General features: G+C 42.0%; 1 protein-coding gene across 1 annotated transcript; it reads left to right on the forward strand.

Moving 5' to 3' along the window:
- The first annotated feature begins 18592 nt into the window (after nucleotides 1-18592).
- Nucleotides 18593-100855, forward strand: LOC124795480 (ribosome biogenesis protein SLX9 homolog). Its single transcript, XM_047259518.1, has 4 exons — nucleotides 18593-18715; nucleotides 54927-55248; nucleotides 55941-56133; nucleotides 100649-100855. Exons 2-4 carry the CDS (start codon nucleotides 54936-54938, stop codon nucleotides 100767-100769), a joined length of 627 nt encoding a protein of 208 aa, XP_047115474.1. The 5' UTR covers nucleotides 18593-18715; nucleotides 54927-54935; the 3' UTR covers nucleotides 100770-100855.
- The last annotated feature ends 43324 nt before the right edge of the window (nucleotides 100856-144179 follow it).

Raw genomic sequence — 144179 nt, forward strand, 5'->3', positions numbered from 1 at the left:
GGAATGTTCATCACAATGAAATAAGAGAAATCAAGGCTCACAAGGAAAGATAAAAGAGTTCGTGTTTCCTGCGCGCCGTTCGAGAGGGGAACGGTAGAGAAATAGCTTGAACATGGCTCTATGAAGGCTCTGCCAGGCACTTAATTGTAGATTGCAGAGTAACCATGTAGGTATACATGCTTCACAAGCAGTCGAGGAGGTTTATGTCCAGCATTTACAACTTCCTCAAATGTGAATCTGAAAGCGAAGCTTCTATTTTTGACATGTTGAAGGCTCAAGAACGAATTGCAGAAGCACACGTCGGCAAGAGAACTGTACAGAGAACAGTAAACAAAAGTGTCGGAGCTGTAGAAACCTCAGGAAAATTTGTTTTCGTGTCGTCTGAAAATCATCCAAATCGTAAGAAACCTGTACACAAATAGATGACTTTGACAACGGTGCTTTAAAGCGTTCCATGTTTGAAATATGTATAAGAGGGGAATACCTAACATCACAAAAACGTGTTACAATTATGCCTGAGCATATTGGCTTCAAAGGTAGCGTCTCGTCAAGGTAAAACATTTTAAAACACATTGGTATTAAACATGTTAAGAAGAGAGTGTTTAATTGAAAGAAGTGACATAGAAGCAGCACGAAGCACGTCCGTTATAAATATGCACGATAGAAGAGGAGAATGTAGTTCTGCAGCATATTACCTTGATGAAACCTGTGTGAATCAGAATCATTCCATGAATACCTGCTGGAAAATGAGTGATGGTACTGGCGGTTTTAAAGTTCTCTTAGGAAAAGCTTCACGGATACTTATTCTGCATGCTGGCTCTTCTTCTGATTTGGTTCCAGAGAGTAAGTTGCACACACATCAAAAAAAGTTTTACATCACCTAGGACCCGAGAGTTCCGGAACCTGTACATAAAATTGGAATAGAGATCAATATAAACATCACTTCGGCTTTTTTTATTACTCGTGAAAACCACACATTGCATGTTGTACCACCATACAGCGAGACCTTCGGAGATGGTGGCCCAGATTGCTGTACACACCGCTACCTCTAACCTAACCTAACCTAACCTAACCTAACACCCAGTAGCACGTGCTCTTGCATTGATACATGCCTGCATTCGTCGTGGCATACTATCCACAAGTTCATCAAGGCACTGTTGGTCCTGATTGTCCCATTCTGCAACGGCGATTCGGCATAGATCCCTCAGAGTGTTTGGTGGGTCACGTCGTCCATAAACAACTCTTTTCAATCTATCCCAGGCATGTTCGATAGGGTTCATGACTGGAGAACATGATGGCCGCTCTAGTCGAGCGATGTCGTTATCCTGAAGGAAATCATTCACAAGATGTGCACGATGGGGGCGCGAATTGTCGTCCATGAAGACGAATGCCTCGAAAATCTGCTGACGATATGGTTTCACTATCGATCAGAGGATGGCATTCACGTATCACATAGCCGTTATGGCGCCTTCTATAACCACCATATAATGCTACCCCAAAACAGCAGAGAACCTTCACCGTTCTGTACTCGCAGGACAGTGTGTCTAAGGCATTCAGCCTGACTGGATTGCCTCCAAACACGTCTCCGACGATTGTCTGGTTGAAGGCAGATGCAACACTCATCAGTGAAGAGAACGTGATGCCAGTCCTGAGCGGTCCATTCGGCATGTTGTTGGGCCCATCTGCACCGCGCTGCATGGTCTCGTAGTTGCAAAGATGGACCTCGCCATGGACGTCGGGAGTGAAGTTGCGCATAATGCAGCCTATTGCGCACAGTTTGAGTCGTAACACGACATCCTGTGGCTGCTCGAAAAGCGTTACTCAACACGGTTGCGTTGCTGTTAGGGTTCCTCCGATCCATAATCCGTAGGTAGCGGTCATCCACTTCAATAGTAGCCCTTGGGCGGCCTGAGCGATGCATGTCATCGACCGTTCCTGTCTCTGTATATCTCGTCCATGTCCGAAAAACATCGTTTTGGTTCACTCCGAGGCGCCTGGTCACTTCGCTTGTTGATAGCCCTTCCTGACACAAAGTAACAATGCGGTCACGACCGAACCGCGGTATTGATTGCCTAGGCATGACTGAACTACAAACAACACGAGCCATGTACCTCCTTCCTGGTGGAATGTCTGGAACTGATCGGCTGTCGGACTACAGACAACACGAGCCATGTACCTCCTTCCTGGTGGAATGTCTGGAACTGATCGGCTGTCGGACCCCCTCCGTCTAATAGGCGCTGCTCATGCAAGGTTCTTTACGTCTTTGGGAGGGTTTAGTGACATCTCTGAACAGTCAATGGGACTGTGTCTGTGATGCAATATCCACAGTCAACATCTATTTTCAGGATATCTCGGAACCGGGGTGATGCAAAACGTTTTTTGATATGTGTATTTAGGTGTAAGAAAAACTGTAGTGACTACCATTCGGAAATGAACGCTGTCACTTTCAAGAAGCGATTAACTGAACATTTTTAGTCATACCAAGCTTCGATGTCAGTTATTGTAATTACCGTGCCAGTTATAATTCAGTTCTTACAGAGAAATGACCAAGTACGAGCACGAGGAAAGTGGATATTGTGCTCTGGTTGAAAAATAAAAATACTCCGGAGAATATAAGCCAGACTCGTGCAAACTCCTTCAGCTCATTAATTTATAAAAGTCACACGACAGATTGTAAACATTTCACTTTCTTGCATGTGAATGCATCAGTCTACTGACTAGTTTGATGCGGCCCGCCACGAATTCCTTTCCTGTGCTAACCTCTTCATCTCAGAGTAGCTCTTGCAACCTACGTCCTCAATTATTTGCTTGACGTATTCCAATCTCTATCTTCCTGTACAATTTTTGCCCTCTACAGCTCCCTCTAGTACCATAGAAGTCATTCCCTCATGTCTTAGCAGATGTCCTATCATCCTGTCCCTTCTCCTTATCAGTGTTTTCCACATATTCCTTTCCTCTCCGATTCTGCATAGAACCTCCTCATTCCTTACCTTATCAGTCCACCTAATTTTCAACATTCGTCTATAGCACCACATCTCAAATGCTTCGATTCTCTTCTGTTCCGGTTTTCCCACAGTCCATGTTTCACTACCATACAATGCTGTACTCCAGACGTACATCCTCAGAAGTTTCTTCCTCAAATTAAGGCCGGTATTTGATATTAGTAGACTTCTCTTGGCCAGAAATGCCTTTTTTGCCATAGCGACTCTGCTTTTGATGTCCTCCTTGCTCCGTCCGTCATTGGTTATTTTACTGCCTAGGTAGCAGAATTCCTTAACTTCATTGACTTCGTGACCATCAATCCTGATGTTAAGTTTCTCGCTGTTCTCATTTCTACTACTTCTCATTAACTTCGTCTTTCTCCGATTTACTCTCAAACCATACTGTGTTCTCATTAGACTGTTCATTCCGTTCAGCAGATCATTTAATTCTTCTTCACTTTCACTCAGGATAGCAATGTCATCAGCAAATCGTATGATTGATATCCTTTCACCTTGTATTTTAATTCCACTCCTGAACCTTTCTTTTATTTCCATCATTGCTTCCTCGATGTACAGATTGAAGAGTAGGGGCGAAAGGCTACAGCCTTGTCTTACACCCTTCTTAATACGAGCACTTCGTTCTTGATCGTCCACTCTTATTATTCCCTCTTGGTTGTTGTACATATTGTATATGACCCATCTCTCCCTATAGCTTACCCCTACTTTTTTCAGAATCTCGAACAGCTTGCACCATTTTATATCGTCGAACGCTTTTTCCAGGTCGACAAATCCTATGAAAGTGTCTTGATTTTTCTTTATCCTTGCTTCCATTATTAGCCGTAGCGTCAGAATTGCCTCTCTCGTCCCTTTACTTTTCCTAAAGCCAAACTGATCGTCACCTAACGCATTCTCAATTTTCTTTTCCATTCTTCTGTATATTATTCTTGTATGCAGCTTCGATGCATGAGCTGTTAAGCTGATTGTGCGATAATTCTCGCACTTGTCAGCTCTTGCCGTCTTCGGAATTGTGTGGATGATGCTTTTCCGAAAGTCAGATGGTATGTCGCCAGACTCATATATTCTACACACCAACATGAATAGTCGTTTTGTTGCCACTTCTCCCAATGATTTTAGAAATTCTGATGGAATGTTATCAATCCCTTCTGCCTTATTTGACCGTAAGTCCTCCAAAGCTCTTTTAAATTCCGATTCTAATACTGGATCCCCTATCTCCTCTAAATCGACTCGTGTTTCTTCTTCTACCACATCAGACAAATCTTCACCCTCATAGAGGCTTTCAATGTATTCTTTCCACCTATCTGCTCTCTCCTCTGCATTTAACAGTGGAATTCCCGTTGCACTCTTAATGTTACCACCGTTGCGTTTAATGTCACCAAACGTTATTTTGACTTTCCTGTATGCTGAGTCTGCCCTTCCGACAATCATGTCTTTTTCGATGTCTTCACATTTTCCCTGCACCCATTTCGTCTTAGCTTCCCTGCACTTCCTATTTATTTCATTCCTCAGCGACTTGTATTTCTGTATTCCTGATTTTCCCGGAACATGTTTGTACTTCCTCCTTTCATCAGTCAACTGAAGTATTTCTTCTGTTACCCATGGTTTCTTCGCAGCTACCTTCTTTGTACCTACGTTTTCCTTCCCAACTTCTGTGATAGCCCTTTTTAGAGATGTCCATTCCTCTTCAACTGTACTGCCTACTGCGCTATTCCTTATTGCTGTATCTACAGCGTTAGAGAACTTCAAACGTATCTCGTCATTCCTTAGTACTTCCGTATCCCACTTCTTTGCGTATTGATTCTTCCTGACTAATGTCTTGAACTTCAGCCTACTCTTCATCACTACTATATTGTGATCTGAGTCTATATCTGCTCCTGGGTACGCCTTACAATTCAGTATCTGATTTCGGAATATCTGTCTGACCATGATGTAATCTAATTGAAATCTTCCCGTATCTCCCAGCCTTTTCCAATTATACCTCCTCCTCTTGTGATTCTTGAACAGGGTATTCGCTATTACTAGCTGAAACTTGTTACAGAACTCAATTAGTCTTTCTCTTCTTTCATTCCTTGTCCCAAGCCCATATTCTCCTGTAACCTTTTCTTCTACTCCTTCCCCTACAACTGCATTCCAGTCGCCCATGACTATTAGATTTTCGTCCCCCTTTACGTACTGCATTATCCTTTCAGTATCCTCATACACTTTCTCTATCTGTTCATCTTCAGCTTGCGACGTCGGCATGTATACCTGAATTATCGTTGTCGGTGTTGGTCTGCCCTCCGATGTCACACAGACAACTGCTGCGGAGCAGTGGACCCAACCTCTAGACTCACAAGTAAGATTCCTCTCATGTAGGCGATTGATCGAAATCAGGTTTAAAATGTATTATACCCTCATAGATTTGAACGTACAATACAATGTACTGAAGGCAAATGATCATGATTGTTGTCTGCAGCAACACAGTTCGGCAACACGGACTTCGTTTGCCCTGTCTCTGCCGCCATGCATACACAAACCTCATCCCCTCCATTCCTCCTTATCGCTCCGCCTCTATGTCACACAGATCCAGCTACTCGTGGAGCCGGCTCATTGGTGTAATGGACTGTCGACCTATTCAGCTGAACCCAAAACCCAACCACTCAATTGAGGAATCTGCAACATACACTGTCGCAGATCTGTCTGAGCCTCTGATTGAGACCCTCCACTGAGCTCTGTACCAGAGGCCTGCAATCAGTCCTGTCGACTGCACTGCAAATGGTGAGCTCTGCTTTCATTTCACAAGCAAGACTGGCAGTCTTCACCACTTCTGACAGCTGGTCGAAACCAGAAAGAATCTTCTGATGCAAAGTGACACACATCACTGGCAGGGACATGACCCCACACTTGCAGTTGGCTGCACCCTGTGCTCTTCATGGCATCTGAAAGGATCCATTCCTCATCTGGAATGACTCCACACGGTATGCACACAGAGTGAACATTGGCTTTCTTTCCCTCCTTGGCAGCCATACCCCTAAGAGACCCCATAACGTACCTAACACTGAAGTTCTCAGCTATCTATAATCCCACCTTCTGTGACTACCCAGATCTTGACACTGTTGTACTTTACTAATGTGATGTTGCCGGATGTAATACTTAATCCACACAGAAAGGATTTGTTTCTAGCTTTCCTCATGACGGATTTACGATTTCTGCCTCCCCACTTGACTATCATATGCTGGAAATTTGCATCACAGTGTACCTTTCGCTTCTACTTTTACAGTCAACTGTGCAGAAATCTGCAACATTTCCAGAGTATCCTTCAGAATTACGTAACTCGAACCAGTCTTAATCAGTGAATGGCCGTCATTAAAAATCCATCTTAAAAGCATATTAGTAAAATGTGACACACACCCAATTTATAGCAGGACTGTTCATCGTTTCTATTTTCATAAAGCGAAATGGCACACAACAGTGGAATGAGATATCTCCGTATCTCCATATACAATTAACATTTTGAGTTTGACTACAGGGTGCTGCATTAGCACAGACATAATACTAATAGACAGAGACACAGCTCACGATGCCAAGTACGTTCCTCAATAACATACATAGCATCAGAGCTATCAGACAGGAACTAACCGCTCTTTGCCGGGAGGAGTTAGTGTCCCTCCACATTTGCACAGAAGTTATGACGAAATGACATGTCAGTCAATGTTCCCACGACAGTCAACAGCAACAGACAAATAAAGAGTCTTCGAGATGCTTATTGGATTTCGTCATCTTTCGTAGTTTTCGTATTGTAACTAGCGTGTGATGATGGTGCGCTGTTTCAAGGCAATGCGTATTGAATATTTGTCACAAACACGCCAGTCTTGGTACGATTTGTTATAATTAAATGCCAGTTAATGACACATCGACGGTAAAACCCTTCTGCAGATGAACGACACTGTTGTTAAAATTTGAATGTGTTTATTATGGTGGAGTGCTCAGGGACGTGAGTTATGGAGTCTAAAGGAGTAGGTTCGCGTTTGTAACACATTATGGAAGTTTCCTATTAGTGTAATCGAAGTATGTTTTGCAATATTCGATATCACTTACGTTTATGATCATTCTCTCTCTGGAATGAGTTTTTTCGATTTTGTGACTAATCTGAACAAAAAACAAAGATTAAGTTGCTGTGAATGAGATGAGTAGCCATGGCAATTATTTTCTTACTTAGCACAGATAATATGGATTGTTTGAAGACCACAGTGCTTTACTAGGAATTGTCCTACTGAAGATAGTATGCCCTAGGCATCCTGTGGCACTTTTCACTGACTTACCCCATACGTTACATGGGAATCTACAATTTAACAAGGATTTCAAACTGCAGAGCAGTTAAGAATTTTTCACATAAGCATGTCCTTGCAAAGGTGAAAAAAATTATATGTGGGAGAAAAATTCCTATGGGAGACTAGGATTGGGTTATAGACCTTTACATCTGTAGTCTGGCACTTAAAAGCACACAGAAAGACTTCATAAAAATAGTGTCACATTAGTTATAGGACTGGAGGATATAAGCTTACTCAGTTTTCAGTTCTTGGCAAAAAAGCTTGTATTCAAATTTCACAATAGAGATAGCAACAGATATCATGCAAAGTACTTCCTACTTTCCTGGTAAACACAAGAGTCTTACATGCGACTCTGTGAGAAGACATCAAAAGAGCACTAAAAGACCTCACAACAGAGTCCCCAGAGTGGATAACATTCTATCAGAACTACTAATAACCTTGGGAGAGCCAGCCATGACAAAACTATTCCATCTGCTGTGCAAGATGTATTAGAGAGGCAAAATAGACTTCAAGAAGAATGTGATAATACCAGTTTTAAAGAAAGCAGGTGCTGACGGTTGTGAATATTATGGAATTATCAGTTTAAGAAATCATGGTCACAAAATAATAACACTATTCTGTATGGAAGAATGGTAAAACTGCTTGAAGCCAACCTTGGGGAAGATCAGGTTGGGTTCCAGAGAAATGTAGGAATACATGATGCAATACTGATACTATGGCTTACCTTAGCAAATAGGTTAAGGAAACGCAACCCAACACTGAGAAAGCTTTTGATTGTTGAAAATCTGAAGGTAGCAGAGGTAAAATACAGGGAGAAACAGAAATCACATAGCAGCTAGAATAGTTGAGGGACATCAAAGGTAAGCAGTTGTTGAGAAGGGAGTGAGAAAGGGTTGTAGCCTTGCACTGATGTTATTCAATCTGTACATTGAGCAAACCACAAAGGAAACCAAAGAAAAATTTTGAGTAGGAATTAAAATCCAGTGAAGAGAAATAAAAACTTTGAGGTTTGCTGATGACATTGTAATTCTCTCAGAGACAATAAAGGACTTGGACGAGCAGTTGAACGGAATCGACAGTGTCATGAAAGGAGGATAAGACATAGAAACATCTACAAAAACAAAACAAGTATAATGGAGTATAGTAGATTTAAATAAAGTGATGCTGAGGGAATTAAGAATAGTAAACGAGACACATAGTAGTAGATGAGTTTTGCTGGATGGGCAGCAAAATAACTGATGATGGCCAATACACAGTGGTTGTAAAATGTAGACTTCCAATGCAATACACGAGTTTCTGAAGAAGAGAAATTTATTAATATCAAATGTATATTTAAATGTTCGGAACTCTATCAGAAAAGATTGTATGGAGTGTAGCTATGTATAGAAGTGAAACATGGACAATGAACAGTTTAGACAAGAAGAAAATGTAAGATTTTGAAATGTGATGCTCAGAAGAATGCTGAAGATTAGATGGATAGATTGGATAACTAATAAGGAGGTGCTGAATAGAATTGGGGAGCAGACAACCTAACTAAATGAAGGGATTGGTTGATAGGGGACACTCTGAGACATCAAGGGATCACCATTTTTTATTGGAAGGAGGTAAAAATCCTAAGGGAGACCAAAAGATGAATACAGTAAACAGATTCAGAAGGAATCTGTTGTAGCAGTTATTCGGATATAAAGAGGATTGAACAGGAAAGAGTAGCATGGAGAACTGCATCAAACCAGACTTTGTACAACAACAACAATCAGAGAACCTGAAATTTATCAACTGCTCAGGAAGATTTTGACTTCCAAATATTTCAGATGGAAATAGATTTGTATACAAACTAATGGGCTCTTAGATAAGACAAAAACTGCTTCCAGGACACCAAGAATGTGGATAGCTTTGATCACAACCAATAGGTCTACAGGAAATCAGTGTATAGTCCATAAAGCACCAAACAATACCCACAGAAAAGCAACAATTTATAAAATATGTGAGACTTGTTTTCAGTCAGCAACTGGACAAAGTGACGGGGAATTTTAAATCAGACATTCCTCTGCAATAGACTAGTAAGTCTCAATGGCCACATTCAAACAAAACACGCTATCCTTCACACACATTAAATAAAATTTTAATGATTGCAGCAGTTAAACAAAAATCAAAGAATGACTCTAACATAGGAGAGAGTCTTCACACCTGTTTAACTATTACACAATGGTGAATAAGTGTAAATTGTGACAATTTTCGTCTTAGATCTACTAAGGGCATCAACCGTCAATATTTAACAAATGCTAAAAAGAATGACTTATTTTTGATAGATCTTCAGTGCATCGTTGCCCTGAAATTGCATACTTTTACAACTTGCAAAACCTAATGTGAAAGCAATCAAATACAATTTTTTACCACTAACATAACGCTTTTCGTCATTTCGTCATTTTGTTATCACAAATTCTACCCATAATGACACGTTTTCGTACAGCGCTCTTTCCGGAGTAAATTGTCACTGTCTATAATTTCCAAATTAACCAAGTAAATATTCAAAACAAGCTAGTAAAACAACGTGACACCTCGAATAAAAAACATAGAAAAGACTGACACACATTAAAAATAATTCAAATGTGGCTTAGTCTCAACTGTCTGTGAATGATAAAAGAAAATTCCATACTAATTGTTTTAGGAGACTTATTTTCTAAACAAGAGTATTAATTAGAGTAAATAGCCTATGCAGATGACATATATTCTATTAACGATACAGGAATGTGTCAGCTGTCTTTTTTTCTCATAGTTTCAGTTACTTTCAAGTGGAAAGAGAAGACACTTTTCTGGCAGTGAATTGTGATTTTACACATAAATTAGAACATAACTAATTTATTTACTTTGACTTCTGGCCTGATGTGATGATATCTCCAAATTAAGACATGCGTCACACAACTAGTGCATTTCCAGAACGAGATTAAAACTGTGTGCCTGACCATGACTCGAACCTGAAGTTTCAACTAGCACATTTGTTTACCATTAGAAAGTTTCTAGTTTTACATACTTAAATAACGAGTGTGAAGTAGGTAACTTCTGACTCTCAAAGAAAGAAGAGGCAGCAATAGTTTCCAAAATTACTGTGACTAAGCCAGCTGAAGATATAATGACAGCTCCTGCTTTAAATCGTTTGCTACAATGGCTACCAAAGTACATCTGAGAAAGGATCGCAGCCAAAGTACCTCTCATGATGTACATGTTACTGTAAAAGTAAGACAATTGGAAAAACCTAGAATTAATTGGTGAAACCTGAGATTTACCATCGCGCTATGGTAAAAGTCCGAAAATTTCCTTTATATGCATAGATTTCGAACTCTTACCAAGAGACATTGGTAAATCTTAAGATTTACCAATGCAAATTGGTAAAAGCTGGATCAAAGACTCCTGCCTCCGTCGTGCAGGTTCAGACAAGTTTCATTGTTGTCTATTTTGTGTTCAGATAAGTTTCTTTATTAGCAATTTTGAGTTCTTAATCCGCTTATCACTTCGTAGCTTCATTCAGTGCTGAGCATCATGTGAACTGTAATCTTCGTGACTCGTCTTAGTGGTGTTTCTTCTGCGGCTTTGCATCAGAGTGAGTGATGTTATGTGTAACAGATTTTACGAATTTTTAAGTGCATCAATGAATAAGAATAAGGACAACAATTTTTATGTCACTGGTGAGCAATATAATATTCTGTTAAGCGAAAAATTCAAAAATCATTTGCGATAAAAAGTCTGTTCACTACAGACATTTGAAGTGATACGACACTCTCAACATCAGAGGTGAAGAGAAATTCGTAGCACTGGCGTCTGTTGGAAAAGAAGAAATTCTTTATTACATTTGTTTTGATGAACTGCTTAACGTACTACATGAGACCCACATTGCTATAGGCCATGGCGGCCGAACACGGATGACTGTGGAACTGAGTCCTAAGTACAAGAATGTGCCTGTTGAATCAATCATTACTTATCTGAGATTATGTGAACCATATCAGAAAAAGCAAAAAACATTGAAAAGGGGCAGTGGCGGATTTATATATAGGCCCACTAGGCATGGGCCAAGGGGTGGCACTTTAGGGGGGCGGTATTTTTTGCTCTGTACTCATTTTAAGCTTTTACTTTTTAAAATAACTATGCTTACAAACAACAAAAATTTTTAATATTGTTAAACAACTTGCTAGTTTAAATAAGACTTAAGAAAGAAATTCAACAATACAAACATGGAAATATAATTAGTTTACTTAGTGACTGAATGGAAATTTAACTTCTGTTTCTGTCTGGTGTCATCTTCATGATTGTTCAAAATATTTTGAAGTAAGCTGTCAAGATGGTAATCTACAATACAATGTTTGAAACATTATTATTCTGAGACTGTTTTTGTCTTCTACTTAACCCTACAATATTTTCACCATGAAAGTACAGGAACCCCTCTAAAGCTGTGATAAACTAATCAGGAGTTTCTCAAATACTGTAACATGTGTGGGCCTCTGTACGTAAAACCCCACTTTACTTAAATATCTTGTAGAAATTATGGGGAAGTATCAAGTCAATCCTCCATTACTGTAATTAATGTGAAAACTCTGTGGTCTTCAACATCTGAGCTATGATTTAATGACACCCATTTAACAAAACATGTTGATACTGGGAATGTTTTACATTTTTAAACACATGTTTATACAGAAAGAACATAAGCAGAATTTCTAATAATGTGTGAAATACACTTCACAACAGTTTAAAAAATTTATCTATTTATTTACTTAGTAATCTTTTTTTGGCAAAAAAAGAAGAAGAAACCAACTTTTATTTGTCTCATTTATTGTGCTGCAGCCTGCACAATATCAAAGTTCTCATTCTGTGCAATCAAATAGTACGTGGCATTGCAAATTTTCTTAACTAAGCGTTTTTTCTATGAGGAAAGGTTATTTTTATTTTATATTGCAACAAAAGGGGCAATTGCGTCTAGACATAACAGCAGTGTTCACACACATGACAACACACCCCATCAGCTGGCAACAAGACTACTTAAACTTTGTAGTCTGTCTTCTCTGCCCACAGAAATCGCTAAAATGTTATAAGATTAAGTGGGATAAGAGTCGATCAAAAAAAATGGTTCAAATGGCTCTGAGCACTATGGGACTTAACATCTGTGGTCATCAGTCCCCTAGAACGTAGAACTACTTAAACCTAACTAACCTAAGGACATCACACACATCCATGCCCGAGGCAGGATTCGAACCTGCGACCGTAGCAGTCGCGCGGTTCCAGACTGAACGCCTGAGCCGCTAGACCACCGCGGCCGGCAAGAGTCGATCCAGCAAACATTAATGCAAGAAATTATAAAAATTATGTGCTTTTTAAATTAGAAAGACAGTGCCAAGAATATTCAGAACATATCTGTGTCCCAGCTAAAATAACAGCGATGCGGGAAACAGATGCCAAAAAAGGAACCATCCCATTTTCTTTACGAGACGAATTCCAGCTGGCAGGTGTGCTTCTACTGTTCACTGCCAACAGAGGAACAGGTGACAATGAAATTAAGTTATTCTACATTGTCGTTCTTTCATAGCACAGTTAAGTAGAGCAGTCCGAGTTGATCAGTTCATCGCTCTGTGTTTAAGGGAAAAATCTTTGTGCTCGTATTCCGTGTTTGAAGTAAAAAATGTTGTGCTCATGTGCGGTGTAGTACGATTGTAACTGGATACAGTCTTTCTCTCTTTCCTTTTACAGATTTTTTCTTTTGTTTTGACTGTTGGTTGACAATTATGTAAGTATCTTAGCATGAATAACAGTGAAAAAAGCAAACGTGCAAAATTAAGTGGCGCGGTATTTCGGAAATGCGAGAAGGAGAAGCCAATGGTCTAAAAACGCTTGGCAGAGTAGATAAATTTTTCGCAAAAAATGTTGCTGGTTAGATTTCGAATTCAAGTAGTACAGATGATATTTCTGGCACTGCAACTGTTGTAAAAGAGGAAAATTCAGATGAAAAACATGAAGGAAAGGAAATTGTTCCTAATTTCGAGTTTCACGAAAAACTAAGTGTCGAGTCAGAAATTACAGAAGAAAATAACCTCATTAGTGATGATCCTGTAGAACAGTGTGTCAATGAATCAACAATCGACATTCTCTTACAACGTGACATTAATCAAAATTGTAATGGTGATTTTTCTAATTCAAGAAGGTCAATAGGCAATAAAACCAGATATTCGAACAAAAATGTATTTTACCGTAAACTTTTAAAAGGTGAATCAACTTTGTGTGATTATCTTGTATACTACTGTAGCAACGGTGCTGTTTTTTATGCGCCATGTAAATTGTTCTGAGGTAAGGCTGCGATTGCTACTAATGGTATTACAGATTGGAAAGATATTTCCAATATTTTACCTTATCATGAGAATTCAACTGAGCACAAAAATTCTGAGTTATCACTCTTAACATGAATAAAGTCACTTAGAACAATAGATAACCATTTCGAGTCATATGCTGAGACAGAAAAAATGTACTGGCGCAGTGTGTTGAGGATGTTTGCAGTACTCAAGAAACTAACAAGTCAAGGACTTCCCCTACGTGGTCACGTTGAAAGATTCCACTCATTACATAATGGTCAATTTATGATGTCTCTTGCACTTATAGCCGAGTTTGATACTTTTCTCACAGACACATTGAACGATATGGAAATCCAGGGCAGGGACATACAAGTTATCTTTCTTCAACAATCTGTGATGAAATAACAGAGCTTCTTTCTGAACGAGTAAAAAGAATTATCATAAGTGAAATAAAACATACCAAATATTTCTCTATAATAGTAGATTCTACTGTGAACATTTCACACATCGATCAGTTATCTTCCACATTAAGATATGTAAACGAGAATGGTAAACCTCTTGAACGTTTCCTTCTGTTTTTACCAAACCCAGGATAGAAGTCCGAAAACTTAGCTGAGGTCATACTATACGTCCTGTCTACAAATTCCACTGAAATTACTGACTGTAGAGGCCAATCAAATAACAACGCAAGCAATATGTCAGGAACCTACACTGGTTTGCAGGCATGCACTAAAGAACGAAATCCGAAATCACGTTATGTGCCTTATGCAGCACATTCTTTGGTCGGCACTAGCGCTGCAAGCTGTTGTCGGGAAGCGTGTTCATTTTTCAATGTAGTGCAGAACCTTTGCAATTCTTTCTCTGGTTCTACACAGCACTGGGATAAACATCTTTCTTTCATTAAACCAGGAAGCAGAACGTAAAAAGTTTATCAAAAACACGTTGATCAGCACGAGAGGAAGCGTGTGTAAGTCTATATGAAAACTGGGAGGGCCTTATTAATGCCCTCACACATATTGACAATAATACGTTTGAAAACCACTCGTGCATAACGAGGCTTCAGCTTTATTGAATCTACTCAGCAGACTAGAAACAGTATTCATGATAACAATTTGACAAGAAATACTGCAGAGATTTAATAGTGTAAACCTGAAACTGCAAAGTGTAAATATTGATACTAAAATAGTGCATGAATGCACCTATAAAAGTTCACAAAAACGCAAACTTCATGATGACGAAGAAGCGGACTTTGAAGAAGTTTTTCTGACTGGAAGGGAAAAATTTAGACTCGAAACATTTCTCCCAGTACTCGACAACATGTACGCCCAATTAGTGAGAAGTAAGGAAAGCTATAGAACCCTGTTGGACTCCTTTACAGTTTTCAGTAACCTTAAGAACACTTCACCTAATGATATTGCTGAATGTGCAGCAAAACCCCAAGCGTCATATGACAGATTTAGAGCCTTGCTTCCCTAGTGAATATGTACATTTCGCGAAACTTTTGAAATCTTCTGAGATTAGTGATATACCAGTCGAAATGAGTAAATTTTTACAAAAATAGAGGTTACAGTCAGTATTTCCGAATGTTGACATTTATCTTAGAATATTTCTGCGTATGGCACTTACAAATTGTTCAGCAGAACGCTCGTTTTCGGCTCTTAAACGATTGAAATGGTACCTATGTTATACGTTGTCTGATGAGGGACTGAACGTCTTGTCCATTCTTCCTATCGAAGCTGATCTCCTAATTGATAACCGTCTGAACTATGAAGATACGATCAACGAGTTTTCTGCTGCCAAAACCAGATGCAAAATTTGCTGACTGGTTAGTTTGTTTATTTATTCATATTAGTTCTAAAAATTTAAAATTGTAATGTGATTTTTATTGTAATGTAGAGCACATTCATTGGGTTTACACACTACGTATTACCTGTTTATTTTACAACTGTTGATGGCAGAACGCGGAACTAAACCTGGTTTACGTGCAGACGTGACCGAAGGCGTCCAGAAAATACTAAACAATACCGGAATGACCCAGGTCGCTGTACAGTCAGGTCATACTGATACTGTATAGTATATTACAACTGATGCGTATTCTTGGCATCTGCTGAAATGTGTAGTTATCGCGGAAATATACGTTATCGGAGAGTACACTCAGATGAGAAAGTGTTAATAAATAATGTAGTTCAGTTCTGTCGATAAATATGTAAAAGCTTTCCTAATACTGTTAGAATAAGCTATGGTGAGAACAGTAGCTGAAGTACAAAACTGTCCAGACCTTATACGTATTGAAGGTATTATGTACACTTACTATGCAGCATCTAGCTACACAGACTCTTAATGCTTTACACGTTAACTATTAGACTATAAAAAAATGATTTTTCCATACTAGTCTGTAAAATCATGCAATAGCAAATCTAGTTCTGTGTTTGTTCGTCTATATTTAGTTATTAGTTCATGCACCATAATCTCTATTTTATTTTTATTTCTTGTGCTTTCCTATAGATTCTGTATTAATACCAAATGTGTTTTTTTTAATCTGCTGTACATTCTAGTTATTAGATCTTAAAACGACAGTTTAATTTTAATTTTGAATGTGTCCCTGTAAAAGTGCGTATTAATTTCTAATGTATGACACGTTCGCTTCAATTTTTAGGTCATAACACAACTTTTTTATTTTAATTTCCACCGCTTTCGCGTAAAAGAACATATTAAAAGTGAATGTATAGCAGAAATCCATTGTCTCCTACATGCCTTGCTGAATTTTTAGACCATAAAAGGAAAGTTGTTTTCCTTGTGTTCGTTTCTGTTGTCTTTTGACAGAAGAATGTGTTAACACAATGCAGTTGTAGGTTTGTTTTATCTGCTGCCATACACCAAGTACAGTTCAGGAACCATCTTACATTTTGATTGAGAGCGACTAGACCACTGAAGCGTCCTTCAGAACAACGAACAGCAGAGTGGAAACAGGTCACAGTGCTCTCACCCAAAATGGCAATTGTGAAGTGATCGGGTAATAGTTATTATTTAAAACATATTTTTTTGGGGAGGGCGCAAAAATTTTAAATCCGCCACTGAAAAGGGGTGTTGTAGTGAAACCTATCATACACAGTGAAATGAATTCACGATACCAAACTGATTTAATCGATAAGCGGGCAATCCTGGACAAAAAGTCGAAGTTCATACTGGAATACCAAGATAATTTGACAAAATTTGTTATCCTTCGAAAAGGAGTGATTGAGTAGCAAATCATCTTTTGGCCATTTTTACCACCTTCGGTTCCCCAAGTATCCTTCATTCTGATAATGGTAGAGAGTTTTGTAACCAAGTCATTCACAGTTTATGTGGGTTGCGCAATGATATAAAGATAGTCCATGGGAAGCTGGGGCACATTCAGTCTCAGGGATCACTCGAAAGAGCAAATCAGGATATCGAAAATACGTTATCAACTTGGATGGAAACAAATGAAACTTCAAAACGGTCTGAAGGGCCGTGGTTTGTGCATGCAATGAAAAATAGTGCTTATCGTGAAAGGATCAAATTCAAAAATGGCTCTGAGCACTATGGGACTTAACATCTGTGGTCATCAGTCCCCTAGAACTTAGAACTACTTAAACCTAACTAACCTAAGGACATCACACACGTCCATGCCCGAGGCAGGATTCGAACCTGCGACCGTAGCAGTCGCGAGGTTCCAGACTGAGCGCCTAGAACCGCTAGACCACCACGGCCAGCATGAAAGGATCAGATGTTCATCATATGAAGCCATGTTTGGGGTTCCAATGAAAATAGGCATTGCAACCTCAGTTGTTCCACGTGATTTAATAAAAGAATAATAAAAAAAGACTCGGAAACAGTGTCAAACACAACTTCCACTGACTCACAGGAAATTGAAAATGATGGGCTATTAATTGATGCCTGTAAATCAAGTACTGGAACAGAAGGGACAGAGGTAAAAAGTGCAGCTGCAGCAGGTGAGGAAGCACCAGAGACACAGAATTTGATGACAGTTAACAACTACACACCAGCACCAGCTAATGGTTGTGACGAGACGCTGACAACTTCCAATGGTGTTAATAAAGTGAAGCGGATCCGAGAAGCTGCCAAAGAAGGTCTTCAATTGCAGGCAAAGAAAATGAAAGCAACCTCATGTAACAAAATGCCAAAAGTTTCATTTGGACAGAATGTGAGAATTAAAGCACCGGATGTAGACAGGGCAAAAATTATTGCAAAATCTATAATAGCTGTAGTGATAAATATTCAGGGTGATGAATTTCATCAACTTGGTACCAAAGCTGGTTAACTGAAGTCATTGTACACGAGGAACCAATTAACATTGTGTAAGGAAAATTTTATCAACGGCGAAGAAGTAGCAAAAGAAGAAATTAGTCTATAGGAAGCGGTTGCCAAACAATATTTTGTTGAAGTATAAGGGTTCAAAAAGTGCAAATGCTTAAAAAAGTTTTGAATTTAAAAAATGCGTGTGTAAATCGTTTTCCATATTATGGAATTCGAAATGCCACAATAGTCAGCCTTGTTGTAACGAAAATTAACGTTACAAGTTAACATATTGTACAACATTTTTCACTAATATGTAATATTGCTCATTATAATCACATTGGAATGAAAGAAAGTTAAAAATGCATAAATTTACAATAAATATTAACCATTTCAATAAATTTCTAAGCTCATTTTTCTTAATAAATACGGTTTTACCAGTTGGCATGGGTACATCCTAAGTTTTAGGAACGTCTCTAGGTAAAAGTTCTAAATCTATGCAAATTTCGGCCTTTTACCACAACGTGATGGTAAGTTTTAGGCCTCACCAGTTAATTCTATGATTTACCAATCATCTTACTTTCACAGTAACATATATACAAATAAAGGCAGATGTTAATAAGGGCACGGCACCTCGGTACGCACGGCAATCTTTGATCAAGTCACAGATTTTGCAATCCTCACTCGCCTTAGGTATCGATATCCTCATAGGTTGTTTACTCACTCAGGTGTAGGGTAAACAAGTATACACAACGTTGCCTTCAAGCGCATCTGGAGCATCGTATTTGTAGCTGAAAAGGTGGGTGCTTGCGTTTGGGATATAAGCTACATATTATTATGTGTATTTAATTAACCCACTGGATCATATGCGTTTCAGTGTAGATTACAATCTGGAGTTTGCATGTCTATATGATAGAAACTCAGTTATTGAATATCATAGGGCTACTGTAGATATTTTCTTAGAAATTTATCAGAAGCCTTTTTATTTGCAATGCATTTTATGTCTTATAACTTCTTGAACAATTTTATTCTCATAGCGTGTGCACCTTTCTGACACATAAACTGGCTGAGTTAAAATGAAAGCTTCCTTTTACTCTTGTGTTGTGAATGTGTATGCGTGAACAGTCTTCGTCATACTGTCAGCCTTCGTCACAATTTTTGGATAGAATGTGATATATGATAACTGTCTCCCATCGAAATCTTGCTCTGCTAACAGAACACTGTGTAGCAGCATTTGATGTCGGAGTTGGATTGCTTCGTGGTAATCTACATGAGTAATGGTTTAGCCAATATATGTGAAGGCGAAATAAATTTATGTGGCAATAGATTTATCCGTAGCGTAGTCCGATGTCTACGTTCGCGACATATATAACGCACATTTCATTATAAAAACTCCAAGATAAACTAATAAAAATTGTTTTACATAACATAAAATATTTGACGAATATGCCCTATACTAACTACGAAAAATGCAAGAGATAGTCCCTATGTAATACTGACTCTGAATGGTCGAAAGGAACACCTAAAGGACTTGACATTTGGCAAAGCTTGTAAATGATGTCGTGCTTGAGAGCTCAATTTTGTTAGGAGAATGTTAGAGATGCAAGATAGGAAGAAGGGCAGCATCAGTTGTACATCTTTAATCTGCTTATTGCAGGTTGATTTCACTGCTGTTTAGCTATCTTCGCTGCAGTCTTATCCAAGTCATGATGACTCATTGTAAATGTCATTGTTTCTTATATGTGATGTCTATGGGAGTACTATGTGTGATTCTGTTTATGATGAGTCATCGTGTCTTGGATATAATTGCACTGAAAATAGCAACACAGTAGCTAAAATCAATCTACAGTAAACAGATTAAAAATTTACAACCAGTGCTGCCCTTCCTCTTATTGGATCTCATGAACCATTTTGGTGCCTGTTGGGGATATACTTCCTACTAAATGTTTTTCTGTACAGCATTTAAAGGAATACTGTACGCGCAAACAAAGTTGACACTCTGGCGCAGTGGCTGATGGGAACAACTTCAGAGGCATTTCCCTTTTACAGCTGCTCCCATCAGCCAGTGCACTGAGTGTCAGCTTTGTGTGTTTAATGTGTGGTACCACTTCTGTACGCCCCTGGCATTTAGTGGCAGTCCGCTGCACCAACTGTAGTTTCTGTTTGTAGTGAAATATATCCTTCAGGACTGTGGGAAGTATATATCCCACCAAACAATGGTGTTTTATTATTATTCACGTTTGGGCCCTACTGGACCACGCGAAGTACAATCACGGGGCATTCAGTTATTTTCTTTTAGACTTTCTCTCTGCCCAAATTGTTTTCATTCTCTCGGAATGAGCTCTTTTCCTTTCATCAGACCATGTGGTTCCAGTTTTCTTTGGTTTTTCAGCTTGACCAACTACCCAGTCATGAATTTTTTGCCCAAATAATTTTCTGTCTTGAATTTCATCTTGTTTTATATCTGCCTCTTTCATGTCCTCTTTTATAGCAGCAATCCATTTTATTGTCTCAAATTTAGCTTTACTTCGATTTTCGTAGAATTCCACTACTTGTTTAGTTAGTCTGGTAGCATCCATTCTTTTAATATGCCCATAAAATTTTAATCTGCATTTTTCCATATCGGAATATATGCTGGTGTATTGTTGAATTTCACTATTTGCTCTTAGCCTGTATGTTCCTTCTTCAGTATATTTTGGACCTAGAATTTTTCTGATTACTTTTCTTTCTCTTTTTTGGATTTCTTGAATGTCCTTTTTTCTGTTTAAAATTAGCGTTTCAGCCCCATAAAGGCACTCTGGTTTTATTTTATGACCGTGTTGTAATGTCTCAATTTAGAGTACCTCGAGAGACATTTTTTGTTGTAGATGTCTTTTGTAAGTCTAAAAGCTGTCTCCATCTTTTGACAACGAATTTCATTTCCAATTTTTTCTAGACCAGTCTCTGAGATTGTTTCACCTAAATATTTGAATTGCGAAACTCTTTTGATTTTTCCATACTTAGTTTCCAAAAGTTTGGGTGCCAGTTTGTTGCTAGTCATATACTGTGTTTTTTCAAATGAGATTTGGAGACCTACTCTTTCTGCTGTTTCTTTAAGAATTTCTATTTGTTTCTGAGCAATTTGGATGTCCTGCGTTAGAATAACCAAGTCGTCTGCAAAGGCCAAACAGTCTATTCGAATATTTGTTCGTCCTAATTTCACTGGTTGGTCAATTTTGAACTCCAATTTTCGTTCGCGCCACTCTTGTATTACTTTAAACGCAGTTAAATAGCAACGGAGAGAGTCCATCACCTTGCCTCACGCCTGTTTTTATTTCAAAGGATTCTGAAATTTCTCCTCTGAACTTTACTTTTGATTTTGTACCAGTTAGCGTGTCTCTGATAATTGCCGTGGTTTTAGGATCCAGGCCTTGTTCTTTCACAATTTGGAAAAGAGATTCACGATCCACTGAGTCATAAGCCTTTCTAAAATCTACAAAGGTACAATGGTGTTTTAATGATTATTGGGAAATATTGATGCCACCAAAATAGTATCTGGAAGGGGCTCGAGAAGTACACTTTCCACAAAATTAATCTGTCATTTGTGGTCCTTGGGAAACATACTTACACCAACTTAGGGGTATCCCAAAGCTTTTGGGAATACTTCTTCCCACCTCTGTTTATGCCTGACTCCTTGTGCTAGTACACTGCACCAGGTGTATGAAAACTGCTACAACGATCAGTTTTTGTTTGTCAAGGGATCACTATTGTTGTTGGAACACACTGCTTCACTTCTGCAATATACATTATTGTGACCTGTATCAGCTCATTATTGTGTGATAAAGTTTCAAGGATTGTTTTCACATTGTGGTAGGTAAACTTATTTTTTAAATAAAGTAGGTAAAAAGAAAACACAAAGGGGAAGTGGGAAATCCATTTACCACCACAGTTTTAATACCTCACAAAGTTGCTATGGTGATATGTGTACCAGCATAGTTTTTGGTCCTAAATCACAAAAATTAAATTATCGAAAAATAAATATAGCCAGTTGACCACAATTCTAATACGATAGCAAAAAAAAAAAAAAAAAAAAAATCTTTTCTGATGCAAAAAATGTGTCCGCGAAATGGTTAATAAGCTTATGTAGCAAGTTGTTCCTGATGGAAACAAACGTGAAGGGTGTTAAAATTTATCATGTTGATTCCTTTAGATTAGTCCTAAAATGTGCATGCTATTTACTGTTTTTTCTTTTTTTGTGTATATTGCTTTCAAAACTGTGTAAATGCCCTTTTAATTAACTCAGTGGATAGAATTCTGACTTCCTAAACACTGCTGGGAATTAATTTGGTTGAATTTTGATAATGAACTTTATCAACTTATTGTTCATTACTTTATCCAGTATATTGATAAAACTAGAGGATTTGTAGTTGATTGATAGATAATCATTATATCTTTCTCACTACCTGTGAAAGTAGTTTTTGCTTGGATATTTTAAACACTCACAGAAAAGACACCTGATTATAGTGCACAGTTTCATATGGGTGAGGAAGAGGCACAATCAGTTTTGGTTTTCTGTGTGGGATATGATCTGTTCCTGCTGAGTACGTTTTTCTTAGTTCTTTCAAGGCCATTACAGATCAATCATAGGTTGCAATTCCACATATCTGCTTTGACCCATGACTTAAGTGTGTTGAATGTCGAATCAAAGCCGGCTGCGGTGGCCGTGCGGTTCTAGGCGCTGCAGTCCGGAACCGCGGGACTGCTACGGTCGCTGGTTCAAATCCTGCCTCGGGCATGGATGTGTGTGATGTCCTTAGGTTAGTTAGGTTTAAGCAGTTCTAAGTTCTAGGGGACTTATGACCTAAGATGTTAAGTCCCATAGTGCTCAGAGCCATTTTTTTGTCGAATCAAAACACTGTTTAAATTTCAATTTATTTTATTTGATCAACCAGCTTCAGCACTACATTACAGCATCTTCAGGCCCAATGACTGACATGTAGGAGGAATCCCATTTCTGGTCCAGCCGAAATAAGTGCCAGCATTCAGTGACTGGTATCCGTAGATTTCTTCATACAGCGCTGATCCCTTCAGTCATCGCTGTGTTAAGAATAAATATATAGATACGATCACTGAATGCTGACCCTTATTTTGGCTGGACCATAGGTGGGATTCGTGTTATCCATAGGTCAGCGGGGCTGAAATGACGTAACATAGTGCTGACATTGGTTGCTCAGATAAACTAACAACTGGAAATTCAGACAGCTGGAGGTTTTTCTTTTTATTTGACATCTTCTATTGAACAGCCGATGCCCCACAACCATCTGTATAAAGATGATCTGACAGAGACTTAAGTATGTTGTTTCGTGTGAAATCATTGAGGCTTTGAAACGGATGGCGTTTGTAAAGGGCATGCTGGAGGAAGTAGTGACACACGCTAATGTTTTTATTGATTTTATTTTATGGGGAATGGGGGAAAGAAATACAGTTGAAGAAGAATGGGTAGCTTTGAGGAATGAAATAGTGAAGGCAGCAGAGGATCAAGTAGGTAAAAAGACGAGGACCAGTAGAAATCCTTGGGTAACAGAAGAGATACTGAATTTAATTGATGAAAGGAGAAAATACAAAAATGCAGTAAGTGAAGCAGGCAAAAAGGAATGCAAATGTCTCAAAAATGAGATTGACAGGAAGTGCAAAATGGCTAAGCAGGGATGGCTAGAAGACAAATGTAAGGATGTAGAGGCTTATCTCACTAGGGGTAAGATAGATATTGCCTACAGGAAAATTAAAGAGACCTTGGAGAAACGATAACACTTGCATGAATATCAAGAGCTCAGATGGAAACCCAGTTCTAAGCAAAGAAGGGAAAGCAGAAAGGTGGAAGGAGTATATAGAGGGTCTATACAGGGGCGATGTTCTTGAGGACAATATTATGGAAATGGAAGATTATGAAGATGAAATGGGATACATGATACTGTGTGAAGAGTTTGACAGAGTACTGAAAGTCAAAACAAGGCCCCGGGAGTAGACAACATTCCATTAGAACTACTGACAGCCTTGGGAGAGCCAGTCCTGACAAAGCTCTACCATCTGATGAGCAAGATGTATGAGACAGGCAAAATTCCCTCAGACTTCAAGAAGAATACAATAATTCCAATCCCAAAGAAAGCAGCTGTTGACAGGTGTGAAAATTACCGAACTATCAGTTTAATAAATCACAGCTTCAAAATACTAACGCGAATTATTTACAGACGAATGGAAAAACTGGTGGAAGCCGACCTCGGGGAAGATCAGTTTGGATTCCGTAGAAATGTTGGAACACGTAAGGCAATACTGACCCTACGACTTATCTTAGAAGAAAGATTAAGGAAAGGCAAACCTACGTTTCTAGCATTTGTAGACTTAGAAAAAGCTTTTGGCAATGTTGACTGGAATACTCTCTTTCAAATTCTGAAGGTAGCAGGGGTAAAATATAGGGAGCGAAAGGCTATTTACAATTTGTACAGTAACCAGATGGCAGTTATAACAGTCGAGGGCACGAAAGGGAAGCAGTGGTTGGGAAGGGAGTGAGACAGGGTTGTAGTATCTCCCCAATGCTATTCAATCTGTATATTGAGCAAGCAGTAAAGGAAACAAAAGAAAAGTTCGGAGTAGGTATTAAAATCCATGGAGAAGAAATAAAAACTTTGAGGTTCGCCGATGACATTGTAATTCTGTCAGAAACAGCAGAGGACTGGAAGAGCAGTTGAACGGAATAGACAGTGTCTTGAAAGGAGGGTATAAGATGAACATCAACAAAAGCAAAACAGGGATAATGGAATGTAGTCGAATTAAGTAAGGTGATGCTGAGGGAATTAGATTAGGAAATGAGACACGTAAAGTTGTGAAGGAGTTTTTGCTATTTGGGGAGCAAAATAACTGATGGTGGTCGAAGTAGAGAGGATATAAAATGTAAACTGGCAATGGCAAGGAAAGCGTTTCTGAAGAAGAGAAATTTGTTAACATCGAGTATTGATTTAAGTGTTAGGAAGTCGTTTCTGAAAACATTTGTGTGGAGTGTAGCCATGTATGGAAGTGAAACGTGGACGATAAATAGTTTAAACAAGAAGAGAATAGAAGCTTTCGAAATGTGGTGCTACAGAAGAATTCTGAGGATTAGATGGGTAGATCACATAACTAATGAGGGGGTATTGAATAGAATTGGGGAGAAGAGGAATTTGTGGCACAACTTGGCTAGAAGAAGGGATCGGTTGGTAGGACATGTTTGGAGGCATCAAGGGATCACCAATTTAGTACTGGAGGGCAACATGGAGGGTAAAAATCGTAGTGGGAGAACAAGAGATGAATACATTAAGCAGATTCAGAAGGATGTAGACTGCAGTAGGTACTGGGAGATGAAGAAGCTTGCACAGGATGGAGTGCCACATCAAACCAGTCTCAGGACTGAAGACCACAACAACAACATTTTATTTTTTATTTATTTATTTACTTTTTTAAGTGATGGTAATGCTGCAGTGGAGTTTTCCCTATGTAGTTTTTTGGTGATTTTCGAGGTTCTTGGTTGCATGTAAAGTGGTTATTTAATTTCAGTAGTTACTGGATAACAATTTCTTTTTTTTGGGGGGGGGGGGGCTTTTAGTTTTTCTTTTGAAATTTATTTGTTGAATTAATTTTTGTGTTTGTCATTCATTTTTAGGTGTAATCTAACCATTGAATTCAACATTTGTTTGTTGTTGGCTGTGATAGTGCAGGATATGGGTGCCACCACAAAGTTTTAAAGTTGTACGGTGTAATTTTCCAGTGTGTTCGGTGTCACCAGTGTGGTGCATCGATGCAGTTAACAAGAGGTCCTGATTATTGAACGGAGAACTTTATGTGTGGGGGTAATGTTTGGAGATCTGTTTAGAGATTTCTGGTTAAAGCAATCTAGGTTAGCCTTGCAGGATATTGTGTTGTTAACTAGCCATTGGTGTTATTGTTATTCTGTTGCATGCACGATAAGAGTGTGTCTGATAGGTGTGACCTGAATTGCTATTCTTTTTGTCGTGAGGTACATAATAAGGTTTTTTTTTTTTAGTAGAGGTGTATTTAGAGGGCTGGGAGTAGTTGTAGAAATTGAAGAATTGCAGTTTGAGAAGATTAAGCATGAGAGGGGTGATAGAAGTGTATTGCAGAGGGGTCAGCTATAGTTGGATTGTTTTTCTTCATTTAGGGATTTGGGTAGTAGGGGTTTTCATCATTTAACTGTAAATCGTAGTGTAAAGACTATTCAATGAGGGACACATTAAAGATCTGGTGTATTTACCACCTCTATCATGTGATGTAGCAGAGCTCCAGGATAGAATACGGGAAGCGACTGCCACAATCGATGTTGCCATGCTGGGATGGCTCTTCAAAATGCAGTATGTATGACATTTGTACAGTGTTTAGTTCTTGTGCAATAAATAATTGGAAGTGTTCCCAGACTTTATGTAGAACCTGTAAGTGCTGAATTTTGTATCAGCAGACCAATTATCTCTCATTGGTGAAGAATTAAAGTAGTTTATGCTATCGCGATGAAAATTCCTGCACTTGGAGCGTGCTGTTCTTTAATAGTTATGAAAGTAATCTTAAATAATCAGGCTTCACGGTCATTGAATTCTGTATAACTTTTATAGACGACATGAATTTATGTGTACTGTGGAACTTCAATTATACGCCCTCCAATTTTATGTTTTTTGTCATTCTATGCCATAAATTCATTTCCCCTGTGAAAAACACTTAAGATCAATGCTAAACATTCCTTGAGTTTGCATTTCTTCCCAGTAAGGTTGCCTCAATTCTAAGTTCCTACCTGATGTCCTGCTTGGCTTCATAACGTTTTCTTCCTATTGACATTTGATGTGACGCAAAAGACAGATGGTTTGTACCACGGATGGTGGTGGAGTTAAGGGAATATTTTAGGCAGTTGCGGTGAGGTAAGACGTGAGAAAGGAAATGCTGATGTAATCCATGATCAGTGTTGCCACCACAACTTCCAACATTTAGCTTAACCATGCAATTATGATACAGCTACTGCTAGGTTGCAGTGATAATGGAAAAACAAGACAGTCGACACAGTGTTTGGACCTAATCAATACATGACAAAGAGGTTCAGCCACCACCTTTTCTTATGCCATTTATAACTTGGTCTCAACTTTTTGTATTTCCGATGTGCTGTATTCAGCAACAGTATCAATTGTCAACCTTCTAAATTCAAACACTGAATGTGGAAGAATATGCTTGATCATAATAGAGGAAACATCACCCATTTCTGGCTAATGAACTCTTATTGGCTGGTGCGCTGTTGTTGGCTGGTGACTTGTTAAGTCACCCAATAGCCAGTACAGCCACCACACCACACTAACACATGTAAAATGAGCTTGCCTACTGGACATGTGAAGAGGGGGAGTGGTCCTTCAACAATGGGAGTGCAGTTATGCATGAAAACATTTTGTGAAGTGCTGCAAATATATTTCTTGTGCAGATGATGTGCTATCACAGAGATGTCACATGGAAATAGAACAAGGGTTTTGCAACAGCACATTTTTAAAGACTTTTGTGTTCAAATCTGATATGATACAGTTGCAACAACTATGTACACTACTCATGTATACACTTTGGACCATGCACACCACACACTGTAGATTGCAAAGACTGGCACCAGTGATAGAGGGCGTGTTGCAAAACTGTAGCACTTGAGCTTTCTTTCACGTTTACATTTTAGGCAGTATACAGAAATTCACTGAGCCAACTTCTAACAAGCTTGTATTGGCAGCTGGGGAAGTAAACGCATTTTTTCATGTCTCTGTTTCTCTAATCAAGCCTAAAATAACAATTTAATGCTGGTGAGCATATGAAGTGCGGCTCATGAGAAAAGCATTAAGCAGTAACAATGATGGTGCCAAACTTTGTCATTGAGAAGATGTTCACAGTTATTTTTATTGTTTAACCCCTTAGCTGCTGTAATGTTTTTGGTTTAATTCAACATATTCGTCAATTTTTGCTTTTTTTGTGGGTGAGCCCGAAGGATGATATCTCAAAAACGCGTGTGTTGAATGTATAATTTGTGGTCATAGCATGTCGGAAAATAGCTCGATTTCCTTGTACCCTGGTACCAATTTCAGTTTTTTGATGAGTTTTTACTTGCCGTTGCACATCTGTGATTTTTTAAGAACTGACGAAATTTGTTACCACAAATTATAGTACAAACATTGTATAGTACATTTAATTTTTTTCGCCTAGACAGATTTTATAGGAAGTATTGCAGGGGATTGTGATTTTTTATCATATACATGCCAATTAATTGTGATTTTGCTCTTATTTTGGGAGGCTTTAGCATTTTCCTCGATTCTGAATTTTCCTCAATGTTTTTCTTTTTTAAGACTGGGCTGCACAAAAATGTAAAATAGGGGTTTCAGTATATCACTCAATATTTGGCCCATCTCTGATTGATTGGTCCTTGTTATAAGATTTATAGGGTGATTGATTCTGTGGATACTGGATGTCAGGTGTGTCCCATGACATAATGACAGTGTGGCTTGTGACAACATAAACACGCAAAAGGAAAGAGAACAGAACACTGACAGTATTTCTTATGTGTCTTTAGTAGTTTTTGGACTATAGGTTGTGGTGACAGTGTAATTTGAGGTCTGTGTTAGGTTGAATGGTGGAAGCTTGGTGGTGACATGGTATCAGATGCTTCTGTCAATCCAGATTTGCTGTAACAGTAAAGTTGTATGGCCTGATGAAGTCCAATGCAGTGGTCTACTTTTTACATTTACTAAGGAAGTAAAATGTAAATGTCGTGTGACAAGGGCCTCCTGTCGGGTAGTTCGCCGGGTGCAAGTCTTTCTATTTGACGCCACTTTGGCAACTTGCGCATCAATGGGGATGAAATTGTGATGATTAGGACAACACAACACCCAGTCCCTGAGCGGAGAAAATCTCCGACCCAGCCGGGAATCGAATCCGGGCACTTAGGATTGACATTCTGTTGCGCTGACCATTCAGCTAACGGGGGCAGACTAAGGAAATAAACATTACAGAATACCAAAGACCTAATAGAACTTACCTTGTTTGAGAATCATTCCATTTTCTCCAGAAATTATGCTAAATTTTCTGATGGGGAATGGGAGGTCTATACAGCAGCTATAATTAAGTTTTTGAATTTTATTGCTGCTATTGCAAAATTGTTTTCACTGCTCTGGAAGTACAGTTGATATCTTAATGACTTCTGTATCATAGATTGCTACTTACTGTAAAGGAGACATGTTAAGTTTGCAGGCACACACAATTAAGACAAAAGACACACACACACACCATTCATACACACATGACCGCCACCTCCAGCATCTTTAACTGGAATGCTGGAGCTGATTGTCAAGTGTGCATGAGATGTGCTTGCTTGTGTGTATGAATGGTGTTTCTCTTTTGCTGATTAAGGCTGTGGCTGAAAGCTTTATGTAAGCATTTTTTAACTGTGCCTGTCTGCAACTTAAAATGTCTCCTTTGTGGTAAGTAGCAGTCTGTCTTTCCCTACATTGTTGATGTTGTGGATTGGCAAGACAGCCAACCCACTATGAGAGGAAGCCGAAAGGCACGCGTTTTAGCTCACGCAGGCTGTCGTGAGGTCTGGAACAGGTCAAGGAAATGAGACTAACAAAAAACGTACGTAGCTGCTGGAATATTAACTTTAATCCATAATTGGTGAACATCGCTCTTGACAGTACATGGTTTACAGCATCAATAGTAACTGGTAATGGCGCTTTGCTAGGTCGTAGTAAATGACGTAGCTGAAGGCTATGCTAACTGTCGTCTCGGCAAATGAAAGCGTAATTTGTCAGTGAACCATCACTAGCAAAGTCGGCTGTACAACTGGGCGAGTGCTAGGAAGTCTCTCTAGACCTGCCATGTGGCGGCACTCGGTCTGCAATCACTGACAGTGGCGACACGCGGGTCCGACGTATACTACCGGACCGCAGCCGGTTTAAAGGCTACCACCTAGCAAGTGTGGTGTCTGGCGGTGACACCACAGTTGATGTTCCACTATTTGACTTATATATGTCAGACTTGAAAATAGTGTTAAGGGAAGGAAAGTAGATGTATATGAGATGAGAGAAGTAATGTTGTGAGAAGAATAAGACTACCCACAGAATGATTGAAGGCAATAAAAGGCCCCTGGAGAAGAAAACATTTTCTCTCAATTATTGAGATGCTTGATAAACACAGTATAGCAGCACTTGGGGAAAATGTGTTATTAACCACCAGCTGTTTATTATGAACCTATGTGTGTACCAGCTTCAGTTATAGACCATCATCACAGGATGCAAAGTGAAAACAGATAAAGTTAAAGCATATTTCAGGTTCCTTATGACCTCATGTAACATCAGTGTTACCAAAGTGGAAGTGTATAGTCAATAGTAGAGTGCAACATTTCCAATAATTACACAATATCATAGTTACTGTGCAACTATTGTAAATGCTGCGCTTTACCATTGACTTTCATTGTCACGATGTTACATGAGTCGCAAGGAACATGAAATATGCTTTCATCTGATCTATGATTATGGTCTGTGACTGTTTATTATAAACAGCTGATGATTAATACTGCGTTTGCTCAAGTACGTAACAGCTGTTGGTTGTCACTTAACCAAAATTTTAAATCACATGACTTAAACTGTTCCACCTGGTATGCAAGATTTATGAGACAGGCAAAACAATTTAAGAAGAATGTAATTGGTTGCAAAATGCTGACATGAATTATTTACAGAAGACTTCAGAGAAGATCAGATTGATTTCTGAAGAAACATACGAACGTGTGAGGCAGTACTGATCCTACGATTTCTTCCAGAGAGCAGTTCTAAGATGCGAAAGACATGAGAGGGAGGCACTGGTTGAGAAGGTAGTGGGACAGCATTGTAACCTATCTGCACTGTTCTTCTGTCTGTACATTGAACAGGCACTAAAAGAAACCAAGAAGAAATTTGGAAAGGGAATTGAAAGTTCAAGGAAAAGAAAACCGTTGTGGTTTACTGATTACACTGTAATTCTGCCAGAGAGAGAAAAAAGGACTAGAAAGAGCTGTTGAGTGGAACAGGTAGCCTTTCGAAAATAGTTTTAGGATGAACATGAACAAAAATAAAATGAGGAAAATGGATTTTAGGTGAATTAAGTCAGATGATGCTGAAGGAATTAGATTAGGAAATGAGATGAGTTTTGTTATTTGGGGTACAAAATAAATGACGGTGGCCGTAATAGAGAGGATATGAAATGCATATTGCCAATAGCAAGAAAATCATTTCTGAAGAAGAAAAATTTGGCAATTTCAAATTTAAGTTTCGGAAGTCATCTCTGAAATTGACTGTGTGGAGTGCAACCTTGTATGAAAGTGAAAAGTGGATGACAGGCAGGGCAGACAAAAAGATAATAGAAGTTTTCAAAATGTGGTGCTATAAAATAATCCATGATGATTAGATGAGTAGATTGAGTATCTAATGTCAAGGTACTGAATCAAATTGAAAAGAAAAGAAATTTGTGACGCAAATTGACTAAAAAAAGAGATTGGTTGATAGAACATATTCTGAAGCACCAAGGTATCAGCTAAAACTGTAGAGAGATGAAGGCTTGACTGTAGTAAGCAGGTGCAAATGGATGTAGTTGTTTTGGTTGTACAAAGATGAAAAGGCTTTCACAGGGTAGCACAGCATTGAGAGTGTCATCAGGCCAGTCTTGGGACTGAAGGATAAAACACCACCCTCAGGGGCTCACCACTCTTTGGTGAGTAGATGTGTGGCTAGAAGGGGGGGGGGGGGGGGTCCAACCTTTGCTGCACCACTTCCTCTTTCTGTGCCGCAAACCTATTCTTCACTATCTCATACCTCCTCTGACTTTCCGCCAGATGGCCGGCCCTTTTGGTGCAGACCATAACCAGGACTTGATTCCTGATTTTGGTCTTGATTTCCAGCTTCATTCCCAGAGCGATCTTCACCTCCCAGTAACAATTATGTGGTCCCCATTATTGCATTTGACCTGTCATCTATTCCAAATTTTACAGAACTGTGTGTTGTGCAGGCAAGTTCACTCGCTGTGGTATATGCGGTGCCTCGCTGGGGAGCTTTCAGAACGAGTCTGGTGACCAGTGTCCTGGTGAAGGCCGGAGCCCCTCCATTGAAGATTAGGCGTGCACAACTGCTCGCCAGTTTCTTTGCACACATTCATATTTCTCTTGTGCGTCTGTATTACCGCGTTGGCGGCCACAGGTCAGGGCTTACTATTATGGTTTGCGTCCGGTCCCTTCTGTCTGAATTGGAGTCCTTCCCCTTACCACCTTTCCTCGAGGTACACCTCCATGGTGTACACCTAGGCCGAAGATTCTTCTGGAGCTTTCACATGGCCCTAAGGAGTCCATTAGCCCTGCAGCTCTCTGCTATCACTCCCTCTTGATTCTCGACATGTACCGGGGTCATGAAGTGGTTTACACCGAAGGCTCGATGGCTGATCATTACGTAGGCTTTGCGTCATGGAGGACATATTGAACAGCACTCTTTGCCAGATGGCTGCAGTGTTTTCACTGCAGAGTTGGTGGCCACATCTCATGCTCTTGAGCACATCCACTCGTGCCCTGGCGAGTCATTTCTCCTGTGTACTGATTCCTTGAGCAACCTGTTAGCAATCGACCAGTGCTTCCCTCGCCATCCTTTGGTAGCATCCATTCAGGAGTCCATCTATGCCCTGGAGTGTCCCGTTGTTCAGTGGTGTTTGTGTGGACCTCAGGACACATCAGAATCCCAGGCAGTGAACTTGCCAACAGGCTGGTCAAACAGGCTACGCGGAAACCACTCCTGGAGATGGGCATCTCCAAAACTGTCCTGCGTTCTGTCTTACGCTGCAGGGTTTTTTGGCTTTGGGAGATGGAGTGGCATTACAGGTACACACAACAAGCTGCATGTCATTAAGGAGACTACGAATGTGTGGAAGTCTTCCATGCGGGCCTCTCGCAGGAAATCAGTTGTCCTTTGCCGGCTCCACATTGGCCGTATGTGGCTAACACACGATTACCTCCTCCGTTGCGAGGTCCCACCTCGGTGACACTGTGGCTCACAAATGACGGTCGTCCACCTCTTGCTGGACTGCCCACTTTTAGCCACTCACCAGCGGACTTTTAACTTTCCCAACACCCTACCTTCGGTGTTGGGCACCAATGCCTCAACAGCAGCTTTAGTTTTATGTTTTATTCGTGGGGGTGGGTTTTATCATTTGATCTAAGTTTTAGCGCATGTCCTTTGTCCCTCTGTGTGCTCCACCCTAGTGCTTTTAGGGTGGAGGTTTTAATGTGTTGCAGAGTGGCTGGCTTCTCCTTTTAATTCTCATGGTCAGCCAGCCATGGTAATCTGCTCTCTTCTTTTGATGTCTTCTACATGTTTCTTACACCTCTCTGTGGTTTTCTTGTCCGATTTTGTCCATTTTAGTGTTTGTTGCCCTTCTGTCATTCTTGTGGTTTTCTCCTTTCTTCCAGCTGTGTTCTGTATGTCTCAATTATTTTACTCCCAGCCTTGTGGAATTATTTTAATCGGAACAAGGGATCGATGACCTAGCAGTTTGGTCCCTCCCCCCTCTCCTAAACCAACCAACCAACCAACCAACTATCACAATTCAGCAAAACCCAATATTTTAATTTCACAAAATGGGCATATGATTAGTGAAACTGAAAAGCTGAAATCTGTAGGTGTTCAGATAGATAGTAAACTGTCACGGAAAGCCCATGTTCAGGATCTTGTTCAAAGATGTAATGCTGCCATTTTTACTATTTGAGTGGTATCTGAAGTAAGTGATTGCTCGACAGCAAAAGTAGTCTACTTTGCCTATTTTTATTCGCTTATGATGTATGGTATTATATTTTGCGGTAACTCTTCCCATTCTCAAAGGACAGTTTTGGCTCAGAAACGGGCACTTCGGGCAATAAGTGGTGTATGCTTGCGAACCTCTTGTCGACCCCTGTTCATTAGTCTGGGTATTCTGACATTGGCCTCTCAATATATATATTCTTTATAGCCATTTCTCGTTAACAATATCAGCTTATTCCCAAGAATTGGCTTTGACCCAGTTAATACTACGCAGGAATCCAATCTGCTTTTGGATCATACTTCCTTGACTCTTGTGCAGAAAGGTGTGCAGTATGCTGCTGCATCCACTTTCAATAAATTGCCACAAGAATTCAAAGATCTTTTCAGTAGTTGCAGGGGCAACAGTCTGGATGATTGACTGATCTGGCCTTGTAACACTAACCAAAACAGCCTTGCTGTGCTGGTACTGCGAACGGCTGAAAGCAAGGGGAAACTACGGCTGTAATTTTTCCCGAGGGCATGCAGCTTTACTGCATTTCTTGGGTAAAATATTCCGGAGGTAAAATAGTCCCCCATTTGGATCTCCGGGCAGGGACTACTCAAGAGGACGTTGTTATCAGGGGAAAGAAAACTGGCGTTCTACGGAACAGAGCGTGGAATGTCAGATCCCTTAATCGGGCAGGTAGGTTAGAAAATTTAAAGAGGGAAATGGATAGGTTAAAGTTAGATATAGTGGGAATTAATGAAGTTCGGTGGCAGCAGGAACAAGACTTTTGGTCAGGTGAATACAGGGTTATAAATACAAAATCAAATAGGGGTAATGCAGGAGTCGGTTTAATAATGAATAAAAAAATAAGAGTGCGAATAAGCTACTACAAACAGCATAGTGAACACATTATTGTGGCCAAGATAGACATGAAGCCCACGCCTACTACAGTAGTACAAGTTTGTATGCCAACTAGCTCTGCAGATGACGAAGTAATTGAAGAAATATATGATGAAATAAAAGAAATTATTCAGATAGTGAAGGAAGACGAAAATTTAATAGTCGTGGGTGACTTGAATTCGGTAGTGGGAAATAGGAGGGAAGGAAACGTAGTAGGTGAATATGGATTGGGGGTAAGAAATGAAAGAGGAAGCCGCCTGATAGAATTTTGCACAGAGCACAACTTAATCATAGCTAACACGTGGTTCAAGAATCATGAAAGAAGGTTGTATGCATGGAAGAAGCCTGGAGATACTGACAGGTTTCAGATAGATTACATAATGGTAAGACAGAGATTTAGGAACCAGGTTTTAAATTGTAAGACATTTCCAGGGGCAGATGTGGACCATGATCACAATCTATTGGTTATGAACTGTACATTAAAACTGAAGAAACTGCAAAAAGGTGGCAATTTAAGGAGGTGGGACCTGAAAGAACCAGAGGTTGTACAGAGTTTCAGGGGGAGCATAAGGGAACAATTGACAGGAATGGGGCAAAGAAATACAGTGGAAGAAGAATGGGTAGCTTTGAGAGATGAAGTAGTGAAGGCAGCAGAGGACCTAGTAGGTAAAAAGACGAGGGCTAGTAGAAATCCTTGGGTAACAGAATAAATACTGAATTTAATGGATGAAAGGGGAAAATATAAAAATGCAGTAAATGAAGCAGGCAAAAAGGAATACAAACATCTCAAAAATGAGAAAGACGGGAAGTGCAAAATGGCTAAGCAGGACAAATGTAAGGATGTAGAGGCTTATCTCACTAGGGGTAAGATAGATAGTGCCTACAGGAAAATTAAAGAGACCTTTGGAGAACAGAGAACCACTTGTATGAATATCAAGAGCTCAGATGGAAACACAGTTCTAAGCAAAGAAGGGAAAGCAGAAAGGTGGAAGGAGTATATAGAGGGCCTATACAAGGGCAATGTACTTGAGGACAATATTATGGAAATGGAAGAGGATGCAGATGAAGATGAAATGGGAGATACGATACTACGTGAAAGGTTTGATAGAGCACTGAAAGACCTAAGTCGAAACAAGGCCTCAGGAGTAGACAACATTCCATTAGAACTACTGACGGCCTTGGGAGAGCCAGTCCTGACAAAACTCTACCATCTGGTGAGCAAGATGTAAGAGACAGGTGAAATACCCTCAGAGTTCAAGAAGAATATAATAATTCCGATCCCAAAGAAAGCAGGTGCTGACAGATGTGAAAATTACCGAAAGATCAGTTTAATAAGTCACGGATGCAAAATACTAACGCGTATTCTCTGCAGATGAATGGAAAAACTGGTAGAAGCTGACCTCGGGGAAGATCAGTTTGGATTCCGTAGAAATGTTGTAACACGTGAGTCAATACTGACCCTACGACTTATCTTAGAAGCTAGATTAAGGAAAGGCAAACCTACGTTTCTAGCATTTGTAGACTTGCTTTTGACAATGTTGACCGGAATACTCTCTTTCAAATTCTGAAAGTGGCAGGCGTAAAATACAGGGAGCGAAAGGCTATTTACAATTTGTACAGAAACCAGATGGCAGTTATAAAAATCGAGGGACATGAAAGGGAAGCAGTGGTTGGGATGGGAGTGAGACAGGGTTGTAGCCTATCCCCGATGTTATTCAATCTGTATATTGAGCAAGCAGTGAAGGAAACAAAAGAAAAATTTGGAATAGGTATTAAAATCCCTGGAGAAGAAATAAAAACTTTTAGGTTTGCCGATGACATAGCAATTCTGTCAGAGACAGCAAAGGACTTGGAAGAGCAGTTGAATGGAATGGACAGTGTCTTGAAAGGAGGGTATAAGATGAACATCAACAAAAGCAAAATGAGGATAATGGAATGTAGTCGAATTAAGTCGGGTGATGCTGAGGGAATTAGATTAGGAAATGAGACACTTAAAGTAGTAAAGGAGTTTTGCTGTTTGAGGAGCAAAATAACTGATGATGGTCGAAGTAGAGAGGATATAAAATGTAGACTGGCAATGGCAAGGAAAGCGTTTCTGAAGAAGAGAAATTTGTTGACATTGAGTATTGATTTAAGTGTCAGGAAGTCGTTTCTGAAAGTATTTGCGTGGAGCGTAGCCATGTATGGAAGTGAAACATGGATGATAACTAGTTTGGATAAGAAGAGAATAGAAGCTTTCGAAATGTGGTGCTACAGAAGAATGCTGAAGATTAGATGGGTAGATCATATAACTAATGAGGAGGTATTGAATAGGATTGGGGAGAAGGGAAGTTTGTGGCACAACTTAACTAGAAGAAGTGATCGGTTGGTAGGACATGTTCTGAGGCATCAAGGGATCACTAATTTAGTATTGGAGGGCAGGGTGGCGGGTAAAAATTATAGAGGGAGACCAAGAGGTGAATACACTAAGCAGATTCAGAAGGATGTAGGTTGCAGTAGGAAGTGGGAGATGAAGAAGCTTGCACAGGATAGAGTAGCATGGAGAGCTGCATCAAACCAGTCTCAGGACTGAAGACCACAACAACAACAACAACAGTAATTCACATGCTTTCAAATTGAAACTGAAAAATTTGCTCGTGGGTCACTCCTTCTATTCTGTCGTGAGTTCCTTGAAAAATTAAGCTGGTTCCTGTGTTATATTGTTGATTGCATTTAAATAAACTTAGGGCTTGTCTTTTTTGGGTTATAAGCATTTTTTTCTGTTATTACTTTTATGTTGTAATTTCATGTACTGGCACATTCCCTGACCTTGAGATTTGCTCCTCAATGTGGTCCTATGGAACTAGACATGTAAAATAGAAAATAAAATCAAGTACCTGCTCCTTGATAGCCCCCTGACCACGCAGTGATCGCATTCTGGGTACCTGCTCTGCACACTCCCCATGTGTGCCACGGAGTATGTGCCCCGTCATGACTGGGACATGGGTACTACTGGCAATGGATTAATGGCCAGGTAGCCATTGCTGTGGCAGGTGGCACGATGCCAGATATTTCACACTTGAATCAACTTAAACTTTCTCCTGCTGGTGCTCACACGGCTGCAGCAGTCTGTTCAAATTGAAAGACCTCGTACGATGTAACAAAGTATGATCCCAGTGCATTCCCTTCGCTGGCCATGCAATCAAAGGAATGCAGGACTTGATGATAAGGAGCAAATCCTCCCACTAATACCTGTGTGTACCAGGACCACTGGTGACACCTTTTTGACCACAAAGGCCTGCCCAGTCATAAGTGCTGCTCTGTTGTGGAAAGTTGGGTGACATTCTTGTGACTGTCACTCCCCGCAAGAGTCTTAATATGGTCCAGGCTGTCATCTTTCTCTGTGATATGCTTTTGCAATCTGACGATGAGCCGTGGGCCAACTTAGAGTTACAGGATGTGCATTTCATGCATCGTGTCCATTGCGGGTTGTACATTGCCTGAGAAAGTCAAGGTGATGGTCTACTGGTGTGATGTGAAACTCTGTGTTTCTCTTCCCATGAGAGGCTTCAGGTGTATGAAGTTCAGATGCATGTCTCTGTGTTGCATTGCTGCCCCTGTCTGCAGGGATTGTGGCTGTACACTACACACAAATGTTCTGTGTGTCCCTCCCTCCATCTGTGTAAACTGTGGCGAGCTCCACTCTCCCTGCTCACCAAATTGCTCCATTTTTAGGTGTGAGAAGAAAATCCTGGACAAGCTGTCATATAAGGGGGCCAGAAAAAAGTATGTATTGTCATCCAGGAAACATGATTTCCAGCAACTCGAATTCTCCCCTTCATGGCTAATGAGGTTATTTTAAGAACTGTACCGACTATGAGAGGGTATCAGGTGGAGTTTGCATGTATGTGCTGGACCCTTTACACAATGCCTTGATCTTTGGAGGCTGTGGCTGTTCTGGTAAGGGCACATCAGGATTTTACCATCTGTAATGTTTATCGTCCTCTCAGTGATGTCGTGTCCCATTATGTACTGTCTGCATTATTGTCTCAGCTGTCCCCACCTTTCCTAGTCTTGAACGACTTCAACATCCACAACCCTTTGTGGGGTGGTACAATGATCACTGGCTGTGGTAAAGGAATCAAAACTTTACTTACCCAGTTTGATCTTTGCCTCTTGCCCTCATACACTTCAGTGTGGCACATGAGACTTATTCAGTTGTTGATCTTTCCTTTTTCCAGCCCTGATCTTCTACCATCTATCTACTGGACAGTCGAGGATGGCCTGTGTGGTAATGACCATTTCTTGATCTCCCTGTCCCTCCCATCCCGTCGATGCCCACCCAAAAGGGTTCTCCGTAATGCAGACTGGGATAGGTTCACCTCTGCCCATACTTTGCTCCCCATTGCAGGGCAGTATGGATGCGGCTGTGCAGCATACGATGGCAGCCATTCTTTTGGCATTCAACCAAGCCATTTCATCTTCCTCGTCTGAAGATGGTACCTTGGTGTCCCCAGGGACTGCTGCTTCTATTAGAGATCGAGATCGTAGGAGGGCTTTCCAACACTGTAAGCAGCACCCTTCACAGGAGCGCCTCATTGCCTTTAAACGGTTCTGTGCCCTCATCTACTATCTCATAGAACAACAAAAGCAAGAATGCAGGGAGCAGTACGTTTCCACCTTTGGATCACATACCTCTCTATCACAAGTATGGGCAAAGATCAGATGCCCCTATGCTTCCAGTCCGCTGCAGGTGTACCAGGTATTTCCTTAGATGGTTCCATTTATAACGATCAAGATGCTGTCACTGAACATTTTGCTGAGCATTATGTTCGTGCATCTGCATCTGAGAACTACCGCCATGCCTTTCAGCTAATTAAACAGCAGGTGGAGAGAATGCACCTATATTTTACTACTCGCCACCTGGGGCTCCATTAAGCAAATGGGAACTCTCCAGTACTCTAGTCCATTCCCCCATACGGCCTCAGGGCCAGACTGCATCCACAACCAGATGCTGAAACACCTCTCCTAGAGATGGACAGTTACCACCCAATCAGCCTTACTGACATGAGTGGGGTCTCCGGGATCCACTCCCGATTTTTGTCTAGAACTTCCTGTTGCACCATATGTTCTGGGTTCAAGTGGGTGCTTCACTCAGTACCCCATATCTAAGAGAACAGGGTCCCGCAGGGCTCTGTACTAAGAGTTAGCCACTTTCTGGTGGCCATCAGTGGTCTAGTGGTGGCTTTGGTGTCTTTAGTATCACCCTTCTTATATACCAATGAATTTTGCTTTCAATATTTCTCCTCTAGTATGTGTGTTGCTGAGAGTCACTACAGGTCACCATAAGAAAGGTGCAGTCGTGGGTTCCCAACCATGGCTTTCGGTTTCCTGCCGCAAGACTCATGTCACACACTTCTGTCCATTGTACTGCCCACCAACACCCAGAGCTTTACCTTACTTCTTGTAGTTGAAACGCACCAGTTTTTGGGAATGGTCTTCAATTCCTGACTGACGTGGCTTCCCCTACCTTCGCTAGTCTAAGCGAAAATGCTGACACACCTCTATACACTTCACTGCCTCAGTAACAGTATCTGGAATGCAGACCACTCTACCCTTTTGCTGCTCTACAAACCCCTGATTCTGTTCTGTCTTGATGATGGGAGTCTTGCGTATGGTTCAGCATCACCCTCAGCATTGTGAATACTGGACCCCATTCATCATTGTGGAGGCTGAGTTGCGACTGAAGCCTTCCGAACTAGCCCTCTAAACAGCCTACTAGTCGAAACTGGAGTCACTCCATTACCTATGAGGTGCCAACAACAGCTGCTGGATTATGCTATATGCGTTCATATAGCATAACTATCGTGTCCTTTTTCCTAGAATGGAACTCCAACTCACATAACAGCGACACAGGACTGATTTTACAAATGCTGCCCGCATCCAGTGTGTCTGTTCGGAACTCCAGTTTCCTCCACTGTCACCTGCCCACATGGCTTATATCCCAATCTCAGATTTGTATCAAAGTATGGTTTGGCCCAAAAGATTCTGTTGACCCCATGATTTTTTGTTGCCTGTTCTCGGCTGTTCTAGAGCCATATCCGAGTTCTTGGTAGAAGGTAAGGGAAGCCACATCAGTCAGGAATTGACCATTCCCAAAAACTGGTGCGTTTCAACTAAAAGAAGTAACTGATCGTCTAGGTAAAGCTCTGGGAGTTGGTAGGCAGTACAATGGACAGAAGTGTGTGACATGAGTCTTGGGTAAAATATTCCGGAGGTAAAATAGTCCCCCATTTGGATCTCCGGGCGGGGACTACTCAAGAGGACGTCGTTATCAGGAGAAAGAAAACTGGCGTTCTACAGAACAGAACGTGGAATGTCAGATCCCTTAATCGGGCAGGTAGGTTAGAAAATTTAAAAAGGGAAATGGATAGGTTAAAGTTAGATATAGTGGGAATTCGTGAAGTTCGATGGCAGGAGGAACAAGACTTTTGGTCAGGTGAATACAGGGTTATAAATACAAAATCAAATAGGGGTAATGCAGGAGTCGGTTTAATAATGAATAAAAAAATAGGAGTGCAGGTAAGCTACTACAAACAGCATAGTGAACGCATTATTGTGGCGAAGATAGACACGAAGCCCACACCTACTACAGTAGTACAAGTTTATATGCCAACTAGCTCTGCAGATGACGAAGAAATTGAAGAAATGTATGATGAAATAAAAGAAATTATTCAGATAGTGAAGGGAGACGAAAATTTAATAGTCATAGGTGACTGGAATTCGGTAGTAGGAAAAGGGAGAGAAGGAAACATAGTAGGTGAATATGGATTGGGGGTAAGAAATGAAAGAGGAACCCGCCTGATAGAATTTTGCACAGAGCATAACTTAATCATAGCTTACACTTGGTTCAAGAATCATAAAAGAAGTTTGTATACATGGAAGAAGCTTGGAGATACTGACAGGTTTCAGATAGATTACATAATGGTAAGACAGAGATTTAGGAACCAGGTTTTAAATTGTAAGACATTTCCAGGGGCAGATGTGGACTTTGATCACAATCTATTGGTTATGAACTGTACATTAAAACTGAAGAAACTGCGAAAAGGTGGGAATTTAAGGAGATGGGACCTGGATAAACTGAAAGAACCACAGGTTGTACAGAGTTTCAGGGGGAGCATAAGGGAACAATTGACAGGATTGGGGGAAAGAAATACAGTAGAAGAAGAATGGGTAGCTTTGAGAGATGAAGTAGTGAAGGCAACAGAGGACCTAGTAGGTAAAAAGACGAGGGCTAGTAGAAATCCTTGGGTAACAGAAGAAATACTGAATTTAATGGATGAAAGGGGAAAATATAAAAATGCAGTAAATGAAGCAGGCAAAAAGGAATACAAACATCTCAAAAATGAGATCGACAGGAAGTGCAAAATGGCTAAGCAGGGATGGCTAGAGGACAAATGTAAGGATGTAGAGGCTTATCTCACTAGGGGTAAGATAGATAGTGCCTACAGGAAAATTAAAGAGACCTTTGGAGAACAGAGAACCACTTGTATGAATATCAAGAACTCAGATGGAAACCCAGTTCTAACCAAAGAAGGGAAAGCAGAAAGGTGGAAGGAGTATATAGAGTGACTATACAAGGGCAATGTGTTTGAGGACGATATTATGGAAATGGAAGAGGATGTAGATGAAGATGAAATGGGAGATACGACACTGCGTGAAGAGTTTGACAGAGCACTGAAAGACCTGAGTCGAAACAAGGCCCCGGGGGTAGACAACATTCCATTAGAACTACTGACGGCCTTGGGAGAGCCAGTCCTGACAAAACTCTACCATCTGGTGAGCAAGAGATATGAGACTGGCGAAATACCCTCAGACTTCAAGAAGAATATAATAATTCTGATCCCCAAAGAAAGCAGGTGCTGACAGATGTTGTAATTACCGAACTATCAGTTTAATAAGTCACGGATGCAAAATACTAATGCGTATTCTCAACAGATGAATGGATAAACTGGTAGAAGCTGACCTCAGAGAAGATCAGTTTGGATTCCGTAGAAATATTGTAACACGTGAGTCAATACTGACCCTACGACTTATCTTAGAAGCTAGATTAAGGAAAGGCAAACCTACGTTTCTAGCATTTGTAGACTTGCTTTTGACAATGTTGACCGGAATACTCTCTTTCAAATTCTGAAAGTGGCAGGGGTAAAATACAGGGAGCGAAAGGCTATTTACAATTTGTACAGAAACCAGATGGCAGTTATAAGAGTCGAGGGGCACGAAAGGGAAGCAGTGGTTGGGAAGGGAGTGAGACAGGGTTGTAGCCTATCCCCGATGTTATTCAATCTGTATATTGAGCAAGCAGTGAAGGAAACAAGAGAAAAATTTGGAGTAGATATTAAAATCCATGGAGAAGAAATAAAAACTTTGAGGTTTGTCGATGACATTGTAATTCTGTCAGAGACAGCAAAGGACTTGGAAGAGCAGTTGAATGGAATGGACAGTGTCATGAAAGGAGGGTATAAGATGAACATCAACAAAAGCAAAATGAGGATAATGGAATGTAGTTGATTTAAATCGGGTGATGCTGAGGGAATTAGATTAGGAAATGAGACACTTAAAGTAGTAAAGGAATTTTGCTATTTGGGGAGCAAAATAACTGATGATGGTCGAAGTAGAGAGGATATAAAATGTAGACTGGCAATGGCAAGGAAAGCGCTTCTGAAGAAGAGAAATTTATTAACATCGAGTATTGATTTAAGTGTCAGGAAGTCGTTTCTGAAAGTATTTGTATGGAGCGTAGCCATGTATGGAAGTGAAACATGGACGATAACTAGTTTGGACAAGAAGAGAATAGAAGCTTTCAAAATGTGGTGCTACAGAAGAATGCTGAAGATTAGATGGGTAGATCATATAACTAATGAGGAGGTATTGAATAGGATTGGGGAGAAGGGAAGTTTGTGGCACAAGTTAACTAGAAGAAGGGATCGGTTGGTAGGACATATTCTGAGGCATCAAGGGATCACCAATTTAGTATTGGAGGGCAGTGTGGTGGGTAAAAATCGTAGAGGGAGACCAAGGGATAAATACACTAAACAGATTCAGAAGGACGTAGGTTGCAGTAGGTACTGGGAGATGAAGAAGCTTGCACAGGATAGAGTAGCATGGAGAGCTGCATCAAACCAGTCTCAGGACTGAAGACCACAACAACAACAAATCCGAGTTCAAAAATGGTATTCACAGATGGCTTGACAGTCGACTGGTGAATAGGGTTTGCAAACACACATGCACAGTGCTGTCAACTCCACTCTCTGCTAAACAGCTGCAGTGTCATCACTGCTGAATTGATGGCCATTAAACTAACCCTTAGCCATGTCCATTCTTGCAATGGCAGGGCTATCCTAATCTGTAGTGACTCCTTAGCAGCTTTCACACTATAGACCAGCACTACTCTCCTCACTCACTGGTTGTGGCTATCCAGGATCTTGTCACTGACCTCCAACAAGCTGTACGACCAATTGTTTTTGTTTGGACTCCCAGTCGTGTTGGTTTTTGCAAAATGATTGGGCTGACCTATAGGCCAACGTGGCCACCAGAATGTCGATTTGGATGTTGGGGTTCCAGAAGCGGACCTTCAGTCATTTATATGCCATCAGTTGCTGGAAGTCTGAACTTGGAATGGTCTGCCTTGATCTCCCCAAACAATGTGAGGACAATTAAGGAGATCACGACCATGAGGCAGTCTTCCCTGCATGTCTCTCGCAGGGAATCCACTGCCCTCGGCGACTCTGCATTGGCAACACTTGGCTGACCCGTGGCCACATTCTCTGCCGTGAGGATGCTGAAGCAGAGCCCACCTGACAGTGGCCTACTTACTCATAGACTGCTCTAATTTGGTTGCTTTGAGGTGACATTGTAATCTTTCTGACATGCTGTCTCTGGTGCTAGCAGACGATCCATGCAGCTGATCTGGTGTTAAGTTTTGCCCTTAAAGGCTGTTTCTATTCATCCCTTTAAGATGTGGCATTTTTGCCTCATTGACTGCCTGAGGGTTTGGTGGGGCACCCCTCCACCCCTCTCCTGCCCCCCCTGCCCCTCCTGCCCCTCCTCCTCCTGGGTTCCCTTGTCGGCCCTTGCTCTGTGGCCCAGCCTTTCCACCTTTTTATTCTCTTTATTCTTTTTCACTTTTCGGGTTTAATGACTTTGTTGCTGACCTTGTCTTAGCTGTCTTTTTTCTGGGCCTTTATCTCTGTTTTTTATTGTGTTAGTTATACTTAATAAGGCTTTCCAGTATTTGCCTTTCACGTCCTTCCTTTGATGACCACTCCTGGTTTGCCAGTTAACAGATGAAGGTGCTGATGACCTTGCAGTTTAGTCCCTTTCACTCCAAACCAACCAACCAACCAACCAACTACAACAATAATGTGCCATTGTTAATGAATATGCGAACTTCTCTGCCGTGACTACCGGAGCTATAGTTGCGGCTATTTTACCTGAAATTTTGCAGAGAGATTGAATTTATTATGTTGACATGAAGCCAACATTTGAAAAGACTAATTATCAAAACATCATCTACTGCAGAAGTTAATAATATGTTTGTTTCTAATGGTGTCAATTTCTCCTTAGATGGTCTCCTTGTCCAACATCAGTTCTTATCTTGAATTTTCTGGACACATCTGTGAATTTTACTTTGGATGTCATATTGGTCAGTTTTTCTTTCAAAGAGTTCAAGATCTTATCTACACCCAATTTGGTTCATGTGCAGAAGAGGGAATATTTGCCTACGAGTTGGGCCTTTTGGAAGTCAACAGATTCCTACTTGAGGTGAGGCTTTGTTGGATATGAGTTGGGGACATAATCATCTGGATCTTCTCTTCAGTTGGTGGGAATCTCAGAGTACAACTTCTCTTCAGGTTGAGGAGTTTGGTGAAGTATTCTGAGATTGCTACCCTGCAGTCCTTCTTACTGAGTTTAAATTTCCCATGTGGGCCATGGAGGTGAAGTTTCTGGGCCAAACAGGCAGTTACTGGCAGATGGATAGTTCAGTGAAGGTCTCTGTTGGTTTTCTTCTGTAAGGCCCTTTCGATGATGTCATTGTACACTCTTTCTTGGGTTTTATGATGACCTTGGCTGTGATTTTTCTGATTGTTAGGAAGAGTGTATGATTAACTGTCCTTGTATTGGTGTGTCACTTGAGCCACACTTGCTTGTATACTCAATCACCTTGCCACATGCTGTTGTCTGCCACGGATATTTGTTCTTCTTGGCCGCTGGGATAGTAGCAATTGCAGCATGTCATGTTTTTTTGTAGTTGTTAGCTAATGTGTTGGTGAGAATGTCATTATCTTGCAGACAGGCTGAACTGAATCTCTGAATTGTGAATTTATTGCAGTTATTATTTCTGTGCTTTGTGAGTGGGAATTAATTTCCTCTGACCAGTGACTGATGTTGGCACTTCTCAGTACCTTCATATTGAGTATTTTATTGCCATTTTTCCTGCTAATAGCAACATGACCCACTTGAAACACCCCTAATTTAGTGTTCAAACAATGGAAAATCCAGGATGGAATGTGACAATATTATGAAAAGGAAAGTTGCAACTCATTATATAGCGGAGGTGCATCTCCCTTAATGTAGTGTTGTGACATTTCCATGTCTTTCATGGGAAAATGTTCAAATGCTGTAGATCTAGGGACCAGCTTATAGTTTCTGCACAGGTGTACCGGTCCTGTTTCTTCTATTGTGGGCGGGGTACTCTCCAGCTATTCTTGAGTGTCTTCTCCTTCTCTATTGTTTCCTACTTATCCATTGTTTCTTCTAGTTCTCTCCAGAGTTTTTGTACTTTTTCAATATCCTTCCTGTCCATATCATTGGAGGGAGCATGGAAGTTAATGATTGTATAGGCTTTATTGAGAGCTGTGAAGGATATGGCACATGTTCTTCCATCTGTAGATGAGAAAAAGTTGATTCTATCACTGACAATGAGAACTGTACCCAGGTGTGGTATGTTCTTTGTCATTCTGGTAACTGTTCGTCCTTTGTAGATTCTATAGCCATGTGACTCCATCGCATCTTCATCTATGAATATAGTCTCTTGCAGTGCTAGTATCAGAATAGTGTGTTCATGAGAATGTCTGAAGTATATTTCAGTTTCCCTGGTTGTAGGCGGGAAATGACGTTGGTGGTTGTCTGGTAGTTCATTTGTTTCTTGTTCTTGTAAGAATGATGAGGCTCTAAAGAGTATGTAGGTAGGCTTACCCCAACATATTTGAATGTTGACTGATTACCACCTGGTGTATACATTCCGTTTGTTGTTTGTCCATGTTACTAGAAGCGTGAAAAAGTTTGCATGTGGTTACCTGAAGGGAACATTATGTTAACTGTGAAGGTTTTAAGCCTAGAAGCCACCAGTATTGATTGGTTTGCTAACATAGTTTTCAGCTGGGATTGGTTACCCAATCTTCCGCTTCTGGTGTCTTGTGTGGGTTACATGCTGGAACAGGAGTGAAAGAGGTTAGTTGATTCTCTTGCTGAAACCAATATGTTACCACTGCAGATGATTAGCAAATGATAGTGAAATGTGTTGTTGCCAGAGTCAAGGCCTGGTCCCATGTTGATTCCTGGGATTTCATTTATTATTTTTTCATACACTTTGTAAGCTGTGGACCTTGAAATGTTACCAGGATACTGAAGAATCTGTGTTGTTTTGGCTGTGCAACCAGTCATCGTTTACTACCATGCACAATATTTCATTTAGGCACCTGGCATCAGGTGAGCCATCAAACACAGATATCGGCTACATACGTTGCTCAATTCATTATCATACTATACGCACTTTGTGCATGTGTCATAATCATAATTGCCAGACCGACCACACTGCCAGCAGGCAATGCCATCAGTGGTGAAAACTCAGATGTCTATTGGGTTGCCGCTCGCTGTGTCCATTGGCTTACTCTGTTGTGTTCACTGAGAGCAAATCATGGAAATAATAGGATTCCCTGTGTTAGCCAATTGATAGCCACTGGTCTGGCTAAAAGGTTTTGTGCCTGATGTATATTTTTGTTTCATCATATTCAGTTGTATGCTCAGTGGATATGTAATGTTCAACAGTGGAAATTTCATTGGTTGCAACACGCAAGTGCTGCATTGATAGTGTACATAATGTTTTTCCACTGTATGTGTGATCTGAACTATTATACCGTATCACACTGACAAGGGTTTACATGTAAGGACTGTTCAAAAAGTATCTGACTTTTATTGATAAAATCAATTTTTATGCAGACACAGTTGTTTGACAATAGTCACCTTCAAATTAGTCCCCTTTGACTTCTAAACATCTCTCCCAAAGCTGCTGCCACTTTTGAAAGCATCACAGGAAAGCTTCTTTTGACATGGTGCACAGCTGCTCTGTCGAATTCTGCACCGTGCCTCCCCAGGGGGCTCGCCAGTCTTTGGTGGATTCGTGCTTGGTTGCCACGGGGCCCTAGCTTTTGCAGCAATTTTTCCCTTCCCTGTTGCATGTCTGTCCTGTTGGTATTTTTTTCCCCTCCCTTGGGGAACATGTCTGGGGTGTTATTGTGAATGTTCAGCATTGTCTGTCGCTGACATAAGAACAGTCTCATCCGTGTTTTTTGTTCCCTTTTCCTTTCTTTGTTTCCCTTCTCCTCTCATTCCTGCGCTTCTTTGTTTGAGGTTCCTCTTTTTCTTCTCCCTCCCTGTGTGCACCTGAAGGCCGGCCTGTGTGTCTTATGCGTAACAGGTGACTGGGTAACATGTGAGTCCCAGCCTCGGGTCAACAGATAGGGTTTGCATATACAAGGGGGTCGCTCCGTCTTCAATGGTGTTGCCACATGATACTTAGCCTGGCCGGGCTCTGTGTTGCCGGTGCGCACCACCAACAATTTTTCTGTGTTGGACCCCACAGACCGGCAGAACAAGTAAGCCGATGCTTCTGTGGACCCCATGGAGCAGGATTCTCCTGCTTCTGTGCCCTGTAGCAGAGACTCTTCGCAGACTGTCACTTGCTGAGGTGATACCCTTTCGTCACTTCCTCATCATGATTCTCCTCCAGTGGAACATTCGTGGGCTTTGGTCTCACAAAGAGGATTTATAGCTGCTTTTAGCATCGCAGCATCCCCTTGTACTCTGCCTTCAGGATTCAAAATTGTGTCCTCATGACCACTTTGACCTTTCATGTTTCTTCCCAGTTCGTTTTGACCTTCCCTCTGAGGTCAGCATTCCATCTCATGCTGCTCATGCGGGATGACATTCATAGTCAGCACATTTCCCTGACTACTCATCTTCAAGCTGTTGCATTTTGCCTTTTCCTTCCTCACCTGACTTTCTCCCTCTGTACCATTTATGCCCATCCATCATTTGATGTCACCAGGGCAGAGTTCCTTCAGCTTATTGGGCAGCTGCCCCCCCACATTTCTACTACTCGGTAACTTTAATGTGCATCATCCCCTTTGGGGTACTCTCAGAACCTGTCAGAGAGGTGCCCTCTTAGCTGATCTCCTTAATCAACTCAACTTCTTCTGCTTGGAACACCCACATTCCTTTCAGACTCCTCGCACACCTATTCCTATTTGATCCTATCCTTCTGCACTGCCCAGCTTGGCTGTCATCTTGAGTGGTCCATTCTTTCTGATACCTACTCAAGCGACCATTTCCCATGTGCTGTCCATTTGCTGACTCCTACCCCACCTGAGTGCACACGCAAATGGCAACTTACTAAGGCTGACTGGCGGCTTTACTCCTCCCTGGCGACCTTCGAAGAACAGGATTTCCCCAGTTGTGATGACGAGGTGGGCAATCCTTACTGCTGCAGAACATCCCATTCCTCGCACTTCCTCTTTACCACACCGTGTCCCAGTCCCATGGTAGACTGAGGCATGCCGCAACACAATTCGTGCACGGAGACATGCTCTCTGTATTTTTAATCATCATCCTACAATGGCAAACTGCATTCATTATAAACAGATGTGTGCAAACTGTAGTCGCATTCTCCGGGATAACAAAAAAGCTAGCTGGATTTCATTCACTAGTTCTGTCGTGTGGGCCAACTTCCGACAGCTCTCTGGGACCAAGATCCGTTTGCCAGTTTCCGGCCTGACAGTAGCAGGTGATGTTATTGTGGTCACTATTGCTATCTCCAACACCTTGGGCCGCCATTTTGCGGAAATTTCAAGTTCTTTCCACTAGCACCCTGCCTTCCTCCACAGAAACAAGTGGAGGTGGCTCGGGCGATACCTTTCTCATCTCAGAATCGTGAGTGCTACAATGCCGCCATTACTATGAGGGAGCTAGATCATGCTCACAGTTCATCCCGATCCTCTGCCCCAGAGCTAGACGCTGTTCACATTCAGATGTTGCAGTAGCCTATTTTTCTCTTGTGGGCTAGGACTTTCTGCTTAACACGTACAACCACATCTGGGCAGAGGGCACATTTCCCGCACGTTGGCGTGAAGCCACTGTCATACCCATACCTAAGCCTAGTAAGGATAAAAACCTTCCTTCTAACTACCGCCACATCTCTCTCACCAGCTGTGTTCGCAAGGTGATGGAATGTATGATTCATGCCTGGTTGGTATGGTGGCTCACGTCATGCAATTTACTAACGACTGCACAGTGTGGATTTTGAGTGTGGCGTTCTGCAGTTGACCTTCTTGTTACTTTGTCCATCAATGTCATGAATGGTTTTCTTCGAAAATCTCAGGCTGTGGCTGTGGTTTTTTGATTTAGAGAAGGCCTATGACACCTGCTGGAGAACTGGTATTGTCCGTACTCTTTACACGTGGGGCTTCCATGGCCATCTGCTCTGTTTCCTTTGGGGATTTTTAAAACACCGAGTTTTCAGGGTGCTTGTGGGTTCTGCCTTTATCCAGGAAAACTGTGTGCCTCAGGGCTCTGTCCTGACCGTCATCCTCTTTGCTATCGCCATTAACCCTATAATGCCCTGTCTCCTGCCGGGCATTTCCGGCTCCTGTTTTGTTGACAATTTTGCCATCTATTGCAGTTCTCCATAGACCTGTCTCACTGAGTGGTACCTTCAGTGCTGTCTTGATTGTCTTTCCACTGACAAAACCATCTGTATGAATTTCTGGTGGCACAAATGGTTTCTCCCATCATCTTTACATGTTGCACCTGTTGCCCGTCTGTTCATTGAAACTATGAAATTCCTGGGGCTCATGCTCAATAGGAAACACTCTTGGTCCTCCACTTGTCTTACCTGGCAGCCCGCTGTAAGCAGTCCCTCAAGTCCTACTTGTCAATAGTACTTCCTGGGTGCCAATTGAACCACCCTCTTCTGTTTGTACTGGTGTCTTGTCTGTTTGAAACTTGATTATGGATGCTTTGTTTATGTGTCTGCATGTCCATCCCTCTTACATTGTCTCAATGCTATCTTCCATCGTGGCATCAGTTTGGTCACTGGCGCCTTTTACACTATCCCGCTTGAGAGTCTGCATGCTGAAGCTGCTGAACTACCACTGTGCTACCGCCATGAGTTTCTTCTCAGCAGCTATGCGTGCCATTTTTCTGCCATGGATAGCCACCCATCATATGCCTCCTTCTTTGATGATTCCATTGATTGCCAGTATGGGGCGTGTCCCTCTTCTCCGTTACCTCCTGGAGTCCGCTTTTGGCATTTGCTTTGGCAGCTTAACTTCACACTACTTGCAACTTGCCTGGTGGGTGTGAACCTTTCACCACCTTGGCTTCATGAAATGGCCCATGTTAACCTTGGCCTTCATTCGCTTCCTGAGTATGCTATTCCAGCCTCGCTGTCGCCTTCAGTTTCACGACCTTTGCATGGAATTTCGCGATAGCACCTGTGTGTACACTGATGGCTCTCAGACTGACCATGGTGTTGGTGTGCCTTCATCATTGGCACCCAAATTTTTAGATGTCGGCTTCCGCCACACTGCTCAGTGTTAACAGCTGAGCTCTTTGCCCTGTAGCAGGCCACGGAGTATATCCTGCAACACCGTCTTTTCAATTGTGTCCTCTGCTCAAACTCTCTAAGCGCCTTTCAAAGTCTTATGTGTGCTGTAAACCACCCATCCGCTAGTGCAACAGGTCCAGGAAAACTGTCACTTGCTCATCCTTGGTAGAGCCACTGTGAAGTTTATGTGGGTTCCTGGTCATGTTGGTCTGCCAGGAAATGAGGCTGCTGACGCTGCAGCCCCAAGGCTGCAGTCCTCGTACCTCAGCCCACTAGTTCCTTTATTCCCTCCAATGATCTCTGTGTTGCCGTCTTTCAGGAGGTGTCCTTTTGGCATCACCATTGGTCCTCCCTTCATGGGAATAAGCTCAGGAACATTAAGCCTCTCCCAGTGGCTTGGACGATCTTCTCTTGGCTCTCCTGCCGGGAGGAGGTCATTTTTAATAGGTTGCGTATTGGGCACTGCCATTTTAGTCATCATCATTTGATAAATGGCACTCCCCCACCACTTTGTACACATTGTGCCCAAGTTTTAAATGTCTGCCACTTCCTAGTGGAATGTCCATTTTTTAACCATTTACTTTCCTGATGGGGTTTGCCATCTGAGTTATCAGTCATTTTAACAAATGATGCGCAGGCTGTCGACCACATTTTACCTTTTATCCATCAAAGCAATATGCCGAAGGTCATTAAATTTTTAGTTTTGGACCACTGTTACTGTATGGTGTCTTTCATAGCCCTTTCTCCATGTCCTTGTTTTTTGCTATCTTCTGTTATGTCATTTGGGATTAATATGTAGTCATTTTTTTAACTCCTTTCTGTTTTCATGTTCTGTGGTTTTGATGTGGGCATGTATGACCCCAGTTGTTTCTGCACCCTAAAACAAAACGAAACAAAACAAACAAACAAACAAACAAACAATGCCTTCCCTGTTCTGAAATCTGGACCCTTTTAGGATCAGTTTAGGGGAAAGCCAGAAGTCACTCGGTGTTAGGTGAGGGGAATCAGGAGGCTGACAAAGCACAGCCAAGTGGTGTTTGGTCAAAAAGTCTGAATTAATTGAGGGTGACAAGTGGGTGCATTATCATGGTGAAGGTGCCAACTGCTTGCTGTCCTCAAGTCTGGCTGTTTGTGTGTCGGTGCTTCACAAAGGCAGTGCAGAATGTCTTGGTAGTACTCATTATTGACATGAGTACTTTCAGGGGTGTTCTTGTGATGGACCATATCATTGGGGTAAAAAATAAAGAGGACAGCATAACTTCCACATTGCTGCAGACCTGCCTCTCTTTTTTGGGTTTCAGGGTTGATGGATGCTTTCATTGCAGTGACTGGAACTTTGTAACTGGATTGTGCCCACAAACTCAAAACTAATCACCAGCATGTCCTGTGTGATCACCAGACAAAGTTGCTTCTGTTCCACTCATTAACAACTTTGGCACAAATTTTGCTGAGACCCTATTGAGATCCAAATGTTTTGTTAAAATGGAATGGATGGGTCCAGTACTAATTTTAACCTTGTCTGCAAGTTCTCTGATTCTGATTTGTCTTTCCTGTACTGGCAGTGTCCTCGCATTTGTGGATGTTTAGAACCTACTTGACTGTGCTTCACTCGTCACTGATCAGCAGCAGTTTTTGAGATTGGTGTATCATTTCTTTATCTGTGTGGTAGCTATCCCCTTGTCCTCAAACACTTCTTAAATCTTGCTGAGTGTTTCAGCTTTAGAATTGCCAAGCTTAAAATGGAATTTGATGCAATAACATTGTTCCTCTTTTTCTGTCATTTTATCTACAGCACACAATCCGATGACTACCATTTACATGTGTTCACTTATCAACGGTTAGCCAGCTACTGTTTGTTTTTGCAGGTGTGAAAAAATTGGGCAGCTGCCTCACTTGTGCCTACAAACAGAAAGTGTTTGTCTGGATATGATTCTTGATATCTAAAGTAAAAAAAAACATTGGATATTTTTTGAATGGCCCTTTTATACTCCATACTTCTGCAATAACAAAAGTAATCCACTGATCAAGAATGTCCTCAGTCTTGGATGGTGGACAGAAATCCACTGTCACTTGAATTTTAATAGGACCCTGCCTGTCTTGGTAGAGATGTCACCAACAAACGAAATGAAACTGTGGATTTTGCTGGCTTACTGTCGTCATTGTCAGAGTTTTTTTCTTTTTCTTTAGTTGATGACATCCTTTTGGTCTACCAAATGGAATATCAATTTTTCTTAAAGAGGGCTCTTAGATGGTAGAGTTTCTTAAGCACTTTCTCAGAATCAGAAGACTATTACAACTGGAAGACTAAATATAAATGCATGTGATTGGGCTTACCGTGAACTGAATGACGTTGAGAGCCATCGTCCTGTCTAATCAGAACATCATAGAATGGGAGATAAGCATATTTTTCTGTTGCTATAGTAAACAGGATGGGGTTATGAAGTAAGCTGAGATGATGCAAAAACTACATTAACAGGTTCTCTCTGAGGGGTGTCCACTATAAAAGTGTCATGAATATATTGCCAAAGATGTTTTGGCTGAAGAGCTTCTGATTCCAGGACACTTTCCTCAAAACCCTACGTACATAAGATGGCCACTAAGGGTTGGAGGGAGGTGAAGTGGGAGAGGGGCAGCTTCCCACAGAAAAGCTATCATTTTCTTCAAAAAGTGTCTTGTTAAACATTATAGAGGTTGAGGCAGAAGAATGCAAGAATAAGGCTGTGATGTGTACTTGAAATTTGTTGCCAATCGGTCCCAGAACTTTACGAGTCGGGCTGTTGTAAAAAGATAGAACACATCAAAGCTAACTTGGAACAGCTCAGATAACTACGTCTCTTGATGAAGTCCATCAAGTTGCAAATGTGGTATGAACATTTTCTCACAAATGGTTTCAAAAATGACAAAAGATGTTTAGCTAAGTAATATCTATGAGCACCAATATTTCTTGCTCTCGACTGTAATATTTAGACCCTTGTTATGAATTTGAGTAAGTCTATACAATATGGGTGGAACACAACTCTGTTCTCTTCAGTGCTGTAGTTTATTTTCATTTATTTCTATTCTTATCTTGTACTTTGTATCCTTTTTTTCCCAAGCCATTTACTGTTTGTTTCTGTACAACTGTCTGCTGATTATTACTTCTTCTATTTGACCAGTAGTAACCCATCCGCATAGATTTGATTGTTATTATTACTATCACTGATCAAATTAAGTTAGAAAAACTTCTACTTAACAGAATATTGACTTTTGTCTATTCCTGTGTACCAGTTTTTTTTCCAGCTTCCTGTCACTGTTTATTCATGTGTGTACGCATTGCAAAGTACATTATATTTGTGACGCTAACAGTTTTCTTGTATTTTAGGCCTTCAAAATGGGTAAAGTGAAAAGATTGAGGAAGAAATTTCATTTATCAAGAGAGGAGCCTGAAGTAAAAGATGCTGGAAATTTCATTGTCTCCCTGAAGGATGAAACTATCCCACAGAAAACAGATACTTTAACACCCCTCCCAAACATATCAGAGAATAACATTTTTGCTGGAATGGATATAAAATTTGAAGACTTGAAGAAGGACCTCAGTTTTGATGACTCAAGAAGTGTAGTCTCAGTTAGCAAGAGGGAATTCAAAAACCGTATTACATCAAAGAAAGAAAGGAGACTTGCCAGGCATGAGACCTTCATTAGCAGTAAGTAATAAGTGTGAACTACAGTTTTACTATGTTACCTGACAATAAAATTACCAGTTTACTTTCTGAACACAAAGCATTGCGCGCGCGCGCGCACACACACACACACACACACACACACACACACACACACACAGTGTCATTGTTGACAGTAAATTTCTTCAGTGTATGAATGTGCTGTGAGGCTGTAATTAATATTCCAAACTTCTTAAACAGTCATTACAATGTGTACTCTGTTTGATCTCACATGCAGTTTAAAGTACTCCCTCTTGTGTACTTATAAATTTGTTGACAATGGCATCCCCAAAATGTTATTCTGTATTACATGTATGAATAAAAAGGTGCAAAATATATTAAATTATTTCCTTGAAAATGAAATTTATTCTCATGGTAGGAGCAGCTGAATCTAAACATTTTAGCAGATCTACTATGTACTGTTCTTCCTCCAGTTCAACCATACACTGTATTTTGTAAACCCCATAATGCTGGAATAGTTTATTTTTCCAAATTATATAAAGTCCAGTAGTGCAAATCTAGTCACCAATGTTAACCAATATGTTTTTTATTAGTTTATTTGTTGATAGCAATAGAGACTATTGTACAAAGTGTGGTGCTATTTCACAGTAATGGTTTTTATAGTAATCTGGATTCCTTGAAGGGATTCTAGAAATTGATGAAGAAATCTGTTACAGAAATAAATGCAATTCAAAAGTTAAAGATGGAGGAGAAGGAAAAACGACGACGTCAGAAAAGAGCAGTAATAGGAGATTTAAAGCCTCTAGTTGATTCTCTGCCAGCCATTGAATGTCATAAAAGTAAAGAAAGAAAAAGACCTGCACCTAAGAAGAGATCAGTTCCAAAACTAAAATGGAGGCAGAAAAATATGTAAGACATTATTTCTATTACATTTCTTGCATGGAGATATTTTCAGTAAGCTTTTTGTGATGCCTCCCCCTAATTCTGGCTTCAGTACAGGCATGTACTGGTAGCCAAATTTTATCATTTGTGACAGTGTCTGTAGAAACTCGGTTCACCACATAATACTCAACTTGGTAGTTGTAGTAAATCATAAAGTACATACCAGATAGCAAAAATATGTTTTAAAAATCATAATTAACACTTTTTATTATAGTTTTAATTCATAGTAGTTTAGAAATCTGTATATAAATTGATAGAAATGCATAGAATATACAAAGCAGTTTAAAACTTGGTTGCCTTTCATGTTATGCAGGACTTACAAAAAATTGCATACTTCTCTAAGGCTGTCATTGGCAGTTTCAGCTCTTTTGAAATTGATTGGGAACAGATGGAGAAGGAAAACTTATTGTGTAACTGTTCTAGAGGCATTTAATAAAATGATTTCAGCATTACAATTTCAACACTTTCCTCCTGGCTACAGGCACTGCCCTATAGATGGCTGCTGCACATGATCCATTAGTGTGATTTATGGTATCATTTACATCTACATCTACATTTATACTCCGCAAGCCACCCAACAGTGTGTGGCGGAGAGCACTTCACATGCCACTGTCATTACCTCCCTTTCCTGTTCGAGTTGAGTATGGTTCGTGGGAAGAACGACGCTCAAACCTCTCTAATTTTACATTCGTGGTCTCCTCGGGAGGTATAAGTAGGGGGAAGCAATATATTCGATACCTCATCTAGAAACACACCCTCTCGAAACCTGGACAGCAAGCTACACAATGATGCAGGGCGCTTCTCTTGCAGAGTCTACCACTTGAGTTTGTTAAACATCTCTGTAATGCTATCACGCTTACCAAATAACCCTGTGACAAAACGCGCTGCTCTTCTTTGAATCTTCTCTATCTCCTCTGTCAACCCGACCTGGTACAGATCCCACACTGATGAACAATACTCAAGTATAGGTCGAACGAGTGTTTTGTAAGCCACCTCCTTTGTTGATGGACTACATTTTCTAAGGACTCTCCCAATGAATCTTAACCTGGCACCCGCCTTACCAACAATTAATTTTATATGATCATTCCACTTCAAATTGTTCTGTATGCCTACTCCCAAATATTTTACAGAAGTAACTGCTACCAGTGTTTGTTCCGCTATCATATAATCATACAATAAAGAATCCTTCTTTCTATGTGTTCGCAATACATTACATTTGTCTACATTAAGGGTCAGTTGTCACTCCCTGCACCAAGTGCCTATCCGCTGCAGATCTTCCTGCATTTCACTGCAGTTTTCTAATGCTGCAACTTCTCTGTATACTACAGCATCATCCGCGAAAAGCCGCATGGAACTTCCGACACTACCTACTAGGTCATTTTATATATTGTGAAAAGCAATGGTCCCATAACACTTCCCTGTGGCATGCCAGAGGTTACTTTAACATCTGTAGACGTCTCTCCATTGACAACAACATGCTGTATTCTGTTTGCTAAAAACTCTTCAATCCAGCCACACAGCTGGTCTGATACTCCGTGGGCTCTTACTTTGTGTATCAGGCGACAGTCTGGAACTGTATCGAACGCCTTCCGCAAGACAAGGAAAATGGCACCTACCTGGGAGCCTCTATCTAATATTTTCTGGGTCTCGTGAACAAATAAAGCGAGTTGGGTCTCACACAATCGCTGTTTCCAGAATCCATGTTGATTCCTACAGAGTAGATTCTGGGTTTCCAGAAATGACACGATATGCGAGCAAAAAACCTGTTCTAAAATTCTGCAATAGATCGATGTCAGAGATATAGGCCTATAGATTTGCACATCTGTTCATAATTGGATGCTTTCTCTTTTACAGTTCCATTGTATAATTTTTTCTTAGAATAAAAGCATTTGGGTTAGAACTTGTGGAGCGTAATGTGTTTGAAATTTGTTACAAACATTAAATTAGGTAATGAAATCAATGTTGAAAGGTGTGTGTATCTACTGACAACTGCAGTTCTGCAGTGTTATTCTTTGCTTCTTTTCTCACCTGCTGCTGGCAGTTTGGTAGTTGATTTCTTTCAGTTTATGGCGATATACGTAGAACTGGATCTTGTTTGTTGTTGTTGTTGTTGTTGTTGTTGTCGTCATTAGTTGGAAGACTGGTTTGATATATCTTTCCATGCTAGTCTATTCTGTGCAGATCTCATCATCTCTGTGTAACCACTGCAAGCTACACCAATTTGGACCTTCTAACTGTACTCAAGCCTTGTTCTCCCTCCACAGTTTTTATCCCCACACACTTCCCTCCAGCACCAAACTGACGATTTCATGATGTCTCAGGAAGTGTCCCATCATTGTGTCCCTTCTTTTGATAGAGTTTTGCCTCAAAGTCTTTGGTCGTAAATTCAATCAGCACCTCTTCATCAGTTATCCAGTCTATTCATGTAATCTTCCACTTTCTTCTGTAGCAGCACATTTCAAAAGCTTCTATTCTGCTCTTGTACAAACTGTTTATTGTCCACTTTTCGCTTCCTTACAGGACTACGGCCCATACAGACATCATTAGAAAAGACTTCCTTACACTTAAATTTTATTAAATGTTAACAAATTTCTCTTTAGAAATGCTTTTTTCCTATTGTCAGTCTGCATTTTACATCCTCTTTACTTCACCCATTATCAGTTATTTTGCTTCCCAAATAGCCGAACTATTCTGTAACTATTAGTGTCTCATTTTTCTAATCTTATTCATATAGCATCACCTGATTTAATGAGACTACATTCTTTTACCATTATTTTACTTTTGCTTACATTCATCTTATAACCTTTTAGCAAGGCACTGTCCATTCTGTTCAACAGGTCTTCCATGTCCTTTGTCATGTAATAGAATTATAATGTCATTGGCAAGCTCAAAATATTGTATTTCTTCTCCCTCAACTTTAATTCCTTCTCCAAATTTCTCTTTGATCTCTTTTAATACATGCTCAATGAACAGATTGAATAACACCAGTCATGGAAACAACCCTGTCTCACTCCCTTCTCGCCCCCTGCGGGTTCGGGGGTAAGAATAGGCCCGCGGTATTCCTGCCTGTCGTAAGAGGCGACTAAAAGGAGTCTCAAACGTTTCGGCCTTCTGTGATGGTCCCCTCTTGGGTTTGACCTCCTTTTTTTTTTTCCAAATTTCCGTTGTTAGTGCGTGCCATTTGGGGAAGGACACCTTACGTGGTGTTTTTCTATTGGTCCATCATGCTCCACCATCTTGCATGTTACCTATTGTCGTGTGGGGGGGGACTACGCCCAACATCTTCTGGGTTGTCTCCTTCTCGCCTTGTGCGCACTCTTCTTCTTAGCGCCTACGACAACTGTGGACCCTTTCAACACCTAAAATCCAGCACGGTAGCCAGTCCGTTGTGGTGGGGTCGTCATGTACCCTCTTGGTGGTAGCCCCCTGACCACGCAGGGATCGCACTACAGATGCCAGAGCTGTTTCCTCCCCATGCATGCCAAGGAGTATGTGCCCATCTTGTCTGGGGCACGGGGACTCCAGGCAACGGGATATCGGCCAGGTACCCGTTGCTTTGGCTGGGTGGCGCCCTTGGGGAGAGCCCTCGTTCGGAGTAGGTGGCATCTGGGCGGATGTGGCGCAATGAAGCGCAATAAATCACACCAAGCTGGTGGTCGCATGGCCACCAGCGTCTCTAAGCGTGGTAGAGTCGACTTTGATGCTGCGCAATATGACCCTCAGTCTTTCCCCTCGTTGGCTGCGCCATGGGAGGGACGCCGATCTAGTGCCAAGCGGGAGCCTTACATACCGCAATACCTTGTCTGCAGCAGGACTGATGGTGACTCCTTTCTTATGACGAAGCCTCTGTTTTTTGTGGAACACCTGGAGGATAAGTTTGGGGAAGTGGCGGGGTTGTCTAAAATGAAGAATGGGTCCATCCTCCTCAAGACGTCCTCCCCAGCCCAGTCACGAGCGTTGCTCTTGTGCGATAAGCTGGGTGACGTCCCTGTTACCGTCACTCCCCACAGTAGCTTAAATATGGTCCAGGGGATTATTTACCATCGTGACCTCTTGTTACAATCCGATGACGAGCTGAGAGCCGACTTGGAACGACGTGGTGTACATTTTATCCGCCGTGTACGTAGAGGGCCCAAGGCTAACAGGGTGGCCACCGGTGCCTTTATCTTGGCCTTCGAGGGTGATGTCTTGCCCAAGAAGGTCAAGGTGATGGTTTACCGTTGCGACGTGAAGCCATACGTCCCTCCCCCGATGCGGTGCTTCCAGTGCTGGAAGTTTGGGCATATGTCCTCCTGTTGCCCATCCAGCGCTACATGTCGAGATTGCGGACGCCCCTCTCATCCCGATTCTCCATGTGCGCCTCCGCCTGTATGTGTCAACTGTGGGGAGCACCACTCTCCATGCTCGCCGGATTGCCCCGTTCTTCATAAGGAGCGGAAGATCATGGAATTTAAGACCCTGGACCGGCTTACTTATCGAGAGGCAAAACTGAAATATGAAAGGTTGTATCCTGCTTCCATTCGACCATCTTATGCTGCAGCCCTGTTATCGTCGCCCACGCGAGCGACGGTTGTCGCCTCATCTGTGCCGCCTTCAGTGGGCCCTCGGGGCCATGTATCTCTGTCTGCCCCCCTCGTGTCTGGGGGCAAGCCTTCCTCTGTTGCCCCCTTAGCAGTTGCGGGCAAACCCTCTTCTGTCGCTCCCCCCACGCTTACTTCGGGAGTGACATTTGCTCCACAACCGGGAGGCTCGATTCCTCCCCCTCCTTCTCCGCCGGCGTTGCCTCCGCCGGTTCCTCTCTCGCGGAAGGGGTCCCTCGGGGCTCTCCCTTCCTCCATTTCTTCTCTTTCCCAGCCAGATGTCAGCCAGTGGCTGAAGGTTCCGCCACCTGCTGGTCGTAGGGCTTCTGCGTCGTCGTCAGCCTCCGACGCTCCTTCAGAGAAGCTCTTCCAGCCCTCTCACCCTAGGGGCCGACGTGAGAAGAAGGAACGGCATGTGTCCGAGAAGGACGTTCCGGCGGTTTCAGCATCGCCTGCTGTACATAGTCCTGGCTCCGGGGATGAGGTGGAGATCCTCGCCTCTGCCGCGGATCTCGCCCTCACGGAACCCTTGGGGGCCTCTCCTATGGACTCAGCTGACTCTCCCCTGGTGGCGGCAGTTGGCTCTGAAGCGCTGTCTGCCTCTTAGTCGCATTCACGCCCTCCCAGTCCCTTCCTGCTTCCATTCTCCAATGGAACTGCGGCGGTTATTTCCGCCACCTGCCTGAGCTCCGGATGCTTCTGAGTGATTCCCCTGTTCTCTGCATTGCTCTGCAGGAAACTTGGTTTCCTGCACTGCGGACCCCCGCCCTTCGCGGTTATCGGGGATACTATAAGAACTGTGCTGCCTGTCAACGAGCGTCAGGTGGGGTTTGCCTCTTTGTTCACCACTCTGTCTGTAGCTCGCCAGTACCCCTTCAGACGCCTTTAGAGGCAGTTGCTGCCAGGGTTGAGCTCTCGCCGGCTATTACCGTTTGCTCTGTTTACATTCCTCCGGATGGGGAGCTCCCCCGACATGTCTTGGCTGCGCTGCTGGCTCAACTCCCGCCACCATTGCTGCTTCTGGGCGATTTCAATGCCCACAACCCTATATGGGGTGGGACTGTCTCTGATGACCGCGGTCGGGCCGTATAGCATTTGTTGGCTCAGCTCGACCTTAGCCTCTTGAACACCGGTGCTCCCACGCATTTCAGTGTTGCCCATGGCTCGTTCTCGGCCATCGATCTCTCTCTTTGCAGCCCCGGACTTCTCCCATCCCTCCACTGGAGGGTGCACCCTGACCTGTGCGGTAGTGACCATTTTCCCATCTATTTGTCACTACCCCAGTGTCGTTCTTCTGGGCGCCTGCCCCGCTGGGCTCTCCACAGGGCAGACTGGCCGGCTTTTACTTCTGCTGCAACCATTGGGTCTCCCCCACAGGGTGACATTGACGAGGTGGTCCGTGTTTTAACCACGTCCATCATTTCAGCGGCCGAGGCTGCCATCCCCCGATCTTCTGGCCTCCCTCGGCGGAAGGCTGTACCCTGGTGGTCGCCGGAGATTGCTGAGGCTATTCGCGACCGTCGGCGGGCTCTCCAGCGTCATAGGCGGCACCCGTCTCTCGAGACCCTCATCGCCTTTAAGAGGCTCCGTGCCTTGGCCCGTCGTCTTATTGCACGGCGTAAGCAGGAGTGCTGGGAGAGGTATGTCTCATCCTTGGGCTCCCATCTCTCCCCCTCACTCGTGTGGTCCCGGATCCGGCGGATTTATGGATACCAGACCCCTATGGGTGTCCCTGGGCTCTCCTTGGACGGCGCTGTCTGCACGGACGCTGCCGCCATTGCTGAACGGCTTGCCGCGCACTTTGCTCAGAGCTCTGCGACTGCATCTTATCCCCCCGCCTTTCGCTCTCTAAAGGAGCGAGCCGAGCGGACGCCGTTCTCATTCCACACGCGTCGTTCTGAAACATACAATGCTCCTTTCAGCGAGAGGGAATTCCTCGCTGCCCTCGCCGATTGCCCTGATACAGCACCAGGCCCAGACTGCATCCACACGCAGATGCGGAAGCATCTCTCCAGGGACTGCCAGAGACACATTCTCACAATATTTAATCGCATTTGGAGCGAAGGCGTGTTCCCGTTGCAATGGCGAGAGGGTGTTATTGTCCCCATCTTGAAGCCCGGTGCGGACCCACTGGCGGTGGACAGCTATCGTCCCATTACCCTCACCAACGTTTTGTGCAAATTGCTCGAACGTATGGTGGGGCGGCGTTTGTGTTGGGTCCTTGAGTCGCGCGGTCTCCTCGCTCCATCCCAGGGTGGCTTCCGTCGGGGACGGTCTGCAGTGGACAATTTGGTGCGGCTGGAATCTGCTGTCCGTACGGCCTTTGCCCGACGTCAGCATCTCGTTGCTGTATTTTTCGATCTGCGGAAGGCGTATGACACCACATGGAGGCATCACATCCTCGCCACATTGCATGAGTGGGGTCTTCGTGGTCGGCTCCCGGCTTTTCTTCAAAGCTTTTTATTGCGCTGCTCTTTCCGGGTGCAAGTCGGTGCCACCTCTAGTTCCTCTTATATACAGGAAAATGGGGTCCCGCAGGGCTCAGTGTTGAGTGTCTCCTTATTTCTAGTGGCCATTAATGGTCTGGCTGCAGCAGTGGGGTCGTCGGTGTCTCCTTCTTTGTATGCCGACGACTTCTGCATCTCATTTAGCTCCACGACTACGTGAGTTGCCGACCGCAGGCTGCAAGTCGCCGTTCGCAAGGCAGCATCATGGGCTCTGACTCATGGTTTTCAGTTCTCTGCACCCAAGACTCGAGTTATGCACTTCTGCAGCCGTCGGACGGTCCACCCTCATCCTGAACTTTACCTCGACGGCCACCTGCTTGAAGTGGTGGACACTTGCCGCTTCTTGGGACTCGTGTTTGATGCCCGGCTCACATGGGTTCCTCATGTTACTCAGCTGAAGCAAAAATGCTGGCGGCACCTCAACGCCCTCCGCTGCCTTAGCCACACGTCTTGGGGTGCAGATCGCTGCACGCTGCTGCAATTGTACAGAGCCCTTGTGCAGTCCCGGCTTGATTATGGGAGCCTGGCCTATGGGTCTGCGTCACCCCCAGTGTTGAAGTTGTTAGACCCCATACACCACTGTGGGGTTTGGCTTGCCACTGGCGCTTTTCGCACTAGCCCCGTGGATAGTCTACTGGTGGAGGCCGGGGTTCCCCCGCTGCGGATTCGCCGCCATCGTCTGCTCGCCGACTATGCTGTCCGCGTGCATTGCTCGCCAGGCCATCCCAATCGTCGCCTGCTTTTCCCTGCCATGGTCCTCCATCTGCCCGAACGGCGACCTAGGTCTGGGCTTTCCGTAGCTGTCCGCGTCCGGTCCCTGCTGTCGGAACTGGGGTCATTCCCTCTTCTGCCTCCCTTCCGGGTCTGTGCACCTACGCCTCCCTGGTGTTTGCCCCGGCCGTCCGTCCGTCCGTCCGTCTGGACTTGGCGCAGGGACCCAAGGACTCGGTTCCGCCTGTGGCCCTCTGTCGCCGTTTTCTTGCGCTCCTCGCCTCATTTCCGGGCTGTGAGCCTGTCTACACTGATGGTTCCCTGGTTGATGGTCGCACTGCCTACGCTTTTGCTCATGCTGCCCATGTTGAGCAACGCTCCTTGCCGGCTGGCTGCAGTATTTTTACTGCAGAGCTGGTGGCCATCTTACGCGCTCTTGAGCATATGCGTTTCTGCTCAGGTAGGTCCATCGTCATCTGCAGTGACTCCCTCAGCAGCCTTCAGGCCATCGACTGCTGCTATCCCTCTTCTCCTCTGGTGTCCTCTATTCAGGAGTCTGTTTCCGCCATTGCCCGATCTGGTCGTTCGGTGGTCTTGGTTTGGACGCCAGGTCATGTTGGCATCCCGGGGAACGAACGTGTTGACAGGCTGGCCAAAGGGGCGATCGACGCCCCAGCTTTGGAGATCGGCCTCACAGCTCGCGATCAGCAGCTGGTGTTGCGCCGTAAGGTGCTTGGGGTGTGGTCTGCTGAGTGGCGAGGCATGACAGCGCCTAATAAACTGCGGGCTGTCAAGGAGACGACCGATGTGTGGTGCTCCTCCCTGCGGTCTTCTCTCAGGGACTCTGTTATCCTGTATCGGCTGCGCATCGGCCATACATACCTGACGCACGGCCATCTTTTGCGTCAGGAGGATCCCCCCCCTGTGTCAGTGTGGGTCCCGGCTGACGGTCGCCCACATTTTATTGGAGTGTCCCCGACTGCGCACCCTTCGGCAGTCTTAATCTCCCGGGCACCTTGCCTTTGATTTTATGCGACGATGCCTCCATGGCTGACAATGTTTTACATTTTATCCGTGGTAGTTCCTTTTATGGTTCCATTTAGGGGTGTCCTGCTGCTTTCCCTTTGTGTGTGTCTCTAGTCCTCGAGTCTCTCGTTTTTGGTTGCAGATTTTAGTGTGTAGTCGGTTGGTTGACTCTTTCCCTTTTTTGTAGTCGTGGTCAGTCAACCAGTCTCCGGCCGTCTTCTTTTCTTCTGTTTCTTTTTGTGTGGTGTTCATCTGTCCTCTTCGTGTCTGTTGTGTTCGTTACCGCATTTGTGTTCTTTTAGGGCCTGGGGGGGAGTATCCTTCCCCTTGGGGTTTTATCTGCTTCGCGCCTTAATGTCTCGCCTGTTTTTGGAATGGGGGACTGATGACCTTAGCTGTTTAGTCCCCCTTAAACTTCCCAACAACCACCACCACCACTCCCTTCTCGTCACTGTTTCTCTTTCCTGCTCGTCAATTGTATAACTGTCATCTGGTTACTGTACAAGTTGCATAAGGGATGCTTAGGTGAAAATGAGACAAACAGAAAAAAATTAAATAAACTGTTCATTATTTCAAACAGAATTGCCATGACAGTTAATACATTTAACCCACTGAGAGACCATACGAGTAATGCCTTCATGGAAAACTGTTTGCAGTTCCCTATGTAACCATGATTGTAATCAGCTTGCACTTCTGTGTAGGAAGCATATCGGTGGTCACAAATTTCTTTCTTCAGGGCTCCAACATTATGGAAATCACGTGGTGAGAGATCGGGACTGTATGGAGGATATATAAGGGCTTCCCAGTGAAACTTTTGCAGCATAGTCGAAACAACCTTCACAACATATGGGCAGGCAGAAGAAATGAAATTTGCAGTGATACAATAATGGAAAATATTGATTAGAATGCAAGCAGTGGCAAATGAAAAGTGCTAGTTTGCGTTTGTTCTACAGTATTAATTTATTTTTTTTAACCAGTTTTTTGATTACAAGGCCATCATCAGACATTTACTGACTGTTGTCGCCAGAGAAGCTACAGTGTTTGTAAATGAGATTGGGAAAGGATGGAATGTAACAATATTAGAGAAGGAAAGTTGCTACTCACCATATAGTGGAGATGCTGAGTCGCAGATAGGAACAACACAAAGATTCTCACAATTATAGCCTTCGGCCATTAAGGCCTTTGTCAACAATAGACAGACACACACTCACACCTACACTCTCACCCAAACGCAGCTCGCACAGACGACTGCAGTCTCAGGCAAAATAAACCACACTGTAACAGAATTATAATGTGTGGTTTCAGTTGAACTGTTAACAGAATTATGTGTGGTTTCAGTCGCTTGAGACTGCAGTCATATGTGCAAGATGTGTGTGTGTGTGTGTGTGTGTGTGTGTGTGTGTGTGTGTGTTGTTGACAAAGGCCTTAATGGACAAAAGCTATAATTGTGAGAATCTTTTTGTTGTGCCTATCTGTGACTCAGCACCTCTGCTATATAGTGAGTAGCAACTTTCCTTCTCTAATATGATTACATTGGAAAAGGAGCTACACATCTAGATTGAACCATACACACAGCAAATGACATCTTTGGCGGTGTGGTGGTAATACAATGTAAGAAGTAAAAAGTCGAACAACAAATAAATATAACGGAAATAAACAGGAAAACTCTTTAACATGAATCTGAAAAAGCATGTCTACATAACGGTTTATATTAATAAACAAAATCAGTAAACTAAAATAAAATTAGTACTTGACAATGCTACTTTAAGAGGTATAAAACATGGAGACTAATACACAAATTAATTAAAAGAAAGAATTATCAACTGTAACTACAGAATATAGGAAGAACTGAACCAGTATCAGTAAGATAAACAGAATGAATAAATACAGGAAAATGGTGGACTCTGGAGGAACGTGCAGTAAATGCGATCTTTGAGAGTGAGAGTGTGGTGGTACTGCATTAAAAAAAAAAAAATAAAAAAATAAAAATTGAACAGCATACAAATATAAAGGGAGCACTTTTTTTTTTTGGGGGGGGGGGGGGGGGGGCGTCAGTGAGTTAGTACTGTTGTTTGCAGCAGATGCCTAGAGACCATATTGATCATCTGGAAATGACTGCATGCTTTTTAGGTAGACACAATGCATTTGCCTCTAAAAAGACAGTGTGCAATTCTGTTGCATTCTCCTCAGGTTACCTGTGAGCCATAACCTTCACTTACTGTTAGTTAACTGGTGTTGTGGGCTGCAGGCAACCACTACAAGGTGGATCTTGAGTATTTTGTCTCTCACAATAGCACTTTGTATGTTCGAGTGATGTCATATGGTATATGTTGAATCATGGCAGCTTTCCATTTTGTGATAAATTGCCAATGTACAAAGGGTCTAGCCTTGATAAGACCCTTCAAGGCATGTTGACACACATAACAGTGTACAGAGGCTGCATTGTCCCATTCACAGTTAGAGATGCTGCACATGCTATTGAACCACACTCAGAATGCTAGATTACTTTTTCATTTGTTAAATGTGTGGGTGCACGTAATGATTTCTTGTGGCCAAAAGAGTATTAAGAAAGAGGCATTCAACCATCATAGTAGTAGAGTTCCGCTTAACAGGAGTGTAATGCCACCAGTAGCCAATCAAACAAAACTCACACACTATTCCTATGTCAAAGTGCATGTTATAAGGATAATGCATTTTTCATTTGATAAAAGGGCGAACTAAAATTTTGGTGGTGTGCTAGCTGGGATAAGTTGATGGATAAATCTGCTAGATTACCAGTGTGGCAGAAACAGTTGATTATTCTCATGTTTCTTTATCCTTTATCTGATGTTGTTATGGTTAAGGCACTTGATTCATATTTATTACATGTGGGGTTAGATATCTTCCAGCCTATCCTCAGCCATGGTTTGCTATATCATTTCTGGCAAATGCAAAAAACAGTCTGAGACCATTGTTGGTTTCCATTTCTATTCTCATTCATCTGAGCTGGTGCTCCATGTCAAATGACTTCTAAATTGAAAAGGTGTTAAACTCTCTTTTGACAATATACAAAAAGGATAGATTGCTATTCACCATATAGAGATGTTGAGCCATAGACAGGCACAACAAAAAGACTGCTAAAGATTTGAGTTTTTGGCCCAAAGGCCTTCTTCTAACATAGAAAACACACAGACATGTATGTGCACGTGTGTCCTCCCTCCTCCCCCCCCCCCCCCCCCCCCCCCCCCCAACTCCACAACCCCTGCGCCCCCCCCCCCCCCCCGACAAACACACACATACACACACATAGGTATGTATATATGTTCATGCAAGCACAACTCACACACACATGACCACAGAGTCCAGCCTCGCTTACCAGAGACGTGTGTGTTGTGTTTTGTGTGTGTGTGTGCGTGTGTTTCCTGCATTAGGAGGCCTTTTGACTGAAAGCTGACATGTTTAGCAGTCTGTTTGTTGTGCCTGTGTGCAACTCAACATCTCCTCTGTCTGGTGAGTAGCATCTGCTCTTTTCATAATAGTACCGTTATTCCATCCTGGATTTTCCATTCTTTAAACTGTCTTCTCTTCCATTCTTTTTATTTACAAATTTGACAAAGCAATGCAAGACATAAGCTGAAACAAGACCATTGGAGTTGATGACATCTCTCTGAATTGTCGAGATCCTTGTGAGAGCCAGCCATGAGGGCAAGTATATGAGAAAGGTGACATCCCCTTAAACTTCAGAAAGAATGTAATAAATCCAATTTCAAAGAAGGCAGGTAGTAAAGGGTGTGAATATTACCAGAACATTACCATTAGTCATAGTTGCAAAACACTGAAGCAATTTATTTACAAAAGACTGGAAAGAAACTGGTAGAAATCAACCTCGAGGATAATAAGTTTGGGTTCCAGAGAAATGTAGGAAAATACCAGACAATACTGATCCTATGACTTATTTTTAGAAATACACTGAAGAAAGATAATCTATTTTCATAGCATTTAGAGATCTACTTCTTCACTGTAGAAGCCATCTTAGGGGGTGTGGCACAGATTATTTCTGGTACCCTTATCGCCCCCTTTCCTCCCCTCCCCCTTCTCTCTCTCTCTCTCTCTCTCTCTCTCTCTCTCTCTCTCTCTCTCTCTCTGTTATCCCTCTTCCATATGGAAATGGCACATGCTGCAATCATTTTGCATGGCATATGTGGAAGGAAGCAATATGTTGCCCTACTCTTCCCAGAATATGCTCTCTTGGAATGTTAATAGTAAACCTCTCCATGATGCACACCACCTCTCTTGTAGTGCCTACCACTGGGGTTTGTTGAGTATCTTCGTAACACTCTTGCACTTACTAAATGATCCCATGAAAAAACATACTGCTTTTCAGTGGAGCTGCTTCTATTTTGTCTATTAATCCAATGCAGTAAGGATGTCAGACTGATGAGCAGTATTGAAGAATATGTTGAACTTTGTTTTGTAAGCCACTTCTTTCATGGATGAATTATGTTCTTTAAGTGGATCTCAGCCTGGCATCTGCTTTTCCTACAGTTTGTTTTATGTGCTCATTCCACTTTTGATCGCTCGGAATGATTACTTCTAGGTATTTTTCAGTAGCTGCTGTTTCTAATAATTTGTCACCAACAGTGTATTTGTGCAGCAGTAGATTTCTTTGCATAATTATGTGTGATAAGGTACATTTATTTTGGTTCAGGATCAACTGCCAGTCCCTGTACCAGTCATTGATCCTCTGCAGATCATCCTGCAATTCGCTAAAGTCTTCTGGACTTAATGTCTCCTTATAAGCAACCACATCATCTGCAAACAACTGTACGGAAAAGGTTATCCACTAAATCATTTACATGTATTGTAAACAGTAACAGTCCTATCACACTTCCTTGGGGTACTCCTGAAATGATCTTTATATCTGTTAATTTTATTCCCTGAAGAGGGATGTGTTGGCTTCCCTCTGCAAGAAAGCCCTGAATGCATTCACAGGTCTGATCTGATGTTCAGCTAGCTCATATTTTGTTCACTAAGTGACAGTGTAGAACTGTATACTGTATCAAATGCCTTTCTGAAGTCAAGTAACATAGCATCAGTCCGGGTGCTTATGTCTACAGCTAGAGAAATGTTTTGATAATATTGACTGGAATACCCTCTTCATATTTTAACTGTGCTACCTTTAGAATTTCAGAGAGTGAAAAGTTAGTTACAATATGTACAGAAACTAGACTGCAATTATGATTTGAAGGACATGAAAAGCAAGCAGTAGTTGAAATGGCAGTAAGAAGGGTTGTGACTTATCCTCAGTGCTATTTAAGTTGTACATCTAAAAAGCAGCCAAGGAAACAATGGAGTATTTTGGAAAGGGAATTAAAGTTAAGGAAGAAGAAATAAAAACTTTGATGTCATCCAGTGACATGTAATTCCATCGGAGACAGCAAAGGACTTGGAAGATCAGTTGGACAGAATTCATAATATCTGGGAATGTGGTTATAAGATAAATGTCAACAAAAGTAAAACAGTGGTAATGGAATGCAGTCTAATTAAGTCAGGAGATGCTGAGTGAATTAGATTAAAAAATGACACACTGAAAGCAGTAGATGAGTTTAGCTTTTTGGACAGCAAAATAACTTACTATGGCCAAAAAAAGAGGATATAAAAAGCTGACTGATAATCGGAAGAAAAAAATTCCTAAAAAGGACAAATTTATGCACTTTCAGTATAAATTTGAAGAGTTTGGAGGTTTTTTCTGAAATTATTTGTACTGAGTGTACCTTGTACGGAAGTGAAACAAGGATGATAAATGACTCTGACAGAGAGGGAACAGAATCTTTTGAGATGCAGTGCCTCAGAAGAATGCCAAACATCAGATGGGTAGATCGAACAAGTAATGAAGAGGTAGTGAATCAAATTTGAGGGAACAGAAATTTATGGCATAACTTGATTAAAAGAAGTAACTAGTTGAGAGGACGCTTTCTGAGACATCAAGGAATTGTGTCGATTGTTGTACGTATGCAGAGATGAAGAGGCTTGCACAGAATAGACATTGCGGAGAGCTGCATCAAACCAGTTTTAGGACTGAATACAGCAACATGTGTTTCCAGTTTGTAACACTTATCTTTTGATTTACGAGTTTTCAGTAGACCATTGTCAGTACTCTTCAATCTTATTTACTTCTGATGATGATCATAGAGTTAGTCTTTCAGTCATGATTTACAATTCTGCATAATTTTAATTCTTGAAACAGTTTGTGATTTTTTTCTGTGCCTTTAGTCTTTACTCTGTCCAATTTATTGCCCCCAACTCACACTTTTTGTCTGATTACATTTCACTGTACATAGCTCTAGTCGTTCATCTTTTAACAGCTGATGCCGTCTTTTCCATGAAATGTAAGACATAGTCTTTGTCCTGATTAGTAGTGAAGTAGCTTTCATCATGACTATATGCTCTCTATCCATAGACTTACAGGGCCAATACAGAAATCAACAGAAAATATTACAAAATTATTGTTTTACTTGAAATGTTTTAGTATCAAAGGTAATAAGATGATCTCATACCGCCTTTGAAATCCATTTTAAAATAATTATAATCGAATCTTTTTCATTTGTTACTTTACAGTTGCTTGAAGCAATTAATGTCATTGTAATAGTCACATCTCAGAATTTTCAAAAGGTGCAGTAGATACAATTATTCTCACATTGTCTGCTATCAGGTTGAAAGAACTTTTGTAATATTTGCAAGTTGGTAGCAGATAGGACAATGAAAGTTTTTTTCAGATTTATTTAATACATTGCACATATTAGAAGTTGACATGCACTACCAGCAAAAAGACATAATCTTTGCCTTTGTATTTGGAAGTCTCTTGCCATTCTGTGTTCCACTTCTTTCTGATTGTTGATTTCATTACACTTAAAAGATCTGTAGCTGGTAATTTCATGTGTACTCTCATTTCATAATAGACAACCGCTTTGACTATCTTGTCTACTGGTTCATTGCCAGGTATGCCACAGTGTGCTTTTACCCAGTGCATAGTAACTTCCTACTTCCTATAGGTGTTATGTAACATCACTTTCATGATGTCATGTGCTATTGGATGGCTGGATCTTCAGCAGTGCAAATGTACTAATAGTCCTAGTGCCGATCTTGAATTGGAAAGGCTAACTCAGAACCCAAGCGTTTCTTGGCATATTGAAGGCCTCAAAGACTAACCGAAAGCTCAACTGTTATAATCATGAGTAAATGTGTGTCCAGAGCTGACCCAGAATTAAGACAAGCATAATCCATGTACGGATGTACCAAAACACCATACAGTCATAGTCCAATGTCTATGTAATGTGTGTCCTTCACCAAACTTTGTGGTCAGTATGGGGTCTACAGTATGAGTCTAAAATAACTGACCACTGCCTTGTAGTTTTACAGTTCAGGCTTCAATGTCTCCATATGAGGAACCTTGTGTCTGTTGAAGAATGGAACCAAAGACATGCCAGGTGTTATATCGAAACCTTCCTTCACCATATATATTGTGTTTAGGTATGGTGTGATCCATCTTCTGCAGGCCACCAGGAAGGGTGGCACTCACTGAATATAAACACAGATCATTAGCATACTGTAAAACTGTTACATTTTGTGGCAAAGTATCATGTAAGTCCAACATAAATATATTGAAACCAGGGGAGAGATAATTGATCCTTCAGATAGCCTTATACAAGTCATCCTTGGCCCCGCATTGCCATTCCCACAATTTAGTACCAGTGATCGATAGGAAAGTATGTGGATAAGTTTGCTCACGAAGCTGCCAGAAACATTCTGCATCTGCATTTTGGCAGCCAGCATTCATAAGGTTTCATTATCATATGCATTCTTTTTATCATTAAAAACAGCAACAACATACCCATTGTGATTGAGACTTAACTGTATATTGGTCACTAATTTTATTAGTATTTCATTTGTGCCATATCCTCTCCAAAAACCAAAATTTGTTTTGGGGAACAGGTTGAGATGCTACCACTACTCAAGTCTTGTGTTTCAACATCCTATCCAGCACTACCTGTACATGGCTCACGAACATTATTGGCCTATACGAGGTTGCTTTATTAGGTGGTTTACCATGTTTTCTTGTGGGCTCTGTGTTATGTCTTCTGTTCAGGGATATCTATTTTGTTGTTCCAGAAATCATTAAAAATGCTACAAAGATAGTTCCTCCCATTCCATGTTGAGGAAGAGGCGATGCATTAATGTATATTGTCAGTCCCTGGGCCACTACTACTCTCAAATAACAGGACCCTTTTGAATTCAGCAGTATTAAAGCATTTGTTCAGAAAATGGTCTCTTTCCTCATCTAGGCCATGTTGGGATACCCGGCAATGAACATGTAGACTGCCTGGGCAAATGGGCCATCTCTGGACATTGGCCTCCCGGAGACTGATTTGCAGGCAGTCTTACGCTGTGCAGTTCTCACGCTTTGGGACGCTGAATGGCGCGATTTGACCACACGTAATAAACTCCGTGCTGTCAAGGAGATGGCAGCTGTGTGGTGATCATCCATGCGAGCCATTCGCAGGGACTCAGTCGTCCTTTGTCGGCTCCGCATTGGACACACCCGGCTGACGCATGGATATTTACTGAGCCGTGGGGACCCACCTCTCTGTTGCTGCAGGGTGGTTTTTGATGGTGGTGCACATTTTATTGTCCTGTCCACTTTTAACCGTGCTCAGGCAGACATTTGCACTGCCTGATATGCTCCCTGCCCTTTTAACTGATGACAATGCTATGGCAGGCTTAGTTTTGCGTTTTATTCAGGCAGGGAGCTTTTATCACTCAATCTAAGTGTTTGTCCTGTTGTATTGATTCTGGCCTTTGGCCAACGATTTTAGTCTTGAGTTTTTAGTGTGTTTTTTCTTTCGGTGGTTGGCTTTTCCTTTTTTGTCTCTATGGTGGGTCAACCACTGTCACTCTCTGTGTGATTTTGATTCGTTTTGTCTGTTCTCTGTCTGAGTCTGTCTTGTCTTTGTTGCCTGTTGTCTCCATTATTCGTTTTTACTCTGTGTGGGTGTGTTTAAGTTTTGGAACAAGGGACTGATGACCGTAGCAGTCTGGTCCCTTTAATCCCACAAACCAACCAATCTTTCCTCATCTAGGTATTGTTCAATTGAGTGTGGTGCCAAATGTTTCAAGAAATAATCCCCTACTTCTTTCAGAAGTGCTGTTATACTATTGTTGTTCCAAATTCTACATGTATACTTAATTTGTTACCAGATGGTTGAACTGGGCATGTCTTTAAGGTTGTTACAAAAGTTTATCCATGCAGATTTCTTCCTATTTTTGAATAGTTACTTTATTGTCACCTACTACAGTCTATTGAAGTTTATGCACTTTTCTTCTGAAGCATGCCTTCTGTACAGTTTTAGTGCTTCCCTTCATTCCAGCAGTGCATTGTTGCATTACTCATCCTGCCATATCGATTATGTTTTACTTGTCAGAACAAGAGCTAGATACTGTTGCAGCTTCTTCAATGAAAACAGTGGAATTTGTGTAATCTGTTCTTGTTTCTCCACATTCTGAAAATGTCTGTATCTTTTCTGAAAGTCTAGCAGTATGCTTTTTCAGTCTGCTTTCTGACTGTTCCATTTTTAGGCTGGCCATATGGCACCATATATTGCACCCTGTGTCACATCTGAAAATTGTGGCTAAGTGATCAGATCCACGGAGTTCTGCGACTAGCTCCATGTGAAGTCTAATGTTAAACTCGGTGACACTGAACATACACCTACATCTATAGCCCTCAGTCATTGGTTTGGTGCAGTTATCCTTGACGGGGAACCACCGTTTGAAATGATAGTGTTATGTTCATTGACAGTCATTTCTGTCACTCTTCTGGCTTTGTTTTCTGGGTGTGAGCCCCAAGCTGGGTGTTCCACATCAGAATCGCTTAATGTTTTCCTGAGATGCTCTACAATATTAAAATACTCAGTTGCCGCTTCATTAAGGTCTCGCTTTGCAAGCAGTAAACTGACATTACATTTATTTCATTCCATAATACTATGGAAAGAATAGTTGCTACTCGCCATATAGTGGAGGTGCTGAGAAGACTGTCAGAAAGCAAGCTTTTGGTCAACAACACCTTCACTGCTGATAGACCACACACACACACACACACACACACACACACACACACACACACACACACACACACACACACACACACACAGTCCCTGGCTGCTCAGGCCAGACTGCGAGCAGCAGCACACGACAGGAGAAGCAACTTCGCAGTGGGGATAAGGTGGAGGCTGTTGTTGGGAGAGGGCGGGTTAGAAGGGTAGGGGTAGGGACTGGTAAAGCACTGCTTGTGGGAGCACACAGAGGTGAGGTGGAGAGAGGACAGGGCAACTAGGTGGAGTTGGGAGGTTAGTTGGGGGAGGGAAAAGGAGAGAAGTAAAAAGATTGTAGGAGCTGTGGTGGAATAGAGGTTTGTGTAGTGCTGGAATGGGAACAGGGAAGGGGCTAGGTGGGTGAGGACAATGATTTAACAAAGGTTGAGACCAGGAGAGTTACAGGAGTGTAGGATACATTGCAGGGAGAGTTCCCATCTGCACATCTCCAAAAAGCTGGTGTAGGTGGGAAGGATCCACCAGATGGCACAGGCTGTGAAGCAGTCATTCAAATGAAGAATGTTGTGTTGGGTGGTTAGCTCAGCAACAGTGCGGTCCATCTGTTTCTTGGCTACAGTTTGTTGGTGGCCATTCATCTGGACAGACAGCTTGTTGGTTTTCATACCCACATAGAATACAGCACAGTGGTTGCAGTTCCTCTTGTAGATCACATGACTGCTTTCACAGATAGCCCTGCCTTTGATGGGGTAGGTGATGCTTGTGACTGGACTGGAGTAGGTGGTGGTGGAAGGATGTATTGGACAGGTCTTGCATCTAGGCCTGCTATAGGGATATGAACCATGAGGTCACAAGTTAGGAGCAAAGGTTGTGTAGGAATGGACGAGACTATTATATAGGTTCGGTGGGTGGAGGAATGCCACTGTGGGAGGTGTGGGAAGGTCTGCGGATAGGACATTCCTCATTTCAAGGCATGATGAGAGGTAATCGAAACCCTGGTGGAGAATGTGATTCAGTTACTCCGATCCTTGGTGGTACTGACTGAGTCATGACGGGAATACTCTTCTGTGGTCAGATGGTGGGACTTTGGGAGGTGGTGAGTGACCAAAGAGATAAGGCACAGGAGATCTATGTTTGTACAAGGTTGGGAGGGTAATTACAGTCTGTAAATGTCTCAGTGAGACCCCTGGTATATTTTGAGAGGCCTGCTTGTCACTACAGATGTGACGGCTACAGGTGAGTGGGCTGTATGGAAGGGACTTCTTGGTATGGAGATTGTGGCAGCTGTCAAAGTGGAGGTTGGTAGGTTTGGTACTGATGTAGCCATCTTTGAGGTGGAGGTCAGCATCAAGGAAGGTGTTTTGTTGGTTTGAGTAGGACTAGGTGAAGTGAATGTGGGAGAAGGTGTTGAGGTTCTGGAGTAATGTGGATAGGGTGTCCTCAGGCTTGACCCAGATCATAAAGTCTTCATCAGTGCATCTGAACCAGGTGAGTGGTTTGGGATTCTGGGTGTGTCGGAAGGATGCTTCTAGATGGATCATGAACGTATTGACGTTGGGTGGTGCCATGCAGGCACTCATAGTCATACCTCAGATTTGTTTGCAGCTGATGCCTTCAAAGGAGAAGTAATTGTGGGTGAGGATATAGTTGATCACGGCAACTAAGAAGGAGGTTGTAGGTTTGGAATCCATTGGGCATTAGGAAAGGTAGCATTCAGTTGTGGTAAAGCAGTAGGCATTAGGATATTAGTGTAAGGGAGGTGGCATAAATAGTGATGAGCAGGGCACCATGTGATAAAGGAAAAGGAACTGTGGAGATTCAGTGGATGAAATGGTTGGTGTCTTCTACATAGGAGGGTAGGTTGCAGGAAATAGGCTGAAGATGTTTGCCTACAAGAGCAGGGACTCTCTCAGTGGGGGCACAGTAACTGTCCACAACCTGGGTCGTTGAGTTTAGGACTTTAGAAAGCATGTAGAAGGTAGGAGTGTGGGGAACGGTAGGTGTGAGGGGAAAGATGGGCTCTGGTGAGAGGTTCTGTGGCATTAATGGCCAAACCAACAAACTGTGGCCAAGAAACAGCTGGACCACCCAGTTGTGAGCATGCTACCCAACATGACATTCTTCATTTCAATGACTGCTTCATGGCTTGTGCCAACACCAGCTTTTCGGAGATGCGCAGGTGGAAACTCTCCCTGCAATTTATTGTACACTGCCACAACTCTCCTGGTCTCAACCTTTGTTAGTTATTGTCCTTACTCAACTAGCCCCTCCCCTGTTTCCATCCCAGCACTACACAGCTCTCTATTCCACGAGTGCACTCACAGTCTTTTTACTTCTCTGTTTTTCTGCAAACCTCCCCCCCCCCCCCCCCCTCCAGCTCGTACTCTGCCCTCTGTCTAACCTCCAAGCTGCAAGTAGATGCTCTATCCTCTCTCCAGCTTGTGCCTGTGTGCTCCCACGAACAGAACTTAACAACCCCCACCCCTACCCTGCTATCTCTCCCTCTCCCCACTCCAGCTTCCTTGCCCCCACCACCTGGCTGTTTCTCCCATGATGCACTGCTGCTCACAGTCTGGTCTCAGCAGGCAGAGACTGTGTTCATGTGTGTGTGAGCTGCATTTGCATTAGTGCATGCATGCAAGTGTTTGCGCGCGTGTGTGTGTGTGTGTGTGTGTGTGTGTGTGTGTGGTGGTATCTATTTCCGATGAAGACCTTGTTGGCTGAAAGCGTATTTTCTGGTAGTCCTTTTGTAGTGCCCATCTGTGACTCAGTATCTCCGCTGTATGGTGAGTAGCAACTATTCTTTTCATAATATTATCATAGTCCATCCTGGATTTTCCATTGTTTGATTATTTATTTCATTCCCGTTTGTATATAATGTCACTATTGTAGCTTGAAGTGATGTCACTTGTCAATCATCTCCTTGAATTTTATGTGGCATTTCTTTTCTCATGAGAAGTGCACTTCCCCATCTTTGATGGCTCGAATTAAATTTACCCCAGGGGTAGAAATTGTTTGTTCGGCAGCAGCCATGTTTCAGATATCACACTTATTGGTATCTAGTTGGAGCATAAAATATGTGGGAGGCTGTGTTTGTTACTGCTAATGGGATTTAACATATCTTGCCATTGTTGAGACCCAGGCTCCGTAGCAATCCTGTGATGAACTTTTTTTACATTACTGTTATTCAGTCTTGCATGTGGTGTACCCATTGTCCGTGAACCTCCTGCACGATGCAGGAGAGAGGTCAGCAACTTATTTTGTTTTATTGAAACTACTATTTTTGAAGCTGTCAAAGTTGCTATGAGAAATATCCTTTATTAACAGTGACTAGTTATTATCATCAAACCATCACCTATAAACAAATTACAATGGTTCTTATTATAAACTTTCTCTTAAAGTGAACATTTACATAAAGAGAGGATGTAGTTCTCACTTACATAGACAAAGAGTCACATACATTCATCCTAAGTACTGAAACGCAATACAACCAGTAATATGCTAAAAGCCATAACTAGAATTCATAAGTAACATGCATAGATCATCTACTACATACAATCAATGTTTCTTGTTAACAGCATGAGGAGCACCGATACAAACAACAGCAGCAGCTCAAAGGTAAAATCTTCAGAGGTCACTAGAAGTGGCACGAGAGCATATAAGTGTGCTCAGGCATGCCATGTCAATTACCCTTACAATGGTATTGCTACCTAGCATTAATCATAGATATTTGCTTTTAAAACCTACCACTAATTATAATCTACTGATGAAACACAATTATTCATCACACTCAGAACGACTTCCAAATAGTAATTGGCTAGAGTTTACAGTGCCATACTACGCTGCAATGTAACCACATAACAAATGTTTAAAACATTCTAAACAAGTGTCACATAATAATAAATTTTGTTATTTACAAAACACCATTAGCAAGGGGAAACAAAAATGGGATGCCTCATTCTGGCACACCCTAAATGTCAATATTACAAAAACCAGTAACTGATTGACGTACACAGTTCCGTACTACAGGGTAACTCTAATGACATACCAAAATGCATAAAACTTGCTAGATAAGCATCAAATAATGTACAAAAATGCCATTGAAATGAGCAGTGCCAATGGTGTGCCACATTTCGGCATGTTCTAAATGCCAGAAATTCATTATTCATATTAAAAGTCACAGTCAGTCATAACTAAAGCGAGAGCAGTCCCTGTAGTGAAGAGAGTTTACATATGTACACCTTAATGTCCTAATGATCCAGATTCAACAAGAATTAAATAACCAAATAAAACTTCCAACCACTGTTAAGCAGTATTACTACAAGAAATTTTATTCCAGCAGAATCATGTGACACAGACCTAATGAAAACTGAACATACACCCTACTTTCCTTTTTATTTTTCACTTCTATTTTGGGTCTTCAGTTATATAGGTACAATGGATGACAACATTCACTTGAGTACATATCCTCACGAAGATCAAACAATGGAAAATCCAGGATGGAATGTAACAATATTAGAAATATGAGTTGCCACTCACCATATAGCAGAGATGCTGAGTCGTGATAGGCGCAACAAAAAAGATTCACACAATTATAGCTTTTGGCCATTAAGGCCTTTGTCAGCAATACACACACACACACACACACACACACACATGCGCGCACACTCACTCACACAAACACAACTTGCACACATGTATGCAGTCTCAGACAACTGAAACCACACTGGCAGTGTGGTTTCAGTTGTCTGAGACTGCAGGTGTGTGTGTGTGTGTGTGTGTGTGTGTGTGTGTGTGTGTGTGTGTGTGTGTGTGTCTGTCTGTCTTGCTGACAGAGGCCTTAATGGCATAAAGCTATAATTGTGTGAATCTTTTTTGTCGTGCCTATCATGACTCAGCATCTCCGCTATATGGTGAGTAGCAACTTTCCTTCTCTAATACTGTTATATTCTTACAAAGAGTGAGTCTTCAGAAGTCTAATTTCATGTAGCAATTTTTGAGGACAGGATGTATGTTCTAAATGGTCATTAAACTGGAAGACATTGGCCATGATCAAAATGTGGAACATGAATAGATTTACAGATTAAAGCTTTCCAGGTATGAAATAAGAGAGGCATGTGATCTCAAAGATGGGGTTGAACAAATGCATGTGTAAGCTTCATCTGAGAGTTCTTGCACTTAAAAAATGGCATTTGTACAATTTTGTGTTTTTAACAAGAAAGTGGATGAGGTTGTAACCAAGTTAGGCAAGGAACTGCTCTTGTTAATCAATCACTTATAGTAATAATAATACCAAGAAGGTGATGGAAGTCCACTCTTTGTGATAAGGTTTTAAACTTAACCAATGTAAAATTCACAGAGGAGGAAACAGAATTACTTAATAAAGGCATGCAGTTTGCTTGTGCTAAACCTGTCTCTAACAGTGATGTAGCTGATGTAATAGCTGAAATTAAGACTGTCTGTGTGTAAGAAAGATTAACTGGTACAGAGGAGGCAAAGGTGGCTGTCAGGGCTCAGAGACTGTTGTCAAATGTAAAGTACAGACAGGGAAGAAAGTAATGATTATCATGTACAGATAGGATTAATAGAAAATGACAGGAGATTGAAGTAATGGTAATTATAGTGGATAAAGGGAATACATTGGTTGTTGTAGAGGAGTATTGCAATATATCAGTGAAAACAACAAAAACATTACGGATGAAGACCCCACTAAATTTTTCCAAGTATCTCTCGAAAAGAAAGTAGAAGGTATCCAATTCCTATTGCTCCTATTTGAGTAACTTAGATTTATTACTATGCCCCTGTTGAATGCCCCTAATATGCCACACAAGGAAAGCAGAAGTATGTGTATTATAGTGAAAGGGAGCAATGCTCCTATGGTAGAGCTAAACAGACTTTTGTATAGACAGCTGAAAGTTGCATCCAAGGTTCAGTTTAACTACTGCATGGCAAGGAGTGTGATTTTTGTGAATGAGGCCAAAGAAATCCAAATTACTAGTGACATGCTACTGGCCACATTTGACATTGTAAAATTTAGTACAAACGTCCCCATCAAGAACTCTATAACAGTTATTTGAGAAAACTTAACACCTTATGTCGTCGTGTTGGACTGTCCTAAAGAACTGTCACTGATGGCAATAATAGTTCAAATAAAAAAAAGTTATGAAAAAGGATAGTTGCTACTCACCATATAGCGGACATGTGGAGTCACAGATAGGCACAGCAAAAAGAGTGTCACAAAATAAGCTTTCAGCCAACAACGCCTTTGTGGAAAAAAACCACACACACACACACACACACACACACACACACACACACACACACACACACACAGTGAGAGTGAGAGAGAGAGAGAGAGAGAGAGAGATTCATCTCACACACACATGACCACAGTCTCTGGCAGCTGGCATTCATCGATGACAGCTTCATAATCTGGATTGCGGATGAGGACAACCTACACACATTCCTCCAAAAACTCAACACCTTCACCTGGTCCTACTCAACTCAGCAAGCCTTCCTTGATGTTGACCTCCATCTCAAAGATGGTTATATCAGTACCTGTGCCCACATCAAACCTACCAACCACCAGCAATACCTCCACTGCGACAGCTGTCACAAATTCAATACCAAGAAGTTCCTTCCATACAGCCGAGCCATCTGTAGCCATCACATCTGTAGTGACAAGCAGCCTTCTTGAAATATATCGAGGGTGTCACTGAGGCCTTTACAGACCGTAATTACCCTCCCAACGTTGTACAGAAACAGATGTCCAGTGCCTTAGCTTTCCAGAGAACCACCACTTTCCAAAGTCCCGCCATCCAGCGACAGAGGAGCATTCCCCTCAAGACTGAGTACCACCGAGAACTGGAGCAACTGAATTATATTCTCCACTAGGGTTTCGACTACCTCTCGTTGTGCCCTAAAATGAGAGGTATCCCATCCAGTATCCTTCCCGCCCATCCCACTGTGGCATTCCACTGCTCACTGAACCTACACAATATCCTCGTCCATCCCTACACAATCCCTGCTCCCAACCCCTTGCCTCATATCTCATATCTACCTAATAGACCTAGATGCAAGACCTGTCCCATTCAGCCTCCCATCACCACATACCACAGTCCAGTCACAAACATCACCTATCCCATCAAAGTCAGGGCTATCTGTGAAACCAGCCATGCGATCTACAAGATAAACTGCAACCAATGTGCTACGTTCTACGTGGGTGTGACAACCAACAAACTGACTGTCTATGTGAATGGCTACCAACAAACTGTGGCCAAGAAACTACTGGACTACCCTGTTGCCGAGCACACCGCCTAACACAACATTCTACATTTCAGTGACTGCTTCACAGCCTTTGCCATCTGGTGGATAATAGTTGGTGGTGACTTTAAATTATCCTCAATATGTTGGCAAAAGTACATGTTTAATTCCGGAGGTATGCATAAAATATCATCCAAAATTGTGCTGAACGTATTCTCTGAAAATTATTTCGAGCAGTTAGTTCATGAGCCCACGCGAATAGTAAACGGTTGTGAAAACACACTTGACCTCTTAGCAACAAATAATCGTGAGTTACTAACGAGCATCAAAACTAATATACGGATTAGTGAACACAGGGTTGTCGTAGCGAGATTGAATATTGCAATCCCCAAATCCTCGAAAATAAGCAAAAAATATACCTATTCTAAAAAGCAGATAAAAATTCACTTGACACCTTCCTAAGAGAGAATCTCCACCCATTCCAAATTAATAATATAAGTGTACACCAGGTGTGGCTTAAATTCAAAGAAATAGTATCGGCAGCTATTGATACATTTATACCAAATAAACTAACAAATGACAGAGCTGATCCTCCTTGGTAGACAGAATGGGTTAGAACACCTGTTGCAGAAACAACAAAACAAACATGCCAAATTTAAATAAAATCCCCAAGATTGGCGATTCTTTACAGAAGCTCGAAATTTAGTGTGAAGTTCAATGCGAGATGCCTATAACAGTTTCCACAACGAAACTTTGTCTCGAAACCTGGCAGAAAATCTAAAGAGATTCTGGTCGTATGTGAAGTATGTTAGCGGCAAGAAACAATCAATGCCTTCCTGCATGATTACAATGGAGATACTATCGAAGACAGTGCTGCCACAGCAGAGTTACTAAACACAGCCTTCCGAAATGCCTTCACAAAAGAAGATGAAGTAAATATTCCAGAATTCTAATCGAGAACAGCTGCCAACATGAGTAATGTAGAAGTAAATATCTTCGGAGTAGTGAAGCAACTCAGATCACTTAATAAAAGCAAGTCTTCTGGTCCAGACTGTATACCAGTTAGGTTCCTTTCCGAGTATGCTGATGCATTAGCTCTATACTTAACAATCATTACAACCGTTCGCTCGACGAAAGATCCGTACCCAAAGACTGGAAAGTTGCACAGGTCTCACCAATATTCAAGAAAGGTAGTATGAGTAATCCACTAAATTACAGGCCCATATCGTTAACATCGATATGCAGCAGTATTTTAGAACATATATTGTGTTCGAACATTATGAATTACCTTGAAGGAAATGATCTATTGACACACAGTCAACATGGGTTTAGAAAACATCGTTCCTGTGAAACATAACTAGCTCTTTATTCACATGAAGTGCTGAGTGCTATTGACAAGGGATTTCAGATCAATTCCGTATTCCTGGATTTCCGGAAGGCGTTTGACACTGTACCACACAAGCGGCTCGTAGTAAAATTCCGTGCTTATGGAGTATCATCTCAGTTATGTGATTGGATTTGCAAATTCCTGTCATAGAGGTCACAGTTCGTAGTAATTGACGGAAAGTCATCGAGTAAATCAGAAGTGATTTCAGGCAGTCCCCAAGGTAGTGTTATAGGCCCTTTGCTGTTCCTTATCTATATAAACGATTTGGGAGACAATCTCAGCAACCATCTTCGGTTGTATGCAGATGATGCTGTCATTTATCGACTAATAAAGTCATCAGAAGATCGAAACAAACTGCGAAACGATTTAGAAAAGATATCTGAATGGTGTGAAAAGTTGCGATTGACCCTAAATAATGAAAAGTGTGAGGTCATCCACATGAGTGCTAAAAGGAACTCGTTAAACTTCGGTTACATGATAAATTAGTCTAATCTAAAAGCCGTAAATTCAACTAAATACCTAGGTATTATGATTATGAACAACTTAAATTGGAAAGAATACATAGAAGCTGTTGTGGGGTAGTCTAACCAAAGGCTGTGTTTTATGGGCAGGACTCTTAGAAAATGTAACAGACCTACTAAGGAGACTGCCTACACTACGCTTGTCCGTCCTCTTTTAGAGTACTGTTGTGCGGTGTTTGATCCTTACCAGACAGGACTGACAGAGTACTTCGAAAAAGTTCAAAGAAGGCAGCACGTTTTGTATTGTCGCGAAATATGGGAGAGAGAGTCACAGAAATGATACAGGATTTGGGCTGGAATTCATTAAAAGAAAGGCGTTTTTTGTTGCGACGGAATCTTCTCACGAAATTCCAAACACCAACTTTCTCCTCTGAATGCGAAAATATTTTGTTGACACCGACCTACATAGGGAGGAACGATCACCACGATAAAATAGGGGAAATCAGAGCTCATATGGAAAGATATAGGTGTTCACTCTTTCTGCGCGCTATATGAGATTGGAATAATAGAGAATTGTAAAGGTGGTTCGATGAACCCTCGATGTAGATCCTTCCCACCAACGCCAGCTTTTCGAGATGTGCAGGTGAGAACTCTCCCTGCAATGTATCCTATGTTCCCATAACTCTCCTGGCCTTAACCCTCATTAGTCAGTGTTCTTACCCATTTGGCTCCTTCCTTGTTCCCATCTGAGCACTTCGCAGCCCTCTTTTCCAAAAATGCTCCCGGTTTTTTTACTTACCTCCTTTTCTGCTACCCCCTCCTCCCCCCCCCCCCCCCTCCCCACGCCCCGTCTCCACCACCCTCCATCTAACCTTCTGACTGCACCTAGCTGCCCTACCCTCTCTCCATCTTGTCCCTGCACGCTCCGACTACCAGCACTTTACCGTACCCCATGCCTGCCCTACTACTCATCCACCTCCCCACCGCAGCTTCCTCCTTAACCCCACCTGGTTGCCTCTCCCAACATGCACTGCTGCTCGTAGTCTGGCTTTTGCTGCCAGAGAATGTGTGTGTGTGTGTGTGTGTGTGTGTGTGTGTGTTTGTTTTGTCTATTTTTGACAAGTGCCTTGTTGCCTGAAAGGTCATTTGTGACAGTCTTTTTGTTCTGCCTATCTGCGACTCAGCATCTCTGCTATATGGAGAGTAGCAACTCTCCTTCTTGTAATATTGTTATGTTCCATCCTGGATTTTCCATTGTTCAAATAAAACAATTATTTATGTCAGTCATTGTTTTTATTTCATCCCACAATGTGTTTGGAAGATTTTACACATTCGTCTTCAGGTGGAAAAATTATTTTGTATTATATATTTGCTAGCTAGATGCAGTGAGTTGCCTGTTATGGTTCCATTTTGTACAAAAACATTAACGGACACTTGCACTAAGATTATAAATTTTAAGTGGTGAAAGAATTACTTACAATCTGTTGCAGGGCACAGAACTCTGCAGCTAATCATAAATATACAGATCACAAACCAATGACATAAACAAACCAAAGTTCATAACAATGTAAAGATACAGTGTCTTACCTTAGAGATCATTCATTGCTAACTTACATTGTGGCCCTTAGGTACATATGATAGTTATAAAATTGTTTCATTCTTTACAACAGTGTGTTAAAAGTATTACTGTTGCAAATAAATGACAGTAAAGACACAAATAATAATAAAAAAAATGCAGACTTAGTATCAACATAATCTAATTTTTGCTGTTTGGGAATTATCTTTCATTAAGGTCACTCAGGAAGTTGAAAGTGAAAAAAGTGCATCATCGAATATATCTGTGAAGCTATTAACGAAGCTCACTGCCATTGTTTCAGCTATTTCGTGTAGTGTGTTCTGTCCATGTTTTCTATTGTGAATGAAAACTTCCAGTTCTTCATAAAGGCTGAGTTTGTGGATTTATTTTGTGAAGTATTATTAGATTTTCCTCTGTTATCAAAGGAATGCCCTGTGTCCTGAATGTGCTAGCTATGGCAGATTTATTGAGTGTGATTTATCTGAATGCATTAATGTGTTCTGTGAATCCAGTTTGTAGCTGTCTAACTGATGTACTATATAGGGCATTGATTGCACTTTATTTTGTATACACCTGAGCTGGAGAATTTATCTTCACTGGTTTTTGTATTGTGTGGCAGTCTTATTACCTAATTTATTGTTGGTGGAGAAAGCAACTCTTACGTTGTATGGCCTCAATACATTAGCATTTTTTTGTGAAACAGTACGAAAGTAGGGAAGGTGTACTTTCCTGGTGTCTGTCTGCTTGTTGTTTTCATTCATGCTTATGTCTGTTTCTTTCTTAACTTTCTTCTACATTTTTTTCTGCAAGTGTAGGTTGAAAACCATTTGCTGCTGTTACCTGTCAGATGACTTCACTTTAAATTTGGAGCATTTCATTGCTTAATGGCATTTTGTGTGCCATGTGCAACATGGATCTGTAAGCTGCCAATCTGTGTGTGTGCAGGTGGCATGAAGAAGCGTGGGTATTTACATCTGAAGTTTTGGGTTTGCTGTAAATATAAATATTTTTTCTGGTGATGGTGGGGTCCAAAAAGTCTATAGAGTTCTGACTTTCATATACACATGTGAACTGAATGTTCTTGTGCTTGCTGTTGAATGCTTGAATTATTGCCTCAACACCTTGTTTGTTTTCCCTTTCTGTTATTAGTAATGTGTTATCCCCATCTTTTGTAAAACTTAATGTCTTATATATATGGGCTGTTGCTACCGAATAATTTTTGCTCAAGATGGTTAATGAATATGTTAGCTGTGGTCCCTGATATGCTGGAGCCCATTGCTTGACCATTTGGTTGTCTGTATTCTTTGTTATTGAAAGAGAAATAGTTGTAATTAAGTACCAGTTGAAGCATATCAATGAATTCAACTATTTCAACTACTGATAGCTTTTTGTGTTTTATGAGTTTTTTAAATAACCTCCCCTGCTTCATCCATGGCAGTGTTTGTGTATGAATTGGTGACATCAAGTGATAACATCTGGCACTTGTCAGGAATAGGAGTGTGTAATAGCTCATGTTCGAAAGTATAACTGTTTCCAGTAGAGTAGTTGATGTACCTTCACTCATGATGCTCATGATTTCAGAGATTGTTCTTAGGTCCACTTATAGAGACCACCTGGGACAGCAATCATGGCATACTCTGGTGAGCCACCAAAGAAACAGTGTTATTTAAGTTATCACAAGTGAATGCTTGGCCTATTCTGTAACCTGCATTACTATTGTCCAGTCAGTGTGTTCTGCTTCTTGCTGTAGCAGTAGTTTATTTCAAATGTGTAGCTGTGCATCAGAATCTCATTTAGTTTGTGTGTCAACCTATAGCGTAGGCTGTTTCTAGAGTTAACACTAGGTCTCACAGGTTCTGTCATCCTTGAGAAGCTGTAACTGTGATCTCAGTTGTGTTGTGGTGCATTTGGGTTCATGTATATACGTTGGTATTTCTGCTTCTCAGTAAGTAAGAAGTCAGTTTTCTTTAAGAGTACCTTGAGCTCAGCTTGGAATTTGTCTGTTGGGTCTTTCTTTATCTGTTTAAAATAGTTTTTGTTAAAGAATTCTAATGTTTTATTTCTCAATATAAGTTTGTTCATGTAGTCTCATGTATAGCCCTTGTCTGCTTTTGTTGCTATTACTTTGTGTTATGTTAGTTCACTATTAATCATTTTGACTGTTTTGCTGCCATTATTGGCTTTAAAATTACTGTGTTTGGTGCCATTGAGTTCTCTTTCTAATAAACTATTTACCTTTTGTGCTATTGTAATTTTTGTATTATTGTCAACCTTTGCTGCATCTGCTGCATTCTTTGTGGCTACTATTATGTGTCATTGTGCCATGTATTTGCAGTATTAATACTTTTAACAAATTGTTGTAAAGAATGAGACAATTTTATAATTGTTATACACATCTGTTGTCCTCAGTGTAAGCTTGTGATGAATGATCTCTGAGACAAGACACTGTATCTTTACATTGTTATGATCTTTCATTTGTTTAGGTTATTGGTTCGTTTTCTGTGAGAAAACTTAAGTTAAAATGTACATTTATGATGAAGCACAGGGTTCTGTGCACTGGAACAGATTGTAAGTAACTCTTTCTCCATTTAAAATTTATAATCTTAGTGCCATGTTATGCTAATAAATGCCTGTTATATGTTCTTGTAGCACAATGAAACCATAACGAAGCTAGCACATACGTTATGCAATATCATTGCTCCACCTGAAGACGAGAGTATAAGCTCTCAAAACATATTGTGGGATGAAATAAGAGTAACAGATGCGTATAATTGTTTTATTAAAACTTAACATGTAACGGCTCTGTGGGTATGGGGGAAATTGTTGAATTTCTTGATCTACTCGAAGTCAGTTTAGAGTACATTTACTTTGAGTTTGATGAGAAAGTTTACCAGCAGAGAGAAGGGCCTGCAATGATAAATTTCCTTTTTGTCTTGTTGGCTAATATTTTCATAAATGACGTGGAAATGAAGGTATTCGTGAACAATCCATGGTTGGACTGACAGATATTCTTTTATAAATGGTATGGGAATGGCACTTTTCTTCTAATCATATATGCCTTACATTCTATTCTTAACCAGCAGCACACTGACATAAAATATATAGGCCTACTCAAGAGGGAAAATAATAATAAAATAATTTATTTTTGATTTGACTGTGACTAGGGAGGGATAATGATTAGGTTTCACAACATCTTGCAAACCCACACAAACCCCCACAAACCATCTGGTGCCACACAAAAAAGGCTTTTTCCATGTGATAGTTACCTGTCTTTGCAAGCTACTTCTTAAAGAGAATGAAGTACAGAATCGACTTGGTATTATCAGACAGGTAGCAGTGGCCAATGGTTATAAGAGTAATCTTGTCATGCAAATATATTGGAGACATAAACAGGCTAAAGTTCCACAAGAGGAGAAAAATTTTATGACACTACACTGCTGTGGGCCTCTAACAGGAAAAATTATATTAGCTTTTCCGAAGAGATTTCAGATAGTGTTTCAAATGGATGGGCTTTTGAAGTATAGGTTAAACAGTAGATTGGGAAAGAAGCGAAGGAATAGTAATTTGAAGAAATATGATGTATATTGCATCTAAGTATTGCATTGAAGTATGAAACCTGCAATAAATTTTACATCGGTCGTGGGAAGATGTTTCACAGCTAGGTTCGGGGAACATGTTGCCTCTGCTAACAGTTTTGGTCAACATTTGTGTTGTGAGCATCACTTAGCTAGCATAAGATGATGAAGAGATTACATGGTGCCCCTAAGGGCTTAAAGATCGACACTTTGGAGGAATTTGAGATCTGTAAGAGTAAGATTAAGGAAGTGGGTAAGCTGGTTAAAGAGCTGTCTGATTCGAATATGGTGCATATTTCACTTTCTTCAAAAAAGAATTCTAACGTAGCCAGATCTTCTGGGTTTAGTGACCAGCTGTGTTGTATGTCTTCTGTACGTAAGTGCCAATGTATATATAGTTAGCCTTCTGATGGCTCACTGTTTGTGAAGAATATGAAAATGAAGTATGGATTGTCATCCTGCATACTTGCATAAGTGAAAAGTAAAAAATATTGTTGCGGTCTCCATCCAAACACTGGTTTGATGCAGCTCACCGTGCTACTCTACCCTGGTGCAGGCCTAGTCATCCTCAGATAACACCTACAACTTCCATTCTTCTGAATCTGCTTAGAATCTGCATACTGTACTTATCTCTTGGTCTCCCTCTATGGTTTTTACCCGCTACACTTCCTTCAGTAATAAAATGGTGATCCCCTAATGCCTCAGAATGTGTCTTGTCAACGACCCCTTCTTCTAGTTAGTTTTTGTCACAAATTTTGGTCTAAACTGTTTATCATCCATATTTCACTCCCGTATATAGATACACTTCATACTAGTTAGTTTTTGTCACAAATTTTGGTCTAAACTGTTTATCATCCATATTTCACTCCCGTATATAGATACACTTCATACAAATACTTTCTGAAAACTTGAATCTAAATTTTGTGTTAACAAATTTCTCTTCTTCAGAAATGCTTCTCTTACCAGAGCCAGTGTACATTTTATATCCTCTTTAGTTTGGCCATCATCCTTTATTTTTGCTGCCCAAATAACAAAAATCATCTACTACTTTAACTTTGTCATTTTCTAATCGAATTCTTCCGCACCACCCAATTTAATTTGGCTACATTTCATTACCATTCTTTTGCTTTTGTTGATGTTCATCTTACACCCTCTTTTCAATACAATATCCATTGCGTTTAACTGCTTTTCGAAGTATTTTGCTGTCTCTGATAGAATAATGATGTCATCAGAAAACTTCAAGGTTTTTATTTATTCTCCCTGAACTGCAATTCCTACTCCAAATTTTTCTTTTATTTCCTTTACTGCTTGCTCAATGTGCAGATTGAATAACACTGTGGTTGGGCCCAGGATGAGATTTTCACTCTGCAGCGGAGTTCTAAGCTTTGCCTGGGGGATGTTTCCAGAATGAGATTTTCACTCTGCAGTGGGGCGTGCGCTGATATGAAACTTCCTGGCAGATTAAAACTGTGTGCCGGACCGAGACTTGAACTCGGGACCTTTGCCTTTCGCAGGCAAGTGCTCTACCAACTGAGCTACCTAAGCACGACTCAGGACCCGTCCTCACAGCTTTACTTCTCCCAGGCTGTGGCTAAACCATGTCTCCGCAATATCCTTTCTTTCAGGAGTGCTAGTTCTGCAAGGTTCGCAGGAGAGCTTCTGTAAAGTTTGGAAGGTAGGAGACGAGGTACTGGCAGAAGTAAAGCTGTGAGGAGGGGGCGTGAGTCGCGCTTGGGTAGCTCAGTTGGTAGAGCACTTGCCTGCGAAAGGCAAAGGTCCCGAGTTCGAGTCTCGGTCCGGAACACAGTTTTTATCTGCCTGGAAGTTTCACCGGGGTTGGGCTACAACCCTGTCGCACACCTGCCTCAACCACTGCTTCCCTTTCATGCCCATCAAATCTTATAATTGCTATTTGGTTTTTGTGTAAGTTGTAAATAGCCTTTCGCACACTTTATTTTACCTCTGCTACCTTCAGAATTTCAAAGAGAATTCCAGTCAACATCGTAAAAATCTTTCTCTAAATCTACAAATGCTAGAAACATAGGTTTGCCTTTCTTACCTTTTTTACCGAGTGAGGTGGCGCAGTGGTTAGCACACTGGACTTGCATTCAGGAGGACAATGGTTCAATCCCATGTCCGGCTATTCTGATTTAGGTTTTCCGTGATTTCCCTAAATCGCTTCAGGCAAATGCTGGGATGGTTCCTTTGACAGGCACAACCGACTTCCTTTCCCTTCCTTCCCAAATCCGATGAGACCAATGACCTCGCTGTTTGGTCTCTTCCCCGGAATCAACCCCAACTCCCCCAGCCTTTCTTTAACCTATATTCTACAATAAGTTGGAGTTTCAGTATTGCCTCGTGTGTTCCCACATTTCTTCAGAATCCAAACTTATTTTCCCTGAGGTCAACATCTACTAATTTTTCCATTATTTGGTAAGAATTTGTATCAGTAAAATGCAACCATGACTTATTAAACTGATAGTTCAGTAATTTTCACACTTGTCAACATCTGTTTTCTTTGGCAATGGAATTACTATATTCATCTTGAAGTTGAGGGTGTTTCACCTGTCTCATACATCTTGCACACGAGATGGAAGAGTTTTGTCATGGCTGACTCTCCCAAGGACAAATTCTGATGGCATATCGTCTACCCCCAGAGTTTTGTTTCAACTTAGGTCTTACAGTGCTCTGTCAAATTCTTCTCACAGTATCATATCTCCCATCTCATCTTCATCTACGACCTCTACTATTTCTGTAATATTACCTTCAAGTTCACCTCTCTTGTATAGACTCTCTATGTACTCCTTCCACCTTTCACTTATCCCTTCTTTGCTTAGGACTGGTTTTCCACCTGAGGTCTTGATATTCATACAGCTGTGTCTCTTTTCCCCAAAGACCTTTTTAATTTTCCAATAGGTGGTATCTGTGTTTCCCCTAGTGAAATATGCCATGTTCTCTAGCCATTCCTGCTTAGCCGTTTTGCGCTATCTGTAAGTCTATTTTTTTTAGACCCCTCAGGGGCTCAGCATTAATTTGCTGGGTACGGGGTTGGTAACCCTGGGGTTCCTGAGCTGGGGACTGGTAAGCACCACCAGTCCCCTGTCACCGTAAGTTCTAAGCATGCTTCAGCATCCACCACATAGCTTGGCAGAGGAACATTGTGTGTCTCAAGGAACAGAGATGTTGGCTTGACTGCCCGGATCGTGAGGACGGGATAAACCTCTATAAAAAGCCCCTCGATCTCAAGGTGTGCTGCGTGCTGATGGGATGCATGGCTGTTGTAATGGAACAGTCATTAGCAGGCAACCTCTGGGGCAAACTGCCGCACCTAAGTTGTATGAGGCTTACTCAGGCATGCGTGGCTCTGTCTGAGTGGACCCTTATTTCTCTAGCTGCTCGTGGGACCAAGATGGAACCCTCAGAATCATGATCTCCTCCCAGTGGGAAGGGTGTACCGCCTGGGAGTATTCAGAGGCATTCATCCAAAAGAATGAGAGAGGCTAGTCCTCCTGATAATAAGAATACTTTGGGCTGCAGTAACAGGGCTCATTAGTCATGAATAACAATGTGTTTCTGGTGGTAAAGAGGAAGGAGGGGACATTTGAAAAAGGTGTCCTCCTTTTATATCCATAAGGGTTTGGAAGGCGTTGCTGAAACATTAAAATCTATAAAACGATTGCGTAACGGCTCATTGTTGGTTGAAACTAACAGGTCAAAGTAGGAAGACCTTCTTAAGAAATCACTAAAACTGGGTGACTATGATGTCATTGTTGAGATGCACACCTCTCTCAACTCCACTAAGAGCGTTGTCACATGCTGAGATATCATGGACATGGACATAGCAGAACAGAAGCACGAATGGGCATCCCAGGGAATCGTTGATGTGAAGCAACAAACTCAGAGGAATAATGGAGCAACTGAAAAGACTGCCACTTTCATTGTCACATTCAGTTCTTCGACACTGCTTGAACATCTTATGGCGGGGTTCCTTTGGCCTTACATTCCAAACCCTATGCAGTGCTATAAATACCAGCGTTTCGGCCATACGACCATGAGTTGTGGAGGTGAAACGATCAGCAGGAACTGTGGAAAAGCCACTCATGACTCTGGGACTGACTGCCCATCTCCGGCGATCTGCATCAACTGCCCTGGGAACTACCCAGTCTGGAGCCAAAACTGCCTTGTTTTTGCTGAAGAACACAAAATACAGGATATAAATGACCAAGCAGAACTCCTATGCTGAAGCCAAAAAAGAATATAAGGTGATGAACCCCCCCCCCCCCCTTCCAATCTTTACCATCTCATAGTCTTCCATGGTGCTAAAACATATTTCCAAGGCAGACACTTCGACACGGACGATGCCTAGTGTGCCTGTATCCACCACAAGCACCTGTACGTGCATGTGTACATGTCAAAAGAGAAAGAGTAAGGACAAAGCAATCCAGGAAGCTGCACCAGGAAAGACAAATGACAATTCCCGCAGCGAGCATCCAGAAGGTACAAGAAAAGCAGAGTGCCTCTCGACACCCACTTTCCGCCTCATCCTCAAAGGTCATCTTAGGAGGCGACCAGTACCATGGTGGACAGATGAGTGCCGTTCCATGATCCGAGAAAGGTGTGTGGCTCTTTGACATTTCAAATGCCGACAGACAGCAGATAACCTTAGGGCCTTTCGAGTCACAAGGGCCAAGGCTCGACGTGTCATTAGGAAGGGTAAGAAAAGGTCATGGCAAGTGTTCCTGGACTCCATCAATTGTTCCACTTTTTCTATAAAAGTATGGCAAGCCACCTGGAGGATTTCTGGTAAAGACAGCTGTTTACTGATAGCAGCAGTGCTGAAGCATGGGTGCCTCCAAACAACACCCAGAGACATTGATCAGATGGTGTCCAAACATTTTGTGTAAACTACTTCCAATGCAAGCCAGGATCCGGTGTTTTGTCGCTATCGTGTGACTATAGAGAGGGAAAAGTTGGACTTCAGGTCCAACAGTTCTGAGGCCTGCAACTCCCCTTTCTCCATGTGGGAGCTCGAATTGGCACTGACAGATTTGTGACACTGCACCCAGTCATGACTAAATCCAGTACTGCATACTTCGACATTTGCCGGTGGCACCAAAGGAAATCCTCCTTGAATATTATAATCTAATGTGGCAGACAGGCAACTTCCCCAACTCGTGGAGGGAGGCAATTTTGTGATCCCTCTCCTCAAACCACAAAAGGACTGCACATGGCTCAGTAGTTATTGTAGTGTAGCTTAATGAGCTGTGTAGGAAAGACCCTGGAGCAAATGCTTAACCATCATCTGGTCTGGTTGTTAGAGACCAGGCAACTCCTTAGCCTCTCCAGTGTGGATTCCAAAGATTTCGGTCCACTGTCAACAATCTGCTCCTCCTAGAGGCGGCTATTCAACGGGATTTCCTCTGTAAGCATCACTGTATCAGTATATTCTTTGATATAAGTAAGGCATACGATACTACTTAGCACTCCGTCATCAGGTCACAAGTGGCCCTTTGGGACCATCTGACCGCCATGTCATTCTCAGCTGAGGATGCGGATAGGAGGGGTGTGTGGTCTGCACACCACTCTCTCCGTCATTATGGTGGTTTTCTGTGACGAGAGCTGTTACTATTCGGTCGAGTAGCTCCTCAATTGGCATCACGAGGCTGATTGCACCCCGAAATATGACTTGGAGGCACTGTATTCTTGCACAACTGCACCAATGGGGCTTTCATGGCCACCTCCTCGCCTTCACACTGTATTTTCTGTCTCAGCAGTTTTTTAGGACCCGAGTTGGCGACACACTGTGTGATGGATTTGAGCAGGAGAATGGTGTTCCTCAGGACAGTGTTTAAAGTGTTACTCTCTTTGCCATAGCCATCAACAGCATCACATCTTTGATAAGGAGTCCTGTACAGTGCTCCTTATTTGTAGAAGACTTTGCTGTTTTCTGCTCCTCCTCCAGTGTTGCAATGGTGAGCCGTCAGGTGCAATTTACAGTGCGGCAGTTAGAGGAGTGGACTGCAGAGACAGGTTTTCAGTTTTCTGCAGATAAGTGTGTGTGTGTGTGTGTGTGTGTTCATTTTAAACGTTCTCGTTGTCTTTTTAATTTGCCTGCCTTGAATATGGGTACACCATCAAACATTTTAGACACACATTGCAGTTTCTGGGCCTCATTTTTGACTCCATGTTGTTGTGGTTACCACACCTGTGGGACCTGAAAGCCAGAACTCTGAAGGCACTGGACATCATCAAGTGCCTTAGCCACAGGTCTTGGGCAGTGGACAGGGCAGTTTTATCGGTCATTTGTTCATTCGCGGCTGGACTATGGTTGCACGATGTATGGGTCAGCGAGGCTCTCTTACTCGCATGCTATTGGCACTGTCCATCATGAGGGGATTCGGCTGGCCACGAGTGCTTATCGGACCAGTCCCATATAGGTATCTGTGCTGAGGCGGGGGAATGGCCACTTACCATCTGGCGCCAGCTCCTCATGGTGCGTCAGGCTTGTAAGTTCCTTGCAGCTCCAATGTCACCCACACACCATACTGTTGCTCATCCACCTCTGGAACACCCTTTTTCCAACTGTCCACGAGCCATGATGCCATTTGGGATCCGTGTGCAGCATTTGCTGGAGTCACTTGACATGGAGCCAGTACGACCCCAAATCCAGGGTTTTAACCGCCTGCCGCCCTGGTTACTGGAGAGGCCCAGAGTGATTTTAGATTTGGTGCAGTACAGGAGAGAGAGCACTCCTGCTTCTGTTTTTAATGCGATATTCTCTGTATTTTATCTGAGTACCATGACCATGTAGCTGTTTTTACAGATGGGGACTCTGTTGGTTGCTCTGTCGTTTTCCCGGATCGTTTCCTCCAGAATTTACCATCTTCGACACAGAATTTTATGCGATCTTGCAAGCACTGGAGCAGATGAGACATTCTCCTGGTGTTAGATTTCTCGTCTGCTTAGATTCTCTGAGTGCCCTTTACTCTCTCCAACTTTTGTACCCAGCAGATACAGTAACCCAAAATATCCATGATGCCCTCCAACAACTACAATGACTGAGGAAGGAGACGTCTTCCTGGTGGGTACCTGGGCACACTGGAATTGTGGGGAATGACAGGGCAGATTGAGCAGCCAAGGACGCATGTCTTGATCCTCTGGTATTTCGGTGCACTACCCCCTGCATGCCATCGGCTTGCTGTTGAGGTACAAAGTTATGTGTCAATGGGAAGACGAGTGGCTGGACTGCATTTTATTTGCTGATCAGCAGGCTGCGGCGGATGTACTGGTTGATCTGCTGTCTATTTTATTTAATGACCAAATAATTGTGGTTAGGGTTTTAAAGTATTGTAAATTGTCCAACGTTTTTAACAAGATTTTAGGGAGATTTTCTTAATGTGTCAAAGGGTGGCTGTCTCATCCTAGATTTTTGTAAGTGGTCAGCCAACCGCATTTCCCTGTGCTTTTCTTTTAGTTCTTCTGTGTTTTGTTTTCTCTGTGTTGTAATTCCTTGATTAGCTCTCTTCCCTCCTAATTGGTTTTAGTTATGTGAGAGTGCATGTGATACGGAATGGCTGTGTGGTCATTTCGAGCGCATGCGTGTACAACGCTTTTAGTTCATCTCCATAGTCTTTTGTTTTTGTAAGTGTAAATTTTTTGTCCTTTCATCAATTAAATTCAGTATCTCTTGTATTATCCAGGGATTTTTATTAGGCCTTGACTGTTTACCTATTTGATCCTCTGTGATGTTCACTATTTCATCTCTCAAAGCTACCCATTCATCTTGTACTGTATTTCTTTCTCTTGTTCTAGTCAGTGTGAAACTCTCAACAGCATTTGGTTATTTCATCTTATCCAGATCCCATCTCCTTACTTTCCTACCTTTTTGCAATTTCTTTAGTTTTAACATACAATTCATAACCAATTAATTGTGGTTAGAATCCACATCTGCCACTGGAAATGTCTGACAATTTAAAATCCAATTCCAAAATCTCTTACCATTATATAATCAATCTCAAACTTCTGGTGTCTCCAGGGCTCTCCCACGTATACAACTTTCATTCTTAAAGTTCACTATCTGAGTAATTTCTTTTATCTGATCAGACGTTTCTTAAATCTCTCCGTCACCTGTGTAGTTAGTTGGCTATAAACTTATACTACTGTGGTGGGTGTTGGCTTTGCTTCTGTCTTGGGTATGATAGTGTGTTCACTATGTTGTTCATAGCAGCTTACCTGCAGTCCTATCTTCTTATTCATTATTAAATGCGCTTCTGTGTTACCCCTGTTTGATAGGACACATTCTGAGACATCAAAGCATTACCAGTTTAGTATTGGAAGGAATGGTTCAGAGGGGTGAAGTCAGAAATATATAATAATAAAAAAGAAAAAATAACTAGTAAAAAAGAAAATAGATTGTATGGTCAATTCCCATTAGGTTCATGTCGTATGACCATTGCTATTTAATACCCGTGTAATAAAATTCTTGTAGTAGCCCTGCTTACCAGTGTTGGAAGCTTTATTCTACAAGTCTGTTCTTGTTCTACATTTTGCTCATGGCCAATGTCATCTGGTTTAATGATAATTTTGATTGTACATCGTGTCCATGAGAGAAGCTATGTGAAATTGAACTTTTGATGACTCACTGTTCAAGGGAATACATATAACAAGCATACAAGTGTATCTGTATAAGTGAAAAGTAAAAAAAAAAGGAGTGAAAAAGAAAAAATGAAAGTGGGATGTATGTACAGTTTTCATTAGATCTGTGTGTCCGCCCCGGCAGCTGAGTGGTCAGCGTGACAGACTGTCAATCCTAAGGGCCCGGGTTCGATTCCCGGCTGGGTCGGAGATTTTCTCCGCTCGGGGACTGGGTGTTGTGTTGTCCTAATCATCATCATTTCATCCCCATCGATGCGCAGGTCGCCGAAGTGGCGTCAAATCGAAAGACCTGCACCAGGCGAACGGTCTACCCGACGGGAGGCCCTAGCCACACGACATTTCCATTTTTCCATTAGATCTGTGTCGTATGACCACTGCTTTAGATTGTAATGTAACATTGCTTAACAGTGGATGGAAGTTTTATTTTGTTATTTTATTTTTGTTAAATCTGGATCATTAGGACATTAAGGTGTACATACATAAACTTGACTCGCTATAGGGAGTATTCCCACTTTTAATAATGATGGATCATGAGCTTTAATATGAATAATGAATTTCTGGGATTTTGAACATGCCAAACTATAGGGCACCGTAGGTGTTGCTCATTTCAATGACTTTATAAGTGAAAGATTTTTGCTGTTTTATGATTTCATGCTTATCCAGTAAGTTCTAAGCATTTTGGTACGTCATTTTAGTTACGCTGTACTATGGCGCTGTGTATGTAAATCGGTTATTGGTTTTTATAATACTTATATTTAGGATACAGATTACGCTGTAATGTGGAGGTCTGTATTTGTTTCCCATTGCTAATGACATTTTGTTTTTAACATTTATTGTGTGGTTACAGTTGTGCCATAGTATGGCACTGTAAACTCTAGCCAACTATTGCTTGCAAGATATTTTATGTGTGATGAATAATTGTGATTTATTTGTAGATTGTAATTAGTAGTAGGTTTCAAAAGCAAAAATCTATTATGTGATTAAAGTTATGTTATAATATAATTGTAAGGGTAGTCAGCAGAGTGTACCTCAGGGCATACATGTGTTCTCATGCCATGTTTAGCGACCTCTGACAAGCTTACCTTTGAGAGCTGCTTTTTGAGGTATCAGTTGTCCTAGTGCAGTTGACAGGTAACATTGGTCATGTGTTGTAGATAATATGTACACATTACTTACGATTGCTGGTTATGGCTATTGCATTTCAGTAGTTAACGATTAAGGTACATGACTGCTTGTTCATAAAAGCATTAACTGTATCCTCTGGTTGTGTAAATGTTAATTTTAAATGAAAGTTTGAAATATTTATTGTCATTTGTTTGTATGCAATGGTTTGATGTCTGCTTGTGTCTGTATATGTGTGGATGGATGTGTGTGTGTGTGTGTGTGTGTGTGTGTGTGTGTGTGTGTGTGTGTGTGTGCGCGCGCGCGAGTGTATACCCGTCCTTTTTTCCCCCTAAGGTAAGTCTTTCCGCTCCCGGGATTGGAATGACTCCGTACCCTCTCCCTTAAAACCCACATCCTTTCGTCTTTCCCTCTCCTTCCCTCTTTCCTGATGAGGCAACAGTTTGTTGCGAAAGCTTGAATTTTGTGTGTATGTTTGTGTTTGTTTGTGTGTCTATCGACGTGCCAGCGCTTTCGTTTGGTAAGTCACATCATCTTTGATTTTAGATATATTTTTTCCCACGTGGGTTGTTTCCTTCATATATATATATATATATATATATATATATATATATATATAATGGAAGGAAACATTCCACGTGGGAAAAATTATATATAAATACAAAGATGAGGTGACTTACCGAACAAAAACGCTGGCAGGTCGATAGACACACAAACAAACACAAACATACACACAAAATTCAAGCTTTCGCAACAAATTGTTGCCTCATCAGGAAAGAGGGAAGGAGAGGGGAAGACGAAAGGAAGTGGGTTTTAAAGGAGAGGGTAAGGAGTCATTCCAATCCCGGGAGCGGAAAGACTTACCTTAGGGGGAAAAAAGGACAGGTATACACTCGCACACACGCACATATCCATCCACACATACAGACACAAGCAGACATATTTCTGCTTGTGTCTGTATGTGTGGATGGATATGTGCGTGTGTGCGAGTGTATACCTGTCCTTTTTTCCCCCTAAGGTCTGCTTGTGTCTGTATGTGTGGATGGATATGTGCGTGTGTGCGAGTGTATACCTGTCCTTTTTTCCCCCTAAGGTAAGTCTTTCCGCTCCCGGGATTGGAATGACTCCTTACCCTCTCCTTTAAAACCCACTTCCTTTCGTCTTCCCCTCTCCTTCCCTCTTTCCTGATGAGGCAACAATTTGTTGCGAAAGCTTGAATTTTGTGTGTATGTTTGTGTTTGTTTGTGTGTCTATCGACCTGCCAGCGTTTTTGTTCGGTAAGTCACCTCATCTTTGTATATATATATATATATATATATATATATATATATATATATATATATATATATATATATACGGACTGGGTATAGATGACACAGTTAAAAGTATGCTTGCAGGTGAAGGTTGCCACTGAATAGTTAATGTTATATACATTCTGGATAAAAAGTTGGTTTTTGTAGATTTGAAGTAGACAGTGTATATCCTATGATATTACTTTTCAAGTAATAATAGTGTTACAACATTTTGCTTACAGGTTACATGATGTGGCCAGTTTTAAGAGGCTGCTTCACGACCCCAGTTTTAAAAAGGACCCATCAGCAGCTGTTGCAAACCTCATTCAGGAAAAGATCAAACAAAATGTAGAGAACTCTTAATATATAATGTACTAATTTATACAGTAAATTATTGCATATTATTGTACATATCTCTCTTCAGATTAAAAATAAATTTATGAACTGTTTTGAATGAGTTTATACAATGATGACCATCTACTTTCAGTGTTTTACGTTGTAAAAGTACACTTTCTGAATGTTACTGTGAGGTGGCCAGCTTTTTGACAGTGAAGGAACGATTATGGTCCTGTTGTGAAGTATATGCTGACAAAGAGACTGGGAAATTACTCAGATGATTGCTTTTCTAAAGGCGACAGAAACTTTCCACATGCAAGAGTAAGAAAAGTGATCTGATGCAGATTATACACACATCAAAAAAAGTTTTGCATCACCTCAATTCCAAGAGCTCTGGAACTTGTACAGAAAATTGGAATAGAGATCAAGATAAACATCATTTCCGCCCTTTTTATTGCTCATGAAAAGCTCACATTACATGTTGTACCACCATACAATGAGACCTTGAGAGGTGGTGGTCCAAATTGCTGTACACACGGGTACCTGTAATACCCAGTAGCACGTCCTCTTCTGTTGATGCATGCTTGTATTAGTCGTGGCATACTATCCAAAAGTTCATCAAGGCGCTGTTGGTCCATATTGTCGCACTCCTCAATGTGGCGGTTTGGCGTAGATCCCTCAGAGTGGTTTGTGAGTTACATTGTCTATAAACAGCCCTTTGCAGTCTATCCCAGGCATGTTCGATAGGGTTCTTGTCTGGAGAACATGCTGGTCACTCTAGTCGAGTGATGTCATTAACCTGAAGGAAGTTATTCACAAGATTTCCACGATGGGGGTGCAAATTGTCATCCATGAAGACTAATGCCTCACCAGTATGCTGCCGATGTGGTTGCACTATTGGTCAGAGGATGGCATTCACGTATCGTACAGCTGTTACAGCACCTTCCATGACTGCCAGTGGCATACATCGGCCCCACATGATGCCACCCCAAAACAGCAGGGAACCTCCACCTTGCTGCACTCACTGGACAGTATGTCTAAGGTGTTCATCTTGACTGGGTTGCCTCCAAACACGTCTCCGATGATTGTCTGGTTGAAGGCATATGGGACACTCATTGGTGATGAGAATGGGACACTCATTGGTGAAGAGAATGTGACACCAACCCTGAGCGGTCCTTTCGGCATGTTGTTGGGCCCATCTGTACCGTTCTGCATGGTATCGTGGTTGCAAAGATGGACCTCACCCTGGATGTCGGGAGTGAAGTTGTGCATCATACAGCCTACTGGCACAGTTTGAGTCATGACACGACGTCCTGTGGCTGCACAAAAAGCATTATTCAACATGGTGGCATTGCTGTCAGGGTTCCTCCGAGCCATAATCCGTAGGTAGCGGTCATCCACTGCAGTATTAGCCCTTGGGGGGCCTGAATGAGGCATGTGATCCACAGTCCCTGCCTCTCTGTATCTCTTCCATGTTCGAACAACATTGCTTTGGTTCACTCCAAGGCCCCTGGACACTTCCCTTTCTGAGAGCCATTCCTGGCACAAAGTAACAATGCGGATGCAATTGAACTGCGATATTGACTGTCTAGGCATGGGTGAACTACAGCCAACACAAGTCGTGTACCTCCAGTGGAATGATTGGAACTGATTGGATGTTGGACCCCCTCCATCTGATAGGCGCGGCTCAGGCATGGTTGTTTACATCTTTGGGCAGGTTTAGGGAAATCTCTGAACAGTCAGAGGGTCTGTGTCTGTGATACTATATTCACAGTCAATGTCTATCTTCAGGAGTTCTGGGAACTGGGGTGATGCAAAACTTTTTTGATGTGTGTAGTTACCACAACTATTTAGCAAACCACTACACATTCTTGTCATGTTTATTTTGTCTACTGTCCTTATGGCAAGAGGGGATTTCTGACTGTAAAAGAAGGCTTGGTGCAGCTGCTTCACTTGACTGCCATGACCAATCACATAATATGATTTTGTGTACATTCCTATGGCAATAACTTAATGTTGCCCCTGTGATAGGCAGATCTGACTTTTGGTCGACGTTGCAGTAGCCATTTGCACTTTGTGGCCTTAAGTTGGCTACAGTGCTGGTAGCTGTCAGAAATCTTCTTTTGCTGTACAGATTATAAGCAGTAGAAATTTATACATTTTGGTCTGTGACATTCCTCAAACCAACAGACATTACTGCTACCGTTGTTCTGTGCTCCGGCAAGTGTATTTCCTATACTGGTACTTGTTATGAGTAGGTATATAGTTGTCTCTGATACTAATCAGAAATGTCCATCATCTAAAATAACTGACCAATTGCAGGTGAGTAATAAGAACTACACCCTAAATAATTAGAGCCCATCTTCTAGCAGATAGACTTTGCAGCTTATAAACAGAATGCACATTGTCAGTACCTCTACTTAACTCAGGTTATTGAAAGACATTTCAGATAAGACTGGTGTTATCTACACACATAGTAGGAAGAAAATAATGTATCATTTGTGTTTCTCAGTGACATAGTTGTGCACTGCTGTTGCTTGCTTTGGTAATATATTGGTGCCTCTCAACAACATGAGAGACAAAATGAAGAAAGATACATTGCAGAGAAGGTGGTTTGTTCTGTATTACAGGTAGGTGAGCTGTTTCAACTTAGTGTGCAAGATAATTCTTGTCATATCCATAACATTCTGTAGGCTACACCTACTTACTCCATAGATGACAACTGTGGGAACTTAGTGATGATGATTCAGATCAACTTTAACAAAACATGGGTATCTGAATTGATGGCAGACCACTTGGACATAATGGAGTCTGCCCGAGTAGACTAAATTTTCCTCACTTCTTATAGGGTTTCCACAGTGAAATGCGGTGAGCTGTGGAATTTCTATAATTTAATTTTTTTCTGTGAATCTTTAAACAGTAGGTTGACCGCTTATCTTTCAAAGAGAACAACTTCCCTGCATTTCTCTAATTGCAGCTGTTCTGTTTTTGGCATAAAGTCACAATCAAAAGGAATAAATCTGTATTTTAATTATTCTTATTACAGTATGCCATTTAATAAATCAACGGCAATGGTTATTTCTATTACTTTATTTATTCCATAACTTATGACATTGAACCTATCAGTTCACAAGCTCAGTTGATAAGCTGTGTTCATAAGTTTATCAGAACGGTATACAATAATAAGCAAAAGTAAAGCTCAGGCTGATAGACATCAACTTTTGTTTTACGTCTTTCGTATTTGTAGTAACCAGGTAACACATAAAACTGATCCAAGTAACAAAAATATGGCTTTATTCAGAAACCCCTTAACAATGGAAGTAAATAAGCCTCTTGTGACTCCACGCATAACAAGACAAAAGAATCATACAGAAGGTGCAACATAAGTGATATGTGGAATGTTTGATATGAGCGGTTCAAACTGAAAGAAAATAATGTGGGGTGTGTGTCAGTGCTACTCCGCTTATATATAAGCATGAGTCGCTGGTAGGTGGCATGGCAGGGACATCTAGTGGCTGCTCCGTGCTGATACAGTGGTGGTTGATTTAAGTACACACGTGCAGTTATACTACACTCGGTGCACTCACAGTTGCATGCAGAAGTGGCAGGAACAGTACACCTCTCCCTCAGGCAGTGGAGGAGACACCGGTGTTCTGATGAGAGACACATCCATCGCATCAAGAGTGGTGGCAGCTGGTACTGACAGTGAGGTTGGGACAATGTGCCATGTGGGCACTGGAAAGCTGGAACCCCAGGGTGCCACACATGGAAGAGACAGCCAATGGGATGGGGGCACCTTCACAGCAGGCGACAGTGGGCTTGAGGTAGAAGGTAGTGGGGCAGGCTGCAGTGAGGAGGGCCACACTCACAAACCAGCAGCTTTCAACAGTTAGCAAGTGCTCAGCTGATCGAAGTGGCATGCCACCAACCTGTTCCGTATGGACATCAAAGAGACAGTGTCACCAGTGGTGGACAACAGTGGCCGGTATCCACTTGGGCTGGTGACCAGACCCGTCCACTTACACCAATGATTCCGGTGCAAAGGAGCAGGATGAACCCAACCTTGGCAGGTGCAGCGCACGCCTCAGAAGGTGGAGGAGTGTGCGTGGCTGCTGGCTGTGAAGCAACTCAGTGGGCTCCGCTCCCACATAGGCGTGAAGCAATAGGTACTCAGAAAATGGAGAAGGGCATTGTTCTGTAAAGAATCCACGAAAAACTTTTAATTTGGGACTTAAACATACGCACTAGTCGTTATGCCTCGCCGTTTGATTGAGGGTAGAATGGTGGAGCCGTAACATGACGAATGCTGTGATGGGAATAAAACAATGGAAAGTTGTGAGAAACAAACGGGGATACATTCTCGGAAACTAAGGTACAAGGCAACCCTTCAATAGGAAAAAAAAAAAAAAAAAAAAAAAAACTATGCCCTCAACTGACATCGAACGCATACCAGAGAACGTAAGAAAACCAGGAAAATGGACCTAGAAATGAAGAGCCAATAGGAATTCAAAACGGGACCCACATGCGTTCCTTTGGATGGCGTGGAGCAGGCCAGGGGGACAGAGATGCCCTGGAAGCTGCCTGCTGTCAGTCAAACTGCTCCCAAGCCGCAACAAAATGGGAAATTTCGCCATCAATCCCTGGCCAAAAAACATGTTCTTAGCTAACAGTTTAGTGTGCAAAACTGGCCAGTGGCACAGGTGGAGAAGACGTAGAACCTCGCACTGTAACACGGCGGGAATGATTACTCTGTGAGACAGGTCTTCCGTGGACAACAGTGAAACACTGTCAAAAACACAGAGGCGATACAAGTAACCCAGCATGTAGGGCATGCCAAATATTCATGCTGGACAAAACAGAAAGTACAAGATGGAAACAGAGAACACTGATGCTGGTGCTGTGGCTTTCGTGGCTGCCTAGACCTGTCTTGGTCTGCCCGGCACTGTGCCCGCATGTTTACTGCTGCCACTGCCACTTCCTCGTGCAAGGTATTTGTCATCCTAGTTGCACATCTTGTGACCCTACTGCCACACTGCCTCACACTTCAGTTTGACCATCCGCTGCCTGGGAAACTTCAAAAGATTGCATAAGAGTAATTATCTGCACCAGTAATGAATTGACATGTATGGCTAAAGCTGTGAAGTTCGCTGCCTGTACCCTGTATGATTGGTTTGTTTTCTTGTGGTATTGGTAGAATTGAACTCAAACAGCTATGATGTGTTCATTTATGATGGTAGTTGGACAATAAACTGCACATGTGATCAAAAGAGCTGCTGATTCTTGTAAAGGGGCAAGCTGGTACAGTAATTGATACACCTTTGGTGGAATCCACGAGAGGAATAAGGCTTTGCACAAATTTGAGTCCATCACCCTGAAAGCCAAAAACTGCTGACTGAGCCTTTTCTTGTAAGCTTTCCAATCCTCGGCTGAATCATCATATGGAGGTACAGTGTGGGGACAGACTGGTGGAATGGTACGCTGTCTGTTACTAAAAACCAACAAAGTGGTGACTGATGAAGTAAGCTGTATGAAACCACACTTAAAGACTGCACACGCGGAAACCGGTCCAAATTTATTGCCAATCATATAGTAACTAAGTAAAAGATGAAACCAATCCAAGTAACACAAATTGGGTTTATTCATAACCTCTGAACAATAACAGAAATAAGCCTCTCATGACTCCACATGTAACTAGACAAATGAATCGCACAGAAGGTGCAACATAAGAGATACACAGAACAGCTGATGTGACTGGTACAAACTAAAGGAACATAGCAAGCGTGAGTCAACGCTGCTTCATTTGTGTATAGGTTTGAGATGCTGGTTGACAGTGCAGTGGAGATTTAGCCGTGTGCTTGCTTTCCACAGGATGCCTCTAGTGGCCATCCCACACTGATACATTTAGCAGTTGATTTAAGTACACATATGTGGCGACACTACACTTGGCACACTCACACGTGCCAGTAGCAGGATACGATGGTACTGTTACCCGTGTTGTCCCTAGAGCTGCACCTGGGTGTAGTACTCTCAGGTTCCCCTACGCACTTGGTACGGCACTGGTAGCAGCATGCAGCATATGCTGCAATGGGCTTTCTGTTACTGAACTCCACCTCTCGCATGTTGCCCAAGGAATACATCACATGAAATTATACAAAACATGAAATTCATATCAAAATAAATAAAAAACTATGTTTATACAAAATATTGATGAACTAAATGCTTATACATTTTGGGCCTTCACAGCTGTTTCTGTATAAGACAATTAAATTAACATACAGACAACAAGGGCATAGAAATATGTGCACATTTGTCTCAAAATGTAATTCTTCTGAATTCTTGCATGCTGCCTCATTTAAAAAATTGTTTCTATTTTTAGATATTCTTGACCTATTTCTTATACTGCCGTGAAATAATTACTTTCAGTTACACAACAAACATAATTTTTTCCCATATTTTCGTTCACTAATGTTAATCCACTCAATAAATGTTAGTACTGTTCCTAGTTTGTCTTATAATACCACTAGTTTATTAATTTTTCTCAGGATAAGAAGCCATATGGAATTTACTGTCACTACTTCCTTTTCAGTAGTTGCAGGGGCAACAGTCTGGATGATTGACTGATCTGGCCTTGTAACACTAACAAAAACAGCCTTGCTGTGCTGGTACTGCAAATGGCTGAAGGCAAGGGGAAACTACAGCCGACATTTTTCCTGAGGGCACGCAGCTTTACTGTATGGTTAAATGATGATGGCGTCCTCTTGGGTAAAATATTCCAGAGGTAAAATAGTCCCCCATTCGGATCTCCGGGCGGGGACTACTCAGGAGGATGTCGTTATCAGGAGAAAGAAAACTGGCGTTATACGGATCAGAACGTGGAATGTCAGATCCCTTAATTGGGCAGATAGGTTAGAAAATTTTAAAAGGGAAATGGATAGGTTAAAGTTAGATATAGTAGGAATTAGTGAAGTTCGTTGGCAGGAGGAACAAGACTTCTGGTCAGGTGACTACAGTGTTATAAACACAAAATCAAATAGGGGTAATGCAGGAGTAGGTTTAATAATGAATAGGAAAATAGGAATGTGGGTAAGCTACTACAAACAGCATAGTGAACGCATTATTGTGGCCAAGATAGATACGAAGCCCACGCCTACCACAGTAGTACAAGTTTATATGCCAACTAGCTGTGCAGATGACGACGAAATTGAAGAAATGTATGATGAAATAAAAGAAATTATTCAGATAGTGAAGGGAGACGAAAATTTAATAGTCATGGGTGACAGGAATTCGGCAGTAGGAAAAGGGAGAGAAGGAAACATAGTAGGTGAACATGGATTGGGGGTAATAAATGAAAGAGGAAGCCGCTTGGTAGAATTTTGCACAGAGCACAACTTAATCATAGCTAACACTTGGTTCAAGAATCATAAAAGAAGTTTTATACATGGAAGAAGCCTGGAGGTACTGACAGGTTTCAGACGGATTATATAATAGTAAGACAGAGATTTAGGAACCAGGTTTTAAATTGTAAGACATTTCCAGGGGCAGATGTGGACTCTGACCACAATCTATTGGTTATGAACTGTAGATTAAAACTGAAGAAACTGCAAAAAGGTGGGAAATTGAGGAAATGGGACCTGGATAAACTGAAAGGACCAGAGGTTGTACAGAGCTTCAGGGAGAGCATTAGGGAATGATTGACAAGAACAGGGGAAAGAAATACAGTAGAAGAAGAATGGGTAGCTCTGAGAGATGAAAGAGTGAAGGCAGCAGAGGATCAAGTAGGTAAAAAGACGAGGGCTAGTAGAAATCCTTGGGTAACTGAAGAAATATTGAATTTAATTGATGAAAGGAGAAAATATAAAAATGCAGTAAATGAAGCAGGCAAGAAGGAATACAAACATCTCAAAAATGAAATCGACAGGAAGTGCAAAATGGCTAAGCAGGGATGGCTAGAGGACAAATGTAAGGATGTAGAGGCTTATCTCACTAGGAGTAAGATAGATAGTACCTACAGGAAAATTAAAGAGACCCTTGGAGAAAAGAGAACCACTTGTATGAATATCAAGAGCTCAGATGGAAACCCAGTTCTAAGCAAAGAAGAGAAAGCAGAAAGGTGGAAGAAGTATATAGAGGGTCTATACAAGGCCGATGTACTTGAGGACAATATTATGGAAATGGAAGAGGATGTAGATGAAGATGAAATGGGATATATGATACTGCGTGAAGAGTTTGACAGAGCACTGAACGACCTGAGTCGAGACAAGGCCCCGGGAGTAGACAACATTCCATTAGAACTACTGACAGCCTTGGGAGAGCCGGTCCTGACAAAACTCTACCATCTGGTGAGCAAGATGTATGAGACAGGCGAAATACCCTCAGACTTCAAGAATAATATAATAATTCCAATCCCAAAGAAAGCAGGTGTTGACAGATGTGAAAATTACCGAACTATCAGTTTAATAAATCACGGCTGCAAAATACTAACTCGAATTCTTTACAGACGAATGGAAAAACTAGTAGAAGCTGACCTCGGGGAAGATGAGTTTGGATTCCGTAGAAGTATCGGAACACGTGAGGCAATACTGACCCTACGACTTATTTTAGAAGCTAGATTAAGGAAAGGTAAACCTACATTTCTAACATTTGTTGACTTAGAGAAAGCTTTTGACAATGTTGACTGGTATACTCTCTTTCTAATTCTGAAGGTGGCAGGGGTAAAATACAGGGAGCGAAAGGCTATTTACAATTTGTACAAAAAGCAGATGGCAGTTATGAGTGTCGAGGGACATGAAAGGGAAGCAGTGGTTGGGAAGGGAGTGAGACAGGGCTGTAGCCTCTCCCCAATGTTATTCAATCTGTATATTGAGCATGCAATAAAGGAAACAAAAGAAAAGTTCGGAGTAGGTATTAAAATCCATGGAGAAGAAATAAAAAATTTGAGGTTCGCCGATGACATTGTAATTCTGTCAGAGACAGCAAAGGACTTGGGAGAGCAGTTGAACGGAATGGATAGTGTCTTGAATGGAGGATATATAAGATGAACATCAACAAAAGCAAAACAAGGATAATGGAATGTAGTCGAATTAAGTAAGGTGATGCTGAGGGAATTAGATTAGGAAATGAGACACGTAAAGTTGTGAAGGAGTTTTGCTATTTGGGGAGCAAAATAACTGATGATGGTCGAAGTAGAGAGGATATAAAATGAAGACTGGCAATGGCAAGGAAAGCGTTTCTGAAGAAGAGAAATTTGTTAAAATCGAGTATAGATTCAAGTGTCAGGATGTCATTTCTGAAACTATTTGTATGGAGTGTAGCCATGTATGGAAGTGAAACATGGATGATAAATAGTTTAGACAAGAAGAGAATAGAAGCTTTTGAAATGTGGTGCTACAGAAGAATGCTGAAGATTAGATGGGTAGACCACATAACTAATGAGGAAGTATTGAATAGGACTGGGGAGAAGAGAAGTTTGTGCCGCAACTTGACTAGAAGAAGGGATCGGTTGGTAGGACATGTTGTGAGGCATCAAGAGATCACCAATTTAGTATTGGAGGGCAATGTGGAGGGTAAACATCGTAGAGGGAGACCAAGAAATGAATACACTAAGCAGATTCAGATGGATGTAGGTTGCGTTAGGTACTGGGAGATGAAGAAGCTTGCACAGGATAGAGTAGCATGGAGAGCTGCATCAGACCAGTCTCAGGACTGAAGACCACAACAACAACAACTTCCTTTATCACCATGAAGTCTTTATGTGATCAATTATCATAACCATTTCACTACAACTCACACTTAGTTCGTACCATGTTTGACTTCAGCATTTACTTTTCTTACATCTGACTACCACAGTCTTATACTGTAAAGAGTGTCTATTGGCCTTTCAGTGGCCATAATCATAGGGAAGAGTTCACCTGTACCTAAACAAAAGAACAAAGTGATTGACAGTGGCCTGTTCATCAGAACAAGAACCAAACGGAGAATATGTTTGGTCCCATGATGTGCTCACTGTTGCCAGATCACTCTGCCCCCTACCACAGGTGTTGTTACAAGTTGGTTGTTGACAAAACTTGTAGCTGCGAACTTTAATATTGTCACATAGAGGAGGGTGTAAGTAGATGATGAATGATGAACACTAACTTCACCTAACAAAGGTTTATTCAGCACTTGCACATACAAGAGCGTGGAGCGAACTGCCTCTGGCCAGAACACATGCAGTATATATACAGCTACAGAATATTCCAGTACGTGATTCTTGCTATTTGTGGATACTTCTAGAATGTACTCGAATTGAATATAGAAATTAAAATTGTACAGTTCAGCTGAGATTTGAACTCTCGACCTTCGATGCAACAGTTTAGTATCATATCCACTACACAACAGTGCTACTCAGCTTATTCTACGACATTGCTCCCTACTTAAGAGAACAGCGTCTCGGTGTTACATCCTCCTTGTCCGGCAACGAGTCATCAGTCTTGCGTACTCCGACTCCCGATGACTGATTAGAACTTCCCTTGTCATTATGTTCTTTGTTACCATTCCGCTTGTTGCCTATCGCCGGAGCTTCGAATTTACCCTGGGTTGCAGGATCCTTATAGGGCTTTATTCGAAGGACATGGACCGTATCTCTGATCTCTCGTCATCTGGTGTCGGGGTCAAAATTTTCAACTTCATAAGTAACATCAGACAACTGTCTTACAACCTTATAAGGTCCGAAGTAGTGTCTGAGGAGCTTCTCAGAGAGACCAACCTTTCAAATAGGAGTGAAGATCCAGATGAGGTCACCAGGCTGGTGGACAACAGGGTGGTGGCTCGCGTCATACCATCAGTGATCATTTTCTTGAGCCTGCAATGTGTGGAGTCGAGCTAACTGCCGAGCTTCCTCAGCTCTGGTTAACACCTGGCAAATGTAGTTGTCGTTCACGTCATCAGGATGTAAAGGAAACACAGTGTCTATCGTCGTCGTCGCTTCATGCCCTTGCACCAGGAAAAATGGCGTAAATGCTTTGGCCATTTTCATGGCATAATCAGATAATCAGTGCCAACAATAATCCATCTATTGCCAGTAGCAGACCGAAATCGTCTGAGGAGGTCAATCCCAACATGCTGTAAAGGCGTTTTGGCTGGTGGAATTGGTGTGAATCAGCCAGGTGGTTTCTGATGAACTACCTTTCTCCTATGGCACTCTCGACAGTGCGATACATAGTGACGGACTATCTAAATAATCCTGGCCAGAAAAATCTCTTGTGGATCCTATCGTATGTCTTAATAAATCCTAAATGTCTGGCCTCAGGTTTGTCATGGAATGTCTGTAGAACATCTAAGTGCATGTGCTTAGGAGTCACTGGTAGCTACCTCTTTCCAAATGGATCATAGTTTTTCTTGCAAAGTAATCTATTAACTACCTTAAATTGTCCTTTCACACCCCCTGACCAATTTAAGGCTAGCATAATTTGAGATATCTTGGTGTCGTCCTTCTGCTCAGCAGAGAGATCCTGGAGTGCAGCGAGACATTCGCTATCTTCATCAAAGTCTTGATGGCGTTGCACAGGGTTTCTTGAGAAACAGTCGGCATCTTGGTGTTTTCTTTCACTTTTGTACACTATGGTAATGTCATACTCTTGAAGATGTAGCGGCCACCTGGCGATTCGTCCTGTTGGATCCTTAAGACCTGTCAACCAACAAAGTGAATGATGGTCTGAAACAACTGTGAATGGCCTTCCATAGAGATAATGCCAAAATTTGCACATGGCCCAGATCACAGCAAGACATTGTCATTGAGTAGTTTCTCTTGGCTTTTGTAAGTGTCCTAGAAGCAGAGGCTATAACCTTCTCTTTTTCATCCGAAATCTGCACCACATCAGCACCGATCCCATACCCACTGGCATCTGTGTGTAGTTCTGTAGGTGCTCTCTCATCATACAAACCAAGTACAGAGTCAGTCGTCAGAGCTTTTCGCAGCACATCAAAAGAATCTTGTTGAGCACCACCCTAGATAAATTTGTCATCGGCTTTTAACAACTCTTGTAGTGGCCTGACTTTGATACAAAAGTCTTTGATAAAACGACAGTAATAAGAACACAATCCGAGGAAGCTTCTCACATCTCTAATACTTTTAGGCATAGGAAATTACGCTATAGCTCTCACATTTTATGGGTCTGGCCACACACCTTCATTTGACACGAGGTGCCCAAGTATTTTGATTTCTTTTGCTCGAAAGAGACACTTTCTTCGATCAAGTTTCAGTCCGGCTTGCTGGAGACACTTAAGAACGGCCCTCAGTCTTTTTGTGTGTTCATCGAATGTCTCTGAGAACACTGCAATGTCATCTAAATAACAAAGACACGTAGTCCATTTCAGGTGCCTTAGAAGATTATCCATCATCAGTTCAAAAGTTGCTGGTGCATTACCTTAATCTCATACATGCCCTCAGGGGTGATGAATGCAGCTTTCTCACGATCAGCCTCATCTAATTCGACTTGCCAGTATCCCGAGTACATGTCCATGGTTGAGAAAAACTTAGCCCCCTTCAGACAATCTAGTGTATCATCAATTCGTGGAAGAGGGTAAACGTCCTTTTTAGTTATCTTATTAAGCTTCCTGCAATCAACATAAAAACGCCAACTACCACCATTTTTCCTGACGAGAAGCACTGGTGGTGACCATGGGCTCTGCGGAGGCTGAATGATGTCGTTCTTCATCATTTTCTCTACCTCATCATGAATTATTTGACGTTCCATTGCTGACACACGGTATGCTCTCTGGCTTATTGGTTGATGGTCTCCAGAGCTAATCCGGTGCTTCACCATCGATTTGTCTAATTTGCTCTTCACCTGTGGATTGTAGCATTCAGAGAACTCTTGAAGAATGGCACGTAGCTTCTTCTGTCGTCCCTTAGTGAGAGCTGGCACTGGTCGATCTAGAAGATCTTGTCCTTTAGTGGTAGTGCTGATTTCGCCGACAGACTCAGCATGGCAGGTTTCTATGATGCTCAGCTGTTATGCAATTAACGGCTCAGCATTTGCTACGCACATGCGTCTTGGAAGGATCTGCGGTTCTTGGTGACAGTTAACTATCCACAATTCACCGAATTTATTCTTAAATGAGAGGACAGAGGCTGGGATGATCAAGTTATTCTTCAGTGGTATGCTTCTCTTACATTCCACTACAAGATCCATGGGTTGATGCATGGCATGACGCATGACAGCTACCTTTCTAGCACTAACTACAGGGATGACCACTTCATCCAGCACACATAGTCTCCATACACTCGGATGCGCATCTTCCTGTCCACAGTATCTCATCTCGTCTAGCATAATCTTCAAGTGACCACAATCTATAATTGCTTGAGAAGCTTTTAAAAAGTCCCATCCGAGAATGATTTCATGACTACAATCTTGTAAGACGATGAATTCTAAGGGCTTTGTGTGGCCACTTATACCCACATGAATGACAAATCTTCCTGTAAGTTTTACATATTTCCCATTAGCCACCTTCAGCAGAGATGTTTTGCTGTCGATGAATGCTGTTTTCTCCAACTGGTGATGGTACTTCTCTGAAATGACTGAATATGATGCTCCAGAGTCCACAAGAGCTTGGGCTGGTCAGCCATCTATGAGGATATCGACGTAGTTTCCTACCTTTTTTGTAGTGATCGACAGTGGAGGATTTTTCTCTTCGGCGACTTGACCTCCAAGAAAGGTCACACCCTTTAGTTGTCCAGGTTGTGGTGGCTAGGTGATCAGCTGGAGCTTCTAAATGGCGATGGAGACCTTAATCAGTGTGTTGGGGAGTGTCCTCTGCAACAACTAGGTTGCAGCGATGGTGACCTACATCGCCCTGCACCCACATTTTCTTGTTCATCTTCATCGTCCTGGAGTTGGCATCGGCTAAGATCCGCCACCTTTCTTGACAATAGCACACCACATGTCCTGGTTGTCCACAGTGGAAACATACCGGTTGGTTGTCCTTGGTCCTCCAGACAGCAGTCTTCCTCAGTTTCCAAACAGGTTCCTCATGCGGCATTGTAGGAATGTAACTTCGTTTGGGTCTCGACTTTTTTATCGTTTTAAAAGGAAACGAAGGACGAGAGATAGGGTTCAATGTCTGTTCTACTTTCTCCCTTATGAGCTCTTGAAGCGTCTCGGTTTTTGCCCGCTGTGCAATCCAAGTGCTTTGTGAACTTCCTCTCTCACTATCTGACAAAGAACACTTGTGAAATCAGTTTCTTTTTCCATCACAGACATTGATACGGCTTTTGGAAGCCATTCAAACCGTCTCGGCTTTTGCCCGCTGTGCAATCCAAGTGCCTTGTGAACTTCCTCTCTCACTATCTGTCAAAGAACACTTGTGAAATCAGTTTCTTTTTCTATCACAGATATTGATATGACTTTTGGAAGCCGTTCAAACTTCTTGCGATTAATTCTTTTTTGATGCATTGTCTCGATATACTGGCACCATTTTATGAAGTCGTCTGTTGTCGAAACCTCCTTCAGGAGTAGGGCTCGATACATGTTCTCAGCAACACCCTTCATGAGATGTGCAACCTTATCTTCCTCCTTTATTCAAGGATCCACTATTGTACACAACTCCAAGACGTCTTGAATGTAGATTGCTGTCGTTTCGCCTGGACGCTGTGCCCTGCACCTTAATTTATCTTCAACCTTGCACTTCTGTGGTTGTGTGTCGCCAAAATACTTGCACAGTTCTGCCTGGAATACTTGCCAGCTTGTGAACTTCTCCTCGTTGTTCTCATATCATTGCTTGTCAGTGCCCTCCAAGTCGAAAAATACGTTAGCCAAATGCACAGTGTCATCATACTTGTTAAATTTGGCTCTACGCTCATATACCTTCAGCCACTTGTTTGGATCTTGGCCATCGTCACCAGAGAACCCGGAAGGATGTCTCATGTGGTGGCACACCATTGCTGTCATCTTCTTCTTCTTTTTCCGGTAGATTGCGATCTGTTGAATATGGCTCGAACTTGGGTTTCTCACCATGGAAATGGCGGCTTTGTTGTGGCCTGATGGGAGCCACTGTGTCATCGATAATGTGCGGTATCACAAGTTCCAATATCTGGCGCCTCCACCAGAATAATGTCACGTGGAGGAAGGTGTAAGTAGATGAATGACAAACACTAACTTCACTTAGCAAAGGTTTATTCAGCACTTGCACATACAAGAGCGCGGGGTGAACTGCCTCTGGCCAGAACACATGCAGTATATATACAGACTCAGAACATTCCAGTACAATGGTTCTTGCCATTTGTGGATACTTCTAGAATGTACTCGAATTGAATATAGAAATTAAAATTGTACAGTCCAGGTGAGATTAGAACTCTTGACCTTCAATGCAACAGTTTAGTATCATATCCACTACACCACAGTGCTACTCAGCTTCTTCTGTGACAATATTTAGTTGTTTTTGTTGTTTTGGTGTTCCTCTGTAGAAAAATGTTAAAATTATGTGACAAAGTGTGGAAAAAATGTGACTGGTAAACAGAAAATGTTTTGTGTGGTCAGACAAGGTTTTGTGGTTTCTTTGTGTGAAATTTACACACACACACACACACACACACACACAAACTGAACGTGCATTGAAGATATGCAGAATCACTACAGTGAAGATTTGCAAACAAAATTATTGTACAAAATGGGAGGAGGCACAGTTTCACTAGCTACACCCATCTGATAAAAAGAGGAAGACATAATTATCATGGATATGTGATAGATGTGTCAATTTATAAGAGACATTGACAATTCTGTTGAGGTAAGAACAAGGCAAGTGTTTCTAAAAAAGAGAAAATTGTTAACATAGAATATAAATTTAAATCTTTTTATTAAGGCATTTGTCTGGAGTGTAGCCTTCGGCTGAAATGAAAAAGAGTGATAAACATTTCAGGCAAGAAGAGAATAGAAGCTTTTGAAATGTGATGCTGCAGGAGAATGTTTAAGATGGGATCAGTAGATTGTATAAAAAATGAAGACATTATGAACTGGATTGGAGACAAAATAAATTTGACACAACTTGACTAAAAGAAGGAATCTATTGAGCAACAGTTCCACAAGACACAGACTTGGCATGCTGCTTTAGGGAGACATAGTGACAGTCTTGTAAAATGTTTTATTGTGTGTTGTAGCATCAGCTCACATAAATGGTATCATTGCCTGTTAACTACCACGTCATCATTACAAAGTAGCTAAACAACTGAACAGTCACGACAGCATCATCAACATTATGAGTGTCTCTCAAGTCCTTTTCTGCTGAGTAGTTGCTATGTAACACATTTATCTGATGATGTCTTGGTAATAAGTCAGAACTGCTAATGATACCATTTTCTTGACCCCTTGCTGAAATACATTATGAAACAGTTTCATAATACCTACCTCTCTGTGGGATGAAGTTGGTTGTTCTGCCCCCTTTTTTTTTCTCTGCTGGATGGAGCCACATTTGATAGCCAACTAAGCCAACGCAACATAATTGTGAGAAGTATATTTCGGGCTTGGTGAACTTTGAAGCTGTTGCCAATGAAACAAAGTATAATTCCATTAATGTTGCAAGCAGTGCAACATTGGACACTATGTTAAACCATGAATTGTATCATGTAAAAAAGATTTATTGAAATGTATACCTTTTATTTCATTGTAAAGGGCCGCATTTACACATAGGCCAGGTTAGCCCAGCCCTAAAGCCTGTAGTAGGGTGGCACCGACAACAATCGGCAGACCCACTCGCCACAGGCCACCTTAAAGCATCAGTCAACAGCTTTGGCACAGTGTGTCAGTCCCCTTAGTCAATTTTTGTGGGGTCAAGGAGGTTACATTATGGGACCTCTCACACATTCATTGATGTCAAATTGTCAATATATTGACGTCAATGGGTGTGTATCAATGTATTGTCAGTTCTAGAAATAGTGACGAGCAGTATTGATAGCCCCAAAAATATTCTCAGTATTAGCAATATGTACAATGCGTGTGAGGTTGACAATTGATGGTTTGACAACATTCGATATTAACACGTTAACAGAGCTTCGTGAACCAGCTGCACAACATTAGTGCACACTGTATACATTTTTATTTCATCTTTGAACATAACATTTCTCAAATTCTGTTTTTCAAGTAGTCTTCTAACACAAAACAGTTTTAATACGACTATGTAGTGATAGTTTTATTTATCAATTTACGATAGTCAAGAGAGGATTCACATTGACACTGCTTTATTTAACAATTTGAAACCAGTAGGCCTTGTCTTATACATGCAATGACTGAAAAATACATGTCAACCTCACCACATTATCATGAGCCTAAAAAAATATGTTATGTTAATTACCAGAATATGTCATTGCAGGACAGATATAATTACTTAACAGATTTCAGTAACAGTTTTGTTAAGTGTGTTTGCTGTTATTGTCACGTTGAAACCACAGTCAAGTTCAAACCTGAAGGCAGGGTTGTCAGTGAAGTACAACTGAAAGCACATTTATCACTGATGCCAATGTACAGGCAGACCTGAACCGAACTCCTCTTTTCTGCATCAGCGAACATCGAGAGCATATTTGGCAGCACCCTATTAAAGCTTTCTGTGAGGCCACCCAGTCAACTGTGGAAGGTAGGCATTTGTCATCATGTGCATCATGTCACAATGTGAGATTACCTCTGATACTATAATCTGTTCAAAATTACTGTAGACAATGGAAAGTCCAAGTTGGCACATCGACAATGTTATGAAAAGGATAGATAGTTACTCACCATAAAGATGATATGTTGAATTGCACACAGGTACAACGAAAAGACTTCTATGTTGAGCTTTTGACCAAAGCCTTCTTCAGAAAAACACACACACACACACACACACACACACACACACACACACACACACACACACACACGACTGCTATCTCTGGCTGTTCCAGCAAGAATTCAACTGCGTCCAGTGGAGGTAGCAATCCGAAGCGTGGCGGGGAAGGGTGAGGGGCAGTAGGGTGTGCATGAGTTGAGAGAAGTGAGCACTGCGTGGCAGAGTATGCAAGGGCCAGATGATGACATGTCAAGGCTGCCAGGTACAGCTTCAGAAGTCTATGATGGGGAGAGTGGAATAAGAGAGGAGCAGAGACTGGAGTAAGACCACTGGGTCCGTTGGCACAGAGCGGTGCAAAATGTCTCTCACTTGAATTGGACAGGGGCATAAACTGTAGGGTGGAGTGTGTAGGGGCAGTTGGTTAGTGTAGATTGTGGTTGGGATGATTTCAGGAGCAGTGAATGTGTTGTAAGTATAACTCCCATCTTCGCAGTTCAGAAAAGCTTGTGGCAGAGGAGAGGATCCAGATTGCCTGAGTTGATAAGCTGCCAGTGAAATAAAGCATCTCATTTTCAGCTGCATGTTGTGCCACAGGGTGATCCACTCTATTCTTGGCTGGAGTGTGGTGGTGGCGGCAGCCATTCGTCCTAGTGGAGAGCTTGTTGGTAGTCATAGTAATATAAAAAGCTGTGCAATGAGTGCAGCAGAGCTGGTATATGACATGGCTGCTTTCACAGGTGGCCTGGTCTTTGTTGGGGTAGGATAAGTCTATGACAGGACTTGAATAGAAAGTGCTGGCTGAGTGGATTGGGTGGGTATTGCACCTGGATCTTCTGCAGAGATATGATTCCTGTGGTAAAGGGGTGGAATTGGAAATGGCGTAGGAATGGACAAGGATGTTATGGAGGATTGCACCTCTGTTCGACACAGTTATGTTCTGGCTGGAGATTGCGGTCATGTGTGCATGAGGTGTGCTTGAATGTGTGAATGTGTGTTTCCCTTCTGAAGAAGGCTCTGGCCAAAAGCTCAACACGTTATAGTCTTTCGTTGTGTCTGTCTGCAACCAAAAGTGTCATCTTTAAGGGGAGCCGGAACGATGAAAATGACAAAATTAGTGTTTTTTGCTTTTTCCATTATAAAATTATTTGGAGTTTTCTGAATAAAACAAATCAAGTTTCACCTTTCAAAGTGAATTCTAAGTGTGTTTTTTATGGCTGCAAAGTTGACGCGCCGTGTAAACGGTTGTAGCGACTTGATGTGTCACTTCTGACGGTGCCGCTTGCTGGCAGCAAGCAGTGTATCTTTGCGGAATTAGACAGTGTTTTGTTTTCCAACATTGTATGGCTTTATCTCTGTGACAAGTGACTTCATATTGGTAAACATAAACACTATACCATGTGTTGACTTGTGGAGTTTGCTTTATGTTGTTTAGCTGTTCAATTTTGCGTATTTGATGAATTTTGCTCGTACCTGTTTTACATATTTGGTTTGTGGATATTAATATGCCCCGTTTCAGCAATGAAGTGTTTAAGAAAAGGCACAATGAGTGGAAGAAGAAATCTTTTGTTGTTTCGAAGGGAGATGCTGCTCAGACTGCTTCACTGACTACTCCAAATGAATGTGATAGAAGTTCTTCCAGCAAGAAACTTTGTGATAGCATAGAAAAATTTGAAAACTGTGAAAATCACAGTAATGATGTGAATGAAATAATTAACATTTCCTTGCTCTCTAATATTTTGAAATATAACGTATTATGCCAAGTTTGCAAAGGAAGAGGACTGGAATTGAAAATAACTTCACACATTGGTATGGCATGTAAAATGTTATTGAAGTGTAACAAATGTGCTGCAGAAGTTTCATTTTCTAATTATAACAGTATTCCTTGTAGTGGTAATAGCGCAAAGAAGGTGTTGATATAAATGTTAGGCTAGTGTATGGCTTGTGTTGCATTGGCAGGGGCAGTGCTGCAGGGACAATGTTATGTGGAATTATGAACTTGCAAAAACCACCAACCAAGTTTGGATTTTATAATGGATTTGTGGGATCTTCTGCTGAAGATATTGCTCAAGCAACAGTGAAGAAAGCAGTTGAAGAAGTTGTGATAGATAATGGGAATTGTAGAGATTTAACTGTTGCTTTAGATGGATCATGGCAATGCAGAGGTCATAAATCTCTAAATGGAGTTGTGATAGCTACCAGTGGAAACAGTTGCAAAGTAATTGACGTTGCCATTCTCTCAGAACATTGTAGATGTAAGGGCAATACCAAGGACGACCATAGTGAAAGTTGTGAAACAAATTTTCACGGCATGAGTGGAGCGATGGAAATAGAGGGAGTGAAAGCAACTTTTTCCAGATCACAGGAGTGGTATAATGTACGATACACTAACTACCTAGGAGATGGTGATTCTAAGGGATATAAAGCTGTAGAGGAACTCAAACCTTATGGCAATGAAATTCACATTAAAAAACAGGAGTGCATTGGACATGTGCAGAAGTGCATGGGGACTCGCTTGTGCAAACTAAAGCGGACATCAGAATCCCAGAAGCTTAGTGATGGTAAGACCCTTGGAGGAAGAGGAAGATTGACAGGTGAAGCAATTGATAGATTGCAGAGGTATTATGGGTGTGCAATTAGGCAAAATACAAGAAGCATTGAGCATATGAGAAGAGCAATATGGGCATTATTTTTCATACTGCATCAACAAATGAGCACCCACAACATGCACTGTGCCCCACAGGTGATGACTCGTCGCGTAAGTACAAATCAGGAAAGGAATATGCCTATAATGCCAAATGCTGTAATTGATGTAATTAAGCCCATATTCAGAGATGTATCAAAGCCAAGTTTATTGGAAAAGTGTTTACATGGAAAAACACAAAATCCAAATGTACAAATATAAAACAATCGCCATTTTATTTGGGAAGAGTTGCAGTATGTTTTGATTTTAGTTGTATCTATGGCAACAAATTATTAAGACGGTATATGGACAATTTAAAAAAAAACTGCGTTTTCTGACATCGAATTTTCGGCCTGTGGGAAACATTTTTGTTATTGTAGTTAGGTGAATACATTATGTGAATGAAATCTTAAGAACACATGACATTTTTGTCTAATCCAAACTGGAACTCTGGCAGTTATCTCTCAATATTAGTAAGTGTAACTTACTGCGTATAACAAGGCAAAAATCCCCATTAATGTACGAGTACAAAATAAATGGCTGGCTCTGAGCACTATGGGACTCAACTGCTGAGGTCATTAGTCCCCTAGAACTTAGAACTAGTTAAACCTAACTAACCTAAGGACATCACAAACATCCATGCCCGAGGCAGGATTCGAACCTGCAACCGTAGCGGTCTTGCGGTTCCAGACTGCAGCGCCTTTAACCGCACGGCCACTTCGGCCGGCACAAAATAAATGCCCAGTCTTTGGAAGCGGTAACGTCCGTCAAATATCTGGGTGTGACTATTCGAAATGATCACAAATGGAATGATCAGATTACACAAGTAACAGGTAAGGCTAACTCTAGATTGCGGTTCATTGGTAGATATCTGTAAAACGACATAATTTAGGTTAAATGTGGCGCACAGTGGTCTGCTCACTCGTCAAGTAGTAATCGACTACCTGTAGATTTGTTATGAGAAACAATCACTATGTTTGTGATTAATCTGTTATTAATTTTTTTATCAGCCTACTTATTTCTAAGATGGCAAAATTAAGATTATGCGTTTTTTTTTCGCAGTGGGAAAACATCCATTTATAGGTCAACTAACATTGGGACAAAGAACAAAAGAAATACATAAAAGAGGGCCTCAGTGTTGCAGCAGTTATATTGTAAACAGTAGCATTTATTTTGTATGATACAGACTGAATTCCTGAAAGGAACTTCATTTGGAATTAGCTGCTGATAAGGCCTTTTCAAAACTTATGACAATCAGCTACTTGCAGTTTAACTGTGCATTCCAACCATGTAGTTGAATTGTCCTCTGTTCCATTTCTATGATAATTATGGAGAAAACTCCACTGACATTACTATGGCAGATGTTTGAGTGTCACTGTCACTATTGTTATTTGTTGGAGTAATCACCTCCACCACTGAATTTTCTGAAGCGGCTTTATTCTGCCCTGATCTTTCCATTATGTTCTGCATGTGTTTGACTGCTTTCTTCCAGTTCAGATTTCTAGATCTAATAGAAATGGGGACGTTCAGCTATTGAGTAATCCGATAGATGGTAATGCTTCCATGAGTCATGCCCCGACTGTCACCTGTTACATATTCCCAGAGCGGCAAGTTATGTACTTAGCTAGTCCAGTATTTTCCTAGTAGTATATGTCTTAAACGTCGTGCGGTTTTCTTGGTTTAACAGGTTTTATCTCGTGTTTTATAAATGTAAATTCAGGCAGTCTATAGCGCAATTTTCATTTCTTTTGAACAGCCAGCTACACAGCTTATTAAGGTATCAGTGTCCATTGGCGACACTTCATGAGGGTAGCAAGTTGTGTATCAAGGTTCCTGTCTGCTTTTGTACTTTATTTCTTCAGTTAATCTTGCTAGGGTCGTAGGATGTTTGCATGCTGTGTGTGGACACAGGAGCAACTGGCCGCAGTTCATGAACAGCTGAATGCTCTTTTGGCTATGGTCAGCTGCCTTGGCGTGTAGTAGTGGCAGAGAATCTGAAGTGCTGCATGGGGCACCTCTGGTGTCACTTTGTTTTGCCCACAGGTACTGCTGCTGATGCACCTCCTAGTGTACCTGACATGGTGGATCTACCCCCACAACTGGGTGAGTGGTGGGTGGCAACGTGCATCACTCAAGATGGAGGGCCATTGTGGAGACTGGCCATCTGACCTCACTTATTCACCTGAGCAGGCACACAGGGCTGGGTGTTTGCTACGTATCAGTAGCTCCGACATTAGGCATGTTATGGAGCCCCTTAAGAAGATAGTGTTCAGGACTGGAAACAAAACCAATGTGAATTGGGTATGTCTGGCCAGGGGCCTCATCCGAGATGTGGAAGTGGTCTTGGTTGTGGCTTTTAGGCATGCAGGGTGCAGTCATCTGCAAGTTGTGGCTAATGCCTATACAACAACATCTGTTGCACGGGCTAGGAGGCCATCCTCAGTTCATACAGGCAGCTGGTAGAAGTGGTGAAGGCTACTGGCTTCACACACGGGGTGCAAGCGGAGCTCGCAATTTACAGCATTATTCCCAGAGTTGATTGGGGGTCCTTTTATGTGAAGCTGAGTGGAGGGTCTCAACCAGAGGATTTGTTGACTCTTGACATGGTCTTGGCTGCAGATTTTTGGACCTTTGTTATCTAGTGGAGGAAAAGGGTTGCACTATTCAAAGGAACCAGCTACTAGGGTAGCAGAGTACGTATGGAGTGCAAATGGAGGTATTTTAGGCTAGGCGGTAGTTTGAGCAACTACGATGAGCACTTGCCAGATGATATGCAGACAGTGAAATTAGACTCATACAGAGTAAAGACACTTAGACTGTCAAAATTTTATCAGGTACTTGTTGAAGTATATGTAACAAAGTTCCGGAATTTAGTACCCTCCAGGAAAGTTCTCATGTTCAAATTATTCTTGGACAGAGAGCTGGCTGAAACCTGAAATAGAAAGCTCTCAGTTATTTAGCGAGTCATGGAACATACATCGGGAAGACAGAGTAGACACTGTAGGAGAAGTGCTCACTGTAGTTGACAAAAATATTGTCTGTATTCAGATCAATATTGAGTGTGGCAGTTAAGTTCTCCCATTGCATGTAACAGACCTAAGTGAAATCAGGTTAACTGTTGGATGTTTTTTACCAGCCACTTGATTCTGCTGTCAGAGCTTCAGAGTCAGTCAAAGGAAGTCTGCAGTTAGTAGATTCATGCAATACTAGCTGGACTTTAAACCTACCAAGTACAGATGGGGATGTCAATGGAGTTGCTGCAGGGTACAGAAATACTTTTGAACACATTTTCTGAAAATTTTGAGCATCTAGCTCGGCAGCCCAAACGCAATGGAAATATCTGAGACCTTGCAGCTACAAATAGGCTGGACCTTATAGACAATTTCATTATACAAATTGGAATTAGCTATAGTGATGTCATTATAGCAACTACCCGCCAGGGTAGCCAAAAGCGCTAACATGCTGCTTCCTGGACTCGGGTAGGCACGCCGGACCCAGATTGAATCCACCCGGTGGATTAACGACAAGGGCCGATGTGCCGGCCAGCCTGGATGTGGTTTTTAGGCGATTTTCCACATCCCGCTAGATAAGTACGGGGCTGGTCCCCATGTTCCGCCTCAGTTACAAGGCTCTCAGACATCTGAACACATTTGCACTATTCCATGGATTACACTCGACGCAGACAGTTGGGGTACACTAATTCCGTCACGGGTGGGGGGGGGGGGGGGGGGGGTACGGGGTGGCGGCAGGAAGGGCATCAGCCTACCCCTTACACATTAACATGTCACATCCGATTAACGATGGCTGACCCAGCATCGCTGTATGCCCAGACTGGTAATACAGGACAGACTGAAAAAAAAGTGCGGTTTTTGGGGTTAGTACACGCCTTATGAGTGTCAGAGTGATGCATATTATCCTCTGCGACGTCAGCAGAGCGTCAGCAGTGCGTAAGGCGTCCAGAACCTTCTGGAAGTGGTGAGGTGTTTTGTGAGCACAGTCATATGACGCAGGTCACTTTGCTGAATATAAAGGACGTCTGGCTGGGACACTCAAAGTGTGCCGTGGTGACGATGTACCCTGTGTGGGGTCTCTACCAGCTGTTACGGGTCGCTCTTATATCCTGTTCTGCGAGTGCTGTGGCGAGAGAGGCAGCTCGGACAGAACAGCTGGCGCTGAAGATGCAGCTGCTGGCTCGCAACAGAGTGCTGATGTTGCAACCTGCTAGCAACACAGGTGGCCTGCGTCCGTCCCATCTACACCACAGCCGGGTCCTTCGCTCTGGACCTGCCACTGTTGTACACGTTCTCTGGCAGGGTTGCAGCTTACCTCGCCATCCTGGTGCAGTTCAGTTTGTCTGACAGCTACCAGCAGCACAGTTATGCTAACGTATCCACTGTTTCGAAAATTTAATATTGTTGTGTAGTGATGATTTACGAGGGCATCTCGGATATTAAAGATACACCGAACGCCGGAGGAACAGAAGAGTTTTGGCGAGGAAGTTGGTAACGCTGGTGTTAATCTTGAACCGTTAGCTTTCTCCTCGCGGTCGTTCGGCATTTGAACGTTGGAGTAGGTCATGTTTAAAATGGCTGCGCCGATTCAGAAACCTGCCAAATGCGAAGTGCGCTCCGTTATACGTTTTCTTCATGCAAAAGGTCAGCTACCAGCGGATATTCACAGAGACATTGTTTCTGTTCATGGGAACATTATGAATCGACAAAATGTAACGAAATGGTGTCGTCATTTCTCTGAAGGTAGGACCGATGTTCACGACGAACAAAGAACAGGTCGGCCATCTGTGATCTCTGATGCCCTTCTTCGGAGAACGGGGGAAGCAATTCGTGCGAAAGAATTGCATCAGATCATACCGGACGTGTCAATGACAACTCTTTATGACGTTGTGACTTTCAAGTTAGGGTACAGGAAATTGTGAGCGCGCTGGGTTCCAAAACTGTTAACGGAAGAACACGAAAAGAAAAGGATAGGCTTTGCACTCGACTTCCTCACATGCTATGCTGAAGCAGGTGATGACTTCCTTGATCACATTGTGACAGGTGACGAGATGTGGGTTTATCTCCATACACCTGAATCAAAACAACAATCAATGCAATGGGGCCATTCGAATTCACCAAAAGCCAAGAAATGCAAAACGTCGATTTCAGCAAAGAAAATCATGCCTTCTGTTTTTTGGGACAGACAAGGCATTCATCTGTTGGAATTTATGCCTCCTGGAACGACAATTAATGCTGCTGCATACTGCCAGACTCTGAAACGTCTTCGAAGGGCAATTGAAAACAAACGCAGGGGAATGCTGCCAAGTGGAGTCTGCTTGCTTCATGACAACAGCTCGGCCTCACACAGCGCTCGTAACCAAAGCACTACTCAAACAATTCAAATGGGACGTATTGGACCATCCGCCGTACAGCCCAGACCTTGCACCCACCGACTTCCATGTCTTCCGTTACCTGAAGTCACATCTTGGTGGAAAATCATTCCACAACGATGAAGAGGTCAACAGGCGGCAACCTTCTATGACTGTGGGATACAAAAGCTTGTGCACCGACTTAACAAATGTTTGGATAACGGGGGTGATTATGTCGAAAAATAACAAATAATCCAGTTAATAAGATGTAATTGACGTTTTCTAAATAAATGTTCTATTTAAGGACTACGAGCCATTGTATCTTTACTTTTCGAAATGCCCTCGTACATTTCGAATAGATATCGGGTATTCAGCCAAGTGACATCGTCTAAAAGGAGCGATGTTACTGCAAGACGACTTCTTGTCTTCAGGCGTTCCTGACGACAGGATGATATCTGCTGGGAACCACCTTTCTGGCCACATGGGTGACATCACCTACAAGACTTTCAGCAACACCTGGAACGTCAAATTCACGATGGAGGTAGAAGAAGACAATCAACCTCTGTTTCTGGATGCGCTCCTCAAACGAAGACCAGTGGCACGCTAGGTAACAGCGTCTACTGTAAACCGACACATACGTATTTGTACTTGTATACCTACAGCTGTCATGCCTCTTTACAACGACAAGGTATCCTAAGCACACTAGTGCACAAAGTACACGACATCTCGGACTGTAACAGTCTTGCAGATGAGTTGCAGCACTTACAGTATGTGTTACACACGAATGGTTACAGCAAACGCCACATACAACGAGCCATAAAACTGAGGAAGCTAAGATTATAGCCTGCTGAAGTCGAATTTAAAGCGGTTGCAATGGCGTTTATTCAGTACGACGCGAACACATATGCAAAAATCAGAGGAATGCTCCAGAAACACTACGCCAAGTACGTGTTCCTCCTACCAGTCAGGATGAAAACCTCATCAGGATCAGTCAAGGATGACCTAGGACTCCTGAAACCGGGAGTTTACCTTATCTCTTGCCAGTATGGGGAAAATGTATATAGGCTAGGCTATCCAGACAGTACAGGAGAGATGCACCTAGCATAAACGCAGATAACATTCAGCCGACAGAATCCACTGTTGTGAGCACTGCATCTCCAACGGACACACCGTGAATTGTAAAGACACCAAGTTTTTGCAACAATACAACACCTTCTGGGACTGTACTCTCAAAGAAGCAGTAGAGATACGACATCAAGACACACTAATAAATAAGAGCAGCGATTTTCCATGAAGCAAGGCCTGGGACCCAGCTTGAGCATGACCAGAGCACAGCAGCAGTCTATTTGGAGGTCTCTTCACGTCACATCAGCTGAAGAGGACGAAGAAACATTCTTCCCACGCCAGCAGAGATCCGCGTCGGCCTCCGGCTTCGGGGCTACTGAAGGCCCTGGATCGACGCCCGGCGCGACGCTTCTACCACCACCGCACCAGGTCCGCACCCAGATGCACCGGCTGGAGACGGCGGGAGGGAGGATAAAAAGGCGGCACCCAACAGATATCACCCAGTCATCAGAAACGCCTGAAGATGGCAATAAGTCGGTTCGTCGAAATACCGCGCCTTTTAGACGACGCCACCCTTCTGGATACTCAAGAAATATTAAAGATTTTCCTACTCTGGGAAAACCTAAAACTTCGATATTACGAGTGAAGATTTTTTTATGTAAAAACTCTTGAAGATTTTTAAACAAAACAATCGTTATTAACATTTTGCATCTTTATTCTTCATTTAGACATATCTGCAGCCCTCTGCCATTATGCCGCTAGAGGGCTCCGAATTGAAGTGTGACGTGGCGGTGTGTAACGTAACTACGTCGGTGCGCGAGAAGCAGCGTTCTGTAATCGAGTTTAGAATTCGCAGAGTTCCTCCAGACATGGAAGCCCTCTCCTCCAGCATGGCAGTGTCAGACCACACAAGAACGCTGCGGTGTCTGCACAGTCCAAAGCCTTTGGTTCACTGTCATCGATCGCCCTCCATACAGTCCCGACTTCGTCCCATCCGACCTTCAGCTGTTTACAAAACTTAAGAACGCCTTCGAGGAGTTCACTCTGATAGTGATGAAGCGATGCAATCGGGGGTGAGATTGCGGCTGTGTCAACAAAGTCAAACATTCTACCTTGGTGGTGTCAACAAACTGGTCTCTCATTGGGAGAAATGTGTTCTTCAACAGAGTGACTACGTTGAGAAACATTTGTGTAGGCATGAAGACTACAGTTGTAGAAAGTTAATAACGTTTATTTTATTTAAAAAAGCTGTTAGAATTTTCACATAAATTATTCAGAGGCATTACTTTCTAGCATGCTCTGTATATTGAAATGGTGTGCGTTAGCTGAAGCAAATAGCGAACAGTTTTAACGGTTTCAAACACGTGAACTTATTTCTCACATTTTATTGGCATATGCGCAATGAGCTCGAATACACTGCAGAAGCTGCAACTAAGGCAGAAAGTATTTGAAGAACTTAGCAAAACGTCTACGTGACAAAGGAATTTTTAAACTTGATTTTTGAAACAGTAGAACCCGTGAAGTAGATTTGATCTGCATATACACAGTGTGATCTCACAATCCTGAGTCATGTATGTTTGTATTAGGCTACACAAAAAATAACGGAAAATAGCCTAAAGTTGTGAGACAGAGCATGACAAAAACATGCCAACATTCAAAGCCTTTATATGTGCATAATATACGTCGTTTTGAAAGATTATTTTCTTTTTACGTGTATACACAGGCCTATAGTACTCTAGAGGCAACGATATGTTACGTCTGGGCTGTAAATCTGTAGATGCCGCGTTTTCGTTTTTCTACAAGGTGTTTGAGTGGAGTAACTTCACACATCTACATTCATAGTATGATCCTCCCTCCTCCCCCTCTCCTCCAAATCAACATTTCATAAAGACTAAGCACAGTCGGCATATATTTCAACATACTTTTCGCAAAATAATACTGCAACATGCAAAAACGCTAGTCAAAGAGTAAAATACCACATCTTTGTTAAAACAACATAATATAACAACAGTAGTGCATAGAAAGGATAAAAACCGATAACATCATACTAGGCCACAAAAAGAAGAGAAATTTTGTAACAAAACTTGATAAAATACTTACAAGTTGCGGATGGCATACTGGATGGCAATAATTTTAAAATGGTTCAAATGGCTCTGAGCATTATGGGACTTAACTTCTGAGGTCATCTGTCCCCTAGAACTTAGAACTACTTAAACCTAACTAACCTAAGGACGTCACACACATCCATGCCCGAGGCAGGATTCGAACCTGCGACCGTAGCAGCAGCGCGGTTCCAGACTGAAGCGCCTAGGACCGCTCAGCCACAGCGGCCGGCATCACGACTCTCTTCTTCAGTATCCATCATGATCACCTGACTTAACTCTATGTGCTTTGCCCTTGTGGCATTACTCAAAGACTAGGGGGTATAGGACATCATCGCGTCTTCCTGTCTCCGTTCCCACATATCTGAATGAGCTGCAACGAAGAATAATTAATGCATCGTTGATATCGACCTTGATGAGTTGGGATGTGTATGACTAGAGTTTGATTTCAGAGTCACGTTTGCTATGTCACAAACAGTGCCTGTGTTAAGCACCTGTAATATGAGAGCTGCTCTATCCACCGATGTTGTTGTTGTGGTCTTCAGTCCATAGACTGGTTTGATGAATCTCTCCATGCTACTCTATCCTGTGCAAGCTTCTTCATCTCCCAGTACCTACTGCAACCTACACCCTTCTGAATCTGTTTAGTGTATTCATCTCTTGGTCTCCCTCTACGATTTTTACCCTCCACTCTGCCCTCCAATACTAAATTGGTGATCCCTCGATGTCTCAGAACATGTCCTACCAACCGATCCCTTCTTCTAGTCAAGTTGTGCCATAAGCTCCTCTTCTCCCCCATTCTATTCAATACCTCTTCATTAGTTATGGGATCAACCCATCTAATCTTCAGCAATCTTTTGTAGCACCACATTTCGAAAGCTTCTATTCTCTTCTTGTCTAAGCTATTTATCGTCCACGTTTTACTTCCATACATAGCTACACTCCATACAAATACTTTCAGAAACGAGTTCCTGACGCTTAAATCTATACTCGATGTTATCAAATTTCTCTTCTTCAGAAACGCTTTCCTTGCCATTACCATTCAACATTTTATATCCTCTCTACTTCGACCATCATCAGTTATTTTGCTCCCCAAATAGCAAAATTCCTTTACTACTTTAAGTGTCTCATTTCCTAATCTAATTCCGTCAGCATCACCCGACTTAATTCGACTATTTTCCATTATCCTCGTTTTGCTTTTGTTGATGTTCATCTTACATTTTCCCTTCAAGACACTGTCCATCCCGTTCAACTGTTCTTCCAAGTCCTTTGCTGTCTCTGACAGAATTACAATGTCATCGGCGAACTTTAAAGTTTTTATTTCTTCTCCATGGATTTTAATACGTACTCCGAGTTTTTCTTTTGTTTCCTTCACTGCTTGCTCAATATACAGATTGAATAACATCGGGGAGAGGCTACAACCCTGACTCACTCTCTTCCCAACTACTGCTTCCCTTTCATGTCCCTCGACTCTTATAACTGCCATCTGGTTTCTGTACAAATTGTAAATAGCCTTTCGCTCCCTGTATTTTACTCCTGCCACCTTCAGAATTTGAAAGAGAGTATTCTAGTCAACATTGTCAAAAGCTTTCTCCAAGTCTACAAATGCTAGAAACGTAGGTTTGCCTTTTCTTAATCTTCCTTCTAAGATAAGCCGTAGGGTCAGTATTGCCTCACGCGCTCCCATATTTCTATGGAATCCAAACTGATCTTCCCCGAGGTCGGCTTCTGCCAGTTTTCCCATTCGTCTGTAAAGAATTCGCCTTAGTATTTTGCAGCCGTGACTTATTAAACTGATAGTTCGGTAATTTTCACATCTGTCAACGCCTGCTTTCTCTAGGATTGAAATTATTATATTCTTCTTGATGTCTGAGGGTATTTCGCCTGTCTCATACATTTTGCTCACCAGATGGTAGAGTTTTGTCAGGACTGGCTCTCCCAAGGCTGTCAGTAGTTCTAATGGAATGTTGTCTACTCCCGGGGCCTTGTTTCGATTTAGCTCTTTCAGTGCTCTGTCAAACTCTTCACGCAGTATCGTATCTCCCATTTCATTATCATCTACATCCTCTTCCCTTTCTATAACATTGCCCTCAAGTACACCGCCCTTGTATAGTCCCTCTATATACTCTTTCCACCTTTCTGCTTTCCCTTCTTTACTTAGAACTGGGTTTCCATCTGAGCTCTTGATATTCATACAAGTGATTCTCTTTTCTCCAAATGTCTCTTTAATTTTCCTGTAGGCACTATCTATCTTACCCCTAGTGAGATAAGCCTCTGCCGGCAGCGGTGGTCTCGCGGTTAAGGCGCTCAGTCCGGATCCGCGCGACTGCTACGGTCGCAGGTTGGAATCCTGCCTCGGGCATGGATGTGTGTGCTGTCCTTAGGTTAGTTAGGTTTAAGTAGTTCTAAGTTCTAGGGGTCTGATGACCACAGCTGTTAAGTCCCATAGTGCTCAGAGCCATTTGAACCATTTTTTTTAGATAAGCCTCTACATCCTTACATTTGTCCTCAAGCCATGCCTGCTTAGCCATTTTGCACTTCCTGTCGATCTAATTTTTGAGACGTTTGGATTCCTTTTTGCCTGCTTCATTTACTGAATTTTTATATTTTCTCCTTTCATCAATTAAATTCAGTATTTCTTCTGTCACCCAAGGATTTCTACTAGCCCTCGTCTTTTTAGCTACTTGATCCTCTGCTGCCTTCACTCTTTCATCCCTCAAAGCTACCCATTCTTCTTCTACTGTATTTCTTTCCCCCATTCTAGTCAATTGTTCCCTTATGCTCTCCCTGAAACTCTGTACAACCTCTGGTTCTTTCAGTTTATTCAGGTTCCATCTCCTTTAATTCCCACCTTTTTGCAGTTTGTTCAGTTTTAATCTACAGTTCATAACCAATAGATTGTGTTCAGAGTCCACATCTGCCCCTGGAAATGTTTTACAACCTAAAACCTGGTTCCTAAATCTCTGTCTTACCATTATATAATCTATCTGAAACCTGGCAGAATCCCCAGCCTTCTTCCATGTATACAACCTTCTTTTATGGTTCTTGAACCAAGTGTTAGCTATGATTAAGTTGTGCTCTGTGCAAAATTCTACCAGACGGCTTCCTCTTTCATTTCTTACCCCCAATCCATGTTCACCTACTACTTTACCTTTTCCTACTGTCGAATTCCAGTCATCCATGACTGTTAAATTTTCGTCTCCCTTCACTATCTGAATAATTTCTTTTATCTCGTCATACATTTCTTCAATATCTTCGTCATCTGCAGAGCTAGTTGGCATATAGACTTGCACAACTGTCATAGGCGTGGGCTTCGTGTATATCTTGGCCACAATAATGCGTTCATTAAGCTGTTTGCAGTAGCTTACCCGAGCTCCTATTTTTTTATTCATTATTAAACCTACTCCTGCATTACCCCTATTTGATTTTGTATTTATAACCCTGTATTCATCTGACCAAAAGTCTTGTTCCTCGTGCCACCGAACTTCGCTAATTCCCACTATATCTAACATCAACCTATCCATTTCCCTTTTAAAATTTTCTAACCTACTTGCCCGAATAAGGGATCTGAGATTTCACGCTCCGATCCGTAGAACGCCAGTTTTCTTTCTCCTGATACCGACTTCCTCTTGAGTAGTCCCCGACCGGAGATCCGAATGGGGGAATATTTTGCCCAAGAGGACGCCATCATCATTTATCCATACAGTAAAGCTGCGCGCTCTGGGGAAAAATTACGGCCGTAGTTTCTCCGTGCTTTCAGCCGTACGCAGTACCCGCACAGCAGGGCCGTTTTGGTTAGTGTTACAAGGCCAGATCAATCATCCAGACTGTTGCCCCTGCAACTACTGAAAAGGCTGCTGCCCCTCTTCAGGAACCATACGTTTGTCTGGCCTCTCAACAGATACCTCTCCGTTGTGGTTGCACCTACGGTACGGCTATCTGTATCGCTGAGGCACGCAAGCCTCCCCACCAACGGCAAGGTCTTTGTTTCATGGGGGGGGGGGGGGGGGCAAAACATATATGGGTAACAAAACAAGAAAAATTGTTTTTCCTCAAAGCGGAACCATATTTCTTTATTACATATTAGGAAGAAAATGTGAGCAAGGAAAGAGCTACATCCACACAATGATTACATTATTATCTGCCAGAACGGAAATAATACCGTAATAATTTTAAATCGATTAGGAATAACACATGCTGTGTGCCAGCCTGGCAATGGATTGATGTATCTCATCGCTCCTATCAATGGGAAAAAATCTGCACATATGCAATTGCAGTTGCAGTAAGACCCGTCGTCATGCGACTACATCAATAAAATTTTTGTCATTTGGACGTTCTGCCCTCAATGAAAGAGGTTGATAGGGACGACTGCAAAAAGAATTCTTTGCACAGGCAACATTTCTTACTTATTCCACAACACTCATTAATTCCTAAGGCCATCATATCAATTCACTCCAAATGCTGGCATAAGAAGGTCGAGAACCCTATTTCGTGGAGCACAGTAGAATATAAGGGCCATAAGCTTCCATATATTATGTATTTCTTTATGAAACTTTACAGTGGTTTGTCTTTATACATTTTCCACACTCATGCTTAGATATTGATACCAATTTGCATTTCTATATAACAAGTAAAATTTTATTGTGTAATTGTTATGTATACATATGCGCTTGCACTCTATATGTTAGAGTCGATGAAATTATTACGTTGCTCTTTTGTAAAACACATTGGAGACGCTATTAGGTTTCTTCTTGCTATTTGTCTTCTTCTGTCTATATCAACGCAAGACCGCCATTTTTGCACGTCTCAGTTAATTGTGAATGTTTATGTTAACATTGGGTTAAAATGAGTTATTATCTTATTGAACATGTACCTTAACCATCACTAATACCTGTACCGTTGTGTCTTATGCTTAAGCAGCTTAATTCCGCTGGGAAGCGAAAGTTTTCTAATGTGTCAGTTACGCTCCAACGGCACGCTATCCCTTCTATTGGAACCAGTAGTTTAAATTATTTTGTACAGTAAGTTCGATCATTCATGCTGTACAATGCGGCACACTTTGTCGCATAGTATTGCATATTAACATGGTTCGCAATCAACCAACTTATCCCTCTCCTACAGCGATATCTGCACCTATTTTCATCATAACAGGAAAATTTAACAGATAAAAAAATGCAGGTTCAGGCTCAGTGAAGAGTTTTGTTTGACTCCAGTCCTAATTACTAACTACACATAATCATTTTTACTCCTGCTCTACCCTTTGTGATTATCATACGCCCGAGCAATAATTAGCGTTCAGAAGTAAAGTACAGTCTAGCATTCCATCTTTATTGCGGTTTATTTATGGGATGAAAGCCCACTTGCTGACTCTGACTCATTCTCACTCCCATTTTAGTGATAGATTGCTTGAATATTCACATTCACTCTTTAATATAACAATATTAGTAAATCACATTCACTCCGTATTCGAACAATTTGTGATAAAGTGCTGATAAAGATATCAGCCCTCACACACACACACGCGCACACACACACACACCCGAAATGCACACCACAACATAAATACATATGTCAGTGATTAATAAAAACAACCTCAGCTGCATTAGTACACGTTTTTTGGGTCACAGCTGGTGTTGTTCACTCAAAAAAATGGTTCAAATGGCTCTGAGCACTGTGGGACTTAATATCTGAGGTCATCAGTCCCCTAGAACTTAGAAATACTTAAACCTAACTAACCTAAGGACATGACACACATCCATGCCCGAGGCAGGATTCGAACCTGCGACCGTAGCGGTCGCGCGGTTCCAGACTGCGGAAGTACAGCTATCAGATACAGCATGCTGCACGCAGTAAACTCAGTGTTTTGGATTTTGGTATTTAACATTACCTACGACAACCAGACCATTTATGCCATGACTTTAGCACAACGTGGTAGTCTGGAAACGTTCAACGAACGAAACCAGCTATAACACAATAAATGTGTAACAATGCAGCATGGGTGGTTTCCATTAACATTAGTGCCAGCTGAGGTGCATGACATGATTAAGATTACAAATAACGTAGAATCCATCCAAACACGGAATAGCCAAATTATGCAAAGGAAAAAAACAAAGAATATCAACAAATAATTTGCTGCAAAAGTCTGGTGATACATTTTTTAGCCTGATTTTCTCAATGAAAGCAGGTCACATGAACAAAAGAATGAAACACAGAACACGTTAACAGTACACACCGAAAAATAGTATCGAAAATTTGGAATTCATAAACATAATATTAGCCAAGTAGATTACCAGAAAACTCTCATAAAATCAATACAATTCGTCATATATTTATTGTGCAAAGAAAAAATAGTAATAGGTGTAAATCAAGTGATGAATGATGAACAGTAAAATGGAAGGCCTAACCTAAGATATTTTAAAATTATGAAAAAAATGTATACTGTCATCTCCACAGGGAGACCCAACATTTCATAAAAGACTCAATACAGTGAAAAAAACGTTACAACCATTTATGAATCACACAAAAATAAAAACAGTGACTCTAAAATCGCACTACTGACAGTGTTGGTAAGAATGTGTCACTAGACTGCTAGTTTTACCATTCAATACAATCGACAAAATATATAGTCTAAATATATAGGCATCAACAATATGTAATGTGGCTACCCAGTCTTTACCTAAAGTAATGAGTAATGAGACAACCATCTTGAAGCATTGCATTAAGTGTGGCGACATGTGTGTGAGAATAATATACATGTAATGGGATTGTGAAATGTAGCTGGCCACATTCAGCAGAAAACTGCACCACACAACAATAGTGACCGTAACAGGTGGGTCGACGTCACCACACCAGGGCAAGTCGCTGACTAGTGGGCAATTTTTAGTGAAACATGTGTACCTTGGAGTGATATAAATAACACTGGATTTTGAGGCAGAAGGGAATCTCTTACCCTCGAGGTCTAGCAGCACCACCACCACGACACCAAGGTACACGTGGGTAGTGAGACAACTGCTCTACCTCCTACGATTCTTCCTTGCGTGCGTGATCTTGCTAGGATAGAAGGGAATATTTTCGTCACAGAAAGCAGGAGTGCGGAAATAGCCATAAGAGAACTACAGCTATGGTATGCGCATTGATTTTGACCATTAGCCTGGTCAAAATAACTTGCTTTTGATTGATTCCTTGTCTGCGTATAAATCATACTCCTTTAGAGCAAAGTATCCCTCCTGAAAACTGCGTGGCATTCCAGTTCGTACCACCTGGAACCACTTGGCAAATTCATCTTTCGGACACTCGCTTTTTCCGTGTCTATAAACCATATTATTTCACTATCTGCAGCTGCACCTTAAACGATAGCGAGTTTCACGATAATCTCTTCGACAGACTATTTCGCATTCGGTTGCATCAGTTCTCATCACCCTGTTACACCAATATGATTCAATATGCATTCTTTAAGAGTAGATACCCAGCTGAACGACCTGCACGATTTTTAACTTCCAAGAAGTTTGCCTATGATAGTGATGTCGTGAACCTTTGTGATCACTGTAGCGCGTCATTTTTCATTCAGTGTTCATGGTGCAAGTTAGCGGTTTGTTTTGAATTTTTCTTGAATGTCGACGATGTCCATTTTTTGAAGGTTGACCTCTGCACCTACCGGACACTCTTTTTCTATCGCCCTCCAGATGTACATGGTGAGTCATTAACAGTTAATATTCTTCCTAATTATTAACGCAACGCTTTCAAATGAGCCTTACTGAGCACTGAACTTGCGACCTCGCACCCAGGGGTTTCTTTGTAAGTATAGAAAAATGCCACTTTGTGCTAGGGAAAGTTAACTATTTAGGCCATATCGTTAGTGAGGATGGTGTGGAGACTGATCCTAAATGAATGAAAGCAGAGCAAGATTTCCCGGTATTAGGAACAACCAAAGAACTGCAATCTTCTCTGGGTCTCACAAAATAATTACACAGTTGTTGAGAAAGGATATTAAGTCTGTGTGGTAGGAGATATGCCAATCGTCGAATTGAAAGAGGCGTTAACGACGAGTCCGTGTTAGTGATTTAGACTTTCAGAATGACTTCATATTATCATGTAATGCGTGGAATCGTGCTCTTGGGTGTGTTGGTGAGGAACATCTTGTTGCTTTATCTTCGAGACAGTTGAACAACAGAGAGGGAGATGCTTAACTTGGTATCAATAATATGTTGCTTTGAAGTGGTTAGTAGGTTTGAAGGACCCATCCAGCAGAATCATGACGTTGTAATTCTCAGTGAATTTGAGTGCGAAATAATCCACAAATTAGTGGTAAAATATGGCAATGGAGGCCAGCTGAGCAAGAAGATAGTGGTAATACAAGCACTAGATCAGGAGCCTGAGGAATTGCAGGCTGCACAGACACCGATGACTAATATAAACGATGTGGCACGCAGCAGCAGTTCATCACGCATGACAAGTTGTTGTGTAGAGAGAGTAAGTCTGGACCATGGGTAGTTATGCCAATGGCACTGACAGAGGAAGTACTACATGAAATGCTTGATCGTGACTTGTCGGGCGATGGAGGATGCAGAGCGACGAATCGAAGAGTGGCGAAAATATACTGGTGGAAGGAAAGGTAGAACGGGCTTGATCAACAAGTCAGAAATTTTATAGTGTGTGTGCAGCGTGTGGATCTGACTCGAAAGCAGATACTATTGCTGAGATTGTCAGAGGCGATGGAACCATTAATTTCGTTATGACCATTCAGCCAAACTATCAGCAGGTAGCCGTTTTGTGCAGTCCACAAGAGTCAGTTTTCCTCGTTATGTAGAGATTGTACCGATGCCAGATCATCAGATAGTAATAGACGCACAACCATTGATGAACGGGTGGATACTGAAGTTAGGGTAGCCGGCGACAGTTCTACATCTACATCTAATCTACATCCATACTCCGCAAGCCACCTGGCGGTGTGTGGCGGAGGGTACCTTGAGTACCTCTATCGGTTCTCCCTTCTATTCCAGTCGCGTATTGTTCGTGGAAAGAAACATTGTCGGTATGCCTCTGTGTTGGCTCTAATCTCTCTGATTTTATCCTCATGGTCTCTACGCGAGATATACGTAGGAGGGAGCAGTATACTGCTTGACTCCTCGGTGAAGGTATGTTCGCGAGCTACTGAGCGTCTCTCTTGCTTGCAGAGTCTTCCACTGGAGTTTATCTATCATCTCCGTAACGCTTTTGCGATCACTGAATGATCCTGTAACGAAGCGCGCTGCTCTCCGTTGGATCATCTCTATCTCTTCTATCAACCCTATTTGATACGGATCCCACACCGGTGAGCAGTATTCAAGCTGTGGGCGAACAAGTGTACTGTAACCTACTTCCTTTGTTTTCGGACTGCATTACCTTAGGATTCTTCCAATGAATCTCAGTCTAACATCTGCTTTACCGACGATCAACTTTATATGATCATTCCATTTTAAATCACTCCTAATGCGTACTCCCAGATAATTTTTGGAATTAACTGCTTCCAGTTGCTGACCTGCTATATTGTAGCTAAATGATAAGGGATCTTTCTTTCTATGTATTCGCAGCCCGTTACACTTGTCTACATTGAGATTGAATTGCCATTCCCTGCACCATGCGTCAATTCTTTGCAGATCTCCTGCATTTCAGTACAATTTTCCATTGTTACAACCTCTCGATATACTACAGCCTCAGTGAACTTCCGATGTTATCCACAAGGTCATTTATATACAGGGTGAGTCACCTAACGTTACCGCTGGATATATTTCGTAAAGCACATCAAATACTGACGAACCGATTCCACAGACTGAACGTGAGGAGAGGGGCTAGTGTAATTGTTTAATACAAACCATACAAAAATGCACGGAAGTATGTTTTTTAACACAAACCTACGTTTTTTTAAATGGAACCCCGTTAGTTTTGATAGCACATCTGAACATATAAACAAATACGTAATCAGTGCCGTTTGTTGCATTGTAAAATATTAATTACATCCGGAGATATTGTAACCTAAAGTTGACCCTTGAAACCTCCGACGTTCAGTTGCGTGTTGTAACAAACACGGGCCACGGTCGGCGAGCAGCATCTGCAGGGACATGTTTACGATGACGACCATGTTAACGAGTGTGGCTGTAGTGCCCTGTTGTGGTTTGGTCTAGTTGTCGCAATGTCCACATGTAGCTCTTGATGCTATTGTTATTCTGTATTCGTTCAAAAATGGTTCAAATGGCTCTGAGCACTATGGGACTCAACTGCTGAGGTCATTAGTCCCCTAGAACTTAGAACTAGTTAGACCTAACTAACCTAAGGACATCACAAACATCCATGCCCGAGGCAGGATTCGAACCTGCGACCGTAGCGGTCTTGCGGTTCCAGACTGCAGCGCCTTTAACCGCACGGCCACTTCGGCCGGCTAGTGCATCCAACGTGCCGCACATTGCAAAACATCTACCGCCAACTGTATGCAACAGGTATGGTTGTAGCACGCAAACGGGTCCGTAACAGGCCCGTCACAGGAGAAGCGGGTGCAGTTGGTGTGTTAGCTGCTGTTGCCATGAACCCACACATGAGTACACGGGACATTGCGAGAGCCGGTGGACTGAGTCAAAGTAGTGTCATGCGCATACTGCATCGTCACCGCTTTCACCCGTTTCATGTGTCGCTACATCAGCAATTACATGGTGATGACTTTAATCATCGAGTGCAATTCTGTCAATGGGCATTAACAGAGAATGCGTTGCAGTTCTACCTGTTGACCGATGAAGCGGGTTTCACAAACCACGGGGCAGTGAATCTACGGAAAATGCATTACTGGTCCGTAGACAATACTCGCTGGCTCAGACCGTGGACTGTAAATGTATGGTGCGGAATCATTGGCGACCACCTCATTGGTCCTCACTTCATTACAGGGGCCCAAACAGCTGCAACATACATCGCGTTTCTACAGAATGATCTGCCAACGTTGCTCGAAAATGTCCCACTGGAACGCGTCGACGTATGTGGTATCAGCATGTTGGTGCACCTGCACGTTCCGCAATTAACACTAGGCTGATCCTTGACAGAATGTTTGACGGGCGTTTCATAGGACGTGGAGGACGCATAAATTGGCTAGCCCGTTCTCCTGATCTTACACCTCTGGACTTCTTTCTGTGGGGTACGTTAAAGGAGAATGTGTACCGTGATGTGCCTACAACCCCAGAGGATATGAAATAACGTATTGTGGCAGCCTGCGGCGACATTACACCAGATGTACTGCGGCGTGTACGACATTCATTACGCCAGAGATTGCAATTGTGTGCAGCAAATGATGGCCACCACATTGAACATCTAGTGGCCTGACATGTCGGGACACACTCTATTCCACTCCGTAATTGAAAACGGAAACCACGTGTGTACGTGTACCTCACCCCTCATGGTAATGTACATGTGCGTCATTGAAAAAGACCAATAAAAAGGTGTTAGCATGTGGACGTAATATGCTGTTCCAGTGTCTTCTGTACCTAAGGTCCATCACTGTTCCCTTTGGATCCCTACGTAATTCGGTGCTCTCCGATACACACGATCGAACAACGGAGGAGTGGTACTCAAGCGTCAACTTTAGGTTACAATATCTCCGGATGTAATTAACATTTTACAATGCAACAAACGGCACTGATTACGTATTTGTTTATATGTTCAGATGTGCTAACAAAACTAACGGTGTTCCATTTAAAAAAACGTAGGTTTGTGTTAAAAAACATACTTCTGAGCATTTTTTTGTGGTTTGTATTAACCAGTTACACTAGCCCCTCTCCTCACTTTCGGTCTGTGGAAACGATTCGTCAGTATTTGATGTGGTTTACGAAATATATCCAGCGGTAACGTTAGGTGACTCACCCTGTATATTGTGAATAGCAACGGTCCTACGACACTCCCCTGCGGCACATCTGAAATCACTCTTACTTCGGAAGACTTCTCGCCATTGAGAATGACATGCTGCGCTCTGTTATCTAGGAACTCTTCAATCCAGTCACACAATTGGTCTGATAGTCCACATTCTCTTACTTTGTTCATTAAACGACTGTGGGGCACTGTGTCAAACGCCTTGCGGAAGTCAAGAAACACTGCATCTACCTGGGAACCCGTGTCTATGGCCTTCTGAGTCTCGTGGACAAATATCGCGAGCTGGGTTTCACACGATCGTCTTTTTCGAAACCCATGCTGATTCCTACGGAGTAGATTTCTAGTCTCCAGGAAAGTCACTATACTCGAACATAACACGTGTTCCAAAATTCTACAACTGATCGACGTTAGAGATATAGGTCTGTAGTTCTGCACATCTGCTCGACGTTCCTTCTTGAAAACGGGGATGACCTTTGCCCTTTTCAAATCTTTTGGAACGCTACGCTCTTCTAGAGACCTACGGTACACCGCTGCAAGAAGCGCAAGTGTTACATATCAGGAGACGAACGTCATGACAGATTTGATTAAAGAGTTGCGTCGGTTATTTCAGATTGGGACATATATTTATTCTTTGTAGTGAGTTCGTGTAGCTCCAAAGTAATCACTAGCACGAGGATGTCACCATTCAAGGTGGGATATGGGAAAAAAATGCCATCACCATTCGCTATGGTTGGACAGAAAACAGGCTCGAGTAGTTAGTTGATCCGAGAATTTTCCAGAAAAATGAGGGAGCAACTTCAACTAATATGAAAAACTTGGCGACATACAGGTAAGGTGGGAAGTCCCCGTATTCAATTCCAGCGATGTATGAGGAAGAAGTAACATGTACCGTGGCCTCTGCTTCGACTGAACAATATCCTATGAAGTTGTCACATAAACGTGCTTCGGAATTCGGTGAACCCAGGATAACAATGCGAGACAACGTAAAATAGACTTTAAGGTCAGATCTTTTCTACAGACGTTTCTAAACAAGTTATCAGATACAGACTGGGATGAGCGCGTTTTAGCATGCCATGCTTTGTTAGCACAGTTTTCAAATACAGTGACACCTGCCAAGGTTATGGTTCAAATGGTTCAAATGGCTCTGAGCACTATGGAACTTAACATCTGTGGTCATCAGTCCCCTAGAACTTAGAACTACTTAAACCTAACCTAAGGACATCACACACATCCATGCCCGAGGCAGGATTCGAACCTGCGACCGTAGAGGTCACGCGGTTCCAGACTGAAGCACCTAGAACCGCACGGCCACACCGGCCAGGCCAATGTTATGCTTTTATACGAATGTGCCGTGTATAGCAGCTTTGGGCAAAGAGAATTCTCATTACACAGTCGCGTTAGAAAGCAACCCACCTCAGGTAGCGATGACGTCGTAGCATCTGATTAGACGATCCATTCTTGAAGCGACTCCGAATGGCACAAATTATTTAGGAATTTTGCACACGTGGTTAATACACTGAAGCGCTAAAAAATCTGGTACAAGCATGCTTATTGAAATACAGGGATATGTAAACAGGCTGCGGTCGGCAGCGCCTATATAAGACAACAAGTGCCTGGCGCAGTTAGATCGGTTACTGCTCCTACAATGGCAGGTTATCAAGATTTCAGTGAGTTTGAACGTCGTGTTATAGTCGGCACACGAGCGATGGGATACAGCGTCTCCGAGGTAGCGATGAAGTGCGGATTTTTTCGAACGACCTTTTCACGAGTGTGCTGTGAATATCAGGAATCCGGTAAAACATCAAATCTGCGGCCAGGAAAAGATCCTGCAAGAACGGGACGAACGAAGACTGACGAAAATCGGTCAACGTGACAGAAGTGTAATCCTTTCGCAAATTGCTGCAGATTTTAATGCTGGACCACCAACAAGTGTCAGCGTGTGAACCATTCAACGAATCGTCATCGACATGGGCTTTCGGAGCCGAAGTCCCACTCTTGTACCCTTGATGGCTCCACGACACAAAGCTTTACATTGGACTGTTGATGACTGGAAACATGTTGCCTGGTCGGACGAGCCTATTTTCAAATTGTATCGAACGGATGGACGTAGACGGGTATGGAAACAACTAGATAAACCCATGGACCCTGCATGACAACAGGGGAATGTTCAAGCTGGTGGAGGTGCTGGAATGGTGGGGAGCTTGCGCAGTTGGTGTGATATGGGACCCCAGATACGTCTCAATACGACTCTGACAGGTGATAGGTATGCAAGCATCCAGACTGATCACCTGCATCCATTCCTGTCCATCGTGCATTCCGACGGACTTGGGCAATTCCAGCAGGACAATGCGACACCCCACACGTCTTTTTTTTCTTTTCTTTTTTTTTTTGCCACCAAACTCCCCAGACATGAACATTACTGATCATATCTGGGATGCCTTGCAACGTACTGTTCAGAAGAGATCTCCACCTCCTGGTACTCTTACGGATTTATGGACAACTGTGCAGAATTCCCTCCCGCACTACTTCAGACATTGGTGGAGTCCATGCCACGT

This window comes from Schistocerca piceifrons, chromosome 4, assembly GCF_021461385.2.
Source record: "Schistocerca piceifrons isolate TAMUIC-IGC-003096 chromosome 4, iqSchPice1.1, whole genome shotgun sequence".
NCBI lineage: Eukaryota > Metazoa > Arthropoda > Insecta > Orthoptera > Acrididae > Schistocerca > Schistocerca piceifrons.

Coding starts and splice junctions, on each gene's coding strand:
- LOC124795480 (XM_047259518.1), top strand. CDS start 54,936: ATGGGTAAAGTGAAAAGATTGAGGAAGAAATTTCATTTATCAAGAGAG. Junction 55,249..55,940: donor GCATGAGACCTTCATTAGCA/GTAAGTAATAAG, acceptor AATCTGTTACAG/AAATAAATGCAATTCAAAAG. Junction 56,134..100,648: donor AAATGGAGGCAGAAAAATAT/GTAAGACATTAT, acceptor TTTTGCTTACAG/GTTACATGATGTGGCCAGTT.